The 144,179-nt window shown below is 44.3% G+C and overlaps 1 non-coding gene across 1 annotated transcript; it reads right to left on the bottom strand.

The window, feature by feature from the left end:
* Positions 1-10,102: 10,102 nt before the first annotated feature.
* On the bottom strand, positions 10,103-10,175 carry Trnaa-cgc (transfer RNA alanine (anticodon CGC)). Its single transcript has one exon. It is a non-coding gene; the product is annotated as a tRNA-Ala (tRNA).
* Positions 10,176-144,179: the final 134,004 nt, after the last annotated feature.

The following is a 144,179-nucleotide window of genomic DNA, read 5'->3' as shown; positions in this document are numbered from 1 at the left end:
CACTTTCGGCCCACAAAGCTGCGCTGGTGAACAACATGTTTGAAGCTGAGGGAATTGAACGAATGGAGCGGCCAGCTTGTTCACTGAACTTAAACCCGATTGAACATGTCTGGGATGCACTTGGCAGACGCATTGCAGCCAGATCAGCAACTTCCACAACGGTTGCAGGGCTGAAAACTGCACAGGTGGAAGAATGGTCAAATATCCCTTAAGAGCCGATTGATACTGTCCATGCGACGCAGGTGCACAACTGTACTGGCTGTCTGAGGTTATTACGCACCATATTAAAGGGCAACGAGAATGACTAGCCGGCCAGGGTGGCCGAGCGGTTCAGGCGCTACAGTCTGGAACCGCGCGACCGCTGTGGTCGCAGGTTCGAATCCTGCCTCGGGCATGGATGTGTGTGATGTACTTAGGTTAGTTACGTTTAAGTAGTTCTAAGTTCTAGGGGACTGATGACCTCAGATGTTAAGTCCCATAGTGCTCAGAGCCATTTGAGAATGACTATTTCACTATTATGGTAGCCCCATGGTGCCCCGCTCTACGTAAACGCCATGTAAACCTGAAGTAAAGAGTTGAGACTTAAAAATGTCGTACTGCATCACACACAAATTATATTTTGACTAAAGTTAAGTATTGATCACACCATTTATGTTTCAATGACATAGGTAACCGGTTTCGGTTATTTTTACATAACCATCATCAGACCCATGGCTCCCTTAGGATGGTAGGCGGAGCTCTCCTCAGCTGCTACGAAGTCAACTTCGTAGCAGCTGAGGAGAGCTCCGCCCACCATCCTAAGGGAGCCATGGGTCTGATGATGGTTATGTAAAAATAACCGAAACCGGTTACCTATGTCATTGAAACATAAATGGTGTGATCAAGACTGAACTTTAGTCAAAATATAATAATCTATTGATCATTGTATTCCAAAAATGTTTACCAAAATTGTACACACAAATTACAGTTGTAACCGATATCTGAATAAAATACGTTACCATATCTGTATTGTGTATGATATCTCACCTCATCCCCTAATTGTTTGGAGTAGTGTATTTCCCATCTGGTGGCACAAACAGCCTCTGTAACGCACTGCTGATATGGCAGAAGCAGCTATCCTATAGCTTGGTTAGAAGGCCACTATTCGCCATGCCTCTTCTCCCGATTTTTTATTCTAAAAAAATACCTATCCACTCTTCAAATGAACATAAAGTAAATTCCTTTCCTGACGCTTCGCCTTTTATTGCGACATACACTCCTGGAAATGGAAAAAAGAACACATTGACACCGGTGTGTCAGACCCACCATACTTGCTCCGGACACTGCGAGAGCAGCAACGATCACACGCACGGCACAGCGGACACACCAGGAACCGCGGTGTTGGCCGTCGAATGGCGCTAGCTGCGCAGCATTTGTGCACCGCCGCCGTCAGTGTCAGCCAGTTTGCCGTGGCATACGGAGCTCCATCGCAGTCTTTAACACTGGTAGCATGCCGCGACAGCGTGGACGTGAACCGTATGTGCAGTTGACGGACTTTGAGCGAGGGCGTATAGTGGGCATGCGGGAGGCCAGGTGGACGTACCGCCGAATTGCTCAACACGTGGGGCGTGAGGTCTCCACAGTACATCGATGTTGTCGCCAGTGGTCGGCGGAAGGTGCACGTGCCCGTCGACCTGGGACCGGACCGCAGCGACGCACGGATGCACGCCAAGACCGTAGGATCCTACGCAGTGCCGTAGGGGACCGCACCGCCACTTCCCAGAAAATTAGAGACACTGTTGCTCCTGGGGTATCGGCGAGGACCATTCGCAACTGTCTCCATGAAGCTGGGCTACGGTCCCGCACACCGTTAGGCCGTCTTCCGCTCACGCCCCAACATCGTGCAGCCCGCCTCCAGTGGTGTCGCGACAGGCGTGAATGGAGGGACGAATGGAGACGTGTCGTCTTCAGCGATGAGAGTCGCTTCTGCCTTGGTGCCAATGATGGTCGTATGCGTGTTTGGCGCCGTGCAGGTGAGCGCCACAATCAGGACTGCATACGACCGAGGCACACAGGGCCAACACCCGGCATCATGGTGTGGGGAGCGATCTCCTACACTGGCCGTACACCACTGGTGATCGTCGAGGGTACATCCAAACCGTCATCGAACCCATCGTTCTACCATTCCTAGACCGGCAAGGGAACTTGCTGTTGCAACATGACAATGCACGTCCGCATGTATCCCGTGCTACCCAACGTGCTCTAGAAGGTGTAAGTCAACTACCCTGGCCAGCAAGATCTCCGGATCTGTCCCCCATTGAGCATGTTTGGGACTGGATGAAGCGTCGTCTCACGCAGTCTGCACGTCCAGCACGAACGCTGGTCCAACTGAGGCGCCAGGTGGAAATGGCATGGCAAGCCGTTCCACAGGACTACATCCAGCATCTCTACGATCGTCTCCATGGGAGAATAGCAGCCTGCATTGCTGCGAAAGGTGGATATACACTGTACTAGTGCCGACATTGTGCATGCTCTGTTGCCTGTGTCTATGTGCCTGTGGTTCTGTCAGTGTGATCATGTGATGTATCTGACCCCAGGAATGTGTCAATAAAGTTTCCCCTTCCTGGGACAATGAATTCACGGTGTTCTTATTTCAATTTCCAGGAGTGTATTTACCTCCAACTCCTAGAATTCTACGGGCATGGAACGAAAACCAACCAGCATGAGAGACCATACTGCTGATGATATATTTATGTCTTATGTTTTTCTGTGATATTCAATAAACCAAACGGAAACGCTATAGAGATTTATACTGTTCTAATACGAATGAATTAAAACATACCATCATAGCTTTACTATGAAAGTCTTCTTTAATTAAACAAAATGTATCCGTAATCTGTACCTGCCCACAACTACACGAACTTTCGGCCTTGATTTGGTGTGCTTATACATGAAATCCTATGTAATGACAATGACAACTCATGAAGAGACGTGCAACGCATGCATCATCCGCATTGTGTACTGTACTGGTATAAGCAAAAAAGTAATAGTATAAGCAAAAAATTTAAGGTGCAGTGTCGCAGTTTCTTAAGTTTTTCACACTTGGATCTAGGTGTACTAAGTCAAAGTTGAGAGACGGGGAAGTTATGATCTTTCCGATTTTCGATCTGGAAGCTTGTGGCTTGGTAAGAGAACAAGTAAAAAGCTGATAAAGTGTCTAGATCTCTAGCGTGACTGGAACCAAGAGATGATGTATCTTCCGCTGCATAAAGTGGCCACATTATCACTTAGGTAGGGAGCCATTGCTGCCGCAGTACACTCTCATTGCCGTAGTAACTGGTAACAAAAATAAATCCCAACGTAAAACGTAAGATTAGTTGTAGAGTCTGTGTGGAACAAACTTCCTTGGATCAAATTACAAATCTGATAATCCACTGTTACACCTTAAGTGAGAACCGTTCATATTATTTCATCACAATGTTAAGAAAGTATCTATCAAATTTAGCAGGATAATATTGAAACACTTCAGGAAATAAGTCAACGGTCACATAGCTTCCAAACGTATTCCACAGTGTCACTAGTCCTCCACCAGCACCTCATGAAATGACTGCGACACTAATATTAGAGGAATTCTGGACAATAAGAAGGTTAACTAACTGTCTTTCTTCCCATGAACCATTTGTGACTGGAATAGGAAATCGAGGGGGCGGGAAGGGAGATATTATTGGTACACAACATACAACCCACCACTTACTGAATGGTGGCTTGTGAATGAGTTCTAGACGCAGAATGTTTTCCAAAGTAATGTGTGCAAGATTAGCTTACATAATTTGATTTCACAAGAAGCCAGAATCCGATACAATCTATTAAATATCAGAAGAATTCAATAGAAAGCACAATGTCTTGACGTGACTTTGCTACATCTTTAGACGGAATGGTTCGTTAGTTAGAATTCAACATTTCGATTTTGAATTATCCCTCTGCTGCAGCTTGTGGAATTTCGCGAACATTCAAACTGAATGAAGAATATTTGGACATTTCAGTTAAACTACGTCTGAAGACTTATTTCCTAAGGATCTATGCTCTGGGTTGGAGGGTGGATAGCGAGCGAGTTTGCGAAATGTTAATGACACTGACCATGCGTTTGAGAAGGGTATGGTTCAAAGACCCGAATGGGAATCTGTCTTCGGGGTTGCAAATTCTATAATGCTCCTACTTTTAAGATCTGGCCAGCTCCCTGCCCTGTCAAATCAATGTTTGTACTATATATACCACAATCTTGTCGTCGACCATACACTTTTTTCATCGAATTTAGATGGACATCAATGGTGCAATAGTCTCACGTAGATTTTCGTAGCTATTTCCAGCGAATGAACTTAGTCAAAAGATTATTATAACCATAACAATGCCGGCCGGTTTTTATCTACAGCATACAAAATATTGAGTACTACTGATAGATAGTACATGATATTATTTTAGCTCCTGGAATAAACAGTTCCTTCCTCAGAGAGGAGAGAGTCTGGGGCAGAGCAAGTCACTAAGACCCTACGATGAGAAGGTAATTGGTAAAGTCTTATGGGACCAAACTGCTCAGGTCATCGGTCCCTAAGCTTACCCACTACTTAGTCTAACTTAAAGTAACTTACACTAAAGACAACACACACACACATGCCCTAGGGAGGACTCGAACCTCCGACGGAGGCCAGCACGTTCTCCATATCTCTCACCAAGTGAAAACGTTTGGTCAATGCTGGCCGAGCATCTGGCTCGTCACAATACGCCAGTCACTACTCTTGATGAACTGTGGTATCGTGTTGAAGCTGCATTGGCAGCTGTGCCTGTACACGCCATCCAAGCTCTGCTTGACTCAATGCCCAGGCGTATCAAGGCCGTTATTAAGGCCTGAGGTGGTTGTTCTGGGTACTGATTTCTCAGGATCTATGCACCCAAATTGCGTGAAAATGTAATCACATGTCAGTTTTAGTATAATATATTTGTCCAATGAATACCCGTTTATCATCTGCATTTCTTGTTGGTGTAGCAATTTTAATGGCCAGTAGTGTATTAACAAAAACGAAATTGGATTCCAATAGCCTTTGATGAATATCTAAGTGTAAATCAGAAATGTCTCTCTTACGACGTTGTCTGTGATGGGTCTAGACGACGCACCCTAGTCGTGGTAGGCGGCGACTTGGACACCTGTGATATTATTGGCCGGTGCTACTGGTGTGTGACAGCTGACATGCGCCCGGTGAAGACCGTTATGAACTGGCCCGGTTGTGCTAGTAAGGTCTGGTACTGTAGACTTGTAGCACTGAGACTGAGATGCTGGTATTGCAAATTTGAGGCGTAGGGCGTAACTGATTTCACACGGTCCGGCGGTGGCCAAGTAGGCGGCAGTGGATGGATATCTGAGGGCACGTGACCTGGCATAGCAAACTACTGCCCTACCAACAGCGCTCTTTGATGTAACAGGCGTGCTGCCTATCGACGCGGTTACCGCCTCCGGATCCGACGTGTAACTCCGTGGTAAACAGCCCATGAAAGTCTTTTACCTAAGTCCTCTTGGACGGCGGACGACCGCAAGGCTTCCCTGGTGGAATCGACTTGCAGGCGGATTTAACAGGCAAGGATTAGTGGAATCCATCCATACTTCCTAAAGGGGACAACCACACTATTATGTGGGTGATCATATAATGTTTTAGGACACATTGTCCGTTCTGGTTGGTTTCGAGTGTGTACGCGCCAAGGAGCCGCAGAATTTAAGGCAGTTGGCTCTGGGTTGGCTTAATCATTTGTTTCAGAAGGATTTTGTATGACTATTTAATTCCGAAACTTGTTTAATCCAGCTATACGTGGTGTCTCGAATTTTCTGGTAACTTGTTAGAAGACTGGCAAATTTAGAGTATCGCTCCGTAAGAAATTGCAGTAACTATTGGGACCGTAATCAGGATTTATTACAATCTTGCCTGTGACATGAGCTTGCATTTGTTGAAATTTATTTGTGCTGCAGGGAGTTTTGTTAAGACCGCTTGTACTGTGGCGTCGGTCGGGCCCACATATTCCGGGCCCAATTGGCTTACACAGCCGCCTGTTTATGCGATTCTGTGCACAAGCCTTGAGCAGCGAAAGCTAGCGCTGTCTGTCTTCTGCTCTTTATTCCTTCCAAGCTAGAAGTTTAGCGCAGTTCTAACTCATTCTATTTGTAAATCAAAAGACGCTCTCCTTTTATAACCTTACTGTTCCTTTAAGTTTCTCAAATATTTTACTAGTGGTTGAGATCTCAACTATCATTCTTATTCAATGTAAATTTTAATTATTTGAATATTACTGTGGAGTACTATAAACCATGCTCTCCTTCTTTGTTCACTTTGTATTTTAGTATAAGATTTTGTTTTGGGAATGGCCTACCATGTCGTCGTTTCAGTCCTATTAAATTTTTTATTGGTATCTTCTGCTCATGAAGTTGTGATTTTCAAGGCTTTTTATATTTGGCTTGAACTTTGTATCATTAGTCTTTTATTTAGTGGTCTGGCAAACAGTGACTGCGTGCGAGCTGTAATTGATATTTCCTGCCCTAACTGATTATGGTTAAGCATTCAAATTAATTTTTGTTTAATTAAATTCAGTCTGTGCAAAATAAATGTTGTACCAGTGAATGAACTGTGACAAATCCCCATTGGCCTATCCCTTCCTCGCTTCCCTTCCTGGCCAAATTAAGCGGCCATATTTTTACATTTCAGGTAATCTTGGATCTTCAAGTTATTTCTCGTTGGGGACCCATTGCCACACGTTAAACGCAAAATAAGTTCTGTGACACTTCGGCAACGTGCTATAAAAGGCTGAACCAATAAGAGGCAAAAACACTCCCTGCGTCACAAGTAGAACTTGCGAGACCCCGTATTAATTTGCCGTTTTCAGTTAAAGCCCACGTATGATGATGATGTTTATTTTGTGGGGCGCTCAACTGCACGGTCATCAGCGCCCGTGCAAAGCTCAAATTTTTAGACAAAAATGGTTCAAATGGCTCTGAGCACTATGGGACTTAACTTCTGAGGTCATCAGTCCCCTAGAACTTAGAACTACTTAAACCTAACTAACCTAACGACATCACACACATCCATGCCCGAGGCAGGATTCGAACCTGCGACCGTAGCGGTCACGCGGTTCCAAATTGAAGCGCTTAGAACCGCACGGCCACAAATTTTTAGACATTACATTTGTTATTCATATTCCGTTCCAGTCATTGTCACAAATGATGATGAAATGATGAGGACAAAACAAACACACAGTGCCCGGGCAGAGGTAATCCCCAACTCGTCCGGGAATTGAACCCGGGACCCCGTGATCCAGAGGCAGCAACGCTAGCCAATAGACCACGAGCTGCAGACGGCCACGTATGATGTTGAAGTAGTTTCTACCACGTGATAGCACTGAACAGTTATTTAACAGGTTGGAGAAAATCAGTCTAATAATAAGTTCAGTGGAGGATACGGGACCTCGATTAGAGCTTTAAAGTTTCTGTTAAGGTAGCTGTTAGTTTGAAACTGTATTCTGAAAGCGATCCGATAACAGAGGTGGAACAATTGTCTCTGCAACTGGTTCTCTGCAATATGTTTCTTATACACGAAAAAGCAAAGGAAACTTATTTCCACTGATTTTGTGTGTCTACATTGCATTTCCGTTTCTCAGCGTTCTGTAGCAGTCAGCTGGTTGTCATCGATTACCATACACACAATTAATCTCCTTACAAAGTAATTTCATCAAATTTACTTGATCTGTATTAATCCGTTGAAAGTTAAATTCATGAATATGGCTTTCTAATTTGCTTTATATAATAATCCAGTAAACATTGCCCCATTTGAAACAAAACGAAACTTTGTGTGATACGGTTTTCTGGCGTTAGCAGCCATCATATCTAGTCCCAAGATTCTTTTCTCAGACCAATGGTGGTTACAGCATTATGCATATGCTTCATCATTGGTCGGAGGTACTAGAAACCGATGGTACCTTTCTCCTGGGAAAGACCGCCAGAATTGTAGACTGTCAATGTGACTGATACTTTGGGGGGGCTGCGCACAAAAATGCTAACCTTCTTTCATTAATATTTTAATAAAGTAGCATTAAACTTGGTTGACATTCTGAAATAGGTGACTCTAAACAGCAAGCTATCGCCTCCTTATTTCGAAAGTCAGAATTACATGCGAGACTAAAAACAAAAGCTAAATGAAAAGGCAGACGAAGATGGGGCTCCCAGACGAAATAGCGGTAGTGCCCAATCAGATTGGCAGGGACAGTCGTGGTTGCCGGACATGGACAGTTACATTTCAGTTTTATGCAAAATGAGTAAAGTGTTAATCAAATCTGAACGGGCAGTCATGGAACACAGACGTGTTGTCTGGTGCGGTCGGTGTTGACTCAGTTTTGCATAGAAATGTTAAATCTGGCTCAGTTTAAGAGTTGGTAAAGAGTAACCAGTTACTCATATTGAGAAAGGAAGCTTGATGTTGTGTGACTTGTTGAAAAGACAGTGAATAAGGTTTTTAACTTGTAGTTTCTCGTGTTCTGCTTAAATAAATTCGAGTGGCATCCCCAAATAGTGACCAAACCAGTCATTTACATAAAATCAGTTTCTCGCTAAAAGTTCATTAGGCCTACACCCTCAGGAGAACGAATCTACGACCTACGTGCTACTACCTGTGTAGGGGATATCTTCAGGTTTGTCAAAGTTAACAGGACTCTACGCCTCAGGGCTGTGAAAGCAAAGTGCCTTCCCAGAACAAGAGGGATTATTAAGACGCCATCCGTGGTAACACAGAGGAGGTTGATATGCTATTCATAATCATATTATTACGCCGCAGTATTCATAGTTAACAATAATATTTGACAATAACAAAGTTGCATTAAATAATGGCCAGTGATTATGCGACATATTTTAATTTGACAGTGTGCTTTTACAGTTGTACAATAATTTTCGTAACCGGTAATATCTTCTACGCTTCCATTTGTGTAACATCTCTGTACCTCTTACCTCTAACCTCCTTGACCATAATTTCTTTATTGTAATGTAAACACGTTATATGTTGTGAGTTCACGTTTAGTCCACAGTTTATAACATTTTAAGTAGAATTAGTGTGCGATTGTAAAAATATGTACGTACATTAGTAAATTCAGTGCTTTACTTCCGACTACTTAGTCATCATTACATAATTTGCCTTTTATGCTAAACTATGAACGCCGACAATGAATCTTGAATGTAATCACCTGAAGACGGCCATATGCCCGAGACTGTTCATCTATTAAAAAAGTCGACTTCCATTGTGAAAGATAACAGATATTCTTCAATACGAAATGATAATTAAATCAAGACCGTAAGCTGTCGAGAGTCGTTGATATACATCAACGGAGACAGTTGAAAATGTGTGCCCCGACCGGGACTCAAACCCGGGATCTCCTGATTACATGGCAGACTCTCTATCCATTTTTTAATTTTTTAAAAATATTTTTTAATCTCATTTTGTTCGGGTTCGTTCGTTGCATCTGCTCGTGGCGGACGTCGCAAGACACCCGTTTCAGTTCGTCGTTGATCCATTAACTCAGTTTTTTTTTTTATATTTATTACACGGGGCAGCTAACCCTCTGACCGAACACGCTGAGTTAACCGTGCCGGCATCTGAGCCACCGAGGGCATAGAGGACACTGTGACTGCAGGGATTTATCCCTTGCACGCTCCCCGTGAGACCCACATTCCCAGCTTACTGTCCACACACTACACTCGTAGTGTCCCTGCCCATTACACTCATTACTCGCGGCAAACAATCTTACGGAGTCCCGTTAGAGTTCGGGCAATGCGTGTGCATCCAGCACAGAAGAAGGTCAATGGCCGGTTAGACTTAACTGTATGAAGATGGTATCTGTTCTTTCGGACATGTCCGAAACAACACATAGTGGTGGTGGTGGTGGTTAGTGTTTAACGTCCCGTCGACAACGAGGTCATTAGAGACGGAGCGCAAGCTCGGGTTAGAGAAGGATTGGGAAGGAAATCGGCCGTGCCCTCTCAAAGGAACCATCCCGGCATGTGCCTGAAACGATTCAGGGAAATCACGGAAAACCTAAATCAGGATGGCCGGAGACGGGATTGAACCGTCGTCCTCCCGAATGCGAGTCCAGTGCGCTAACCACTGCGCCACCTCGCTCGGTGAAACAACACATACCATCTTCATATTTTTGAATATAGTCATTTAAAGGACAGTATCCATAATCGATAAAATCAGCTTATTTACTTTGTAGTTACGTTGATTTCATGTGGTTGTTATATTTACATTTGTTGTCTATTTGATGAAAGAGAAATACCGATGTCAGCTGCCCGATAGCATTTAAATAATTCAGTGATGAAGAGTGAAAGTTTGTGCCAGACAGGGACTTTAACCGAGATTTCCCACAGTATGTGAGCCGTCACCTTGACAGCTTCACCTATCCGTGGACGCTTCCCGTCCAACCTAATTTCTCAACTTTTTGCACATCAGTTACATAGCCTCCCCCCCCCCCCTTTCCCCGTCCACCGTTCACCAGCTTCATTGCTCGCAGCATTTACCATTATTCCTTAAAGAACAAACATAACAGATAAATACTGATATACTTTGAGGCCATTTCATGATATCTTCAGTGTGAATGCACTCATGTGGGAAGAATGCTAAATGATGTGTGCAACGAGAATGGAGGACAGGAGGGCGCTAGGGAAGCAGTTGTGACAGGTTGAGAATTATGCGTTGGAGAGGGCCCGGATAGTCCAATCAGTTAAGACGACCGCTCACATACAGCGAGAAATCCGGGTTCGAGTCCCGGTGTGGCACAAATTTTCACTTGTCGCCACCGAATTATTCCAGTGCCCTTTTGCAGCTGACGTCAGTATTTCTCTTTCATCACGTATACACACGGCCATCGAATCATGAATGTGTTACATCTATTCTTTCGGACATGTAGTCTGTTTCTTGTTTGAACTTAAGTTCACTCCAATAATTATCTTCATTTAATTTACGACACCGTCAACGCCGGTAGATACATGGGCCACTGCACGCAGTATGGCGTATTCAACGACACATCTGCCGCTGTATGGAGTTTCTTCTAACGGCGAGCACTCCCGCTCCAAGGGGACTTGCTGCCCCGGGTAAGAGCGAACCGTAGCTGCTCTGTAGAGCTGTGGCGCAAATCGCCCTACGGCCCTGGCCTGTACCAACGGAAGAGGAAAGAGAAAGTGGTATGACGCGGATAAATAAAAAAGCAAGGAAAAGATGAAGCGAAAACAACGCGCCAGAGGATATAGTATTATGTCACCACATTCCCCCGCGGCAAGTGAGACACAAGCTGTAGATTTCACGCACTGACACATCGCCACAGCGGAGAAAGTTAAGGCGGCATTGATCGCCGAAGTAAAAATGTGACTTGCGACCGTCCGAAGCGGTGAGCTCTCCCCCGCCAGTCCCGGGCTGATAAACGGTCAGCCGTAGGGGAGCCAGTCCGCGCCAGAGGCACTGGCTGCAATCGGATCTTGCTCTTCACGGCACGGTTTCTACACTACTGGCCATTAAAATTGCTACACCAAGAAGAAATGCAGATGATAAACGGGTATTCATTGGACAAATATATTATACTACAACTGACATGTGATTACATTTTCACGTAATTTGGGTGCATAGATGCTGAAAAATCAGTACCCATAAACACCACCTCTGGCCGCAATAACAGCGTTGCTACGTCTGGGCATTGAGTCACAGAGCTTGGATGGCGTGTACAGGTACAGCTGCCAATGCAGCTTCAATACGATACCACAGTTCATCAAAAGTAGTGACTGGCGTATTTTGACGAGCCAGTTGCTCGGCCACCATTGACCAGACGTTTTCAATTGGTGAGAGACCTGGAGAATGTGCTGGCCAGCGCAGCAGTCGTACATTTTCCGTGTCCAGAAAGGCCCGTACAGGACCTGCAACATGCGGTCGTGCATTCTCCTGCTGAAATGTAGGGTTTCGCAGGGATCGAATGAAGGGTAGAGCCACGGGTCGTAACAGATCTAAAATGTAACGTCCACTGTTCAAAATGCCGTCACTGCGAACAAGAGGTGACCGAGACGTGTAATCAATGGCACCCCATACCATCACGCCGGGTAATGCGCCAACATGGCGATGACGAATACACGCTTCCAATGTGCGTTCACCGTGATGTTGACAAACACGGATGCGACCATCACGATGCTGTAAACAGAACCTTGATTCATCCGGAAAAATGACGTTTCGCCATTCGCACACCCAGGTTCGTCGTTGCGTACACCATCGCAGGCGCTCCTGTCTGTGATGCAGCGTCAAGGGTAACCCCAGCCATGGTCTCCGAGCTGAAAGTCCATGTTGCTGCAAACGTCGTCGATCTATTCAATGGTTGTTGTCCCCATCTGTTGACTCAGAGATCGAGAGGTGGCTGCACGATCCTTTACAGCCATGCGGATAAGATGCCTGTCATCTCGACTGCTAGTGATACGAGGCCGTTGGGATCCAGCACGGCGTTCCGTATTACCCTCCTGAACCCACCAATTCCATTTTCTTCTAACAGTCATTGGATCTCGACCAACGCGAGCAGCAATGTCGCGATACGACAAACTGCAATCGCGATAGGCTGCAATCCGACCTCTATCAAAGTTGGAAACGCGTTTCTCCTCGTTGCACGAGGCATCACAACAACGTTTCACCTGGCAACACCGGTCAACTGCTGTTTGTGTATGAGAAATCGGTTGGAAACTTTCCTCCTGTCAGCACGTTGTAGGTGTCGCCACCGGCGCCAATCTTGTGTGAATGGTCTGAAAAGCTAATTATTTGCATATCATAGCATCGTCTTCCTGTCGGTTAAATTTCGCGTCTGTAGCACATCTTCGTGGTGTAGCATTTTTAATGGCCAGTAGTGTACAACTACGCAGCATTAGCGGCCGCAAACTACGTGTTCAGGAATAATGTGCTAAGGAGTAATTCGGACCTTCGTGACAAGTTAATACCTTTCGCCGACCCAGAATTGCCTTATAGTGTATATAAATAAAAATTAAATGCTGTTCATTGGTAAGCGCATCAGCCGAGAATGGCTGGACCAATTTGGTTAATTCTGTTTAGGAAACGTTCATAACATTCCGAATAACGTTTTTAGGGAAAAAATGGAAAATTTGCCCGTAAAATTGGATAATTCAAGAAAACATTGTTTTCTACGACATTTTAGTATAACTTCAAGACCATAGTTCACTATTCGAACGATTCGGTATGCGAAATTCTTTTTGTGACTGTGTGTGTGTGTGTGTGTGTGTGTGTGTGTGTTTTCGCTATGGTACTGGAAAAGTTTTCAGGAAAGCTAGAGACAATTACAAAGGAAAGTCGGAAAATTCACGAATCATAATTTTTGCATGCACGGTCGATCATAACCGATTACAGGAAAGACATATTTGGTCGATTCTTTTCTTGTTTTGTTCGTTATTTTCTCGGGATGGAAATATCTCAAATGAATGTTTCCAAACAAAAATAATGAAAGATATGGATTACAACCTAAATTAAAATAAAATTATATTTCTTTTTCGTTGCCTGTTTCCAGTCCTGTCCAGCAAATGTTGTTATTGTGTTTCTATTTCAATTACAATTTGTTTCGCTACTACGTGCGTAAATGTCGTCTGATATCTGATTGTCAAATTGGTGTAGCCACGATTCTGCTGGCAGGTGTTTTTCGCCAAACACCCCAGTGATTTCACGGCCAATACCAGCCGAAGAGCTTAATGCATGTTTGAAGTCGACCGTTTTGTGGAAGCACAAGACACTCAAATTAAATATGAACAGTTGTGTCGAGTTGCAGAACGACCAATCTGGAGAAGTATTTTCTAGGCAATTGCTGGACATCGGCAATGGCAAAATCCCCGTTAACATTTTGACTGGCTGCATTACATACCTCGTAGATTTTTGCAAGTTCATCAAATCAAAGACCGAGCTCATCCGAAAGGTATTCGCAAACATTGCTCAACATTACAAAAATAATGTTTGGTTGAGCCGTCATGATATCGTCAGCTATCCAACAGAACTTTTAAACTCGCTGGAAGTACAATGATTGCCGCTCACAATTTCCAGTTGAAAGCCATTTCGTTAATCATTATGTTGCGTAATATTAACAAATTAATTCTTTGTAATTACACGCGGCTTGCTGTGGAGAAACTGATAAGCAACATCGAACCAAAAGTTCAAAAAGAAAAGCACAAAGGAGAAAACGCTTTGATACCAATCATCCAAATGATACCAACCTATATGATATCTGACTTTAAAGGCAGTGCGGCTTGCATTCGCAATGACAATAAACAAATCACAAAGGCAATCATTGAGTGTTTGCGGCATTAACCTTCTTGCATGGTTAATTGTATGTCGCCTGTTACCGTGTCGGGAAACCATCATGTTTGATTATTTACGCTCCAGGCAACGAAACAAAATACGTTGTGTATCACAAAGCAAAGCAATGAACGAAATGATGTCACAGCATTTTTTTATTTTGATTGTTTACTTGAACGTCAGTCTCGAAATCGAAATGTAAATAAAACACATTGACATTCATTAAGCACATGGTTCCAAGCCGACCTCTTTCAGGCATATCGCACAATTCTAGCGTTGTAAGGACGATACAATTCATCTCGCATGTGAAATTTTGCATTGGCGTACTTCTAAATGTACGCGTCCTCAAATTGAATATCCATGGCTACAGTTATTAATAGCTACAGTTATCACTCAAAAATACGTTTTCCTTAGTTTCACTTTGTTCACACATTTCCAGTAGTTAACACAACGAATACAAACAAATTTATTGAAAGTTGGACGGGAAAATGTCTGTCGGGTCAATTAGTATCTATCTGCATCTAATACGTTGCACAGCCTATGGTCGACAAAATGGTGACAGTCTCCAGAAAATGCAGAGTGTAAATACTACTACACGGAAAAGTGCAGAGGTTGCTGGTTGATAAGGAACAACGAACATTCACGTCATGCTCTGCGATGTAACGATATGTCTGCAACATTATGGAAAGCTTTGCGAGTTTAAAGGCGCTACATGACCTGTATCAGTATTGTACACGGATCATAGCACGGAGTGTTAAAAAGAAAATTTACATCTCTTGCTTTCTCTTCGACCGCTATCATATATTCCGTGGCAATTATCAATACCAAACGGAATAAAAAAACTGGATAAAACATGGGCAAATAAAGGTTGAGCAAACAGGAGCGGGAAAGCTAAACATTTGTTCGAAAGGAACTACTTCAAAAGGACTAATACTCGTTTCGAAATTGCGAGTGGATGAGTGAAGTTAATAATCAATTCACATTAGGCCTCGGGCGACAGAAATTAACGAAGCAGGAAAGCAGAGACACCTTGCGAAGAGTTTTCGGTTACTGTGGGTAAATATCACTTGTTAATACTCAGAAGGTAGATATTAAATTTTCTTTTTATCCGCCACTGTCGTTTGTGGCGTACTCTACCGCACTGAGGTGACCAGAGTCATGGGATAGCGATATGCGGATACAGCGATAGCGGTAGTATTGCATACTCAGGGTATAAAAGGCAGTGCGTTGGCGGAGCTGTCATTAATACTCAAATGATTCATGTCATAGGGTTTCCGACGTGATTATGGCTGCACGATGGGAAATAACAAACTTTCATCGTGGTATGGTAGTTGGAGCTAGAGGCATGGGACATTCCATTTCGGAAATCGTTACCCAATTCAGTATTCAGAGATACACTGTATCAAGAGTGTCTCGACAGTACCAAATTTCAGGCATTACCTCTCACTATGGACAACGCTATTAACGACCGAGAGCAGCGGCGGCAGACAAGCAACACTGCGTGAAATAACCGCAGAAATCAATGTGTGATGCACGACTAACGCATCCTTACAGTGCGGCGACATGTGGGATTAATGGACCGTAGCAACAGACGACAGATGGAACTGCCTTCAGCGCATCTCCTGGACTCATAACCGTATCGGTGGTACTTTAGACGACTGGAAAACCGTGGTAACGTCGGATGAGTCATGCTTTCATTTGGTAAAAGCTAAAGGTAGGATTCGAGTGTGGCGCAGACCCCACGTAACTATGGATCCAAGCTGTCAACAAGGGGTGTGCAAGCTGGTAATGGCTCCATAATGGTGTCGACTCTGTTTACATTGAATGGACTCGGTTCTCCTGAAACAATCATTGACTAGAAATAGTTATGTTCAGCTATTTGGAGACAATTTGAAGCCATTCTTGGACTCCATGCTCCCAAACAACGATGTCATGTCACCAGGCCACAATTTTTTGTGATTGGTTTGTAGAACATTCTTGGCAAGTCAGGCGAGTCCAGGAGATGCGCTGAAGTCACTCAGGTAGCCCGACATGAATCCCATCGAACATTTATGGGATATAATTGAGAGGACAATTCGTGCACAACATACAGCACTGGCAACAAATTGGCAATTCTGGACGGCTACAGCGGCAGCATGGCTAAATACACTCCTGGAAATTGAAATAAGAACACCGTGAATTCATTGTCCCAGGAAGGGGAAACTTTATTGACACATTCCTGTGGTCAGATACATCACATGATCACACTGACAGAACCACAGGCACATAGACACAGGCAACAGAGCATGCACAATGTCGGCACTAGTACAGTGTATATCCACCTTTCGCAGCAATGCAGGCTGCTATTCTCCCAAGGAGACGATCGTAGAGATGCTGGATGTAGTCCTGTGGAACGGCTTGCCATGCCATTTCCACCTGGCGCCTCAGTTGGACCAGCGTTCGTGCTGGACGTGCAGACCGCGTGAGACGACGCTTCATCCAGTCCCAAACATGCTCAATGCGGGACAGATCCGGAGATCTTGCTGGCCAGGGTAGTTGACGTACACCTTCTAGAGCACGTTGGGTGGCACGGGATACATGCGGACGTGCATTGTCCTGTTGGAACAGCAAGTTCCCTTGCCGGTCTAGGAATGGTAGAACGATGGGTTCGATGACGGTTTGGATGTACCGTGCACTATTCAGTGTCCCCTCGACGATCACCAGTGGTGTACGGCCAGTGTAGGAGATCGCTCCCCAGACCATGATGCCGGGTGTTGGCCCTGTGTGCCTCGGTCGTATGCAGTCCTGATTGTGGCGCTCACCTGCACGGCGCCAAACACGCATACGACCATCATTGGCACCAAGGCAGAAGCGACTCTCATCGCTGAAGACGACACGTCTCCATTCGTCCCTCCATGCACGCCTGTCGCGACACCACTGGAGGCGGGCTGCACGATGTTGGGGCGTGAGCGGAAGACGGCCTAACGGTGTGCGGGACCGTAGCCCAGCTTCATGCAGACGGTTGCGAATGGTCCTCGCCGATACCCCAGGAGCAACAGTGTCCCTAATTTGCTGGGATGTGGCGGTGCGGTCCCCTACGGCACTGCGTAGGATCCTACGGTCTTGGCGTGCATCCGTGCGTCGCTGCGGTCCGGTCCCAGGTCGACGGGCACGTGCACCTTCCGCCGACCACTGGCGACAACATCGATGTACTGTGGAGACCTCACGCCCCACGTGTTGAGCAATTCGGCGGTACGTCCACCCGGCCTCCCGCATTCCCACTATACGCCCTCGCTCAAAGTCCGTCAACTGCACATACGGTTCACGTCCACGCTGTCGCGGCATGCTACCAGTGTTAAAGACTGCGATGGAGCTCCGTATGCCACGGCAAACTGGCTGACACTGACGGCGGCGGTGCACAAATGCTGCGCAGCTAGCGCCATTCGACGGCCAACACCGCGGTTCCTGGTGTGTCCGCTGTGCCGTGCGTGTGATCATTGCTTGTACAGCCCTCTCGCAGTGTCCGGAGCAAGTATGGTGGGTCTGACACACCGGTGTCAATGTGTTCTTTTTTCCATTTCCAGGAGTGTACTTCTGTAAGGGATTGTCAGCAACTTGTTGAGTCCATGCACACGTCGAGTTGCTGCTCTATACCAGGTAAAAGGAGGTCCTACTTGATTTTAGGGGGTATCCTACGACTTTGGCGACCTCATTGTAAACCAATACATGAATCGCTTAGTACTGACTCACATTTACTACTTCTGACGGCAAAAAACGGCGTCTGTTCATATTGTTAAATTAAACACTAGCATGGTCTTGTCAACAAATTGCAACAGTCTTCCTATTACCGACGTAGCGTGGAAGATGTGAAGCGCACAGCTGCAAACAGCATTCCCTTTTCTTTCCTCTTGAAAGCACACGTATGAGTGAAGGCTTCGGTTGCTGTAGGCAAGATACGTATATCATCGGATGTGCTTTCAAGCAGGTTTCGATTTCTTCCGGTAGTATTCGTTTGCCATCAAACGTGCTTTCATACGTGGATATACATTTGCCTAAAATTCTGTGTAACATTTAGCAGGAGGGTGAGGTATCCAATTTAAACACTGCACGACTCCGTGTCGTCGTATGTTGCACCAGAGGAACTTGTAAGTACGCATTAATAGCGATGAATATCAAACTCCAACTGGTAGGTTTGGTCCAGGGGTAGCGTCTTTGATTCATAAGCAAAACGTGTTTGGTCCCGGGTTCGATCCCCGCCACTGTCTAAATTTTGATAAATAATCAGCATTGGCGGCCGAAGACTTCCAGCATAAGAAGTCAGCCTCATTCTGCCAATGGCCTCGTCAAAGAGGGCGGAGGAGCTGATAGAGGTTCAGGGCACTCTCTTGTCCTAGGGGTGGGAAATTACCCCTAAAGGCGGAAGAATCAGCAATGATCAACGACATGAGGATGCAGAAGGCAATGGAAACAGCTGCATTGAAGACACGTAATGTGTATCCACAGGACATGTGGCCTGTAATTGAAGAAGTGTCATGATGATCTCTCCATTGGCAAAAGATTCCGGAATAGTCCAACATTCGGATCTCCGGGAGGGGACTGCCAAAGGGGAGGTTACCATGAGAAAAAGATTGAATAATCAACGAAAGGATAACGTTCTACGAGTCGGGGCGTGGAATGTCAGAAGCTTGAATGTGGTAGGGAAACTAGAAAATCAGAAAAGGGAAATGCAAAGGCTCAATCTAGATATAGTAGGAGTCAGTGAAGTGAAGTGGAAGGAAGACAAGGATTTCTGGTTAGATGAGTATCGGGTAATATCAACAGCAGCAGAAAATGGTATAACAGGTGTAGGATTCGTTATGAATAGGAAGGTAGGGCAGAGGGTGTGTTACTGTGAACAGTTCAGTGACCGGGTTGTTCTAATCAGAATCGACAGCAGACCAACACCGACAACAATTGTTCAGGTATACATGGCGACGTCGCAAGCTGAAGATGAACAGATAGAGAAAGTGTATGAGGATATTGAAAGGATAATGCAGTATGTGAAGGGGGACGAAAATCTGATAGTCATGGGCCACTGGAATGCAGTTGTAGGGGAAGGAGTAAAAGAAAAGGTTACAGGAGAATATGGGCTTGGGACTAGGAATGAGAGAGGAGAAAGACTAATTGAGTTCTGTAACAAGTTTCAGCTAGTAATAGCGAATACTCTGTTCAAGAATCACAAGAGGAGGAGGTATACTTGGAAAAGGCCGGAAGATACGGGAAGATTTCAATTAGATTACATCATGGTCAGACAGAGATTCCCAAATCAGATACTGGATTGTAAGGCGTACCCAGGAGCAGATATAGACTCAGATCACAATATAGTAGTGATGAAGAGTAGGCTGAAGTTCAAGACATTAGTCAGGAAGAATCAATACGCAAAGAAGTGGGATACGGAAGTACTAACGAATGACGAGATACGTTTGAAGTTCTCTAACGCTATAGATACAGCAATAAGGAATAGCGCAGTAGGCAGTAGAGTTGAAGAGGAATGGACATTTCTAAAAAGGGCCATCATAGAAGTTGGGAAGGAAAACATAGGTACAAAGAAGGTAGCTGCGAAGAAACCATGGGTAACAGAAGAAATACTTCAGTTGATTGATGAAAGGAGGAAGTACAAACATGTTCCGGGAAAATCAGGAATACAGAAATACAAGTCGCTGAGGAATGAAATAAATAGGAAGTGCAGGGAAGCTAAGACGAAATGGCTGCAGGAAATATGTGAAGACATCGAAAAAGATATGATTGTCGAAAGGACAGACTCAGCATACAAGAAAGTCAAAACAACCTTTGGTGACATTAAAAGCAACGGTGGTAACATTAAGAGTGCAACGGGAATTCCACTGTTAAATGCAGAGGAGAGAGCAGATAGGTGGAAAGAATATATTGAAAGCCTCTATGAAGGTGAAGATTTGTCTGATGTGATAGAAGAAGAAACAGGAGTCGACTTAGAAGAGATAGGGGATCCAGTATTAGAATCGGAATTTAAAAGAGCTTTGGAGGACTTACGGTCAAATAAGGCGGAAGGGATAGATAACATTCCATCAGAATTTCTAAAATCATTGGGGGAAGTGGCAACAAAACACGTTGGTGTGTAGAATATATGAGTCTGGCGATATACCATCTGACTTTCGGAAAAGCATCATCCACACAATTCCGAAGACAGCAAGAGTTGACAAGTGTGAGAATTATCGCACAATCAGCTTAACAGCTCATGTATCGAAGCTGCTTACAAGAATAATATACAGAAGAAAGGAAGAGAAAATTGAGAATGTGTTAGGTGACGATCAGTTTGGCTTTAGGAAAAGTAAAGGGACGAGAGAGGCAATTCTGACGTTACGGCTAATAATGGAAGCAAGGCTAAAGAAAAATCAAGACACTTTCATGGGATTTGTCGACCTGGAAAAAGCGTTCGACGATATAAAATGGTGCAAGCTGTTCGAGATTCTGAAAAAAGTAGGGGTAAGCTATAGGGAGAGACGGGTCATATACAATATGTACAACAACCAAGAGGGAATAAGAAGAGTGGACGATCAAGAACGAAGTGCTCGTATTAAGAAGGGTGTAAGACAAGGCTGTAGCCTTTCGCCCCTACTCTTCAATCTGTACATCGAGGAAGCAATGATGGAAATAAAAGAAAGGTTCAGGAGTGGAATTAAAATACAAGGTGAAAGGATATCAATGATACTATTCGCTGATGACATTGCTATCCTGAGTGAAAGTGAAGAAGAATTAAATGATCTGCTGAACGGAATGAACAGTCTAATGAGTACACAGTATGGTTTGAGAGTAAATCGGAGAAAGACGAAGGTAATGAGAAGTAGTAGAAATGGGAACAGTGAGAAACTTAACATCAGGATTGATGGTCACGAAGTCAATGAAGTTAAGGAATTCTGCTACCTAGGCAGTAAAATAACCAATGACGGACGGAGCAAGGAGGACATCAAAAGCAGACTCGCTATGGCAAAAAAGGCATTTCTGGCCAAGAGAAGTCTACTAATATCAAATACCGGCCTTAATTTGAGGAAGAAATTTCTGAGGATGCACGTCTGGAGTACAGCATTGTATGGTAGTGAAACATGGACTGTGGTAAAACCGGAACAGAAGAGAATCGAAGCATTTGAGATGTGGTGCTATAGACGAATGTTGAAAATTAGGTAGAGGGTAAGGAATGAGAAGATTCTACGCAGAATCGGAGAGGAATGGAATATGTGGAAAACACTGATAAGGAGAAGGGACAGGATGATAGGTCATCTGCTAAGACATGGTACTACAGGGAGCTGTAGAGGGCAAAAACTGTAGAGGAAGACAGAGATTGGAATACGTCAAGCAAATAATTGAGGACGTTGGTTGCAAGTGCTACTCTGAGATGAAGAGGTTAGCACAGGAAAGGAATTTGTGGCGGGCCGCATCAAACCATTCAGTAGACTGATGACCAAAAAAGAAAAAAATCAAACTCCAGTGGCAGACGCTACGAAACAGGCTGTGTAGTGCATCACTAGGGAGTATTTTATTACTAAGGATCAGGCAATACACTTACTTACATCACAATACTTCTCGCGTAATCACTATTACTGGAGAACAGAGAAAATTCTTGTTCTTTTAAAGGTTCACATACAGTTGTTCCTCCTGCGCAGCACGATTGGGACAAAGATCTGAAGAAAGTGACAAAGGTATAAAAAGTGTGCTCCCCGCACACGCTCGGTGCCCTTCCGGAGTATAAAAGTAGCTGCCAGACTTTTTAGGTGTACAACTTTGCTTTCGCTATTTTGCAGTAGAGATGGCAGCAGCGGAAAATGGTGCAGCAGATCATCTCATACAATAAGCTTAGACATTTGAAAACAAATGCTAGTTCATACCACTATTGCCGGCCGAAGTGGCCGTACGGTTAAAAGCGCTGCAGCCTGGAACCGCAAGACCGCTACGGTCGCAGGTTCGAATCCTGCCTCGGGCATGGATGTTTGTGATGTCCTTAGGTTAGTTAGGTTTAACTAGTTCTAAGTTCTAGGGGACTAATGACCTCAGCAGTTGAGTCCCATAGTGCTCAGAGCCATACCACTATTGACCTATGGTATTGAAACACGTACCCTCACAAAAAGAGAATCATCGAGGCTACAAGCATCAGAGATGAAATTTCTTAGATTCACCATCCAGAAGACCAAGATGGATAAGTTAAAGAATCAGGAGGTGAGGAAAGAATCCGGATTAAAGATATCCTTTTTAGATCCAACTGGCGCATCTAGACTTCGATGGCACGGGCATGTGATGAGGATGGAGACAACTAGAACAGCCAAAATAAATTTGGAAAGACAGGTGGATGGGAAAACACTTCAAGGAAGACCTCGAAACCGATGCACGGACTTGATCAAGTAAGGCTGATCTAGTGACCAGAGGATGGACAGTGGATGATGTTCTCCGTGAACAGGTGTAATTGGTCAGGACGAAGTACGAGGGAAACTGGAACTGTTAAATGATGATGATGATGATGATGATGATGATGATGATGATGATTTGTAAACAAAACGCTATGAAAATATTAGTCTGTATGTGGTTGCATCATGAAGTTATTCTCGATTGAATATGCCAGCTTACGAGCTCCGTTCTCGTTATTTGCGGTAACTTTCAATTTTCTGCTTTAACACGAAAAAATCTGGATGAGGCTCATAAAATGCTGGGTAAGACATGTAGTGAGGCAGCTATCAGTAAAAGAACGTACAAAGAATGGTTTTAGTGCGTCAAGAACGGTGAGTTTGACGTCAAAGACACTCATGGAATAGAAGAGAGAAGGTTTTCGAAGCTACTGAAACCGACGTAAACAATAACAGGAGAGCGTTGTCGGATACAATAGTTGAGTTTCAACCGGGTACTGAAAGACAGGTATGAAAAAGTGATTTTGCAATATGAACGCCTACTCGACCCCGCGTCTAATAATCCGTCAAAACATGCTGTTGAAGCGTTGAAATGGGAAGCTTTATGGCACCCACCCCATTCTCCAGACATTGCCCCCTTTGACTACAACCTTTTTCGATCAATGGTACACGGCCTGGCAGAGCAGCTCCTTCGGTCATAAGAACAAATGCAGAATTGAACACATTCATGGATCTCCTCAAAAGACGACCAATTCTTCCGCGGTGGGATTCTTATGATACCTGCAAGGTAGGAGAAAGAAGTAGTCAGCTATATCCAGTACTTTGAATCACAAATTTTTGTTCGTTTTTTCTCAATAAAGCCTCGAAATTCGAGAATAAACGTCACAAGCAAAGACGTAGGTATAATGATAATTTATGTGCGATGAATGATAGAACTACTGTCTCATTAGCGAACACCGACTATCCGTTGCTTGCTGGGATAGATAATATTTTACGTGAAAACTGTGGTGTCACCGTCAGACACCACACTTGCTAGGTGGTAGCCTTTAAATCGGCCGCGGTGCGTTAGTATACGTCGGACCCGCGTGTCGCCACTGTCAGTGATTGCAGACCGAGCGCCGCCACACGGCAGGTCTAGAGACACTTCCTAGCACTCGCCCGAGTTGTACAGCCGACTTTACCAGCGATGGTTCACTGACAAATTACGCTCTCATTTGCCGCGACGATAGTTAGCATAGCCTTCAGCTACGTCATTTGCTACGACCTAGCAAGGCGCCATTACCAGTTACTATTGATGCTGTAAAACATGTACCGTCAAGAGCGATGTTCACCAATTATGGATTAAAGTTAAGTATTCCAGAAGCTACGTACCTTTTTTGCTAGTCTCAATTCCTTGTCCTGTTCCAGACCTCACGCCAGCCTGCGTGAGCTTAAACGCGTGCCTTTCGGCTTCCTTATAGTGGGTTGGCTTATAAAATAAATAAAATAAAATAAAATAAAATATTAATTATTTTTATCTGTCTGATTGGCTCTCCTATGAGTCGTCAGGTTTTGATTATTCGGTATCAGACGCTTGACAATGGCTTTTTCGTAAAGGCAATGTTACTCGTAGTTGACCGTGAAATAAAACTGAAATAATCGGACTTCGTAATTAAATCGTTTCCAAAGACTGCTGCGGTAGGTGCGGACTCATAATCTAAATCTCAATATTACAATAATTTGCCAGCCATGCCAAAACGTCGTACAGAGGTGATTGTCTACTAAACAAAAAATTACACAGTTAGTTAAATCAGATACATTCAATGAATAAGCCTACAGTTCATAATCCTACTTACTTTTATAAATATAAATTCTTTACAGAATCGAGTGCCTAGTATGGTTGCAATTTTCTATATCATGAAATATGGCGGTGTGCCAGACAATAAACTAAAATACGTGCTTCTCGTACCACTTCAACGAGAGCTCTTCCTTTTTTTTTAATCTAACATACGACTAACGAAAATGTACTTTTGTTTTATCAGCGACACAGCGCTGCAGTTGTGTGCCATAGGCTTTATTTATTTGTCACTGATTATTTATTTAATTAATATCTCGCGTTTCCGAGGAAACTCACGCTCGGCATGCAAATGTGCCTTTATATTGCCCCCTGAATTGCGAGGCGAAAGGACACACCTGCAGGCGAGCAATTCACCTAAAGGCACAAGAAAATCTAAGTTATCTACAACTATTTACATGACTTACATTATACTGTATATTATACACAAAATTTGAATGACGCGCGTGCGCCGAAATAGTTCTTATGTTGGCAAAACAGAGTGCGCGCATGCGCAGAAGCGTCTGTGTAACTACGGCACTGCCGTTATTTCGTAAATTTAGATCACGCGGCACAGTATTGCAGTTCATATTGTTCGTGTGCGCGCGCATTTCTTAGTCGTTGCACAAAGAAAATATTCCACCAAGATTACATATGAAGACTACATTCTATGACAGGTAACTTAGTTTTAAAATTACAATATTTGTTATAATACAATACAACTTTAGATTGTTGAATGTTCTTAGTTACATAGCATTGCAATGAAATGCTTCAAAGAAAAATGTCCGTATTTTTCAGGTGCGTTGACCTATACACATGGTGTCGTTATCACAGTTCATATTCATCTGCTGCACAATAATTTTTTTTTTTTACAGGTTAGTATCGTCGTGGTAAAGTTTTTTTGATCACAGTAACATCGTTGTATAACAACGTGATTGATACATAAGCATGTCCATTTCCTATTTCCATTATAGTCGTTGTGATGCAGTTCGTTGTGACAAAAAGCATTGTTTATTACAGATCAGACGTGACCCGTCGAGTAATTAGTCCATATGCAGTTCGTTTTCGATATTCCGTGGAAGCTTGGTTGCAGAACCTCGGACGGCACATAGCTGGCGTCGATCCTTGGACAGTCCAGGTAAGCGTGTCCGTCACATTTCGAGAACATTTCATTCCCTGAAGTTCCAACCAAAATTCTTCCACCCGTCGTGTTGTTTTCTGGACAGGCACTATGTGTCCATTTAATCCAGTTAACATCTTGAAGTTGGGTACTGTAGTAATGTCACTAGACGATGCACGAATTATGCACTTCACATATTCAGTTTTTTTTTTTTTAAATATAGCTCACCTAAATGTTCGTGGTTACTCATCGAAGAAATCGTTCATCGCGTTAACAAAGGTACGATGCATCATGAATGTCATTAACAGTTTCTTTCACATAGGTTTCTGCGTAGTTGCAGACTTAGTAATGTACGTTAATGTCCGTGAATAGTGGTTCACTACGCAATTTTTTTTTTTTTTTTTTTTTAAAAAGTTTTTCACATTTTGGCACTCGTTATCGTTCAAATTTTCACACAGTAACAGTTACATTATACATCAGTTTAAAAAAAACATAAGTAATAATACATACACACGTCACATATTTTCTTAGCATAAACATAATACAGTTGCACATAAACATGTTTACATCATCATTACATAGCTATAGGTTATTACATTGTGTCATATTTGATTACATGAATTGCAGATATTTACATCCTCTTTAGCGGTTTTGCTGGGATATTATCGATGTTTTTTGTGATGTCATCTGAAATTAAGATAGGTTAGACACAACATTCATTACATCAGTAGGCAAGACCAGGCGTTTTCACTACTCAATAAATATTCAAAATAGTAAGAGAGAGAAAATGTTCGATTCCTCGCGTTTTGTGCGTGTGTGTAGTGTGTCTGTGTGGCCTTGACTACTGGTAGATGCTTTTCTTGCTGAGAGATGTGCGTCTAATCTATTTCTCGAAGTAAAAGATCGCTTCACAGATGACGTCTGTCGGTTCGTCAGGTGTCATAGCAAGTCAGTGGTACCTACAGTCACAAATGTTCCGTGAAAAATTTATATATCATTCACTGCTACGTAATCATAAATTTTACTTTAATATTCAGTCTTCTCGGTGGAACCGCGGCGTTGAAAGAAAAGTTCTTCTGTCTTCAACTGCGACTCTGGAACGCTGAAATGAAAATTTCTATACTACTTATAATCTATGTTGTAATTTGTTTTAGTTCTTGCCACACAGCAGGTCGTTGAGATAACGGTACGTTATATGTCTTGTGGTAGAAGATCTTGTGAGGCTTAACTTCAATCTTGTACACATACGTGTTGATAACACCTAATCGTTTGGTAAAAACTTGTAAATATTTGGATAACACTTCCTGTAGTTTTATACGTTCTTGTACACTGAGAGCTGTAGCTTCACTTATCTTATGATCAAGCAATGTTTTCAAGTCCATTAGCTCTGTGTCAGATGAGTGTGTTTGCATGTCTTGAATGTCTTTGTCAAGTACTAACTGAACCTTGTACCCTGTACAGTGTTTGTCATGCTTTAGAGTTCTCCTGTCCAAATCAATAATAATTACACTGCCTTTATCATTTAAAATACATTTACCTTTGGAGAAGTCTATAATGCAGTCCTTCTCGCTCATAATATCTATTCCTAATATGCAATTTGTCACAAGGTTTTGTACAACCAGGAATGGCCATTGTACGGTTCCATTACCTATTTTAACGTTTACAAAAACTTGCTTCGTAACCCTACATGACTTATTACCTAGTGCAGTAGTTATTTTACAGTTTTGGGCAGGAAACTCAGGCACAGGTTCCAATTCACACATCTTTTTATAGAAATTAAAAGACAAAACGCTCACAGCTGCACCTGTATCTAGGATAATAGTAGTTGGAATCCCACCTACTACACCAGTAGTAGATGCTAAAACAATTTCATTTGTGTTTAAACGACATTGTGTACTGTCTTGTAAAAGTTCATCTGATATATTGTCATTGTGGTTGTATCTTATAAATAAAACAGGTAGCTTTTGTTTAGAATTATTAGGCACATCAATATTTTGTTGTTCAATTGTGGTGTCAAATAACTGATTAACATTGAAGTCGCCCCCCAAGAATTCTTCAGCCACGACCTGGGGCAAAGTAGTGACTGTTTCTAGTTTGTTGGATTATCATTTGTACTAGGTACTGACACAGATTGAGGTTGTGCATCAGGTGTCATTTCTATTATATTCACATTCGGATATTGCCTATTATGATCTCCAAACTTTTGCGGTTGTTGTTGCTGTTGCGCATTATAACTTACCTGTCGGTCGTAAGGTATGCTCCAATTTTGACCTGGTGGCTGCTGTGGTAAAGCAGAGTTTGAATGAAAGTACTGATCGTTACGAGTCCAACCTTGATGCTGTCTTGGCTCGTAGTTATTATTATTTCTATTTCTGTTTGTGTTTTTGTTATTACCTTTGTATCCGTTGTTACCGTTGCAGTTATTACCGCGGTGCCCTTTGTATGGATTGCCGCATGAAATGTTATTACTGTTGTAACTATTGTTCGTATTGGAATACGCGTGTTGATTTTGATTTCCGTACTGAGACGGCATGTGAGTTTGCTGTTTTTGTTGTACCGCGTATCCAACTGTGGGCGCGCCAGAATTGTGTTGGCAAGCCTGCATGTTTTGCATACCACTAGTGTAAACATTGTGGCTGCTGTTTTGCCGCGCGAAGCGCTGATCTTCAAGTAACATGTCAACCGAATCTAAAGCTGTTAAAAAATAATCTGAATCGTCATCCGGGATATGTAGAAGTTTTTCCTTAATGTTGAAAGGCAATTTGGCCTTCAACGCTCGGAGTATATCACGCGTTGCGACTGGTTCGTCTAAAAAATGTCCCATGTTCAAGTATTTTTCAAAATATCTGCGTAAGTTACCATTTTTACTGTTAAAAGTTTCAGGTTCTAAAATTTGTCTCCTGAGTCGCTCCTGGACGGATTGCGACCAGAATTTGTTCAGAAAGGCACGCTCAAACTCACTGTACGTGGTACATACGTCAGCTTGACTGTATGCCCAGACAGCTGCATCGCCTTGGATGTAACCGACAATATATGAAATCTTTTTCCGGTCACTCCAAGTGCGTGGAAATGCGTTACTAAAAGATTTAAGAAAAATCACCGGATGAATGGTTCGTTTCTCTGGGATAAAAGCCTGAAATTGCCTGTGTTTTATTAAGCTTTCTTCTTCCTTCGCATTATGATATGGATTTGTTCCACTGTAATTACTGCAATGCTCAGCTGGCGAGTAATTACGATAATGTTGCTGTGGTTTACCATGATAATAGCTTGTGTTTGTGGTTGCACGTCGTGGTATGTGTTGTAGTCGTGGTGTGTTTTGTTCTTGTGTGTTTGTGGTGTGCGGTATGTGTGCGTCATACTCGAATGTATATTGGTTTTTGAACTGTACATTTTGACTGATATTTTCGTTACATTCAGACTGCGGTTGATCGGTGAATTGTCTCATGGGTGCAGTGACGGATTGTACTGCGTCACTAATCAGCTGTTTGTTATTAGTGATGTATTCCGCTACGGAGTCGTGCACAATTGTTGGTAAATTTTCACGTATGCATCTATCAAAATGTTTGTCTTTGTTCTCTACCCAATCATGAAATTCTTTATTAATATTTTGAAAATGAGCTGTGGCATCAGATTGTAAGATGTCAGTCAGGTGTTGTTCAACATCGTCAAATTTATTCTGCACGTCAGTAATTCGTTTTTCAAGGTTGTCGTGTACTGAAGGATATGGTTGAATTTGTTCAGTAAGAGCTTCACACGTGACATTAAGGTTTTTTAATTGTTTCTGTAAAAGTGCTACGTCATTTGTAGTCTTTTCTTGTCTCGTATTAAGCTTGGAAAATTTCGTACTGAGTTCAGTCATCTGTTCGGTCAGTGTGGCGTCTATAAGTTCCACACGTTTACACAAAGTGTCATTACATGCCTTGATTGCTATGAGATCAGATTTAATTTCGTCATTTTGTGTCTTTAACTGTTCATTTTGTGTCTTTAAGGTTGCCATGTTTTCCGCGTTCTGCATCCTTAAGGTTGCCATATTTTCTGCGTTTTGTTTCATTAGCATTTGTAACATGTTGGCAATGTTTACTGTTTGCAAGGTCTCTGCCCCCGCCGCGTCATTAGACGTGACGTCATGTATTAATATGGGCTCTGACTGAGACTTTGAAATTTTTGTGGTGGACGGCCTATTGTCAAAACTTCCGTTAACACTTGCGTCAATATTTGATGAATCGTCACTACCGGTTGCTCTCGTAAAGTCATTTTCTAACATTTGTCTCTCGTCCGAGTCGGATTGCGTCTGAATAGTACGTCTTTGCTGTTCCATTTTTGCGTATTGTTTTCTAGTTATTACCATGCCACACGTGCTATATATTTCAAGAAATTAATGTTTGACACTGGTTTTAAAATAAAATGCAGTTGAGCATGAATCGGTCGTAGCAACAATGGCTGTCTGTTAATTTAAAAATATAAACTGAATTTGAGATTATTGGTAATGGCTGCTGGCCATGTTACATGATATCGTACAGAAGTCGGCCATATTGTACACTCGTGTATTGGTATTGTTGCATACGTTATTGTTTAAGGAAAAATACTGAGAATGGAATTTATCACTGAAACTGTTATGCGGAAAAGAAACACTACAGAATTTTACTGAAAAGCTAATACACTGAATTATACGTCTGGTCAAGCCTGCTAATGCAAAGATGCTGCGTCTTACCTTATTTTGCTGGAAGCTTCTTTGCGTCTTCCCGCAAAATTTTATAATTGGCAAATATCTTCTGATTTTTTTTTTATTTCTCATATAGTCAAGTCCAGGACCAGAAGGTTGATTTTTCACATGAAACAAAGAGAACAATGTAACAAATGACAAACTGAACAACGTCCTGTCACGCGGCGCCACGTATAACACTGCAACAGCATATTTACGTAGCTTAGTCAACCAAATACCAAGTTTGGCTTAGCACGTACGATATCCCAACAGAACAAATCGGTCCTGTCACGGTCGCCAATATAAAATAAATAAAATAAAATAAAATAAAATATTAATTATTTTTATCTGTCTGATTGGCTCTCCTATGAGTCGTCAGGTTTTGATTATTCGGTATCAGACGCTTGACAATGGCTTTTTCGTAAAGGCAATGTTACTCGTAGTTGACCGTGAAATAAAACTGAAATAATCGGACTTCGTAATTAAATCGTTTCCAAAGACTGCTGCGGTAGGTGCGGACTCATAATCTAAATCTCAATATTACAATAATTTGCCAGCCATGCCAAAACGTCGTACAGAGGTGATTGTCTACTAAACAAAAAATTACACAGTTAGTTAAATCAGATATATTCAATGAATAAGCCTACAGTTCATAATCCTACTTACTTTTATAAATATAAATTCTTTACAGAATCGAGTGCCTAGTATGGTTGCAATTTTCTATATCATGAAATATGGCGGTGTGCCAGACAATAAACTAAAATACGTGCTTCTCGTACCACTTCAACGAGAGCTCTTCCTTTTTTTTTAATCTAACATACGACTAACGAAAATGTACTTTTGTTTTATCAGCGACACAGCGCTGCAGTTGTGTGCCATAGGCTTTATTTATTTGTCACTGATTATTTATTTAATTAATATCTCGCGTTTCCGAGGAAACTCACGCTCGGCATGCAAATGTGCCTTTATAGGCTGTCTTGCCAGTCCACAGCAGAAACCTTTTCACACGAATCACCTGAGCACAAATGAAAGCTCCGCCAATGCACTGTCTTTCATATCTTATGTACGCGATGCTACCGCCATCTGTATATGTGCATACCGCTATTCCATGACTTTTGGCGCATCACTGCAACAGAGTGAGGCACAAACGATAGTGGCGACAGTGGTGGATAAAAAAAAAATTTAAATTTACGTTCTGAGTACTGACAAGCGTTGCTAGAAATTATATTTACCCTCAGTAGCCGGAAGCTTTTCGTAAGGTGTCTCTGCTTTTCTGATTCGTTAATTTCTATTGCATGATTCCTAATATGAATTGGTTACTAACCTCACTATTTATGTGTATTATAAATCAAATCCCCTGTTCCGTTCCCCTGTCTGTACGTGAAGGCTAATCTGAGGGACTGCTGTAGCAATATTGATATGGTTTTCACTAATATACTGATTCACTGGCAACGTTTTGTGTGTCAAATTTATAATTACAGTACTCATTAGTGTGTTATACACATACACTATGTGATCAAAAGTATCTGGACACTTGGCTGAAAGTGACTTACAAGTTCGTGGCGCCCTCCATCGGTAATACTGGAATTCAGTATGGTGTTGGCCTACCCTTAGCCTTGATGACAGCTTCCACTCCCGGAGGCCTACTTTCAGTAAGTTGCTGGAAGGTTTCTTGGGCAATGGCAATCCATTCTTCACGGAGTGCTGGACTGAGGAGAGATATCGATGTCGGTAGGTGAGGCCTGGCACGAAGTCGGCCTTCCAAAACATCCCAAAGGTGTTTTGTAGGATTCAGGTCAGGACTCTGTGCAGGCCAGTCCACTACAGGGATGGTACAGGGTGTTTCAAAAATGACCGGTATATTTGAAACGGCAATAAAAACTAAACGAGCAGCGATAGAAATACACCGTTTGTTGCAATATGTTTGGGACAACAGTACATTTTCAGGCGGACAAACTTTCGAAATTACAGTAGTTACAATTTTCAACAACAGATGGCGCTGCAAGTGATGTGAAAGAAATAGAAGACAACGCAGTCTGTGGGTGCGCCATTCTGTTCGTCGTCTTTCTGCTGTAAGCGTGTGCTGTTCACAACGTGCAAGTGTGCTGTAGACAACATGGTTTATCCCTTAGAACAGAGGATTTTTCTGCTGTTGGAATTCCACCGCCTAGAACACAGTGTTGTTGCAACTAGACGAAGTTTTCAACGGAGGTTTAATGTAACCAAAGGACCGAAAAGCGATACAATAAAGGATCTGTTTGAAAAATTTCAACGGACTGGGAAACTGGGAACGTGACGGATGAACGTGCTGGAAAGGTAGGGCGACCGCGTACGGCAACCACAGAGGGCAACGTGCAGTTAGTGCAGCAGGTGATCCAACAGCGGCCTCGGGTTTCCGTTCGCCGTGTTGCAGCAGCGGTCCAAATGACGCCAACGTCCACGTATCGTCTCATGCGCCAGAGTTTACACCTCTATCCATACAAAATTCAAACGCGGCAACCCCTCAGCGCCGCTACCATTGCTGCACGAGAGACATTCGCTAACGATATAGTGCACAGGATTGATGACGGCGATATGCATGTGGGCAGCATTTGGTTTACTGACGAAGCTTATTTTTACCTGGACGGCTTCGTCAATAAACAGAACTGGCGCATATGGGGAACCGAAAAGCCCCATGTTGCAGTCCCATCGTCCCTGCATCCTCAAAAAGTACTGGTCTGTGCCGCCATTTCTTCCAAAGGAATCATTGGCCCATTTTTCAGATCCGAAACGATTACTGCATCACGCTATCTGGACATTCTTCGTGAATTTGTGGCGGTACAAACTGCCTTAGACGACACTGCGAACACCTCGTGGTTTATGCAAGATGGTGTCCGGCCACATAGCACGGCCGACGTCTTTAATTTCCTGAATGAATATTTCGATGATCGTGTGATTGCTTTGGGCTATCCGAAACATACAGGAGGCGGCGTGGATTGGCCTCCCTATTCGCCAGACATGAACCCCTGTGACTTCTTTCTGTGGGGACACTTGAAAGATCAGGTGTACCGCCGGAATCCAGAAACAATTGAACAGCTGAAGCAGTACATCTCATCTGCATGTGAAGCCATTCCGCCAGACACGTTGTCAAAGGTTTCGGGTAATTTCATTCAGAGACTACGCCATATTATTGCTACGCATGGTGGATATGTGGAAAATATCGTACTATAGAGTTTCCCAGACCGCAGCGCCATCTGTTGTTGAAAATTGTAACTACTGTAATTTCGAAAGTTTGTCTGCCTGAAAATGTACTGTTGTCCCAAGCATATTGCAACAAACGGTGTATTTCTATCGCTGCTCGTTTAGTTTTTATTGCCGTTTCAAATATACCGGTCATATTTGAAACACCCTGTATTATGTCCATGTTATTCTCGTGTAACCACTCCGCCACAGGCCGTGCATTATGAACAGGTGCTCGATCGTGTTGAAAGATGCAATCGCCATCCCCGAACAACAGTGCGAAGCATGAAGGTGCTTAAACCGTCAGTGTGGGCCTGTGCTGTGATAGCGCCTCTCAAAACAACAAGGCGTGCAAGCCCCCCTCCATGCAAAACACGACCACGCCATAACACCACCGCCTCCGTATTTTACTGTTGGCACTACACATCCTGGCAGATGACGTTCACCGGGCATTCGCCATACCCACACCCTGCCATCGGATCGGCACATTGTGTACCGTGATGCTTCATTTCATACAACTTTTTCGCACTGTTCAATGGTCCAATGTTTACGCTCCTTACACCAAGCGAGGCGTCGTTTGGCATTTACCGGCGTGATGTGTGGCTTATGAGCAGCCGTTCGACCAAGAAATTCAAGTTTTCTCACCTATCACTTAACTGTCATAGTACTTGCGGTGGATCCCGATGCAGTTTGGAATTCTTGTGTGACGGCCTGAATAGATGTCTGCCTATTACACATTACTACCCTCTTCATCTGTCGGCGGTCTCTGTCATTCAACAGACGAGGTCGACCTGTACTGTTTTGTGCTGTTCAAGTTTCCACTTTACTATCACATCGGAAACAGTGGATCTAGGAATGTTTAGGAGTGTGGAAATCTCGCGTACAGACGTATGACACAAGTGACACCCAATCACCTGACCACGTTCGAAGTCAGTGAGTTCGGCGGAGCGCCCCATTCTGCCCTCTCACGATGTCTAATGACTACTGATGATGCTGATATGGAGTACCTGGCAGTAGGTAGCAGCACATTGCACCTAATATGAAAAACGTATGTTTCTGGGGGTGTCCGGATACATTTGATCACATAGTGTATGTATTGATACCTCTTCCATACTTAAGTGGCGTTTGCAGTGCTACCTCATTATAATGATGGAATCGGAAGAGGTGATATCTGGTGGAGAAAGCAGTACGGCAGTCAGACGCCAGTCCAGAAAGCAGCGAAATTTGACCAGAATCTATAAGGTTCCACACATCTTCTATACATATAAATTTAAGTCTCTTGGTTCTTTATCCTGTCTGTATGTGAGGGTTAATGTGAAATAATACTGTAGGGATTTTAAGTTTGGTGTACACAGAATAATACGGAGACCAGTCGTCAGGCTGTATTTGGTGCTACTGGTGTGAAGCCGTGGCATATCGCTACCCGTTAGTACCTTTTAGACGAGCGTATGTCGTATATTCCCTAACATAGCCCCCTGTGTAAAGTAATAAATGTTGTTTTCTGACTTTAGGAATTGTAATTCTGACACCCTTCTAGCGGCTGTCAAAACCGTACATTGTCAGCTTCTTAAAGCAATAAATGCTTTTATGGACGAAGGTAATTCTGTTCAGGTACTCTGCTTACCACAGTCAAAGCGGTAATACTTCATAACTGTCGGTCGTACTCGACACAGACGATAAACAAAGACGTCAAGGCGCTTCATAAGAGCTATTTCAAATATGCAAAACACAAGTTTAACCGTCTAATTCATACCGTCTGCAGATCTCAGCAGTCTGGGGTGAATTTTACGATATATGCCTGGAGAGACGATTCAATAAGTACTTCAGGCAACTGCTTACGTCGACTGCCTAATAGTGAAGTCGTAAAGCAACTCCAGTCGACCAAAAGGGACGAAAACATCAAGTTTATAGCATCTTCGAGACATTCCTTGGAGTTTCTTTTCTTTTTAGAAACCTACGCTACGAATTCAGACTCCAAGAAAACATTATTCACATTGTTGCAGAATACTTGCAGAAAACATGTGGACGACGTTGCGTCAAGAAACTACTGTTTTCGTAAGAAAGAAAGATAGAATGGGAAACGAACGTCCCACATTTATTAAACCTCGCATTACCAAGCGGGGTATTCTGACTACCCCAGGTTGATTTTTTCCCCTATAATAATGTTATCTGAAGGACCACATGCCTGTTTCATGACTTTGTACTAAAATGATTGACATTGAATTCACACTCACGACTGTCTAATTTTTTTGGCTTTATCAGTGTTATTCCAGTCATTTATTGGTGGCACTGTGACACTACCCCGCTTGGTGTGAAACGTCTTATGTTCTTATCAGTAGAAGAAGAAGATTTTGGAAAATAAATCTCCCATTCATCTTCTTTATTGAGTTTTGCCACAATCCAATGTTTGTTGTTGTTGCTGGTTACTATTGTAGAGTTGAATTTGACGTCCACTGTTGAGCTGACATTACACGAGTCAGTATTTCATCTGCAGGTAAGGATGTCCAAAGGACTTTCTAGGGAAGAGATCATTTAAATTCTATACAATTCTGATGGCAGGACGATGAAAATGAATGGGACATTGATAATGAACTGAAAGAATATATGGAACCTCTTGACAAAGGCCATATCATAGCGTCAGATGAAGCTGATGATGAAATATCCGAAGACACTACACATTCATGTGAACAAGTAGAAGAAGAAGAAGAGGGTGATGAAGAAGACGAAGACACTGGAGATTTGTTTGTTTCTAGAAGTGGACTACAATTTTCTAGTGAACCACCAAAAGGTGGGCGGCGTCGACGTCGCAACATTTTGAACGTAACACCTGGCCCAGTGAATGATAAAAACAATAACAGAGTCATTTTCATTATTTATCTCACCGGAAATCATGAGCATCATTGTAGAAGAAACGAAAAGGGAAGCCAAACGAGTAATTTCTCTGTGGAATGCATCTCATTCTTAGAACAAAACGACATGGAGAGATATAAATGCAACTGAAGTGTACGCTGTATTAGCAATTCTAATAGGAGCTCATAGAACTCATGGACATCACACAAGTGCTTCCGATCTGTGGGGAGGTAAAGTTACCTTTCGGTAACCACTCTTTTGTGCTGCCATGTCGAGAAACCGATTTTTGTCTATACTGAAATTCTTGCGATTTGACAACACAGGCACAAGAACACAGAGAATTGAAGAAACCAAGGACAAGCTACAAGCCATCAGGGTAATGTTCGGCGAATTTCAACCTAACTTGTGCAAGAACTTCTGTCCTTATGAATACGTGACTGTTGATGAACGATTAGAAACGTACCGATGAAACTGCCCTTTAAGGGTTTATATGAAGAGCAATCCTGGCAAGTATGGCATTAAAATTTGGGTTTGAGCTGATGTGGAGACATTACGGATCCAAATTTACACAGGAATGGTGGCAATACTCGGGAAGTGAATCAAGGACAGAGAGTTGTTTTGGATCTGATGGAACCATTTATGAATAACGGACATGGTGTAACAACTGATAATTTTTTGACGAGTTCTCCATTGGCTGCTGAACTACTAAAACGAAACAAGACATTGGTTGGTACCTTGCGTTTCAATAAGAAAGAGATTCCAAAGGAATTGTTGCCAAATAGAAAGAGAGAAATTCACTCTTCAATGTTTGGTTTCACAAATGACTTGACCCTAGTTTCCTATGTTCCAAAGAAGGGAAAGGCAGTAATACTACTCTCTACTCAGCGTAATGAGAGACAAGTGAATGGTGAAGAAAGTGAACATAAACCCGAAATCATACTGCACTACAACAAAACCAAAGATTCTGTAGATAATGGGGACTAAATGACAAGAGAATACAGTTGTGTTAGAGGAACGAGGAGGTGGCCACTAGGAATCTTCATGGAAATGATAGATATTGCAGTGAATGCATATATTCTGTACACTCAAAGATTTCCGGAACGGCAGAAGAATAACCGAAGCCGACGTAAACTCTTCACGACTGAACTGGGATTTGAACTCAGCAAAGGCAACATGGAAGAAAGAGTCAAAATATCAACGGTCTTCATAAAGATGTACAAGATGCACTGAAAGCTTGTGGTATTGCAATTCCTACAGCAGTGATCCAGACCCAGTGTTCCAAGTTACCAACGCCACAACGATGTCAAGGTTGCAAGAGAAACGGAGATCGGAAAACAAGATTCTGTTGTGTAACGTGCAAGAAACCTGTTTGTAATGTACACGGAGAAGAAACTGTTACTGTGAAGTGCATGCAGTGCAAAAATGCACTTGACTGAAAAGTTGAAAAAAGTCTTGTGTTATTTTACTGCAGTGACTGTTGAGGTACATAGATTATTAATTTTCTGTTCGTTGAGTACTGAATTTGGTGAAAGATATAAAATTCTTTTTGTACTTTGTATCTGTGATCTGATTAAATACTACTAATAACCTGAAAAGCTGTTTTTCAATACTAAATAAACCCATTCAGTAGAAATAACGAAATCTGAGAAGGAAAATAAAAATAAAACACAAAACTCTTTTGGGATAGTCCAGATACCCCATTTGGTAGAATAGAGGTGTGAAAAAGCTTAGCCGGCCGCTAATGGCCGAGCAGTTCTAGGCGCTTCAGTCTGGAACCGCGCGACCAATACGGTCGCAGGTTCGAATCCTGCCTCGGGCATGGATGTGTGTGATGTCCTTAGGTTAGTTAGGTTTAAGTAGTTCTAAGTTCTAGGGGACTGATGACCTGAGATGTTAAGTCCCATAGTGCTCAGACCCATTTGAACCATTTTTTGAAAAAACTTGATAACGGGAGGGTTAAACAGCTCCTTCAACTCTACCAGATTTTTTATTCCTTACATTTTCTTGTAAATCTAAGTGCAAGTCGAGACCTCAGATGAAGTTCTGAGCTCTGGACTTTTTTACTGTTTGAAGAGTTCCCACTGCCGGGGCTGACATCGCAGAGTGAGAATCTTTTGTAGCATTGGAGAGGAAATTTGTGGGCACCTTGGACCAGAATTTCGAAATTATGCGTAGCAATGGGAGAAAAAAAAAAATCCTTTAATTTTGTTGAGTGGTATACACAGAGGTAGACAAAAAATGTGGAAAGACCAAAAACACAACACATTACCGTACCTAACGTGGTGTAAGTAACCATTTGACATTCAAAACAGTTTGCAGTCGCCTCGGAATGTATACATAAGCTTCTGTATATTTTTCAAGGGTATCTTATGCAGTACCATTCTTCATTGTGTCAAGTTCAGGTAGCGCAATGGATGTGGATGGCAATCGCACACACTTATCTCCAAAGCAGACCGGAAAAGAGAAACAATACTGAGAGCTGTTGACTGAGGTGTCCATGGGAGACACGACAGTTCAACCTCGAGCCCACAAAACCACATCTTTACGTTACGAGTTGTGTGAACACATGCCCTGTCGTTTTGGAACGCAGGATCATCCTTGAGGAACAGACATTGTACCGTGGGTTGGACCAGATCAGCCAAAATGCTCACATAATCCTTGGTAGCAATGCGAGTCACAAAGTAACCACGAGGTCCATGGAATAGCACGTTATAGCGCCCAGATTCGTGATAGTTACGATAATAGCCATTTCTTTGTGGTGACCGTTTCGGACCATCTCGTCCATTTTCAAAGCATAGCCTCAGATGTACATGAGAGTTACCATATTTTCGTTATTCGTCTCAAGGAATTATTATAGTCAGTACAAAAGTTGAACGTCATATGAGTATACAGCACAGTTTGCTGCGTTCGACTGGAAAGAAGTCGCCCAATATACTCATATCAAATGCCCATTTTGCATTCGTGTAATGATTGCTGTGACGAATAATGAACATTTGGTTACTCACATATACATTGTTGGACTGCTTATTACACTTACGTTGAAGGTCATGGTTTGAAAATGGATGTGATGGTCCGAAGCTAGTCACCACAAAGAAATGAATATTATCGCAACTGTGACGGATATTGGAAGAAAATAAAAATAAATGGTCCCATAGGCAATAAAATTCGTTTGTTATTTTTTTCTGTGATAATGGCTATGATTGTGAACTATGACTGTGTGGGATAATTATTTATTCGTAATTTCTGCTACCAGTCACTTTTTTCGTTTTTCTTTTATGTTTAATCTAACATAATACAACGCGTTTCGAACATGTTCTGTTCATCGTCAGGCGTTTATACGCACACAGAAATGTTACTTAAAAATAAATAATTATCTTAACCTAGAACTTATTTTCCATTGTTTGTTAATGTAATGGCTGGTGTGACTTTTGAGTGCGGTGACCGGGGAATGGGGGGGGGGGGGGGTGAGGAGGGGGCAGTGGATGGCCAGATATCGATATCAGTGATGTCTTCTGCTGGACAGCCTGTATAGGATGCAGATAATTTTGCATCAGTTGTGTGTTGCGAAACTAGCATGAAAGGCTTTTGTATGACAGTTGATCACTTTACGATTATTCATCGCGTTGTGGCTTCACTTGCATCACTGGTGTAATGACGGAGCTGTTGAGTAACATTACACTATTGCACATTGTATTTTGTCACTGATTCCCGACGTAATTCACTGCACAATTTGTTTCGACATACATGTGAACATTATGACGTAATATAAGATGGCGGTCTTGTAGCATGTAAGTCAGTATCGATTATCGAGATTTCTTATCGATATTATCGGTACAGATTATTTGTAGTCGTTTATTTACGAATCCGTCAGTACCAAGAATATCGATACAAAACTTCGATAATCGATACTGAATCACATGCTACAAGTCCGCCAACTTGTATTAAGTGCATCAAATTTACATGTATGTCGAAACAATTTGTTCAGTGAATTACGTCGGAAATCAGTGACAAAATACAATGTGCAATAGTGTAATGTTACTCAACAGCTTCGCCATTACACCAGTGCCACAAGGCGATGAAGTCGTGAGTGATCAATTGTCATATAAAAACCTTTCATGCTAGTTTCGAAATACACAACTGATGCAAAACTATATGCATCCTATACAGGCTGTGATATCATACATAATCAGCCAGAAGAAAAAAACAGCAGAAGACATCACTGAGATCGATTTCTGACCATCCTGCCCCCCTCCTCAACCCCCCCCCCCCACAAAAAAACGCCACACCAGCCACTACAGTAACAAACAATGGGCAAAAAGTTCTACGTTAAGACAATTATTTGTTTTTAAGTAACATTTCTCTGTATGTATATATGTATAAACGCCTGATGATGAACAGAACATGTTCGAAACGTGTTTTATTATGTTAGATTAAACATAAAACAAAAAATTAAAAAGTTACTGGTAGCAGAAGTTACAAATAAATAATTAAAAATTCTTCTGGGTTTGAGGCCGCATTGTTAAATATAAAATTCCGACGTTTCGGCGAACTACTGCAACAGTTGAAAATGCAGCCTCAAAGACAGAAGAATTTTATTGACTGTGACAATGGCCACAGAAGCCTAGGTTTACACAAACGGTGCCATGTTTCACGCTTGGGACGTAAACTCGGTCAAAAGTTGGAAACAGTCTGTCGACGAAATGACTTTCTTTCGCTGCTCCATAGTCCACGTCTTTCCTCTTACCGGCGTTTGCGTCACTTATAAGTGGTACTGCACCTCTCCCTGCATTTTCCTGCTTATGGGACTCCATTCATGTTGTGCTGGTGCTGACAGGGTTCGCGAGTGAGAAATTTAGTTCCTTAGTGACTTCTGCAGTCCTCGTCCTCTTATTTTACGTCACAAATTTGTTCAATCGCCGTCTTCCACGATCACTCAACACACACCTTCATCCGCTTTGCGACTTAGTGGGTGATTAAGTAACTCCGAATCGTGCACTCACAACTACACAGAACACTGTTCTGACCACGACTTGCAACGAATTGAGGGCGTTGCACAGCGCAACCTGCAGGTTTGGCTAACATCTGCATTTATGTTCAAACATGAATTTCTCGTGGTGTTTACATATTTTTCTCCAGTCCCTGTATTTTACAGCACACTAAATGGAGATGAATGAGTGGCCTCATTCTCGAGGGCTGTTACTGCAGATTGTTTTGAAACCGAGTCATATGTTTTCTCATAAATTTGGATATTACTATGCACCATTGGAAGGAAGTGTTTGGGTTTGTACGTTACAATATTACACGTATTTATTTATTTTTATGTTCTTCCAATATCCCTCACAGTTCTGATAATACTCATCTCTTTGTCGTGACTAGTTTCGGATCATCACACCCTTTTTCAAACCATGGACTTAAGCGTAAGTGTAATAATACAGTCCGTCAGTGTACTTGTGAGTAACTAAATATTCATTATTCGTCATAGCAATCACTACATGAATACAAAATGGCCCAACTGATGTGAGTATATTAGGCGATTTCTTTCCAGTCGAACGCAGCAAATTGTATTGTATACTCATATGAAGTTCAACATTTTGTACTGATGTAATGACTTCTTGTGATGAATAATGAAAATTTGGTTACTCACATATACGTCTGACACTATGCTTTGAAAATCGACGTAATGTTCCGAAACTTTCACTGCAAAGAAATGATTATTATCGCAACTGTCACGGATACTGGGAGAAAGGAAACAGGTACTAGCCAAGTTTCTTGTCCTATCCTCAATCTGTATGTTGGAATATCATAAATTTCTTTCTTTCTTTCTTCTTTAATAGTCTGACAAGTTTAGGGCTCTACGGCAGGATCACGAGCAACATTTAACAAAAAAATTACTAAAATTTTCAGTTTCTGTCCAATAACCAACGCTAATAATAACAGTGACTGTTAAAAATAATATAGTTAACAAAAATAACAATAATAATAATGTAGGTCGTTAAGAATAACAATAATATTGACTTTAGGACATTTAAATCCGTGTTTAGGGTCATCAGAAACGGAAGTGGTACTGAAGGAAGAGAAGACTGAAATCAGAGTGACAATAGTAGTTAAACATGAATAAACTTAGTAAATGACTCTGTAGTTTGTAGACAAAAGGGAGAGAAAAGTGGCGGGGGATGGGCAGTTGACAAGTGCGAGTTGCAGGCGATTATATGGAAGGACAGCTTGTCCGATTTTTGAAGAAATTTAATATCTCTACAATTTTGAGACAGCGTTTTTCTTTTCAGTACTAGAGATACCGGTAACTCTGTCAAATATTCGATGATTTCATAATATTGTGTGAAATGTAAGAGTATCTTCAGTCTGGAACCGCGCCACCGCCACGGTCGCAGGTTCGAATCCTGCCTCGGGCATGGATGTGTGTGATGTCCTTAGGTTAATTAGGTTTAAGCAGTTCTAAGTTCTAGGGGACTGATGACCTCAGATGTTAAGTCCCATAATGCTGAGAGCCATTTGATTTTTTGTAAGAGTAACGGTGTTGGAAATATCTGATAGTGTTGAGGAGAAAAGTAACTTTTCACCGCTAGTTTAATTATAATTAAAATGTATGCATTCTGGGAAAATGAAAGCAATATGGGTGCAAAGGAAGGATTGGAACGGACTTTGTTCAACAATGCATAGTCCAGTAGTGTCGAAACCTGGATAATATAATAATAATAATAATAATAATAATATGTCCATCGCCTGCCATCCCGGAAAAACTTTTAGTTCGCTGTTGGTGTCTTCGGGAAATGGAGTTCCGTTGATACTAGGCGATAACAATACAGGACATTTCATCTCAAATTAAAATGGCCACGAAAGCTTATATCTTTACGTGAGGCATTTTTTTTACCAATTGTCTTCGACTGTTCAGTTGTATGTAACGCCCGGCATATCGAGTAGATCAATGAATTTTTGCTCGCTTTATCACATCGGCCGCACTCGTGTAATTCATGTGTAAATGTGGCCAGTCCGTAGTCCCGATGGGGCCATCCCAGCCCCTCTCATTCCGCCTGGCGACTTTCCAAACGATCCGCTTTTCTCTCTGAATAAGTACCGCCAGATTGATTTCTCCAGGGGGGCGGATTAGAAGCCACGCAAGTGTCTGCCGTGATTTCAGAACCTTTATACTCGAATTGGACATCAGAAGAAATGTAACATACAGATCGCGAAGAGAATTTTGTACTTTGCAGTCCTGCTCTCACAATTTTAATTTTTACAGCATTACGTTAAGAGGACGACTCCTAAGCCTTTCAATAGCTGCAGTCTTCACTGAGTTGATGCGAAGATTCCTTAGTGCTCTGCTGCTCAGTGTTATAACTGGGCAATAGTTAACGCAACTACACGAGTGTCCAAAAGGACGAAAGTGATTTGATACCGCCGAGTCACATAGCACGATGAAACTTGGAACGTACAGAGAAACAACTGCTACAGTATAGTACGGAAGATAACAAATAAGTACCCAATGAGACGAACAGGAAAGACACATTCATTCAAGGACCATAATTACACTGCTGTCAAGGCGATTTATGATGGTGCTCGACACATTAGAAAGGGCGGGACATTGTTCGTAATAGGGTGTGTAATCACCACGAACAGTAGGGCACGCTCTGCAACATCCTACCGTTCTGGCCAAAAGGTTGGTAACAAGTTCTTGTGGTAAGGCGCTACACGATCCATTCCTTCACTAGCGCGGTTGACAAATGTTGGATGGTTGTTCATGCATATAGCAGTGCTGCAATGTACACTACTAGCCATTAAAATTGCTACACCACGAAGATGACGTGCTGCAGACGTGAAATTTAACCGACAGGAAGAAGATGCTGTGATATGCACATAATTATCTTTCCAGAGCATTCGCACAAGGTTGGCGCCGGTGGCGACACCTACAACGTGCTGACATGAGGAAAGTTTCCAACCGATTACTCATACACAAAAAGCAGTTGACCGGCGTTGCCTGGTGAAACGTTGTTGTGATGCCTCGTGTAAGGAATTGAAATGCGTAACATCACGTTCCCGACTTTGATAATGGTCGGATTGTAGCCTTTCGCGATTGCGGTTTATCGTAACGCGACATTGCTGCTCGCGTTGGTCGAGATCCAATGACTGTAAGCAAAATATGGAATCGGTGGGTTCAGAAGGGTAATACGGAACGCCGTGCTGGATGCCAACGGCCTCGTATCACTAGCAGTCGAGATGATAGGCATCTTATTCGCTTGGCTGTAACGGATCCTGGAGCCACGTCTCGATCCCTGAGTCAATAGATGGGGACGTTTGCAAGACAACTACCGTCTGCACGAACAGTTCAACGACGTTTGCAGCAGCACGGACTATCAGCTCGGAGACCATGGCTGCGGTTACCCTTGACGCTGCATCACAGACAGGAGTACTTGCGATGGTGTACTCAACGACGAACCCGGGTGCACGAATGGCAAAATTTCATTTTTGCGGATGAATCCAGGTTCTGTTTACAGTATCATGATGGTCGCATCCGTGTTAGGCGACATCGCGGTGAACGCACATTGGAAACGCGTATTCGTCATCGCCATACTGGCGTATCACCCGGCGTGATGGTATGGGGTGCCATTGGTTACACGTCTCGGTCATCTCTTGTTTGCAATGACGGCACTTTGAACAGTGGACGTTACATTTTAGATGTGTCACGACCCGTGGCTCTACCGTTCATTCGATCCCTGCGAAACCCTACATTTTAGCAGGATAATGCACGACCGCATGTTGCAGGTCCTGTACGGGCCTTTCTGGATACAGAAAATGTTGGAGTGCTGCCCTGGCCAGCACATTCTCCAGATCTCTCACCAACTGAAAACTTCTGGTCAATGGTGGCCGAGCAACTGGCTCATGACAATACGCCAGTCACTACTCTTGATGAAATGTGGTATCGTGTTGAAGCTGCATGGGCAGCTGTACCTGTACACGCCATCCAAGCTCTGTTTGACTCAATGCCCAGGCGTATCAAGGCCGTTATTACGGCCAGAGGTGGTTGTTCTGGGTACTGATTTCTCAGGATCTATGCACCCAAATTGAGTGAAAATGTAATCACATGTCAGTTCTAGTATAATATATTTGTCCAATGAATACTCGTTTATCGTCTGCATTTCTACTTGGTGTAGCAATTTTAATGGCCAATGGTGTATCTACCCAACGCATCCCACACTTACTCGAAGGATTCAAATAGGGGGAACGGGCAGGCCGGCCCATTCGCCGAACATCCTGTTGTTCCAAGAGCTGCTCCACCTGCGCCTTTCGATGCGGTCGCGCATTGCCATTAAAAAACAAAAAAAAAGTACAAATAACATAGTCGCCTCTGAGAAGACGCACATGGGCAATGAGTATATTGTCACAATGATGTCGACCATGTGGTATCGACAGCTACGATGCCACAAGTAGGTGCGCTCTCGAAGGTTGGCACTACGAGGGCGAATTATCAACGCCGACCACAGCGCCTTCTAGCTCTACGAGCGCCGCTCCAGATTCAGCCTATTTGATTCCAAGCAGACGACCAACCAACATTGTTTGATTTTCATAGTGGGTGAGCCACTACACATTTTGCTTGTGTAACCTTTGTGAGCTTTGATACATCCGGCTTCGCACCTACGTGCTCCTCAGTGCAAAGTTAGGTAATCACGTTATTATGTATTCACGTAATTATTGTGTTGAGATACAGTAACATCACTTTTACTTTAATTGCAGTACCGGGAATCTTACCTCACCTGCTCCTACTCGCTTCCTACATTCGGCATACCCTTCAGTTTTCAAGGAGCAGACCCACGCTCCGCCTTCCAGGCGGGATACAAAAGACCGGACAGTGTATTTTGTCCAAATATTTCGAGACCTGTAATCCCATGCAACATTATGCCTCCCCACACCATAATACGTGGACCACCAAAACGGTCACGTTCGACACAGTTCCTGGGTGCATTACGTGTTGCCACCTACCGCCTTATGGGCGCACATCTGGAATCACTGCTCAGACTGAATGTGCTATCTGACAAGGGAACCTCCCCATCGCACCCCCCTCAGATTTAGTTGTAAGTTGGCACAGTGGATAAGACTTGAAAAACTGAACACAGAACCCTCAAGAAAACAGGAAGAATTTGTGTGGAACTATGAAAAAATAATAAACTGAGTAGTCCATGCGCAAGATAGGCAACATCAAGGACACTATGAGTTCGCGAGCGTCGTGGTCCCGTGGTTAGCGTGAGTAGCTGCGGAACGAGAAGTCCTTGGTTCAAGTCTTCCCTCGAGTGAAAAGTTTAATTTTTTATTTTCAGACAATTAATATCTTTCCGTCCGTCCGATGCGAGGTAACTGCGCCGTAGTATGAGGACGCTACACCTAAACAAACATCGAAACACACGACGTCAGTCGACTACAGCGCACGGAAGAGAGAGTATTCCTGCTAACGAGGCTCCCTGGCTGGCAGTTGACTTTTCGCTGCTTTGGACGAGAGTGCATTAAATACGTGAGATGTGTTCCTTTAGTCTACTAATCGCACAGTTTTTCGGTGCGGTCGCAAAACACTGACACTAAACTTATTACAGTGAACAGAGACGTCAATGAACGAACGGGCAGATCATAACTTTGCGAAAATAAAGAAACAAAGAAAGTAAACGTTTCACTCGAGGGAAGAGCTGAACCAGGGACCTCTCGTTCCGCAGTTGCTCAGGCTAACCACAGGACCACGGCACTCCTGAACTCACACTATCCTTAATTTTGCCTATCTTGCGCATGGACTACACAGTTTGTATATTTTGCTTACTTTTTTTTTTAGTCCCACACAACTTCTTCCCGTTTTCTCGATTGATCTGTGTTCAGTGTTTCAAGGCCTATCCACTGTGCCAAATTATAACTAAATCTGAGGGGGGTGCGATGGGGAGGTTCCCTTGTGAAAAGCCGGCCGCGGTGGCCGAGCGGTTCTAGGCGCTTCAGTCCAGAACCACGCGACTGCTACGGTCGCAGGTTCGAATCCTGCCTCGGGCATGGATGTGTGTGATGTCCTTAGGTTAGTTAGGTTTAAGTAGTTCTGAGTTCTAGGGGACTGATGACCTCAGATGTTAAGTCCCATAGTGCTGAGAGCCATTTGAACCATTTGAACCTTGTGAAAAGAGCACGCTATACCACTCTCGTAAGCGTAGTCCCTATTTGCATTATCGCAAACGGTGCTCCCGATGCGCGGGTATCAGCGGAACGCAACGCATTAGACGTCGTGCAAACATACCATCCCCGAGCAGACGCCGTGCCGTTGTGGAGTGTGAGATTGCACGCCTTGCTGTCTTCGTAAATGTTGTTGCAATTGCACCCGCTGTTTAACGTGATTCCCTATGCCTGTTGTTCAAAGTAGCCATCATCTGCTGCTGTACGAGAACGTGCTGAAAATAATATCTCTGAATTTTTTATGCGGAAACTCTTAAAGCTTTTTAAATAAAAGAAAATTTATTAAGATTCTATATCTTCATTCATGTCTACTTACATATTTCTCAACGTAGTCACCTGGACGATGAACACATTATGCCAAACGAACACCAATGTGTTTATACCGACACTGTAGAATGTTTGACTTTGTTGACGGAGCCGCAACCTCACCTCTGCTTGCAGCTTCTCACCACTATCAAAACGAAATCCTCTATGGTGCTCTGTAAGTTTTGGAAACCGATGAAAATAGGGTGGGGTCAATTCGAGACTCTATGGAGAATGATCGAGGACAGTGAACGTAAGGTGTCGAATTGTTGGAGATGTCGAAGCGCTCGCGTGGAGTCTGACACTTGTCATGCTGAAAGAGAGGACGAACTCTTCGAATTAGTGCTTTCAGTTTTCTGTGGGTCTCGCAGTATCTTGCGGAGTTTATGGTGGGGCCTTTAGGCATGAATTTCAAATACACCTTCAACTTCCCAGCCCACTGTGAGCTTGATTTTGCCTACTGATGGGATCCTCTTGAACTTTCTTTGGTGTTGGTGATCCTTTGGGGCGAAACTCCATTGATATTATCTTGTTTTAGAGATCAAAACAGTGAACTCAGCTTTCTTCACGTGTCACAGTATTGTTAAGGAGCCCGTTACCTTCACGCCTGAAACGTAAAAGAAATTGACGATGTCCAGTGTCCTGTGTTTCATGTCAGCAGTGAGCATTCCAGGCTGTTTCTGACGCACCGGCATAGTTACGGTTCCACACTGTCGTGTTACACGCTCCAATTCGGAGCCTTATTCTGACAGAGGGTCGCAGCTTGCGTCAGCAAAGGGCGATAAGTCGACCGAGTACTTGGTTCGACAAGCAATACCTCAGTCGATATTAAGAACAGAATAAAACTTTTCAGCACGCCCCTCCCCCTCTCCCCCTCCCGCCCCTCTCCTGCCCCTCCCCCCCCCCCCAAAAAAAAAGAAATTGTCTCCCGTCCAAGTAGCAGTGACAAACACCACTACAGTGCACCATATTGCGTGCTGATTACACCGTCTCTTCCCGCTCTTTCAACTGTCTTGTGTTACGGAGCAAGTCCCAATTTGACGCTCTAGTCACACTGACCACGCCATTTGATGTCTAGCTTTCTGTACACGGCTGGGAAACCTCTGGCAACACGTCGCGACACTTTCGTTCATTTTCCCCGTGTAGTTAATCCGTTACTTTATCTGTATCGTCCTTAAATTTTGCAGAGTAATGTATTACAAAAACACTTTAATGAGTAGTGGGGAAAGCGTCACACGCTATGTTAGATCTCATTTTCTTTTGTGAGTTTGCACCAAGATACCATACTATTGCTTCCAACCTCAGACAGATAACGTCAGATTTCACATGAAAACTCGACGTTTTCAGCTTTTTCTGCCGTACTCGGTCGTACACAGGAACAAATGTTCGTGATCGCTCACACTGACTGTGGGCTGAAGCACGGTGTAAAGAACAGGCACTTTTCGTGCGGTTGATAATAAATTTGTGTAATCAAAATTGAGAAATGTAAACAGGCAAGGCGGAGTTCACAAAAATCGTATGCCTCCTAGACAGAGCTTTTGTATTGTGTAAACTGAAGGAGAATGGTGGAGAAAGGGAAAAAACTATTGGTTACAACTGTAAGGGGACTTTATTCAGAATCAGCGATGACGAATGAAAATATGTGCCGGACTGGGATTCGAACACAGGATCTCCCAGTTACTAGGCACTTGAGTTAACCACTGCACCATTCTGGTACAGTGTTTACCGCACTTACGCGGACTACCTCGGCACTCAGCCGGACCACATTCCCACCTAGCGCCATGTATCTGCAGTCCATGTCCATATCCTCCGGGCTCGCTGCTTTGAAATCCCCACAGGAGATCGAACGTAACTGTATATCCACACTAAAGTGGTGGATTCATTGCCCATCGGGGCGAATCAGTTATATGACATGTCCAAAAGAATAAGAACCACACATTCATATAGCCGACTCACCTCGATAGGCAATGAATGCATCAATGGCGATGCACAATTACGTTCGACCTCCTGTGCGCATCTCGCAGTAGCAAACATGGCGACGTGGTCAGGGGATGCGAATAGGTGGCTTTAGGAGGGAACATGAGTCTGCCAGGGTGCATGCTGATATAATCCACGCATTTTCGATAAACACTGTGGCCGGTGACGCAGTTGTTAACACAGTCCAATGAGCAGGAGATCCTGGATTTGAATCATGGTCCTAAGGAACAGATACCATGCATTCATGTGAAAAGTCTTTATAAATTAAATGAGGTATTCCATGATAAGTGGCCGGCAGCAATACGTTGTCCTTGTATCATCCATAGGACCATTAAGGAAAATGAAAATATGTTCAATAACCAAAAAGGACAATAACAGGAAGGACAATATTCTCCCTAATTCACAGATTATTATAAACAAAACTTTTAAAAAACACAAAAAGTAAAACAGGAACTAACAGGTAATTCAGAAGATACTCAAAATTATGTTTGAGAATAAAAAAGCAAATCATTACATATTATAAAAGTTCATGTATGTATGTATGTATGTATGTATTTATGTATGTATGTTTCACATCTCCTCCTAAACAAGTGGATCGATTTCAGCAATCTTCCTATACATGTCAATCACTCTTTGGAAAGAACTACTACGGGATGAGACCTCCTAACACTCAAAGGAGTGGGGAAGGGGGTGAAAAAGGTGAGTGGCTCACGACACGAAAATAGCCAAATGATATTCATCTAATATCTGAGAATGAAAACACATAGTGACTTTCTGCCACATTTACACTAATTTCAAGCCTTACGTGACTCTTTCTCCCTAAAATACCCCACAAAATGATGAAACCAAAATAACTAAAGCTTACTACATTTTCTCTGTTCAGGTAGTAGACCCTAAAACTGTCGTATCAGACATGACCCTTCAATTTAATAATTCTTTACTACTAACTCTATTTGCAACGCATTTTGCAGACAGCATTCACATATAACACTGAATGCACCTGCACAAATTTATCATTTGCAAGACACATATTTCAGGACATATGAGGTCATAAACATTGAGTACATGAAAAACTACCACATTATGCATGACGTTTTACACCGAAGCGCCAAAGAAACTGGTATAGACATGCGGATTCAAATACAGAGATATGTACATAGGCAGAATACGGCTCTACGGTCGCCAACGTGGAACCGCGCCACCGCGACGGTCGCAGGATCGAATCCTGCCTTGGGCATGGGTGTGTGTGATGTCTTTAGGTTCGTTAGGTTTAAGTAGCTCTAAGTTCTGGGGGACTGATGACCTCAGAAGTTAAGTCCCATAATGCTCAGAGCCATTTTAGCCGGTAGGCAACGCTTATATAAGACAACAAATGTCTGGTAGATCAGTTACTGCTGCTACATTGGCAGGTTAGCGAGATTTAAGTGAGTTTGAACGTGAAGTTATTTATAGTCCGCGCACTAACGATGGGACACAGCATCTCCGACGTAGCGGTGAAGTGCGGATTTTCCCGTACAACCATTTCACGAGTGTACCGTCAATATCAGGAATCCTGTAAAACACCAAATATCGAACATCGCTGCGGACGGAAAAAGATCCTGTAAGAACGGGAACAACGACGACTGAAGAGAATAGTTCAACGTGACAGAAGTGCAACCCTTCCGCAAATTTCTGCAAATTTCAATGCTGGATCATCAACAAGTGTCAGCGTGCGAACCATTCAACGAAACATCATCGATAGGGACTTTCGGAGCCGAAGGCCTACCCGTGTACCCCTCATGACTGCACGACACAAAGCTTTACGCCTCCCCTGGGCCTGTCAACACCGATATAGGACTGTTGATGACTGGAAACACGTTGCCTGATCGGACGAGTCTCGTTTCAAATTGTATCGAGCGAATTGACGTGCACAGGTATGGAGACAACCTCACGAATCCATGGAGCCTGCATATCGGGAGTGTCCAAGCTGGTGTAGGCTCTGTAATGGTGTGGGGTGTGTGCAGTTGGAGTGATATGGAACCCGTGATACGTGTAGATCGACTCTGAGAGGTGACACGTACGTAAGCATTCTGTCTGATCAAAATTCGCAATTGTAATTGTCGCAAATGGAAGTTACGGTTAAAGAGTGAGTGTTGGAATTTGCTTGTCACTGGACATGTTAATGGATTTCAAATTCATGAATAACAAAGTTGCTTCCAAACGGTCCCAAAAATACTAAAGGTATTACATCAAGATATCGGATACATGTGCACCCCTCGAGTGAGTGAGTGGGGCCGGCCGGAATGGCCGAGCGGTTCTAGGCGCTACAGTCTGGAATCGTGCGACCGCTACGGTCGCAGGTTCGTATCCTGCCTCGGGCGTGGATGTGTGTGATGTCCTTAGGTTGGTTAGATTTAAGTCGTTCTAAGTTCTAGGGGACTGATGGCCTCAGAAGTTAAATCCCATACTGCTCAGAGACATTTTTTTGAGTGAGTGGGCAGTTGTATAATTATTATCGAAATACGAGTACATCTTGTGGAAATTGACAGTCACGCGAGTTGAGTTGGTTTATGAGGACGTGAGCACGTGCAGACTCGATGCTATATGAAATATCATGTAAGTGAAAGTATACGAAAACTGATAATATCTCACGAGTGGCTGAACGTTCGCTTCGTTAGCGTATCGTGTAGACTGCATTCATTCTTGTCGCGACTGCTGCGCGCCACCACTTAAAATGAAATAAGTGGTACGCAGCCACTGTGAACTTGTGCCTATCATCACGAAAAGTAAGCATATTTTGAAAAACTGTATCTGTCAGGTGAGACGATTAGTAAGTAATAGTTTTCTTTAGAATCTGCAACAATTACATTTAACTTACCAATTAACAGTCTAGCCCGCATTTACGTATTTTTTTCTAATCTTAAATAGACGAACGGCTTGTAAGTAGGCTGTTTAGGTTTTCTCATTGATAACGCCACGTAGCGCTCTGTATGAAAATCACTGGCTGTGCTGTGTGCAGTCTGTGGCTAGTTTGCATTGTTGTCTGCCATTGTAGTGTTGGGCAGCGGCAGCTGGATGTGAACAGCGCGTAGCGTTGGGCAGTTGGAGGTGAGCCGCCAGCAGTGGTGGATGTGGGGAGAGAGATGGCGGAGTTTGGAAATTTCTAAGACTGGATGTCATGATCTGTTATGTATATTATGATTTTTCAACAATATTACGGTAAATACATTGTTTGTTCTCTGTCAAAATCTTTCATTTCCTAACTATGCCTATCAGTAGTTAGTGCCTTCCGTAGTTTGAATCTTTTATTTAGCTGGCAGTAGTGGCGCTCGATGTTTTGCAGTAGTTCGAGTAACGAAGATTTTTGGTGAGGTAAGTGATTTGTGAAAGGTATAGGTTAACGTTAGTCAGGGCCATTCTTTTGTAGGGATTTTTTAAAGTCAGATTGCGTTGCGCTAAAAACATTGTGTGTCAGTATAAGCACAGTCATTTGTAATTTTTCTAAGGGGACGTTTCGTTGAAAGGGGACGTTTCAGGCTTTATCACAGATTCGTGTGATTGATCCACTCTCCTGTAGACTTTAGATAATTACAGGAGTGCATGCTGTTTGTGTGAGAGAAACACGTGGCTGAGCGCATCGTGTCAGAATATGTGTGTGGACATTACACGTTGCGCTCAAAAGCGTTCATTACGTCGTGTGTGCGCGCGAATGACCACGTACTCGGCATTGCTGGGACGCTTATAACTTCCCGTTGAAAGTGTGAAAGCAAATCCGTAGAGCTAAGACACATCTGAAAACGATGTAATTAGTTGCTGGGTAGATTATTACGAAGAATGCCATAACCAGAATCTCTTTTCGGTCTGTCATGATTAGATATCGCTAGTATTTGCTGTATACACTGATGAACCGCAACATTCTGGCCTGTGTCCACCACGAGATTTATTGCAGCCTCGTGACTATTCCGGCACGAGGCAAAGTAAGAGTAGGAAGGTAATAGCGACTTTTGACTGTGGAAGGAGAGCAATGTACTCTTGGGATCACAATTTGACCTAGAACTCCCCGCCTCCCTCAGCCCACACTCCATCCCACCCCCTAATCTCACTCCCCACCCCCAATCACCACTCGCCATTCCCCACTCCCCCCTCCACTGCCCTTCAGTCCATCCCACTTCTCGCCTCCTTCCTAGACCACACCCCTTTTCTTCCCCATTTCTTAAAACCCACCCATTTTTCTGAAATAGCTCAGCCAGAGAGCTTCTAAGTCAATTGCATTACTCATATTTATCTCTCCAAGCCATAGCCAGTATTTTACTGCCATGTCATTTTCAGAGTGGGACTCGTTATTAAGCTTGTCAGATTGAGGTAGTTAAGTGACGGAATTGTTCTCATCAGATTCGACAGCAACCAATGCCGACAACAGCTCAAATATACATGTCAACGTCGCAAGCAAAAGATGAATAGATAGTGAAAGTGATGTATCTGCTGTAGATGGTCAAGAAAAGAAGGCCCGAGCACACAATGAATCTCAAGTTTATTGAGACACAAATGGTTCAAATGGCTCTAAGCACTATGGGACATAACATCTGAGGTCATCAGTCCCCTAGACTTAGAACTACTTAAAACCTAACTAACCTAACGACATCACACACATCCATCCCCGAGGCAGGATTCAGAACTGCGACCGTAGCAGCAGCGTGGTTCTGGACTGAAGCGACTAGAACCGCTCTGCCACAGCGGCCGGCTATTGAGACACAATTAATACAATAATCTCCAGTTGTGGTCAGTTCGTAACCTGTAATCACACAAAACAAAATCTTCTGAAATTAACACAAATTGGTCACTGCGGTGTCAAAGTAACTGAACGACGTTCTCAGGTGGGGTTCTTACACCCAAGGTCCAGAAGGGAGTAGCAAAGTCTCAGTCCAAAACTAAGTTTGACACAACAACTAACCAGAGAAAATTAACATGAATTTATTCCGTATGTAGATGGTCCAAAGACCAGGACTTTCTGATTGGTAAGTACACAAAGCACTACGCTAGAAGAAATTGAAGTCTCGACAGCACTGAACCAAATTTAAATATTGAGAACTCTGACACATTTCAAGTTAAAGTCCCCTAAGGACAGTCCAATATTTAAGTTCCAGTATGAGAAAAACATAATCAAGTCAGGCGTACTCCTAGCGAAAATAAATTTCAGAATTGTTACAAATCCACTCACAGAAGCTCTAACAGGAAACTCAGCTTCGTCTTTAAGGCGACTCCAAATAGAGTTCCTGACTGGTGGAATGAGACTGCTTTGGCACCTGACCCATAAAATCAACTTAGAGTGAACTGTTGTTCAGGACCTGTGCTGGCCTAAATACAGCCAGGATCCAACCAGTCCTCTTTCTGTCGTATGTCTCATGTAAGGGAAAGGTCCATGGGGCCAGTGACCTCTGGCACTGCTTTAGTTGCCGTCTTGTATATGTGTACAGGAAACCAGCTTGTGTGTGTCATCTGCTAGGATGCCGGATGCCTCCATAATACTACTGTCATGTGGGTTGTTGGTAGAGTAGGCACAAGCCCCCGATTCAGGTAAAAGTATATGACATTAAACGGCTAACTCAGTATGCAAAGGGAGATGAAAATCTAATAGTCAGAGGGAATACGAAAGGGAGTTTAAGCATGGGGCGGAGGAATTAAAATTTTGGGATTTGACACGACTCTTAATCGTGTCACAGACGGCAATAGGTTTGGACTAACAGGTGAACGGAATGGATATAGTCTTGATAAAGAAGTTATAAGCTGAGTTTGAACAAAAGTAACACAAGAACAAAGAATGTATTCGAATTGAATGAAGCGAAGCAGAGGGAACGAGGTTAATAAATTAGGAACTAACAGTAAATGAGGAAAATAACAGATGAAGGCCAAAGTAGAGTGAACAGAAAATGCATACTGACAATAACATGTTTTTGAGGAAAGAAAATTACTTTAATATCAAACTTAAATTTAAATGTTAGGAAGTCTTTTCTAAAGATATTAGCCTGGAGTTCAGGCTTGTGGGGAAGAGAAGCTTGAGTGACGGGTAGATCGAGTAACTAATGAGAAGGCACTGAATGGAATTGGAGGGTGAAGAAATTTATGGTACAGCTTGATTAAGAAAACGGATTGGTTGACAGGACACATCCTGAGGCATGAAGCAATTATTAACTGCGAAATGCGGAGAAGGTAAAAATTGTAGAGAGAGACCGAAGCTTGAATACAGCAAACACCTTGGAGAAGTTAAGAAGAGATGAAGAGGCCTGCACGGAACTAGCGTGGAGAGCTACATCATACCATTCTACGAACAGATCACAACACAAACGATTTTTAAATCACCAATAGAAGATTAACATTTTCACAATATAAAAGTGATCGTGAAGTATACTCTTCTACGGCCGTATGCCTAATCTGTGTGAACTAATTACGCGCTTTCGGTGGGAGCACAACATCGATACGTTCAGTAGGCAGCGATGTGACTATCCTCCTACAAGGTCTCGTCCATGGCTGAAGAAAAACGAACCGTCTATTAAGCGGCGAGTGAAGGAGCACACACTGCATTACTGCGCTATCCGTCAGTATCTCTCACAGGCAATATACTACCGAGAGAATCCTGCACCAATGGGAAATGGCCGGAATAGCAAACAGGTCGCGAGTTAATGCGGCACGGGCGTCTGTGTCAATACTGTGACGGCTGCGAAACTAATGCATATTCGGTCACCGCGGTAGTTTGCATGTAGATTAATTGCCAACAGCGAGTGGTAACTGCCGAGTAACATACGGCCCGCCATCGGGCGAGGGGTACACAGGTTTCTACCAGCGATATCTGCTGACAGTTACGGCGGTCTACTTAAGCAGCCGCTCCACTCCAGACCGCCGCCAAGAAAGTAAAAGGAACAAAAAACGTCTTTCGTCCGCTATCAAGCTATCTAGAGCACAAAATCGGAAAGAACGCATTAAAGATAAGATTTGGTTACTACATCTTCATTTATATCATGTGAGATAATTTCCAGTCCCGATTATGCTTCGGCTTACGAGGTTTTATTGCTTTTACTGAACTGAGAGGATGTGTTTCCTTTCTCTGTATCATCTAGAAGAGTAATTGCCACTTCAGATGCTGTTCCCTGTCACGTGACCTCCAAATCCATAAAATCAAAACATTTACTACTATTTGTAGCCAATTTTTGATTTTTTTTATCACACCCAGTCCCACTTCATATTTAAACAAAAAGTACAATTTATTTGCTTGCTCATGTCACGTAACTTTTCCCATCACGAAAACAGATCACATTCTTTGTTAGTATTGCAGATAGCATAACGGCGATCTACAAGTTTTCGCAAAAAGCTGCTCTAGCGTATATGCAACGTAGCGGGAATTCAATGTGTGTATACAAGATGTCTCTCCTAAGATTCGTCAGGCGTTGCACTGAGTAGCTGCAATCAGGCACACAAATAGTAAAATTAGAAGGAAGGTTAGCATTGGCCGTAATTTTGATGGTTTATGGAAAGCAAAATCGATTTGCGATCACATAATGATCATCTTCGGTGCTTTAGCGTACAAATCAAAACCCGTAGGCACTGGTGTCTAGTTATTAGCAGTAACTCTATGGAGTCCCCAATCTCACAAATAGTGCTCATCATGTCGTTTATGTGAAACGCATTGTCGACGGAAAGCGTCGATTCGCTCCCCGTTACAAACAAAAATGATTTTCAAAGCCGAATTTTACCTGTCCAATCGATAGACCAGTCCCAGATTCGTCTATTGCAATCCACAATGAAAGTTTCACTCTGCAGCTGAGTAGGCGCTGATATGAAACTTCCTGGAGGGTTAAAACTGTGTGCCGAACCGGGGCTCGAATGTGGAACCTCTGCCCTTCGCGGGCAAGTGCTCTACCGACTGAGCTACCCAACGATCACTCACAACGCCTTCTCACAGGTTTACTTCCGCCAGTACCTCGTCTCCTACCTTCCAAATTTCACAGAATCTCTCGTGTCCCGAGTTCGAATCTCGATCTGTCACACAGTTTTAATCTGAATGAAACTTGTCTAGCTTGAAGGGGGAGACCAGATGGCGCTATGGTTGGCCCGCTAGATGGAGCTGCCATACGTCAAATGGATATCAACTGCGTTTTTTAAAATAGGAACCCCCCATTTTTTATTACATATTCGTGTAGTACGTAAAGAAATATGAATGTTTTAGTTGGACCACTTTTTCCGCTTTGTGATAGACGGAGCTGTAATAATCACCAACATATAGTTCACAACTTTAGAGGAACAGTTGGCAATAGGTAGGTTCCTTAAATTAAAATACAGAACGTAGGTACGTTTGAACATTTTATTTCGGTTGTTCCAATGTGATACATGTACCTTCGTGAACCTATCATTTCTCTTACAGCGTGATTACATGTAAATACCACATTAATGCAATAAATGCTCAAAATGATGTCCGTCAACCGCAATGCATTTGGCAATACGTGTAACCACATTCCTCTCAACAGCGAGTAGTTCGCCTTCCGTAATGTTCGCACATGCATTGACAATGCGCTGACGCATGTTGTCAGGCGTTGTCGGTGGATCACGATACCAAATATCCTTCAACTTTCCCCACAGAAAGAAATCCGGGGACGTCAGATCCAGTGAACGTGCGGGCCGTGGTATGGTGCTTCGACGACGAATCCACCTGTCTTGAAATATGCTTTTCAGTACCGCTTCGACCGCACGCTAGCTATGTGCCGGACATCCATCATGTCGGAATTACATCGCCATTCTGTCATGCAGTGAAACATCTTGTAGTAACATCGATAGAACATTACGTAGGAAATCAGCATACATTGCACTATTTAGATTGCCATCGATAAAATGGGGGCCAATTATCCTTCCTCCCATAATGCCGCACCATACATTAACCCGCCAAAGTCGCTGATGTTCCACTTGTCGCAGCCATCGTGGATTTTCCGTTGTCCAATAGTGCATATTATGGCGGTTTACGTTACCGCTGTTGGTGAATGACGCTTCGTCGCTAAATAGAACGCGTGCAAAAAATCTGTCATCGTCCAGTGGCAGAATTGTACACGACGTTTAAAGTCGTCGCAATGCAATTCCTGATGCGTAGAAACATTGTACGGGTGCAGTCGATGCTGATGTAGCATTCTCAACACCGACGTTTTTGAGATTCCCGATTCTCGCGCAATTTGTCTGCTACTGATTATCGGATTAGCCGCGACTGCAGCTAAAACACCTACTTGTGCATCATCATTTGTTGCTGGTCGTGGTTGACATTTCACACGTGGCTGAACACTTCCTGTTTCCTTAAATATCGTAACTATCCGGCGAACGGTCCGGACACTTGGATGATTTCGTCCAGGATACCGAGCAGCATACATAGCATATAGGCATTTTGATCACAATAGCCATACATGAACACGATATCGACCTTTTCCGCAATTGGTAAACGGTCCATTTTAACACGGGTAGTGTATCACGAAGCAAATACCGTCCACGCTGGCGGAATGTTGCGTGATACCACGTACTTATACGTTTGCGACTATTACAGCGCCATCTACGCCATCTGTCACAAGGCGAAAAAAGTGGTCGAACTAAAACATTCGTATTTCTTTACGTACTACACGAATATGTAATAAAAAATGGGGTTTCCTATTTTAAAAAACGCAGTTGATATCCGTCTGACATACGGCACCGCCACCTAGCGGGCCAATCATAGCGCCATCTGGTTTCCCCCTTTAAGCTATACGAGTTTCGTTCTTTGTAGTTTTTTCGTTTGACGCTTATTTCGTGAGATATTTGGCCCGGTCATTATCAGTGTACCATTCTGTATACAAGTCATATTACCGAGCGAGGCAGCGCAGTGGTTATCATACTAGATGCGCATTCGGGCGCTGAAACCCGCGTCTGGCCATCGATTATATGTTTTCCGTGGTTTCCCTAAACCGCTTGAGGCAAATGCCGGGGTAATTCCTTGAAAGGGCACGGCCGACTTCCTTCCCCATCTTTACCTAATGCCTCGCTGTTTGGTTCCTTCCCCTAAATCAGCCAACCAACGAACCAAACTATATTAAAAACTTTTGTCAATCTTTCTGACATTCGCATCTGCTTTAAATTGGTAATAAAAATAAATTCGAGTTGCTTATACGGTTTCCTTTATTAGTCTACGAGAAATACAGCAGGAAGAGCTAAAACTGATGACCCGTTTCAATCACAGCTGCGAAATAATAGGAGTGCCTATGACCGTTTTAATCCATTAAAGGCCATCACAAAAAAATTAAGAACATACGGAGAAGTACAAGGTATCTTACTTTATGACTCGGCCTATTATCCAGAAGATTTTATCTTTAGTATCCTACTTTATGATTAGGTATGTTCAGTTGTTTAATGTATATATATATATGAACTGTGTGGTTCCCATCAATGCATATAACTCATCATAAAGATTTAAGTACTGATCCAGGAAGTAACTACGTGGTTTTCAATTGGGCAGTACGTTGCTGTCGTGCTCTTCAGTCTGAAGACTGGTTTCATTTGGGACCCCGCACTAGCCTATCCTCCGGAAGCCGCCTCCTTCTGCATAACGACTGATTAGTATAGTCAAGTCTTGGTCTTACTGTACAGTTTTAGCCGGCCGCTGTGGCCGAGCGGTTCTAGGCTCTTCATGCGTCGGGTATGGATGTGTATGATGTCCTTAGGTTAGTTAGGTTTTGGTAGTTCTAAATCTAGGGGACTCAGACGTTAAGTCCCATAGTGCTTAGAGCCATTTGAACCATTTTTTGTGTAGTTTTACACCCCATACATCCTATCGTTGGCAAACAGATGATTCCTTATGCATTCTTCACAATCTACGGCTGGGGGACGATCTGCAATGTGTGATAACTGAAGAAAAGTTTAAGTCAAGATCGCTGAAAAAGCGTTTTAATGGATGTCCGATTTGCCAAAGCCATGCAGTCATCATCTGACCTTATGCTCTAAAATTTTTAGAACATATTGTCCATCGGTATTGCAAGTCGCTTGACACTGCGTACACAATTCCAGTGGCATGAAGATCACTACAAATCGGCATGTCGAATATAAAAGTATTATGCACAAACATAACTGCATCGCACCGATTAGTGGTGCTGATGTTCACTATCAGCAACTGTACCTATATAGTGCTGAAATACAAGTTTCCGAAACTACTGACAGTCTGACTTACGGAAAAAACTGAAAAGTATTGAAATACCATATAACATTAAGGCGTAGTAAACATAAAATCATGAAAAATACTTTTTGTTGAAATGAAGAATCAAGGGAAGCATTAACGTGTCACTCGCGACGAAGACTCGCTATCAACTGACCGGCACCACTGTAAAGCGAGTAATTGGAGAACAACAGCCGTGATTTCGGAGTGTAGATGCTCGAAGGCAAATCAAACGTTTCTGTATAAAACTTTTCCTATTTATCACGACAGTGGAAAACTTACAATAACATCCTTTTTCAATAGAACAACCTTGCTTTCCAGCACATTTGGTCGAACGTTGTACAACCTCACAAAAAAGTCCTTCGGTTGAACAGCGTGGCACGCATGCGCCGTTTACTCCACCTCTTAACTAGAGGTGAATCGACGGCGTCGTATACCATCTGTAACTGGGTCAAAGAAGTGGAAATCTGAAGGAGCCAAAGCAGTCTCGTACTAGCGACCAGCCCCGGCTTCGCACTTTTCCAGCGTAGCGGTAATAGATTATACTCACAAACCTTCCTCGTCAATCAGTCTATGTATTAGTGAAAACAATATCAAAATCGATATAGCAGTTCGAGCGGTTAACCACCACACAGAGACAGAAACAAAAAGGCCTGGTACTTTATCTTGTAATATGTACAGATGCACCAACATCTCAAAAAGTGTATCTGAACAGTTCGAACGATGTTGGCATCGTTGTGTCGACTCGCATTGTCGTGATTATATATATACATATAAACGCCGTTCGACAAGAGACCTGGGTGTTTGCTGTCCATTCCATGCTCTGGAGTATACTCCCTGGTTTAAAGTAAGGAACGCCTTACTCATCTCCAGTGATGATTTGTTTCAAAAAAATTTCACCTTCTTTAGCATAACAGTTCAGTAGCTGCTGACAGATTCTGACACGGTTATACTTGTGTTCATCAGTGAGTTGCTTTGCACGAACTTTACGAAGGGTAAGCCTACTACGAAGGATGTCACGTGCAGAAGCGTGATTAATGTGCATTTCCACTTCAACAGTCAGTTGTTGGTTGTTCAGAATAAGAGTTGGCATCCGTAGTGGGTGCTACTGGATACGCTGCTCTTTCGTCTTCACGCTTGTTCAGCCGTTTATGAAGTATTCTATCCACTGGTTAAATACTTCACCGTGTTAAAAACACGGCCGCCGTGTTGTGCGTACGGTCTTCTACGTATTTCATTGCACAGTACACCTTCAGATCTCTAAATATGGATCTGTTCTTCACCGTTGCAAACTGAGAGTGGTGAAGCCATGTTTAATTCGCAAGATGACAGGGTTAACTGAAATTTCCCACAAGCAAAGACAACGGTACCATCTAGTGGCTGGCGGGCATCCTTATCCGAACACCAGCCTAAAAAGATTAGAAAGTATTAATCATCGTAATGTAAGCGCAGAATCAGTGTTAAGATGCAGAGAGATTTGTATCGTGTCGTGACATGCAAGGATGTGAATCATATTCACACCAAAATGCGCTACTTTTTGAAGAGCCTCTGCTTTCTTTATCCGTCCCAGCATGGGCGCTCGCGGACTAGAAGCTGTGGCCAGTGAGTCGCCGTTTTCCTGAGGAGCGGTGTTTAATTCTGCTGATGGCCTGCCAAGCGTCGGACAGCGCGGGCGACTTCAAAAGCGCCGGGGAATTAGGCCGTAGGCGCCGCACTGCGCCAGCTCGTCCAGCCGGGGTATCAAATACGCGGGGCTCGGGCAGGCGCCGTCTCCACGTCCGGAGAGGTAATTATTCCCAGAGCGGGGCCCTGCGCGCAGTGGACTCGTCCGCTGTGACATTTCCAGATTAAAAGGCTCGCCGGCATCGACCAACCACCCGTAGCGCACACGACGTCGTCTGCGCCTCATACGGACCACGCACTACACACGATGAGAACGCTCCCGAAAGGCGGATATGCTTTCTCGCTACTCCTAAGCTTTTTGCAGTCAACCACGGTGGCACTGCTATTCTTAAAAGTAACGATCTTCTCGAAGATTAGGCTGCACCATATGCCTCTTGAAGGTCCCCTTGAAACTCACGGCTTCGACCCTCTGCTCGGATTTCTCCGAGGAATCTTGTGGCGTCTTCCGATGCTTGAGCGTTGTCGAAAACCAGTGTCGCGGTGTTTCCGTAAGACCGTGCAAAAATTTAACAGGACATAGAGGATGCTGGATTGAACAATCTGAGGCGTCGAACCTGGGGTCGGAGAAGCTAGCTTAAGGAGATAATAGAAATAAAATCACATTACTGTGTAATTTTTTTACTTACAATAGTTACAGTTAAGTGGAAAGACCATCATTGACACAATGAACGTACCATCAGTACTGTATCTTACAAAATGTGCTCAAACTGACGGCCATGAACCTCAATGCAAACATGACATCGGCGGACAAGATTCTGACGCACCCTGACGAATATTCCTGGTGCCTTTCGAATCACATCAGAGCAGCTGCAATTCTGGCATCTAATTCCATCTCCGTATCCACTGGAGTCTCATACACAAGTGACTTTAGATATCCCCACAGAAAATAATCAAGGGGATTCAGGTCAGGTGACCTCGCAGGCCATGGAATAGGACCTCCTCTTCCAACGCAGCGACCAGGAAATACAGTATGAAGTTGATTGCGGACATCCACATTGCAGTGAGGCGGTGCACCGTTATGTTGTATGCACATCCTCTCACGACGTTCGGCAATGGAAATACGATACAACAGAGCCACCTTATGGACAACTAAACAAAACCTGCGTCATGACTTACTAGTAATCAGGCTCGTCGTCCTTTTTTCCTTGTAGGAACTAAAAAATGTACATGTAAATAAACAGCACAGTACGTGTAAATTCGGGCGCATGTTGGTTGTAAATAAGCTGGAAAACAAAAAAAGGTTCAAATGGCTCTGAGCACTATGCGACTTAACATCTGAGGTCATCAGTCCCCTAGAACTTAGAACTACTTAAACCTAACTAACCTAAGGACATCACACACATCCATGCCCGAGGCAGGATTCGAACCTGCGACCGTAGCGGTCGCGCGGTTCCAAACTGAAGCGCCTAGAACCTCTCGGCCACACCAGCCGGCGCTGGAAAACAGAAATGACAGACAAAGTGGTAGACATGTTTACTTCCATGTCTCCTTAAGCTGGCTTGTACGACCCCAGGTTCCCTACCTCAAATTGTTCAGTGGAGCATTCTCTACGTCGTGTTACAGTTTTGCACGGTCCAGTGGAAGCACCCTGTATAAAAGGATGTCTTCCTGTTCTTTTCAGACGGAATTAGTGGGTAAAATTCTTCAGTCTGTCACTGGATGGCCGTCGTCATTGGATGGGAACGATAGCAGTCGGTGAAAGAGAGGAGAAATGTTATTAAAAACATCCTCATCTTGTAGCCAAGTAGTTAGTCAAGGGACGTCACCTGCAACACTGCGTGTTCCGCTTATTTGTTAAATGAACGGACGAATGATCCGTGGAGTGGGGCTATTCGATTGTGGCGGCGATCAGAGATACTTGCTATCATCGCTACACCCACGTTTTCGCCAGTCGGCGAGAGAGGACTTTGGGCGTGGCGTTAAGTGACTGTTTAGCTCCGAGAGACCTTGGCGTTTAGGGCTGTAGGGCTGTTGTTAGTACATCAACACAGGACTGGACGGAAGTTGATGGCTCTAAGCCTCACTCCTCCATGTGAGCTATTGGCTGTGGGACTGGATGAAATTTTCCGGCACAAGTTGTTCTTGAGTGTGGTTTATGCTACGCTATTGTTCATGCAAAGCCACTGCGAAGATAGGGGTTTGAAATATTATACTTGGGACTTGTGGTATCGTTAATTGAATCTAGTGATCATCTGTTCCAGAGAAAAGCTCGTAACTGTGTTCAGACCAGAGTGTTCTGGTAAAAGCCCTTGGCCGTGCTCTAATTATTCGTTTTATGATACAAGTCTTCTAGCCCAGTGAAGTATTGTATATACTTGAGGCCTAATTAAGCAACTCATTGTCCAATCTAATTTGAGTGTTATGTGGCAGACGTGTGACTAGGGCCTCCCGTCGGGTAGACCATTCGCTGGCTGCAAGTCTTTCGATTTGACGCCACTTCGATGACTTGCGTGTCAAAGGTGATAGAATGATGACAATTAGGACAACACAACACCCAGTCCCTGAGCAGAGAAAATCTCCGACGCAGCCGGGAATCGAGCCGGGCCCTTAGGATTGACATTCCGTCACGCTGACCGGGGGGGGGGGGGGGGAAGGGGGGCGACAATGTGGCAGTATTCCGAGCAGTCTGTTTCTGGACTTGTGTTTTGCTTCAGATAATCCTGGTAAGATTATAATTGTTTGTTGTGCTCCCTCAATCGTGCAGCATCTGTAGTGAGCTGTGATTGACATTTTTGTAACTTCGGTTTCTGTATGTTCTAGTAAGCGAACTGTCTGCGTGTACTAAACTGGGTCCCATCAACCGTTGGACGAGCGTTTAGGATACAATCAGCGGTAGACCGTAGACCGTTCCAGTCACTCGTACGGAAGCCATTTCATTCACCACCTTGGTCGATGTATTCTTTATTGCCAAATTTTCACTACGTGTAAGACATGTATTGTCTTTTAAATGTATCAGAAGTTTGTTGTGTGAATTTCCTTAACATTCAACTGAAAGAAATTTTTTGAAAATGTATTTAAGTTTTATATGGTCAGTTAAGTTTTATGTAAGATTAAATTTTGATTGTTTGAAGTTCAGTAGAGTCCGTTCCCGTTAAAGACGCTAGATTTTTCCTAATTCAGTCACAAGATGTTTTGGTAGCCTTAACTGGATCTTTTGATTTGAAATATGCGATAAGTGGATTCATATATGGAATCAGTACACTTGTTTAGTAATATAATGAAAATCTAACATTGTGCCATATTTTCTTTGTAAAAGAAAAAAATGTTATGTGAAGTAAGTGATTGATCTGGGTGCCACCCCTTGGCACTTCCAGGCCCATGCCTTTGCTTTCCCTTGCCCCTCCCCCAAATCAGAGTATCTAAGAAACATAAGAAACATAACCACCATTTTCAGGAGAGGTGAGGGAGGGTTTACTCTTCCGACTCGTTGCATGCGGCTCGACGCGACTTCCTCTGCAATGACAACCAAATACACCCAATGTCTAAAATTATTTTTCGATTTCCCAATACGTGCTGTGATGTTAATGGGAGCCTATGCATAGGACCGTAATATTCTAGTCTGATTTCTGGTTGCTGCTAGTCTCCGACCAATGACGCTGGATGACACAAAATGTGCAGGTAGTCCATTACTTGTTCCTGGATGGCAGGCACACAAGTGACAGGCTTACGATATGCTTGGTGCACAATTTGGCGATCCTTCCTTCTGGTGTTCAGAAGTAGTGTACTGGCACCTTGACGACGCCTATGCCTGCCATCACATACCCCTGCAGTTCAGCACGGGGCGACTGTCACATCCAAACGCCCCAAAAATCTGGGTGTTGCACGATTCGACCAGCCCGCCAAATGGAAACCCACAATGAGGCCCCTTTCAAAGTCTGTGATTTGCTGGTAACGCTGTCTCACAGCACACAGCAGTACGCAGCATCTCTGTGTCCTTCATACTGATCTCTCACCATCTGATCGTTTTGACGCCCCTTAAGTACTTCAACAACAACAAACACGAACAATACTAATGCACTCTGGTGGGTGTTCCATCAGTCACAGAGAATTGCAACTCTAATCATTTACATACTCTTGCCGATCGTGTTTACTTGTACGAGAGTTGGATCTTAAACAGTGGCAACTATTTATTCACAACCGATACAAAAGAGTTACATGTTTGCACCTGGTACTGTCCTTCAAAGTAGTCACCAGCGTTGTGTAGAACCCGTTGCCAGCGATGTGGAAGGGGTAGTATACCGTTAGCAGAGCCTGTTCTGTTGATGGTGCGGATGGAGCGGTCTACTGGCTGTCAAATCTCTAGAATAGTTCTGACGCGAATGCCACGAAGCCAAAACTGAAACGCCAGTCCGACGAATGACGTCATTATGGGTCGCCGCGAAAGTCGAAAGTGCCTCAGAGCCCAAGTATGGTGTTTCTCGTGTACGACTGTGATGGTGTTATCCTAACGCATTACGTTCCTCCACGGCAGACGGTCAATACACAGTATTACTGTTTGTTTTTGGAGCATCACCTGCGACCAACTTTGCGGAAGAGGAGGAGGAGGAGGAGGAGGAGGAGATTAGCTTTTAACGCCGCGTCGACGACGAGGTCATTAGAGACGGAGCACAAGCTCAGATTATGGAAGGATAGGGAAGGAAGTTGGCCGTGCCCTTTCAGAGGAACCATCCCGGCATTTACCTGAAGCGATTTAGGGAAATCACGGAAAACCTAAATCTGGGTGGCCGGGCACGGGTTTGAGCCGTCGTCCTTCCGAATGCGAGTCCAGTGTGCTAAGCTTTGCGAAAGAAACGGCGACTCTTTCTGCTAAACCCATCCATCATTTTGCACGACAATACGTGGGCGCTTACAGCGCAAGCTGTGGCTGCTCTGGGACTGGGAAGTACTGTACCATCCACCATGCTCCCCGGACTTAAGTCCTTGTGACTTTGGTTTGATTCCGAAGATGAAGGAACCACTTCGTGGCATTTGCTTCAGAACTGTTTCAGAGATTCGACAGGCAGTAGACCGCTCCATTCCCTTGAGACTGATATTGGCGTAGAGAGATTACGCCATGGGTTGAAGCTGTTGCGATGGATCTAGGGAAGTTTGGGTGGAGGAGAAAGAAGAGGCGGTGACGGCGGCACACTGCAACATATGGATGGATGCAACAGATTGGGGCATTACAGCGGTATAGAAACACAGGCATAACCGATCCTTAGGGTCATTTCTGGGGATGCATGGAATATATTAGGTTGGCAGCCATGCGGATAAAGTCATACAATAAAATAATAACTTAGAAACGCAAGTAAAATAGAAAGTATGTGCGTGTGACAAATTGTTCATTAATTCAGCCATAGTGGAGGCGCGGTCTTGAGTTTGGAAATGGGATACCGGGCTGTCGCGTGCAGAATATTATGTCCGGCGCGTTCGGGTGAGGCAGAAGCTCATTATGCGCCTGGTACAATGGCGCTCGGCGAGGCCGCCTCATTACTTATTCAGAGACAATTTCACAGGCCGGCGATCTGCTTTGCTCACGGCCACAAGGGGCAGCCGCAAGAAAAGGAGGCGAATGAGGGAAACGCGCCGCGGCTAACAATGCTGTCGTACCACAGGCACGTGGCTAAAGTGGTGCACCCAAGACGGGGCGCAACATTTCTGGTCTACTAGTGACGTAACGTGCTCCATTGCCGTATCAGAGACCCTTCAGTGTCTAATTTAATGCCGAAGGTAACCTTACCAGGACTGAAATGGCCGTTTACTAACCGGAAATTTACTCACCGATTATTCCTTTCCACGCTACTCGACATGGGCTGGCAGTTTCTTGGCTGTTGCTCTTTAGTCATTGGCTAAAATAATTTAGACACACAGATAAATGTTTAGGAGGAAACTGCTATGGCAGAACGCATTTGTATGGGCTACGGGGATGATCGTGATGTGGTTTCTTGGTGACGGTATGCAGACTTTTCTAAAAAAGAGCAATCTGTCAACATAGAATATCAATTTCAACGACAGGAAGCCTTTTATGAAGGCATATCTCTGTAGTCTTACACAGGTGTGCAACATAGGTGATAAACAGTTCTGTCAAGAAGAGAGTAGAAGCTTTTGAAATATGGTGCTACAGAAGAATGCCGAAGCTTGGAGGAATAGATCAGGTAATGAATGAGGGATTGAGGAGAAAAGGTAGTTATGGCACAACGTCATCAAAAGAAGGGATTCGTTGATTGGAAGTATCCTGAAGTATCAAGGAAAATTTATATCCTAAGGAAGGGAGGTGTGTCTGTCAGTGTGGGTGATATCCGAATTCTGTGCTCATGGACGACATCTGTTCCTCGTCCTGTATCCACTAAGAACCACACAGCGTGCAAAGAAAGAAATAACAAGAAACATACTAATTTATTTCTGGAATAGCGTCGTTCGGTGAGAGCACTACCCCAAGCAAAAGTTTAAACAATTCTGTCAGGAACGGAATAGAAGCTTCTGAAATACGGTGCTACAGAAGAATACTGAAGATTGGAGGGGTAGAGGTGGTGGTGGTGGTGGTGGTGGTGATGGTGGTTAGTGTTTAACGTCCCGTCGACAACGAGGTCATTAGAGACGGAGCGCAAGCTCGGGTTAGGGAAGGATTGGGAAGGAAATCGGCCGTGCCCTTTCAAAGGAACCATCTCGGCATTTGCCTGAAACGATTTGGGGAAATCACGGAAAACCTAAATCAGGATGGCTGGAGACGGGATTGAACCGTCGTCCTCCCGAATGCGAGTCCAGTGTGCTAACCACTGCGCCACCTCACTCGGTTGGAGGGGTAGATTCAGATAACTAATCAAGAGGTATCGGGGAGAAAAGATACTTATGCCACAACGAAGTCAAAAGAAGGGATCTGTTAGTTGGAAGTTGTGATATACCTGGCTGTCGCCGCCAGTATTTTATCTTGCTAGAAGCTTGCCTTGCTGCAGCTTGATACACGTGAAGTAGCATATGGTACAAAAATGGAGTGAGGTACAAGCAGCAGATGGTATAGCATGTACTATTCCCGTGGGAGAGTCCGCCAATTGTACTGAACTTGCTTCTGATTGGTTGGCCCATTCGGGTGTTAGGCACCGAAACACCTAAGTTCTCTTATTAATTATTTATATACTTCTCATTCTATTTAACCCAGTTTTCAAAAAAATGGTTCAAATGGCTCTGAGCACTATGGGACTTAACATCTGTGGTCATCAGTCCCCTAGAACTTAGAACTACTTAAACCTAACTAACCTAAGGACATCACACACATCCATGCCCGAGGCAGGATTCGAACCTGCGACCGTAGCTAGACCCAGTTTTCAGTATGACAATCTCTCTTGGTTACCCTACAAGTGTACCTGTGTTGTTTGTTAAATTTCACTAGTTTTGAAAAAATGATATTATAACCGAAGTGCTTCGGACACCTTCGGGTCGCTTTGGCGCGCCTGGGAGACGAAGTACTTCGGCTGCGCTAGTCACTATGTTTCGGGTGTTCTTCAGAGCCGGATGTGTATCTCTGTTTCGGACGGACATGTCGTATTCTATATTGAAAGTTGTCAAAAAAGTTACCGTACTATTAAGAAGGCTATGTCGAATGTTGTAGAAGACAGTGTAAAAAGTGATATTTTAAAACATAAACAAACAGGTTACATTAATGAGAGGTGTCACCTACCATCATTGTCAGCACTACAGATCTTGCCCTCTACAGATACAGAGACTAACCTGGGCAAGTGGCATCTCATAAAAAAGAAATAAGAAACACGAACACCGGTTCAAGTTCGAGACGATAGCATAGCAGCCTCTTCCGAAGAAGATCTCACGACCGACGAGCTGCCTTCTGCGCTGGGGACAAAACTTTAGAAGACTACAGGTTGGTGGAAAGAACAGTTACGGGCTCTTGTTCAATCTCTACAGATCTCTCCAGCTTCCAGATCTGAATTCCAACATGGCAACGTATAAATTTATACAAAGTATCCTGAAATATCAAGGGAATTTTTTCGACCATAAGGGGGATCGGGGTACTGTTCATGTCAGTGTGGATGAATGTGGAGGCGGAGGGTAAGAATTCTAGAGATACTGATACAGTAAAATGGAAATGCCGTGTGGCTAGGGCCATCCGTCGGGTAGACCGTTCGCCTGGTGCAAGTCTTTCGAGTTGACGCCACTTCGGTGCCGTGCGTGTGGATGGGGATGAAATGACAATGAGAAGGACAACACAACACCCAGTCCCTGAGCGGAGAAAAATCTCCGACCCAGCCGGAAATCTAACTGGGGCCATTAGGTATGACATTCCGTCGCGCTGACCACTCAGCTACCAGGGACGGACACTGATACAGTAAACAGGTTCAGCAGGATGTAGAACGCATGAGTTATGCAGAGATGAAGAGGCTTGCAAAGGATAGACTAGCATGGAGAGATGCATCGAACCAGTCTTCTAATTGAAGATCAGAACAGAACAACTAATGCGTTTGTAATCAAGTAATAAATTGTATTTATATGTTTCATAATGGCATGGAGACGTGCCTGAGTTGGTAAATGAGAGACACATACAGAGGTATGGAATTCGATCCCCAGTGCTCCTTGTTTATTCGTTTACTGACAGTTTCTGAGCAGTGCGAGAGCCTTAAGGATACCTGCCGATCTAGCGTTACATCTTTGGCCCGTTGCCTAGTAACAGGGCTCCCAGCTAGGTGGCAGCGATGTAGTGGTTCCCAAGGATAAATCCTCGCGCATTATCTACGGCAGAGTGCCCGTTGCAGTTTTGTGACTTAGGGGCGACGTTTTGTTGACAGCTCCGCGTCGCGACTGAGAGAGTGGCTTCGGCAGTTGGGTCCGCTTGCAGTATCGAAACGGTCGTGTTGACAGTTACCGGTGCGGCCATGCTGTTGGAAGTGCTCTTTGCTTCCTGCTTGGGCAGCGGCGAGCCGCGGGTTGCAGTGAAGCCCCTACCACGCCGTAGCGGAGAAGCGAGGCAACTGTCCCCCAATTGAAGCAGCTGATGGCCGCCATTTGCAGGGATTAATCCTAGTACTGGGATTGTGATTTGACGTATATGAGAAGCAACAAAAGCAAATTGAAGCACAAATTAAACGCATGTTCGTTTAAAAAAGTACTGAGTATTCGAGTCTATTTAAAAAGTATACTTAAATGAATGAAGTTTCCAAATTTCCGAAATACGTCTGCATAGAGACGCAAAATTTAAGAATGTAAGGCTCTTTCCTGACAAGGTGGAGCGAGTTTACATAGAGTTATTTGCATTAGGTAATTACACGCAACTTTTAAAGTAGCAGACAGTACGATTATTATTTAATTCACGTAATTTTCCTGTCAGGTCCTGTTTGCCTTTTGCCGACTACTGTGTACATTTTGCACGCTTACTTTTGTTTAGCACAGTATTGTCTACACCCGAATTTTGGTATGATTAATTGTAATAACCCATACCACTTTAAATACGGTAGGAATTTCATTCGCACATTAGTTCTTAACACTGATAGCAGCCGGCTGCTGTGGCCGAGCGGTTCTAGGCACTTCAGTCCGGAACCGCGCTGCTGCTGCTACGGTCACAGGTTCGAATCCTGCCTAGGGCATGGATGCGTGTGATGTCCTTAGGTTAGTTAGGTTTAAGTAGTTCTAAGTTCTAGGGGCCTGATGACCTCAGAAGTTAAGTCCCATAGTGCTCAGAGCCAGAGCCACTGATAGCACCTCTAAAAGTGGTTGAGTTTGCAACATTTGATCAAATATTTGACCATTTAGGGATTATAATCACCACTTGACAACACATGTTAAGTATCTAAACGCAATTGTTCGACCTACCTCTGATTCATACTTAATATGTACTTGGTTGCCTTGGTAACCTGGAGAAAGAACGTTCAAAATTATACACACTGACAGTATTTCCACACTATTTAACCTAGGTCTATACTGCACGATTTCCAGGATTCTGTACCTTTTTCAAATGAGTTGGAAATCCATATACTGTCGGTATAGCATCGTCCTTCAGTTGACGTCTGTTTACATAATTTTCTATGTAACAATTCTCTTCGAAATGAAGGGAGCACAGCAAACGATTTGCTGTCGATTGGAAGTTCTCTCTCCGAGTAGCAACTATCCATTTCCGATTTAGAAAATCGTTTGTAAGGGGAAACCTAAACAAAAACAAACGCTCATGATGTATTATTTCTCCATGAGAATACTATATACAAGTAATAGAAAGTAACAAACAACCAGAAATGACTGGCCTGTGAAATGTAGCATTGTTTCCGTCTTCGTCTTTGCTTCTATTATGCTGTTACAATTAAAAGCAGCACACGAACGAACCCTGTTTACGCACTGTTTCCCTGCAAATGGCGGCTTCTGTCACGTTCAATGTGGGGACGCGACACTAGCGCCAATGCGCGGTCTAGTTTTTATTTAGTAAGTCTATGGTTGCAGTCCGGGTCCCTGAATACGCTGCTTTGCCTGGTGGACAGGGGGCTCATGGCGGTTTCAGTTTCATCCAGGAACAACGTGGAATCTGCAGTGAGCATCTGCTTTACCGCCATCAGGTGCCGTGGAGGGGAATTTTTGTTCTGCCCTAAGGTTTCGCCATCCTGGTTATCGAGGCACACTGCGTTGTAATAGAGTGTGATCCCAAACCGTCTGGGCGTATCGGTTATGTTCTGCGCTTGTAATAAGCAAATGTGTTACTTCTTGTTAAATTTTTATAAAGTTCTGTCTCACAGTTGTCGGAGGGTTGCGTTGTGAGTATAGATGCATTCGTCTGGCGAACGGACGTTGTCTGTATATAATCTATTTTATTTGTGTTAACATTACATATGAAACTACGTGAATCCAAAGGCTCTGACAGAAGTACTGCGCCCTTTTATGATAACGTACTTGACATTTAAATTGTTGTGCTTTAGCTGATAATTATATTTTAATTCTTGTGGCTTCTCGCATAGGTGGCCGTCTGGTGATTGCTCTTTAATGTATTTCTTTTTTTTTCTTTTGCTTGAACACCAAACATTTGATCTGCTTTCTGTATTTTAAATTTAGGTTTAATTCTGTGTGCATGTCGAAGTATTATTTAAAACCTTAAAGACTTCTGATGTGTTTCGGGCAACCTCTTTCTGTATATTGGCTTTGAAATTGGAAGAAATTGAAAATGGTAAAGGGTAGCCCAATGGGGAACAATTCAAGAGCTGTTCTCTAAGTTTTGGTAACTCGTCTGAAACGTAATTGGCAACCTGAGGCGGACAGTTAAATTCTGATGATCTTTGTTTTGGTAATTTAATGTGACTGCTGTCACTGCTAGTTGTTAGATGTTATTTTTTTAGTTTCGCTTGACTTGGTTGTAGTCTAAGGCGAACTATTAATTGTATCTGTTTTAGAATCATAACGTCCTGGTCGCCGTGAAGACGCTTAGTTAATAATTAAGTTTCTTTATTCAACTGCCTTTTAAGATGGCCATCTTCAATTGTATTTTATATTTTATTGCTTGCTCCCTAATTATTATGAGAGTTTATCTCACTGAAAAAGTTAATAGGGTGTGAGCTGCTTTTCTGAAATCTCCGCAAGGAGAACTCAGAGAGCTACGTTCGTTTCCTTGCCGATTTTGCAGAGAATCTCTTCATTTGTTATTTTATCAGTCCACCTGATTTTCCATATCATTCTGTAGCACCGCATTTCGGATGGTTTTATTCTCTCCTTCTCCAGTTTTCCTACCCTCCGTCATTCACTTCCACACTATGCTGTGTTCGAAACGTACATTCTCAGAAATTTCTTCCTCAAACTATGACCTATCTTTGAGGGAAGTAGACTTCTTTGCCTGTGCTAGTCTGCTTCTTCCTTGATTAGTTCATCATGCATTTTGTTTCAAATGTAGCAGAATTTCTTCACCTCGTCTACTTGGTGGTCCTCAGTTTTGGTATTAAGTTTATTGCTAATCTCGTATCTGCTATTCTTCATTACCATCGTCTTTCCTCGGCTTACTAATTGAAACTGTATGGGTTATCTGATGCAGCACAATACAACTCACCAAGCTAGATACCAGTCGTTTCAATTTTTCTTACAGGATTTTATCAGAATTACGACCGCCGGGTAGAACCATACCGTATGCTCATTCTACTGTTCATTCCATTCAATGCTCCCTGTCATGGTTAGGTAGTTTCACTGATGATAACAATGTTATCAGCGAATCTTATTGATATCCTTTCACCCTGAATTATGATTCCACTCTTGAACCTTTGTTTCATTTTCGTCATTGCTTCTTCGATGTACAGATTGAAGAGTAGGGGCAAAAGACGGCATGTATCTGAGCGCCTTGTTCCTGCTCTCCCATTCTTACATCCTACTAAAAAGAAAAGAAGTGTTCTACATAATCATTACGAATTTAGGCGTTTTATTCCCATGAACTGAAAAGACAGATCTTCTTCTGCGTATTTCTAATGCATCTTCACGTACAAACGCGACAATTATTGTATCCAAATGTATAAAACACTTCTGATGGACATGGAAGGAACGTCAGCTCGATGCACTTACTTCATCAAAATTAGTAAAATACTGTCTCGATCGCACAATTGTTTATTAAAAATGTGGCCGGTTTCGGTCTCTAGTTGTAAGCCATCTTCAGATAATGCACTGTAAAGATAAAGATTAGAAGTGCTGATTTATATGGGGAAGTCAGAAAACATTAAAAAGAATATACGTAATCGTTACCCATCTAGCTGTCAAAAATTACTCTTAACAGCTGTGTTACCGAAGTCGCAAAATTGCTGCTGATGGCTCAGCAGCCACGTGTTAAATAGAATGAAAGAGGGCGCGCATGAGCCGCATGACTTCAATGCCAAGCAATGGGAAGCGATTTATATGTCGTATGTTAATATTTGAACGTCCATTTTAAAAAATATATACATAAAATTAACTGCAAATAGCCTAAAAACAGGAGTTTCATTACCATACGGGTACCGTGTTCGTTAAAACCAGTTTCATAAACCATAAATTTTAAGCCAACGTGGTAGGTTAAACTGTAAACGCCGTCTACAGGCAATAAATAGAATTACAAAGACGCAGCTGTTATTAAGTCATGAATTTTTTATTCGTAATTGAGTAGGACATAAAAGTACCTATGTACCACCATCGTCAGCCGGATGGGTAACGATACATCATTTTAACAAGTATTCTTTTTAATGTTTTCTGACTTTCCTACGTAAATCAGCACTTTTAATTTTTATCTTTACAATGCGTTACCTGAAGCTGGCGTTCCACCTGATCGGTGTAGACTGTTTTGAGTTGCGGCTAGATGGAACGTGGAGACGCTGCATCGGTTCGCGGCGCATGCAGCAGAAAGCGGCGGCGCCGGCCGGCGACAACACGCCGGGGGCCCCGGCTATCTCTTTAAGCGCTTCAGCCTTTTAAAGCGAGTGACGCTTCGGTGTCGCCGATAGCTGCTCCGAGCCATACCTTCTTTTGTTCTTTCTGGACCACCGCTAGCGATCGCTCCGTCATTAAGAGGCCATTATTTCGGCACAAGTGGCTTAAAAGGATTTCAATCTGAATTACGACCGGCGGGCAGATATATAGGGCGGAGGCGCGCGGGCTGTACCCGCTGGGTCTACACGTGCCGGAAGAAGTCTTTTTCCAGGCATTGCGACAACACGCAACAATGCCTCTCATCATATAAACATGGTCTAACCAAGCGACGGTTTGTTTGCAACTTCTTCTTCTCGGGAGAGTACATCTGTCAGTTTTATTAGAGTGTGAACATAGCTGCTTTGACCCACTCTTTCTTCTTAAGACTCAAGAGAAATCACTGTTTACCACAAGGTTCAATCTCGGATCCAACATTGTATATAATGCTCCATTTAATACAGAAAATATAAAATTTATTTTGTTGGTGAGATGAATATTGTAATGAATGCTAACAGATATGTCGTGACTTGTGTACATGAACCTAGTTTATGCCACATATTTCTTTCCTTGCCAATTTTGCGAATTTTCTTTTCATTTCTTACCACTCCATGCAATCCTCAGAATAAGATACGTCAAAAGCTTTCTCTTCTTTCCTGTTTTTTCCACACTGCGTGGTTCTCTTATGCAGGTCATAGCTTCAGCGGTGCCTCAAGAAGGTGTTTTGGGACCTTTTCTGTTCATGTAATGACCTGGTAGACATCATCGAGAGTAACCTCAAACGTTTTGCAGGTGATGCAGTTATTTCTCAGGAAACACTATTTGGGAAAAGGTTAAGCAACACTCGTCATAAGAGAGTTAAAGTATTACTTTTTCGAAACCCCGTAATTCCCAACTATTTGGTCGCTTAAGTTTGAAATTTGGCTCAGAGGGTGCCTACAGCCTTCCTCAGTAATGGCGCAAAAGCGTGGCGCCCTGCAACGTAACACTCGGACTCGATGCCGCTTCAAGCAGCAAGGTAATGACACATGCGAAAAGTTGACCGTAGTGATGTGTAAGCTCGGTTAATGACGACACATTGGCACCGAATATAAATAACCTCAGCTCAACACAAAGCCACTAAGGAAGTAGGTTACAGTACACTTGTTCGCCCACTGCTTCAATATTGTTCACCAGTGTCCGCCCCCGGTAGCTGAGTAGCCGGCACGGTAGCTCAGCGTGTTCGGTCAGAAGGCTGCGTGCTCTCTGTAATAAAAAAAACTGAGTCAAGGAATCAACGATCAACTTGAACGGATGTCTTGTGACGTCCGCAACGACCAGACACAACGATCAACAACGAACAAAATGAAAAAAAAAGAGTGGTCGGCGTGACAGACCGTCAGTCCTAATGGCCCGGGTTCGATTCCCGGCTGGGTCGGAGATTTTCCTCCGCTCAGGGATTGGGTGTTGTGTTGTCCTAATCATCATCATTTCATCCCCATCGACGCGCAAGTCGCCGAAGTGGCGTCAAATCGAAATACTTGCGCTAGGCGAGCGGTCTACCCGACGGGAGGCCCTCGTCACACGACATTTTTTTTTTACTGCTCACCAGTGTGGAATCCGTACCAGATAGGGTTGATAGAAGAGATAGAGAAGATCCAACGGAGAGCAGCGCGCTTCGTTACAGGATCATTTAGTAATCGCGAAAGCGTTACGGAGATGATAAACTCCAGTGGAAGACTTTGCAGGAGAGACGCTCAGTAGCTCGGTACGGGCTTTTGTTGAAGTTTCGAGAACACACCTTCACCGAGGAGTCAGGCAGTACATTGCTTCCTTCTACGTGTATCTCGCGAAGAGACCATGAGGAGAAAATCAAAGAGATTAGAGCCCACACAGAGGCATACCGACAATCTTTCTTTCCATGAGCAACACGAGACTGGAATAGAAGGGAGAACCGATAGAGGTACTCAAGGTACCCTCCGCCACACACCGTCAGGTGGCTTGAGGAGTATCCATGTAGATGTAGATGTAGACGTGTCACACGATTGGAAGTCACACGATCACTGTCACTCAATATCTTATCACACCTCGACTAACGAGAAAAACCATTCGACTTTAATTCCACAGAAAACCACCTAGACGTTGTACTGGCAACACATCGAGCACATGTGGAAATGTATTCATAAAAGAAAGTGAGTTAAGCTACCATTTGTAAGAAACCCTATGACTGTGTCTAGTATATTTCCTCAGAAATGAATATTTGTATTCACGGAAAAACTTTATGTTTGCCCAGTATTTCCTATCAGTATCCAAGGACAAACGCAAGTGTTGTCGTCCTTATGATCTTATTTATCGTGTAGGTGCCAGTTTCGGCACTTCAATGCGCCGTCTTCCGGCAGCTGATAGTTTGAGTGCTGACACCAAAGTTGAAAAAAAAAATGTGCGTGAAATCTTATGAGACTTAACTGCTAAGGTCATCAGTCCCTAAGCTTACACACTACTTAACCTAAATTATCCTAAGGACAAATACACACACTCATGCGCGAGGGAGGACTCGAAGCTCCGCCGGGACCAGCCGCACAGTCCGTGACCCAAAGTTTACAGACAGTATTCGTTGGACACAAATGCGGTGTATACAGGGTTTTAGAAAAAGGTACGGCCAAACTTTCAGGATATATTCCTCACACACAAATAAAGAAAAGATGTTATGTGGGCATGTGTCCGGAAACGCTTAATTTCCATGTTAGAGCTCATTTTAGTTTCGTCAGTACGTACTGTACTTCCTCGATTCACCGCCAGTTGGCCCAATTGAAGGAAGGTAATGTTGAATTCGGTGCTTGTGTTGACATGCGACTCATTGCTCTACAGTACTAGCATCAAGCACATCAGTACGTAGCATCAACAGGTTAGTGTTCATCACGAACGTGGTTTTGCAGTCAGTGCAATGTTTACAAATGCGGAGTTGGCAGATGCCCATTTGATGTATGGATTAGCACGGGGCAATAGCCGTGGCGCGGTACGCTTGTATCGAGACAAATTTCCAGAACGAAGGTGTGCCGACAGGAAGACATTCGAAGCAATTGATCGGCGTCTTAGGGAGCACGGAACATTCCAGCCTATGACTCGCGACTGGGGAAGACCTAGAACGACGAGGATACCTGCAATGGACGAGGCAATTCTTCGTGCAGTTGACGATAACCCTAATGTCAGCGTCAGAGAAGTTGCTGCTGTACGAGGTAACGTTGACACGTCACTGTATGGAGAGTGCTACGGGAGAACCAGTTGTTTCCGTACCATGTACAGCCTGTGCAGGCACTATCAGCAGCTGATTGGCCTCCACGGGAACACTTCTGCGAATAGTTCATCCAACAATGTGTCAATCCTCATTTCAGTGCAAATGTTCTGTTTACGGATGAGGCTTTATTCCAACGTGATCAAATTGTAAATTTTCACAATCAACATGTGTGAGCTGACGAGAATCCGCACGAAATTGTGCAATCACGTCATCAACACAGATTTTCTGTGAACGTTTGGGCAGTCATTGTTGGTGATGTCTCGATCGGGCCCCATGTTCTTCCACCTACGCTCAATGGAGCACGTTATCATCATTTCATACGGGATACTCTACCTGTGCTGCTAGAACATGTGCCTTTACAAGTACGACACAACATGTGGTTCATGTACGATGGAGCTCCTGCACATTTCAGTCGAACTGTTCGTACGCTTCTCAACAACAGATTCTGTGACCGGTGGATTGGTAGAGGCGGACCAATTCCATGGTCTCCACGCTCTCCTGACCTCAACCCTCTTGACTTTCATTTATGGGGTCATTTGAAAGCTCTTGTCTACGCAACCCCGTTACCAAATGTAGAGACTCTTCGTGCTCGTATTGTGGACGGCTGTGATACAATACGCCATTCTCCAGGACTGCATCAGTGCATCAGGGATTCCACGCGATGGAGGGTGGATGCATGTATCCTCGCTAACGGAGGACATTTTGAACATTACCAAAGTGTTTGAAGTCACGCTGGTACGTTCTGTTGCTGTGCGTTTCCATTCCATGATTAATGTGATTTGAAGAGACACATGTGCACATAACACATTTTCTTTCTTTGTGTGTGAGGAATGTTTCCTGAAAGTTTGGCCGTACCTTTTTGTAAAACCCTGTATATGGATCGTGTTAGCCCCAGCAGCATCAACTACGGCTTGAGGATGGCAGCTTAAACGTAAATATGGTGACGAGCCGGCAATCCCTGTTCAAAGATGTCCAGCAGTGACGGCGGCCGCACTGTGGAATTCTTAATGACGAGTTGCCCGCGCGCCGCGTTGTTTTCTGCGTGCGGTGTCCCGCGCACTCCTTCGGAACCGGCAGCGCGGCCCTCGCATTCAATTTGGGGGCGGCCGGTGCGCAGATTTTATTGCCAGTTTTACGGTGCGCGAAGGGCCGGCCGTATTCCCTGGAGAGCGGTCCGGGCCCGGGCTGCCGAAACAGCGAATAACAATCAGCGCGCAGCCAATTACCGGAGGCACACGTGCGGCGGCGGTCCTGCGCTGCGCAAAGCGGCATCGATCCCACCGACTTCGCTTCCTTACCGCTGCGCCGGAACGCAAAAGGGACGTGTCTACTACTTTCACATCTAGCGAGAGCTTGTGTAAGGGGCAATCAAATGAAAACCGAATACCCGCCGCCACAGACACCATCGAACTGTTCCACACAAAAAGTAATCAACAAAGCGTTAAGACATTTATCCCATTGCGAGACGAGACGATAAATTCCTGTTTCGTACATCTACATTTATACTCCGCAAGCCACCCAACGGTGTGTGGCGGAGGGCACTTTACGTGTCGCTGTCATTACCTCCCTTTCCGGTTCCAGTCGCGTATGGTTCGCGGGAAGAACGACTGCCGGAAAGCCCCCGTGCGCGCTCGAATCTCTCTAATTTTACATTCGTGATCTCCTCGGGAGGTATAAGTAGGGGGAAGCAATATATTCGATACCTCATCCAGAAACGCACCCTCTCGAAACCTGGACAGCAAGCTACACCGCGATGCAGAGCGCCTGTCGTGCAGAGTCTGCCACTTGAGTTTGCTAAACATCTCCGTAACGCTATCACGCTTACCAAATAACCCTGTGACGAATCGCGCCGCTCTTCTTTGGATCTTCTCTATCTCCTCCGTCAACCCGATCTGGTACGGATCCCACACTGATGAGCAATACTCAAGTATAGTTCGAACGAGTGTTTTGTAAGCCACCTCCTTTGTTCAAAAATGGTTCAAATGGCTCTGAGCACTATGGGACTTAACAGCTGTTGTCGTCAGTCCCCTAGAACTACTTAAACCTAACTAACCTAAGGACATCACACACATCCATGCCCGAGGCAGGATTCGAACCTTCGACCGTAGCAGTCCCGCGGTTCCAGACTGCGCTCCTAGCACCGCGAGACCACCGCGGCCGGCACCTCCTTTGTTGATGGACTACATTTTCTAAGGGCTCTACCAATGAATCTCAACCTGGTACCCGCCTTACCAACAATTAGTTTTATATGATCATTCCACTTCAAATCGTTCCGTACGCATACTCCCAGATATTTTACAGAAGTAACTGCTACCAGTGTTTGTTCCGCTATCATATAATCATACAATAAAGGATCCTTCTTTCTATGTATTCGCAATACATTACATTCGTCTATGTAAGGGTCAGTTGCCTCTCCCTGCACCAAGTGCCTATCCGCTGCAGATCTTCCTGCATTTCGCTGCAATTTTCTAAACGTAGAACGCGGTCGGCCGCTGACGGATCCATCGCTGCACATATTCTTGTACATCCTCGTCTGCGTGTAACTGACGTCCAAGCACGTCTTTCTTCAGGTCGCCAAAGATGTGGAAATCATGCAGTGTAGGATCCGGGTTGTACGGAAGATGTTACAATGTTTCCCAAACACATCGCCGAAGCGTAGTCTTCGTCCGATTGGTAGTGTGGTGACGGGCGCTATCGTGCACAGGGGAGGATCCAGGGGGGGGGGGGGGGGGGGGAGGGGGTAATGAGGGCAATTGCCCGCCCCCCTCCCTTGGTGCGTGTCCGATCTTTTTTTTTCCGACTGCTTTAGGGGCTGATTACGTCGGTCTATCTAGTATGTTTTACTTGAAGTCGAAGATGTAAACAATGGCACGCAGTTTGATGTAACAATTCAAAAAGAGACCTTGAAGCCTCTTCCATTTAGCGAATAAACTACAGAAGAAACAACTATACTTACGAATAAAATGATAATATTCGCTGAGGCATGAGCGATCTGTGTCCCTTTTTTAGCACTTTCCCTGCAGTGCGTATGTAAGATTTTGTTTCTAGTGGCAATTTGCAAAGAGATGGTGTTGATAATTAAGCGATGAACACCGAAGGAATACTTGAAAATATTCTCATTATTTGCAAATAGTGAGAACCTTACGACAGTCCCTTTTATTCTGCAATTGCATGTTGTCGATCTGCATGAACGCTTCTCCCCCATTTCGGCTTTGTTCCCACGTTTGATGCGGAATGTGAACAAACATTAATTAGCCAAATGTAATAATGTACACGAAAATAACGTCTGTGGATTCATTCACAATCCATTCTCTCATATAGTAGGAATATAAATGTTACGGTCAGCAGATTCAAACAGATACTGACGTAATTAACAATATAAGACGATTTCCTGAACACAGTCAAATACCCCATTATAACTTTTTGCAGTCGTATCGTCATTGCGCGAATTCGATGGCAATTGGTGAACTAATTTCGAAGATTTAAGAATGGAAACGAACATTAGCAATTTTATAGGTTATTTTACATTAGCAGACAAACACGGAGTTTTTCAAGTGCACGTGTCGTATTTGAAGAATATTTTTTAGGTAATGCAGTAAGTTATTTCATTAAACACACTTAACACATAGCGATACACAAACTAAAAGCAGAAATTATATATATATATATATATATATATATATATATATTGTATTGTGTGTGTGTGTGTGTGTGTGTGTGTGTGTGTGTGTGTGTGCGCGCGTATATAGAGTATTAATGCTTTTATTTGGAATTAATTTTTTGGAAGGCAGGTACCAAAAAATTTGCTCACCCCTGACCGAGATCCTGGATCCGCCCCTGATCGTGCAACTGTATGAATCCGTCTGCCAGCATTCCTAGGCGTTTTGACCTACGGCGCCGGGTCCAACCGAATCCGCCTGATGGATTAACGGCAAGTTCCGAAGAGCCGGCTAGTCCATCTGGTTTTTGGGCAGTGTTTCCTGTCCGATCACGTGAATACTGGGCTGGCATCCACATCGCGCCTCGGTGACAGGATTCTCACACATTCGCATGGACAACACTATACGCAGACAGACGGAGTGCACAATTTCCATTCGGGAGGGTAGGGAATCGGAGAGGTGTAGCTATAGCAATTGCATCCGGCAACACTCTGCCACTAAAATTGCCAAATCCAGATTAACTTGCCGATCCTGTGAAAATACGGGATAAGAGCAGAATTAAGGGAAAAAAGAAGACCGTTTAACCAACATTTAGTATAATTTTTAACACTCGTGTAGAGGAACTGAAAGTGAGCCGTGGCGGCTCGGGTTTGATCTATCGAACGTACCGCGTATAGTATTATCGCTGTATCGCGGAGGAAAGAGAGAATTGGCGCCCCCTCGTGGGGGAAGTCGGCGAGGCACCTGTGACACGCGAGTAGTTGGATTTTGGAGGGCGAGCAGAAACAGTGAGATAGGCAGTAGTGCGCGGAGCGTGAAGCCGTGTCTGCCGACGCCGTGTATGGTGGCAAGAGGAAAGTTTGCCACGTTACCTGATTGTATTTGGGCGTTTGCGGCGGACTTGGTGGGTAGAGGCGCCGATGCTGTCGGGAACATGCTGCTTCCTTGTTTCTGATGGATTTACCGCGTGCTTCTAGTGACTACATTCTCGTCTCTATGGCTCTGTGACTGATGTGATGCCATTGCGAGCACAGTTGGTTTGGATATAAGCAGCATTTTGTTCTCAGTGTCCATCAAATGGTTCAAATGGCTCTGAGCACTATGGGACTCAACTGCTGAGGCCATTAGTCCCCTAGAACTTAGAACTAGTTAAACCTAACTAACCTAGGGACATCACAAACAACCATGCCCGAGGCAGGATTCGAACCTGCGACCGTAGCGGTCTTGCGGTTCCAGACTGCAGCGCCTTTAACCGCACGGCCACTTCGGCCGGCTCAGTGTCCATCGTTCTGACGATTACTGAGTGTGCTTGCCGTTGTGGTGTATTTATTGAGCAGTGTGCTTTGGACGCTTGATCTTACAATTAGGAGTCCATTGCGTAAGGCCGCGTTTATCCTGTGAAGACTTGTGTTCTGCATTGAAAAACTTAGTTGTTGTCAGTCACTGAATTGCTCAAATGCATTCATACTTCTCTGCTTAAGTGTTATTGTTTTACGCCCCTCTGAATGGGAAAATGATAAAGGGCCTTACTATTACTGACCTTCTTGTGTACCACTGACTTGGTTGTGTTTCTCAGCCACGTAATTTGTGCGTGTATTGTAACGAACCGATGTCTGTTTCTGATTAATGTTTCCCCGTGACACTGAGTGTTAATCTTGTAACGAACACTGTTTTAGATATTTTAATCAGTGTGTTGCAGGACATATCCTATTTGTACCTCGCAAGTGGAGAGCGGAGGCGGTTTATTGGCCATGATGATGTGTTGGTAGATCCATTTCACGAGTCCAGGCCAGTCACCCGGAGATTTAGAAGTTTTATGTTGTGTTAATACTCCTTATTTTAAGCGTAGTGCGCTCATGCAGGAAGTTTATGTAGTTTTGCGCAGATTGCGCCGTATGTTTAGATGACTCTGAATTCACTGTGTTAAGTGGTGTCCTCTGAGGTACTGGAAGTAGTGGATAGACAGCTGTTTTGGACACGCTGTATATACAAATAATTTATGTCCTTATTACGTTGGTGAGTTTCTTGCCCTTTGTGTCACAGGTGGTGCTAATTTCATTAATTTCGCCACCGGTCTTCGCAGAGGCTGCGGGAGGAACAGACCCACTGTGCAAGCAGTTACGTAGTCGCGCTCGCCCACCGTAGCGGGCGTTGTTTACTAGCCCGACGCCTTCCTGTACTTGGTGGCGGGAGCGTGTTGACTGGTTTCTTACGGCTTGCAGTCTGGGAAACGGTGCCTTTGGTGTACACGTGGAAGACATGCTTTCCTTCCATTACCTCGGAGTGGCTTTATGTGGGTAATGAGAACGACATATGTTGTTGGTGGCTCAGGCCGAAAGTGGTTCATTTGCTAAACAGAAGGTGTATATGCATTCTTTTCCCATAACTCTGTAAACATGTTTAGATGGTTGTGTTTTTTTTTTTTTTGTCAATTGAATTGTTGTTCAGAGATTACTATGTATGGCCATTAACTTATGCAGACATTTAATAGCAAGGAAGTGTATTGGATGCTGGTTTCAAGTTGTGTTGATTATGTGGGGAAATTGCCTTGAACAGACATTTAATTAATTAGTAAACAAGTGAATGCTATTTGTAAGTTGAAGTTTACTGTGTTCCTAAACATCTTAACGATTGTTTTTAGTAGTTCACTTACGGAGTTAGGCGATTTACAAGGCCTGTTGTGTTGTTTCCTTTTAAAAGTATTATCAATGTTATTAATAAAGAAGTGTGTTGTAAAAAAAATAAACAGTGAATGAAGTGCCTCAAATCCCTTTGGTCCACACCTTCTGTCATTCACCCTTGGGTGGTGTTAACAAACCGTGAAATCCCATTTCAGAAAGGTCTTACTGTTCACGGTCGATTGCTACTTTTCGCACCGTTCAGAGACATTGTCTAAATCATTTTGTAATACCTTCTGGCCTTCTAATCAATTTTTCCAGACGGTAAAAGACAGCATCATCTGCAAACAATCCAAGAGATCTGCTCAGATTGTCTCCTAAATCGTTAATACACTCCTGGAAATGGAAAAAAGAACACATTGACACCGGTGTGTCAGACCCACCATACTTGCTCCGGACACTGTGAGAGGGCTGTACAAGCAATGATCACACGCACGGCACAGCGGACACACCAGGAACCGCGGTGTTGGCCGTCGAATGGCGCTAGCTGCACAGCATTTGTGCACCGCCGCCGTCAGTGTCAGCCAGTTTGCCGTGGCATACGGAACTCCATCGCAGTCTTTAACACTGGTAGCATGCCGCGACAGCGTGGACGTGAGCCGTATGTGCAGTTGACGGACTTTGAGCGAGGGCGTATAGTGGGCATGCGGGAGGCCGGGTGGACGTACCGCCGAATTGCTCAACACGTGGGGCGTGAGGTCTCCACAGTACATCGATGTTGTCGCCAGTGGTCGGCGGAAGGTGCACGTGCCCGTCGACCTGGGACCGGACCGCAGCGACGCACGGATGCACGCCAAGACCGTAGGATCCTACGCAGTGCCGTAGGGGACCGCACCGCCACTTCCCAGCAAATTAGGGACACTGTTGCTCCTGGGGTATCGGCGAGGACCATTCGCAACCGTCTCCATGAAGCTGGGCTACGGTCCCGCACACCGTTAGGCCGTCTTCCGCTCACGTCCCAACATCGTGCAGCCTGCCTCCAGTGGTGTCGCGACAGGCGTGAATGGAGGGACGAATGGAGACGTGTCGTCTTCAGCGATGAGAGTCGCTTCTGCCTTGGTGCCAATGATGGTCGTATGCGTCTTTGGCGGCGTGCGGGTGAGCGCCACAATTAGGACTGCATACGACCGAGGCACACAGGGCCAACACCCGGCATCATGGTGTGGGGAGCGATCTCCTACACTGGCCGTACACCACTGGTGATCGTCGAGGGGACACTGAATAGTGCACGGTACATCCAAACCGTCATCGAACCCATCGTTCTACCATTCCTAGACCGGCAAGGGAACTTGCTGTTCCAACAGGACAATGCACGTCCGCATGTATCCCGTGCCACCCAACGTGCTCTAGAAGGTGTAAGTCAACTACCCTGGCCAGCAAGATTTCCGGATCTGTCCCCCATTGAGCATGTTTGGGACTGGATGAAGCGTCGTCTCACGCGGTCTGCACGTCCAGCACGAACGCTGGTCCAACTGAGGCGCCAGGTGGAAATGGCATGGCAAGCCGTTCCACAGGACTACATCCAGCATCTCTACGATCGTCTCCATGGGAGAATAGCAGCCTGCATTGCTGCGAAAGGTGGATATACACTGTACTAGTGCCGACATTGTGCATGCTCTGTTGCCTGTGTCTATGTGCCTGTGGTTCTGTCAGTGTGATCATGTGATGTATCTGACCCCAGGAATGTGTCAATAAAGTTTCCCCGTCCTGGGACAATGAATTCACGGTGTTCTTATTTCAATTTCCAGGAGTGTATATATACGTAGGGTGAATCAACTAAAACTTGCACTACAGCTATTGCAACAATGGAAAGTGCTGTTGATGTGTGATTTTTCACAAAATGGATTGGTAGTCACAGGCTCGTATTGTTAGCTAAGCAACAGATTGTAATAACAGAGTTGTACATGGTAGCAGCCAGTCAAGGAATATTTTAGGGAATTGATTTAAAAAATTTATTTCAAAGGCCCAGTCAAATCCTTACAAGTTTACTCCTAAAGCAACTCACACTGTGCCTACGTGACACAAGTTGCCTGTCTTGCAAAACCGAGGCAGTTCTGTCCACTTGAAGCTGCTGACAAGAGACGCCCTGAGATCTCTGCTGAAACTGCTAGCGAAGTCACGCCATTGATTTTAGCCAATAGCGTGCGTGGGATACAGGTCACGTGTGTGGACGCTGGTGAGTTCTGCGGTGCGGAACACAGTTGCCTCTCTCTCTCGTAATCCAGACCTCGAGCAGAACGATGTCTTTTCGGAAGGCGGAGGCTCTGGCTCTGCTTTTCGCGACCGGCCACCAATTTAAGTTAACATGAACCGCTTCCATTTCCGTTGCCCATTTCAATTAATTCTTCGACCTACTAGATGGCCTAAACCTGGTAACTTCCGACCCTAGGCGCGCCCTTTGTATGCCATTCACTGAAACATATTGTCTTTACTGTACCTAATTTCCTGTTCTGTCATTTAACGGCAGCCCTGGGTACCTACTCTTAAGTCCTGACCGTTCGACCTCCTACATACTGCAGTCACGAGGCATATGTAACAACCTTCTCCCCCTTCCCTGACCATATACAGTACAGAGTATTTTGTACAGACAGACACTTTTTTAAATGGAACAATGCCTGTTGGCATTAACTACACTACTGGCCATTAAAATTGCTACACCAAGAAGAAATGTAGATGATAAACGGCTATTCATTGGACAAATATATTATACTATAACTGACATGTGATTACATTTTCACGCAATTTGGGTTCATAGATCCTGAGAAATCAGTACCCAGAACAACCACCTCTGGCCGTAATAACGGCCTTGATACGCCTGGGCATTCAGTCAAACAGAGCTTGGATGGCGTGTCCATCTGTTGACTCAGGGATCGAGACGTGGCTGCACGATCCGTTACAGCCATGCGGATGCCTGTCATCTCGACTGCTAGTGATCCAGCACGGCGTTCCGTATTACCCTCCTGAACCCACCGATTCCATATTCTGCTAACAGTCATTGGATCTCGACCAACGCGAGCAGCAATGTCGCGATACGATAAACCGCAATCGCGATAGGCTACAATCCGACCTTTATCAAAGTCGGAAACGTGATGGTACGCATTTCTCCTCCTTACACGAGGCATCACAACAACGTTTCACCACGCAACGCCGGTTAACTGTTGTTTGTGTAGGAGAAATCGGTTGGAAACGTTCCTCATGTCAGCACGTTGTAGATGTCGCCACCGACGCCAACCTTGTGTGAATGCTCTGAAAAGTTAACCAGTTGCATATCACAGCATATTCTTCCTGTCAGTTAAATTTCGCGTAGCACGTCGTCTTCGTGGTGTAGCAACTTTAATGGCCAGTAGTGTAACTAAAATTAGGGTAAATTAGAATGCCAGTGTTAGTTGTTGCTGGATTCTAGTGCGAGTCGTTCACGAGATACCTTATTTTGAATAACTTCCACATATAAGCTTGTTAATGCCATTCCACCTGCTTAGTTGTCAGGTACGATGTTGTTACGTTTGCTTACATTGTGCTCGTGTGTTCCTTAAGTGCAATGCGACTTGCTAGTCAGTGTGAAACAGTCCAAGCAATAGCTCGTGATTGGACGATGGGATTTACCAATACAGAAAAAGCCGACATGCTCATGGTGTATGGAGAATGTAGGAAGACTGCAGTTCGTTCTTGTATGGTTATGCGGCAAAGTATCTCAATATATGTCAACAGTCTCACAATTACTTGTCAACCTTTTCAACTAGTTACGTGAAAGTGGTAGTGCAACACCTAGACAACGTAACAGAAGGAAACAAATAACGACAGAAGAGGCGAAGCTTAATATTCTAGCTGCTGTTGCAGTCGATCCGCACGTTAGATCCCGCACATCCGCACGAGGAAGTGGCATGTGTCAGGCAAGTGTCCTACACAGTCTCCACGGCATAGGTTCCATTCCTATCACACCTCTCTCCATCAAGAAATGCATGGAAACAAGTACGAAAATCGTATTAACTTCTGTACATGGGCATCAAGACAGAATATCCCAGATGTATCACATACCTCGCTTATTAATGAAGTCATATTTACCAGTCATGACCAGGTAAGTCGCTGAAACACACGCTATTGTCTGTTGGCGATGGCCGTTGGCTTCATCAGGTGGAACGTGTGGTGTGAGTTAGTGAACCATCAGGTCTTGGGTTCGTTTTCAACAGACGGAACGCTGGACGCACGGTAGTATTGCAGCCTCCTAACAGACCATCTTCCACGGATGCTAGAAGGCGGTCCTCTGCGACTAGGAGGCACCTGTGGTATCAACATTACGGCTGTCCAGCCCACAGTGCACGAAGTACTACAACATGTCTTCACGAATTGTTTCCAAATCGTCGGATTGTACGCGGAAGTCGGCCTGTTCCCCTGATATAACACCAGTAGTCCCCGGCCCCGGTATCTGAGTGGTCAGCGTGACAGACTGTCAATCCTAAGGTCCCGGGTTCGATTCCCGGCTGGGTCGGAGATTTTCTCCGCTCAGGGACTGGGTGTTGTGTTGTCCTGATCATCATCATTTCATCCCCATCGACACGCAGGTCGCCGAAGTGGCATCAACTCTGAAGACCTGCACCAGGCGAACGGTCTACCCCACGGGAGGCCCTAGCCACACGACATTTCATTTCAACACCAGTAGACTTTTTTCTGTACGGAAATCTGAAAGGTGTTGTCTACAGAGACATACCAACTACACCTGATGGTATTCCACGACGTACTGTTGCAGCCTGCTCGGACATCTCCGCCCAAATGCTTACCAGACTGGAAGCGAGTGCTGCTGCCGGTGGTCATTTTGAACACAACTTCTGATAATCGATATTCTCGTTATGTCAGAATCCACATAGCCAGTTCATGTACTTTTGTTGTTCTTTAGTGTGCTACCACAGGTATTGTACAAAAGTCGACGTGGGAACTTTTCAAAATACGATATCTCGTAAACGATTCGCACTAGAATCGTGAAACAAGCGCCACCGACATTCTAATGTACCCTACTTTCGGTTTGTTAATGTCAATAGGCACTGTTCACTGCTCCATTAAAAAAAAAATTGTGTTTGCGCAAGAAATACACTTTGTAAGTATTATTACAATTTGTTGGTTGGCTAACAAAAAAAGTTCAAATGGCTCTGAGCACTATGGGACTTAACTTCTGAGGTCATCAGTTCCCTAGAACTTAGAAATACTTAAACCTAACTAACCTGAGGACATCACACACACATCTGTGCCCGAGGCAGGATTCGAACCTGCGACCGTAGCGGTCACGCGGTTCCAGACTGTAGCGGATTGGCTAACAATATGAGCCCCAGTTTACAAACCCCTTCAAACCCATTTAGGGCCTGTAAGTGATACTCGGGGAACTCTGCACATCTCTTCGCTTTCAGTGGATGACTGTAACGGGACCTCCTCTAGCATCACTTTTCCTCAACAGTAGTTGTCGATACCAGTATTATTTTTCGAATTTTGGACAGGTCAGTATTACCTCAGTTGCTTTTCTGGAAACTCTCGTACAATTTTATAGACATTACGTTATATTTCAAGTAAAAATTTATGAAAAGTAGTTACTTTATAAAATATTTTAGTTCCAATGTTATAATCAACGAGTACTAGTTTTGAATGAGCAGTTAATTTTTTTTTTTAGAAACATTTGAAATTACGAATTATTTCAACACTTAAAATATCTATTATTAATTGAGCAATCCTGTACTGGTTATGATGTTCATTTCTGGATTCACTTATGAAATAATAATCGAAATTAATAATGCAACGAAAACTAGTAGGAATTCATTTGTAAAGAAAGATTGTAAACCCTTTGAAATATTGTTATTTCCGCTGAGTGTGAGAGTCGTAAGCTTTCCTCTGCTGTGATCGGATGTGTTTTTGTATAGTAGGTGCGAGCAATGTAATTTCGGCTTTGTTAATGTGAAAATTCAAAATACTGTATGATATACTAATATTTGAGAAAATCAGTGGAAAATATATATGCGCAAAAAATTCTGTAACAACGATCTTGCCGGCCGCTGTGGCCGAGCAGTTCTAGGCGCTTCAGTCCGGAACCGCGCTGCTTCTACGGTCGCAGGTTCGAATCCTGCCTCGGGCATGGGTGTGTGTCCCATAGTGCTCAGAGCCATTTGAACAACGATCTTCCAATTTATTTAGTTCAAACCAACTGTGAGGACCTGATGTTAGTTTTTCAGCTTCAGGAATGAGACCCTTACACAAGAAGAACTGGAGCCATCTGAGCATGACAAGGTAAGTACACTTGAAAGTTTATTGTAATCTTAGCTTCGTCTGAAATCTCCATAAAAGACTTTGTTTATTAATTACTTGACTGGGCATTGTTTGATTTGTATAATTGACGGAAGAAGGACGGAGGGGGGAGATTACATGACTAACAATCAGTTATCGTGCACCTCCGTAGCGCAGAGGTAGCGTTACCGCCTACCACGCAAGGGGGTCCGGGTTCGATTCCCGGCAGGGGACTGGGTGTTTGTCCTTCATGACCATTTCATCATTATTGACACGCAAGTCTCCGAAGTGGCGTCAGCTAAAAAGACTTGCATTAAGGCGGCCGAACCCCGAAAGGGGATATTCCGGCCAATGAATGCCATACGATCATTTCATTTCAATCAGTTATCACAAACTGTGATCTTTCTGAGAGGCAATGCAGTCGCAAAACTGTGACAATACTCCAAAGAGACACAGTTTCACTGATCATTTGCACCTGCGACCAATTCTACTGTAAAGAGGCAGGTGTACCAACGCGGTTTGCTGGGCGACTTTGGTGCCTCGGACACAAGCCAGCCCACCACAAGAGAGGCTGCTGCTTCCTGTGCTGCCGAGTCGTCGTGTCTGGCTACAATTAAGACACAGTCCTTTGCGGGTCTCCTCCCCTGCCAGCCGATTTATCGTCCATAAAAATCCGATTCGTTAATTGGCGCGGCGGCAGCGCGGCGTCGAACCCGCGCCCGCGATAAACTTGTCAGCTCGGCGGCGACGGTGGCGTGCGGCCCGCTGTAACGAGGTGTCGCCTAATTGCCGGGCCGTAATGAGCGGCCGAGCCCGCTCGTAATTTCGCCCCCCCCCCCCACCCCCCACCCTGCCCACTGCCTATCTCTCTCGCGTGCCATCCTGTTGTTGGTCGCGCTCGCCATGCCGGCTTCCTCTTCTTGGACTGCTGGCGTGGCCTCTGGGGAGTGCCTTTCCCTGCCGAACATTTGTCGTCCCGGACGATTTACAAACTCGCCGACAAGTGCCTCATTAATTGGCCCTGCCCCTGCCGGTATCCGTGTATTCTGTTAATTCCCCACTGTCCACACGGTCTTCCAGTTCGTTAACACTTAATGTCAACAGTTAAAATGGAAAGCCAACCGCTTAAAAGCTTTCCCTCCGTCACGTTACACGAGACGCTCTTTGTAGATCTCTTCAGATACAAAATGGTCGCGCGTCTTATACTGCGAAGGTGTGTGAGAAGTCGGGCCGTGCTCTGCTTGTACCTGTCAATTCAGCGAGTTGCGGAAATCAAGGGACCGTGATCTGTTAGGTACAGCTCAAGGTAACTGATTACCACCTACAACCTTATCAGTGCCCTGCCAAACGACGAACGCACCCACCACATGGAATACACTACTGGCCATTAAAATTGCTACACCACGAAGATGACGTGCTACAGACGTGAAATTTAACCGACAGGAAGAAGATGCTGTGATATGCAAATGATTAGCTTTTCAGAGCATTCACGCAAGGTTGGCGCCGGTGGCGACACCTACAACGTGCTGACATGAGGAAAGTTACCAACCCATTTCTCATACACAAACAGCTGTTGACCGGCGTTGCCTGGTGAAACGTTGTTGTGATGCCTCGTGTGAGGAGGAGAAATGCGTACCATTACGTTTCCGACTTTGATAAAGGTCGGATTGTAGCCTATCGCGATTGCGGTTTATCGTATCGCGACATTGCTGCTCGCGTTGGTCGAGATCCAATTACTGTTAGCAGAATATGGAATCGATGGGTTCACGAGGGCAATACGGAACTCCGTGCTGGATCCCAACGCCCTCGTATCACTATCAGTCGAGATGACAGGTATCTTATCCGCATGGCTGTAACGGATCGTGCAGCCACGTCTCGATCCCTTAGTCAACAGATGGGGACGTTAGCAAGACAACAACCATCTGCACGAACAGTTCGACGACGTTTGCAGCAGGACGGACTATCAGCTCGGAGACAATGGCTGTGGTTCCCCTTGACGCTGCATCACAGACAGGAGCGCCTGTCATGGTGAACTCAACTACGAACCTGGGTGCATAAATGGCGAAAGTCATTTTTTTCGGATGAATTCAGGTTCTGTTTACAGCATCATGATGGTCGCATCCGTGTTTGGCGATATCGCGGTAGACGCACACTGGAAGCGTGTATTCCTCATCGCTATACTGGCTTATCACCCGGCGTGATGGTATGGGGTGCCATTGGTTACACATCTCTGTCACATCTTGTTCGCATTGACGGCACTTTGAACAGTGGACGTTACATTACAGATGTGTTACGACCTGTGGCTCTACCCTTCATTCGATCCCTGCGAAACAATACATTTCAGCACGATAATGTACGACCGCATGTTACAGGTCCTGTACGGGCCTTTCTGGATACAGGAAATGTTCGACTGCTGCCCTGGCCAGCACATTCTCCAGATCTCTCACCAACTGAAAACGTCTGGTCAATGGTGGCCGAGCAACTGGCTCGTCACAATACGCCAGTTACTACTCTTGATGAACTGTGGTATCGTGATGAAGCTGCATGGGCAGCTGTACCTGTACACGTCATCCAAGCTCTGACTCAATGCCCAGGCGTATCAAGGCCGTTATTACGGCTAGAGGTGGTTGTTCTGGGTCCTGAGAGAGATGGGGCCCCTCCACGCCCGCACCAACGTGGTGACCAAACCAAAAGTTCTACTGTCACCTCCGTAAACATGTTAGTTATCTAGTAAGTGGATCACAGGAGGCTGGGCTGTGAGGTTGTCCGTGCGTCTGGGTAAGACTACGCATTAACACGGTCCATCAGGTGATACTGGACGAAACGCGAGTGAGGGTAACGATTTGAAGAGCAGAGGGAAAAAAGTGCCATGGCTCGTGCCGTGGGAAAAAAACCTCTGCGACAGTGGGATGGGTAGTAAGAGCAGTACTGGCTTACTAGCTGCGATAGCTCATGCAAGGTTGGATTTGTTAGTATAGGTATCATGCATCATTAACGTGACACGCGATGGCGATGTGTCCCAGTTGCTGCAGCTGCTACATTCCTGGAACAATCAAGATCGTTATACAGTAGTGGGAGATCGGCCATAGATCATCTCACTGTGTGGGGGATGTGTGGAGCTGGTTTGCATGCAGTGTACAGTACGGCTTCCCTGTGTGGTGCCAGTTATTCGGCAGTGTATTTCAGCTGGATATCCAGTAATGGCGTCTGATTAACAGGGGCTCGCCTGTGCCGTTATGTTTGCGTATGCTTGGCCATAGATGTTATGTCCTTACAAGTATGTCTTTTGGTCTTTTATGTTTCCATCTATGGTTGTGGTCGTAGGTCCCCAGATTCAGAATAAACGGGTTCTGCAAATGTCTGGAGTTTCTGTATAGTCTTGTGGTGAGTTTGTGAATTACCTCTGTAAGAGTCTCAAGTCGGTATTCCCGGTGAAGGTCCCCGATGCGTGTGTATCGTGGAGCATTGCTTATGATTTTGAGTTCTTTGTTTTGTATGAGCTGGAGACGGCGCAGGCGTGTAGGCGCAGCGTATCCCCAAACAGGAGCTGCGTACGTCATCAGAGGTCGGATAAGTGTCATGTACATGGACCTCGACACCCTTCTGTTCAGTGTGCTACGCCTGTTGAGCATAGGATAGAGCTGTTTGAGCCTCGCGCTAGCTCGGTTGGTCATGTGTTGTATGTGGTCCCCCCAGAGTAGTTTCCGGTCCAGCCAGACACCGAGGTATTTGACTTTCTCGCGGAAACGTATTGGGCGTGCATGTAGAGTTATTGGTCTGCAGTAGCGCTGTTTGCGCAGTTGCTTCGGTCTTCTAGTGAGCAGAACGGCTTCGCACTTGTCGACGTTTACTCTAACACGCCATTTCTCCAACCAAGGCTCGGCCACTGTGAGTGCAGTCTGTAGGCGTGACGTAATGTTTGATGGTTTCCAATCTTGCGCAAGGATGGCTGTGTCATCCGCGTAGATTGCCATCATTGTGTTGTGTGTGGTTGGGAGGTCGTTTATGTAGAGGTTAAACAGTAGTGGCCCTAGAATGCTTCCCTGGGGTACTCCCGCGTGTATACCGTGTCGTGTTGATTATTTTCCCTGCTCGTCAGTGTTGAAACTCCTGTCTGTGAGGTATGAGTGTACTAGACACAGCAGCCCGTCGGGGAATCCCGCGTCGCTGAGTTTGCGGATGAGGCCGTTGTGCCATAGGCGGTCGAAAGCCTTTTCGATGTCCAGGAACACTGCCCCTGTAGCTTTGTTTATGTTGAAGCCATGTGTTATATGTTCAACGACCCGTAGGAGTTGTGTTGTAGAGTGGTGATTCCTGACGCCGAATTGCTCCGGTCTCAGGATGTCATTTGTTATGCAGTGCCTAGTGATGCGTTTGAGGATCACCTTCTCAACAATCTTACTGAGCGAGCTCAGAAGGCTGATGGGTCGGTAATTTTGTGGGAGGCTGTGGTCTTTCCCCGGCTTCCTGAACATCAGGACCTTGGCCGTCTTCCAAAAGGCGGGGAAGTGTTGGTGTTTTAGTATGGCATTCGTTATGTGTGTTAGGTACTCAGTTGCTTTATCCGTGAACTCCTGGAGGACACGGTTTTGAATGCCATCATGACAAGGGGCTTTCCTAGCAGCGGAATGCATTATAGCCCAGGAGACTTCGGCTGTGCTAGCATGTCGAATGTCGTCGCGCGATGGTTGGGCTAGAATGCGTGTAACCTCTTGGTCAGTAGCAAGTGTGAACACTGGATCTGATGGTACCAGGTTCGGTGTGAATGACGCTGCGAGTGTTCGGGCCATTAGTTCCGCTTTCTCTTCCGCTGAGTATGCAGGTCCGTCAGGCCCTTGAAGCGTTGGGGTGTATATTTTCTCCCTGGTGAAGTGTCGGGCTAGCTGCCACACGCCAGGTCGTGCGGTGTCCAGCCCTTCGAGTTTTTGGTTCCACTGTTGTGTTCTATGTGTTTGTATTTTATCGTGTATGATGCCCTGTAGTCTGTTAATGTGCCGTTTGAAGTGCGGACGCCTGGTGCGCTGCCATTGTCTCCTGAAGCGATTCCTCATTGAGATTAGGCCCAGGATTTCCTGGGGCAGGGCCGCACTGTGTTGTTGTGAGGTGCGATCAGGTATGGTGCCTGCCAATGCGTCCTGGATGGCGTTAGTGAGGGTTTCTACTGCCTCGTCAATTTGTGCTGTTTCATTAATTTCGTGTATAGGTGGGATGTGGCTATCGAGCGTTTGCTTGAACAATGTCCAATTCGCACGCCCGTAGTCCAACATCTTGCGTTGTTCCGTGTGCTGCAGTGTTTCCTCAATGTATAGTATTACAGGTTGGTGGTTTGAGGGCAGATCGTTTTCAACGGCAACGTTGAGTATCGCTGTAATGCCCTTGATGAGGGCCATGTCTATCACGTCTGGCCTGTGTCCCCTCTGATAGGGAATGTGCGTCGGTTCAGTCGGCGCTAGTATAATGTAGTTTCTGCCTAGTGAATGTTCGTACAGTTTTTTGCCGTTGGGATTTCGTATGCGTGAATTCCATTCTGGGTGTTTTGCGTTCAGATCTCCAGCGACTATTACTCGCGGTGAAATGTTGAGTAATGTGCTGATATCGCGTGTTGAGATGCCTACAGGGCTGTTGTATACCGATATCAGTGTGGTGTAGGCTCCGTTGAACTTGACTCTGACGGCCGTAGCCTCGATTTTTTCCAGTTCAGGGAGCTCTATGTTTGTGTGCTCAATGTGTTTGTGTATGACGATTGCAGTTCCACCTGCCACGGCGTCGCCCGGTCGGTCGGTACGATAGACACAGTAGCCAGGAAAGTTCAATTGTTTGTGCGGTTTAAGCTTAGTCTCGCTCAGTAGCGCGACAAGGATTCCCTTGCGGTCCATGAACGCGTCAAATTCTGCCCTTTTGTTGTGGATCGGGTCTGCATTCCAGAACAGGATCTGTGATAGTGTGTGCGGGTCTGCGTTATGGGCCGGGTGTGGCATATTATTCATGTAAAAGTGTGAAAGAGTGTTGTGATGGCAGTGTGTATGACAGCCCAGGATTGCCCGGGTTCGGCGCTCATGAGCTGGGTGATGAGTGTAGTGACGGCCGTCAGCCCCTTGGTAATGATTTGAACGGTCGTGTGTCGAGGGAATAGTGTTTCCAGTATTCCCCCAGGTGGTGTGTTGGTGTTGGGTGTGGCAGCCTGAGGTGCTGTTGTGGAGTTAGCGGCCGCTTGTGCGGGTATTGGTGTGTTCAATTTCTCAGGATCTATGCACACAAATTGCGTGAAAATGTAATCACATGTCAGTTATAGTATAATATATTTGTCCAATGAATACCCGTTTATCATCTGCATTTCCACTTGGTGTAGCAATTTTAATGGCCAGTAGCGTAACATCACTGGGGACTAATACGAGGAGCATTCAGGAAATAATGCAACACTTCTTTTTGTCAGCCATTTTCAGTCGAAAAAGTGCGCAATATATTGTGGAGCATCAAGGAATATTCCCGATTCAGCTCCTATAGTTTCGTGAATTTCAGATAGGTAGCGGCACTATCTGTGGTCTTCAAAGTGGCGGCTGTATCTAAGATATATATTCCAAGTAGAGAGTTGAAGCAGAAAGCTGTAACTGAGTTTCATTTGGCAGAAAAGCAGAGCACCGCAGATATTAGTAGATCCTTACAGAATGTCTACAGAGACGTGCAAGTGAACAAAAGCACGGCGAGTCACCGGCGAGGTGCCTGTCATCATCGCGACAAGTGGCGCAAACCTGTCCAATCTACCGCATGCAGACCGGCAGCACACAGCTGTGACTTCTGCGATGCTGGAACGTGTGGACACTCTCATTCGAGGTGATCGATGGATCACAATCAAACACCTCACTGCTCAACTCGACGTTTCTCTTGGTAGTGCTGACACACTAGTCCACCAGTTGGGGTACTCAAAGGTGTTTTACCGCTGGGTTCCTTGCCACCTAACAGAAGATCATAAACAGCAACGAATGACCATCTGTGCATAACTGCTTGTGCATTACAAGGCTGACAGTCAAGGTGATGCAGCGTGGCAGTTGATTCAGCAAGACGTTAACTCCGACGTCATATAGTCACACAGGCTTTCCCAGTAAGGTGGCATATGGCCGTAGCATTGAAGAGAGATTATGTTGAAAAATAAGGTTTTAGTAGCCAGAGGAGTGGGGGAGTAATATGGTACATTGGAATCCTGAATAAAACCAACCTGCTTTCAGAAAAAAATGTGCTACGTTACTTATTAAACGCCCTCATAAAACTCCAAGACGCCACTCGGTTCCCATCCAGGAACATACAAGCTTTTGGTTTAAGTGAGTTGACCTCTGACGTCTAATGGAAAAAAATGCGAAATTGACGCAACATGTATTGTTCTCAGACATACTCCGCCCTCCGCAGTGATAGAAGATCACTTTAAAATCTCTCTCTTTTTCTCTCTTACAAAATTCACGTATAAAATACGAAATTTACGTATGTATAGATATCTGTAGTGTTTGAAAGCGTGTGAAAAACAGTTATTAACTTTAATAGGACCAGAGAAGACAGCATATAACTTATCGCTCTGTCTCTGAAACATACTGAACTCAGTGTAATACATATTTCATCGATATTGCCAAATTACTTCATCAGCAACAGATATTTTGAAAGCTGCTTACCGCACTGTGTTTGACGCATGTAAGTTCTGGAAGAAGAGATTATTTTGTAATTTTGTCAATATTTAAGTTGTAACATGTGTGAACTTTCAAGTCTCTAGCTCCTATAAATGTATGTAAAAATTATAAAACTCACTTATGGCAAAGATCTCCACAGCATCTCTCCTCCTCACCTATTTCGGCTGCTTCCATATAAAATCATAAGGTACGCGAAACTAAACACCACACGAATTTCCACGGAAGCTCACTGACAACTGGGAGATACAGTTCTCCGCGCAGCGGAAGTTTCAATACAATGGCAACCGACAGCGTCAGGCTCTCATTACAGTACTGATGGTGGGAACACTCTAGCCATAATGGTCCAGTAATCCTTTGGCAGTAATGCGACCTTGCAGAGTAACCGTGAGACCCATGGAATACTACGATATGGCTGTCCAAATCATCATCTAAATCCCACCATGTTTCACTCTTGAGGCGTAAACTCGACCAGAACTTATAAACGGTGTGAAACAAGACTCAAATGACTTTCTTAGACTGCTACATTGTCCGCCCCCGATAGCGCGACAGAATATCAATCCTAAGGGCCCGGGTTCGATTCCCGGCTGGGTCGGAGATTTTCTCCGCTCAGGAACTGGGTGTTGTGTTGTCCCAATCATAATCATTTCATCCCCATCGACGCGCAAGTCGCCAAGTGGCGTCAAATCGAAAGACTCGCACTCGGCGAACGGTCTACCCGACGGGAGACTCTAGTCACACGACATTTACTGCTGCATTGCGCAGGTTTTACGGCTTCGGCACCATATTTTCCTGTTACGGGAATTTACATCATTGATGAGTCGTTTTGGAATCCCTGCTCGACGCGGAAAGTGCCTGGGTATGGAGCTCCCTTCGTTTGTTTTGGTGTTGACAGGGTTCGCGAGTGCGACGTTCAGTTCTACAGTGACGTTTGCAGCTGTCGTTCTCTTGTTGTTCGTCATAATCCTCTTCAATGACCGTCCGTCACAAACACTCAACACAACCTTTCGTCCACGTTGTGACTTACGGGAAGATGTTCTTCCGCTCTCCCTGTACGCGGTGTAAATCATCGATATTTGTATATATGAAGATGGTATCTGGGCAACGGCCTTGCCGCAGCGGATACACTGGTTCCTGTACGATCACCGAAGTTAAGCGCTGTCGGGCATGGTCGGCACTTGAATGGGTGACCATCCAGCCGCCATGCGCTGTTGCCAATTTTCTGGGTGCACTCAGCCTCGTGATGCCAGTTGAGGAGCTACTCGACCGATTAATAGCGGATTCGGTCTAGAATGCCATCATAACGACCGAGAGAGCGGTGTTCTGACGCCACGCCCCTCGTATCCGCATCCTTATCTGAGGATGACACGGCGGTCGGATGGTCCCGGTAGGCCACTCGTGGCTTGAAGACGGAGTGCAATATATATATGGTTAAGGCTCACCGGCCATTTGACCATCTTTTTCCGTGCGGATGCATAAACAGCGCCCGAACTCATGGGAATCGGCAAAAAGCCGCGTGTAACGAGTGTAATGGGCAGGGGCACTATGAATATAGTGCGGGACAATAAGCTGGGAATGTGGGTCTCACGGGAGGCGTGCCAGAGATAAGTCCCTGCAGTCGCACTATCCTCTGTGTCCTCGGTGGCTCAGATGGGTAGAGCGTCTGCCGTGTAAGCAGGAGATCCCGGGTTCGAGTCCCAGTAGGGGCACACATTTTCATCTGTCCCCGTTGACATATCAACGCCTGTATGCAGCTAGGGGTATTCATTTCATTGTAATCATCGATATGGTGCCTCTTGAAAAACGAAACACTACGGCCGTCTTGGATATGGAAGTGCCCTCCATTCGCTCGCGTTCGAATTTACTTAGTTCGCACAAAATTCCGTCACAAGTACACAGAACACTGTTCTGAACAGGACTGAAACTTGCTACGCAGTGAGGATATTGTATACGCGCAATTCATGGTCAAATACACCACTCTTGGAAAAAGTGAAACACGAATACCGGGATATCCGATCATAATGAAATTTATTGCACTGATTAAGAATCTGGCAGACCGGTACATGCACTGTGACTGTGGAAGTTCAGTATCGAGTAGCGCTCCCACGTGCTGCAGTCAGAGCCGCTAGAGCGTCTGGATGTGCAGCTGGGAATACTCTGCAACATGCTTTGTAGACGTCCACAAAGCATCAACTGCGGGTGCAGGAGAACCTGAACGAGCAAGCTGCCGACTGATCGTATTCCAGACATGTTTGATGGGTGACATGCAGACGAACAGACAGGCTAGGGTATCAGTGGTATTCGTTGTACTTCGAAGAAGACTTATCATTCCTCGCCACAAGTGGCCGGGCATTGTCCTACTGAAATACGGCATGTGGAATGTCCTGCAGGAGGGGCAGTGACTCACGATGTAAAAACTCCGTAACATAGCGGTAGCTGTTGAAATTGCTTTCAAGATGCAAGAGGTGGCACGCAATGGCGCGCCAAACCATCACACTTGTCATTCGTCTGCTATGCCACTCAACAATACAGACTGCCCGATTGCGTTCACCAGGACGGCGTCAAACGCTTTGCGGCCATCACTGTAGAACAAGTTGAAGTGCGACTCATCTGATAACACTACTTTTGCCACTCTGCATGGCAGTGTCGACGTTTATATGCCCACTGCAGTTCACTGTGTTGGTGGATTCTGGTCAGTGGAAACCGACGCAAATTCCACGTGTGTCATTAGTCCATCCTGCAGAAAACGACGTCGAACGATCGACGCAGCCATGTCCACACCCGTTGCTGTGCTCCCAAGTCGCGCCAACGCGTGGGCGCAGCTGTTCAAAAAAGGTTCAAAAAATGTTCAAATCTTATCGGACTTACCCTAAGATCATCAGTCCCTAAGCTTACACACTACTTAACCTAAATTATCCTAAGGACAACACACACATCCATGCCCGATGGAGGACTCGAACCTTCACCGGGACCAGCCGCACCGTCCCTGACTTCAGCGCCCTAGACCGCTCGGCTAATCCCAAAAATGGTTCAAATAGCTCTGAGCACTGGGACTTGACATCTGAGATCATCAGTCCACTAGACTTAGATCTACTTAAACCTAATTAAGGACATCACACACATCCATGCCCGAGGCGCGATTCGAACCTGCGACCGTAGCAGCAGCGCGGTTCTGGACTGAAGTGCCTACAACGGCCGGTGCGCAGCTGTTCTGTCCGTTACAGCCAAGTGGACGAGATGGCTGCCATCTCGCATTTTGGTCACACTGCGTCGTTCAAACCCGCGTCCGGCCATCCTGATTTAGGTTTTCCGTGGTTTCCCTAAATCGATTTAGGCAAATTCCGGGATGATTCCTTTGACAGGGCACAGCCGACTTCCTTCCCCATCATTCCGTAATGTTATGGGACCGATGAGCTCGCTGTCTGGTCCCTTCCACCAAATCAACTAACCAACATTGTGTCGTACAGTGCGATGTCGGAGCTATGTACGACTCACTTCTCTCTACTGGTTTTACACATGCCTCACTCTTAAAGCAGTCTTGCCCTGGAAGATCCGCCTCCCGGAGGCCAATCGTTCTGCCACGTCGAACGCACTCACATGCCAGTATTCACCGAGTCACGTTGATGAGGCACATTGGCACTTGGTTACAGGTTTCCACTTCGTAGGACGGCTCCGCTCTGACTGAGCATCGCTTAACACTGACCTCTTTGGTCACACCAAAGACCGCGCTGTTGGGCCTATGTGCACACCAGCTCTCTGCCATTTAAATCACTTATTATAGTTCTGCTGTTCCACACGTCCTCTTATCGTGGCGTTTTGCAGGCCATTGCTTCTGAGTATTTTACTTTTTACAAACAATGGTGTACAAGAGCGCAACTTGGCTTGGCTAGCATCTTCATTTATACTGATCAGCCAGAACGTTACGACCATCGACCTACTATCCATACAATCCCATCGAGACGATAGCAGCTGTCACCTGGCGAGGAATGACTGTTAGTCAGATACACGCACAGTACATGTAGCAGCAGTGAGTATGCTGTCCGTGTGTGGAACGGGGAAGGCGCCCGATCTATCTGAGTTGGACCGAGGGCTCATTATAATGGTCCGGAGGCTCGCCACGAGCATTTCGGAAATAGAATGACTCGTCTGGTGTTCGGGGGATGCTGTGGAGTGTTTGTTCAACACGTGGCGAAATCAAGATGAAACCACGTCCAGACGTAGTAGGGTTGGGCGGCCACAACTCATTACGGTTGTCGGACGTCGCAGGCTGGGCAGATTGATAAAACAGGATCGGCGGCGAACTGTTGCGGAACTAACATCAAACTTGCCCGTCCGGTTGGCCGTGCAGTCTAACGCACGGCTTTCCGGGCGGGAAGGAGCGCCTGGTCCCCGGCACGAATCCGCCCGGCGGATTTGTGTCGAGGTCCAGTGAACCGGCCAGTCTGTGGGTGGTTTTTAGGCGGTTTTCCATCTGCCTCGGCGAATGCGGGCTGGTTCCCCTTATTCCGCCTCAGTTACACTATGTCGGCGATTGCTGCGCAAACAAGTTCTCCACACGTACGCGTACACCACCATTACTCTACCACGCAAACATAGGCGTTACACTTGTGTGGTGTGAGACGTTCCCTGAGGGGTGGGGGGGGGGGGGGGTCCACCGGGGGCGAACCGCACAATAACCCTGGGTTCGGTGTGGGGCGGCGGATGGGTGAAGTGGACTGCGGTAGTCGTCGTGGGGTTGTGGACCACTGCGGCTGCGGCGGGGACGGAGCCTCTCCGTCGTTTCTAGGTTCTCGGTTAACATACAATACAATATCAAACTTTAATACCGGACAGAGTAGACGCACAGTGCAGGTAACACTCCTAACGACGGGCCTCCGCAGCCGACGAGCCATGAAAGTGCCAGTGTTTACACCACAACATCGGCAACGACGACCGAAATGAGCACTTGACCATCGGCACTGCACATTGGCGCAGTGGAAGAGCGTTGCATGGCCTAAAGAATTCCGATACCTTCTTCATCATGCCGGCGGGAGAGCGCGAATTCTTCGTTGTCCAGGGAACAGCTCCTTGACACATGTACTGCGGAGCAGAGACAAGCTGCGGCGGAAACATTCACGTGGGCATTCATGGGTCGACTGGAGCTCGTGCAAGACACCATGTCGGTCAACACTGGTTGCAGACCACGTACATCCTTTAATGACGGCCGGTCGGTGTGGCCGAGAGGTTCTAGGCGCTACAGTCTGGAACCGCGCGACCGCTACGGTCGCAGGTTCGAATCCTGCCTCGGCCACAGTTGTGTGTGGTGTCCTTAGGTTAGTTAGGTTTAAGTAGTTCTAAGTTCTAGGGGACTGATCACCTCAGCAGTTAAGTCCCATAGTGCTCAGAGCCATTTGAACCTTAATGAGGATCATGTTTCGCGACGGGAATGGCATTTTTCAGCAAAATATTGCGCCATCACTGGGCCAGAAGTGTGATAGAGTGGTTCGAGGAGCACAGTGGCGAATTCTAATTGATGTTCTGGGCCGCCAAGTCGCCAGATCAGAACCGACCGAATACATGTGGGATGTGATTGAACGTCGCGTCAGAGCTCATCGCCCTCTCCCGGGCTCTACGGTTATTGAAACGTACTTTTTGGACAATTATAAATGGCTGTGCTGGTAAACCTCCTACGTTATTTGATTTTCAAACAGCTGAGTAAAACTGAACGTACTCAGACATTACTCTCTTTACTTACTCTGATCAACACTAAATTGACAAACAATTTTTTTTAGCCCAACGCAACCTGACTTTCAATGATCCCTACAAAAGAATGGCCCTACTAACAATAACCTATACCTTTCATGAATCACTTACCTCACAAAAATCTTCGTCACTCAAACTACTGCAATACAGCGAGCACCGATACTGCCAACTGCCAGCTAAATAAAAGATTCTAACTACTTAAGGCACTAACTACTGTTAGGTGTTGTTAGCAAATGAAAGATTTTGATGAAGAACAAAGAATGTATTTACCTTAATAGTGTTCAAAAGTCATTATATAAATATGACATCTAGTTTTACAAGTTTCCTTTTTCTGACGTACACACGTCCAGATGGTCCGCTCTCAAAATTCTCCCGCCTCTCTCCCCACATCCACCACCGCTGGCTGCTCACCTCCAACTGCCCAACGCTACGCGCTGTTCACACCCAGCTGTCCAACACTACAATAGCGAATATTCCAACAATGCCAACCAGCCACAGATTCCACACAGTGCAGTCAGTGATTTTCATACAGAGCGCTACGTGGCGTCACCAACAGAAAAACCTAAGTAGCCTACTTACAGTAGTATTAGGTGACCTGCGTGTGCAGATGTGATTGAAACTCCCTCCAGCGACCGCGTCGCCGCTATTATCCCTGCCAAAAGTGGACATACGGGCTATTAGGTAGGTGGTCATACTGTTCTGGCTGGTCACTGTATCTTCAAGCATGCATTTCTCGCTGCTTTTCCACACTTTTGAGAACCTCTTTATAATGTATGCGACCTGAGTCAAATGACCGTAACGGAGTGAGATGTAAGCAGCTGAAGAGGGCTGTCTTCTTTGACAGCCACACCTGTACGGCACCATTCACTTTATTGCATTGCCGCCCTGCCGCATCCGCAGCGGCCATCACCTTTCGTTGCGGCTTTGCGGAAGATTGGAACTTGAGGCGCGAATATGTGGTCGCTCGCTTTTGTAGCAACATTCCAGGTATTCCGCGACTCGCTGGAGAGGCAATCCATTCGCCGGGGCGTTATGCTTTAGCGGGGCCGCGTTTTATGCGGGCATATTGCGGCCAAGTGGCTGTCCCGGGGCAGCGGCGACCGTCCGCGTCGTAACTCTACGCCCTTTATTCGGCGCCACTGGCCCTCTGGCCCTTCCAGCCTAATGTATAATTTACCTCGCGACGCACTTTTCCCCGGCCGCCGCCGATGCGACAAGCAGTGTTTACTGGCGGCGATACGGCCGCCCTTAACTTAACTCCCGCCGACCCGAGGTCGAATGCTGACGCCGCTGCACGGGGAGGCGGTTTGACGGTGCGCCGCCACTCGCCGCAGGTCCAAACAACCTACACTGAGATACCGAGCTGTATATACACGTAAGTCATCCTCTATCGCCAACGTCCCGCCGTTTGCACTGGCTTAGAAAAAGGACGACAATGTTGTGAAAGAGTCCGCCACCAGCTCGTCATTTCTACGCCCGTATTCTACAAGCCACCTTAGGGTCCGGTTCCTATGACGCATCTGGCGGCTGTGGTCATCACAGTGCGACTGACATACGTGGCAGACGCATCACCGAAGTGGCTGTGACCTGCAGCTGGTAGCAGCAGTACATGAGGCAAATGGGTTTTCCCATTTCTTTCCTGTAAAAAATATCGTATGTAATGAATCAAAGCTGGAATAACTCACGGAGTTAGTTATTCGGTAGGAGTTCTCCTTTCTCTTTAAAATAATTGAAAAACTGTTCTTTTCAGGCTGGAGCATACAGTACATTCAGTACATAATACAGGGTGTTCCAAAATGAATAGCGGGTGATCAAGAAGTCAGTATAATTTTGAAAACTTAATAAACCACGCAATAATGTAGATAGAGAGGTAAAAATTGACACACATGCTTGGAATGACATGGGGTTTTATTAGAACCAAAAAATAACACCCCATTTTGCTAGACGCCTGAAAGATCTCTCGCGCGCATCGTTTGGTGAAGATCGTGTGCTCAGCCGCCACTTTCGTCATGCTTGGCCTACCAGGTCCCCAGACCTCAGTCGGCGCGATTATTTGGGGTTACCTGAAGTCGCAAGTGTATCGTGATCGACCGACATTTCTAGGGATTCTGAAAGACAACATCCGACGCCAATGCCTCACCGTAACTCCGGACATGCTTTACAGTGCTGTTCACAACATTATTCCTCGACTACAGCTACTGTTGAGGAATGATGGTGGACATATTGAGCATTTCCTGTGAAGAACATCATCTTTGCTTTGTCTTACTTTGTTATGCTAATTATTGTTATTCTGATCAGATGAAGCGCCATCTGTCGGGTATTTATTGAACGTTTTTTTCGGTTCTAATAAAACCTCATGTCATTCCAAGCATGTGTGTCAATTTGTACCCCTCTATCTACATTATTCCGTGATTTATTCAGTTTTCAAATTCATATTGACTTTTTGATCACCCGGTATATGGGTTTCAAGGCTTTGTAGCATTTATTACAATTATAAATAACACATCAAATGAAAGAGCAACTATATCAGTTTTTCTTAAAAGGGTTCAATACGAGCACCATCGTCACTCATCGAGTGGATAGGCGAAGTTTTTCCAAACCCTGATCACTATCTCTACAGTAATTGTTGCAACACTGCTGTTTCTGATGTCTGATAGATCACCTGGTAGCGGTGACACATACACATCATCCTTTATGAACCACCAAACGTAAAATTCGCATAGGGTCAGATCGTGTGTGAACATGAAGAGCATATAAAACTACCCCTATCATCCAGCGTCTTGAGGCCAATCCAGCGGTCGGGCAGTACGTCGTTTAACCAGTCGCGTGCTGAGTTTCGCCAATGAGATGGCGCACCATTTTGCTGCTGAGAAACACCAATTACAGTTGCTCCACCGGAAAAGGCGAAAGGAGTCTCGTCGCGACCGTACCATCTCGTGGGGATTTGCTTACCTCCAGATACGTTACATGTGTTCACATTTCCATTTAGGTGAAACGTCGATTAACCACTGAAGACGACACGATCCAGAAAATCTTCGTCTCATGCAGCAAAATTACGTTTGCGAAGCTGGCACGCAAACCGTATATGTAGGCTTTAGAGCTTGCAATAACTGCGAACGACAAGGACGAGCTGATTTCTTGGGACTACGCTTGATAGACTCTCACTCATTCAAGACGTTTTTCACTCATTCTTCGTCGTTAAATACTCTTCCCTTTGCGCACGGGTGCATAAACAAATCTGCTTAAGTTGCTATGCTTTCATTTGATGTTATAACTAAAACATCAAATGAAAGATGAACGTAATAAACTCTACAAAGCCTTAAAACCCGTATATTTATTTTGAAACACCCTGTACTTCTCGTTCAATTCAGAAGAACCCAACTGCCACACAAAGTTAAAATTTTTGTATCAAAAGTTTCACCTCACGGCTCGGGGGTCCAGTGGCTATTTTTTCGAAACTGGTGAGAGTCATTGTGCTACTTGTATACTTAGTACGCTAACGCATAAAATTTCAAGGCTTGAAGATAAAACGTGGTCACGGACTACTTTACGTCTGAATCACTTCCGGTGACACGTTGCTGTGTACAAAACGTAGACGACACAAAGAAATTAATTCTAAGGCTCGAATGGAAGCAATATCTCTGTACAATATGGAGGAAATAAGAGTTAAGTATTTCATCTGAGGGTGCTGGCGCCGAGCACTCTATCTGCTGGTGCCATATGTTAGTAGCGCTCCCAGGTCGGTTTTAGCCGAATATATCCGGCTTTTTATGGTCGTGTTCGGCCAATTTTATGTAAGAAACGATCAAAAAATTTCCGTTCGAATGCCACACTAGCCCCTTTCCTACATGTTGCTGCTTACATACCCTCTCCAGTGTCGCGCAGACTTATATACAGGGTGGTCCATTGATAGTCACCGGGCCAAATATCTCACGAAATAAGAATCAAACGAAAATACTACAACGGATATCAACTGCGTTTTTTAAATAGGAACCCCCATTGTTTTATTACATATTCGTGTAGTACGTAAAGAAATATGAATGTTTTAGTTGGACCACTTTTTTCGCTTTGTGATAGATGGCACTGTAATAGTCACAAACATATAAGTACGTGGTATCACGTAACATTCCGCCAGTGCGGACGGTATTTGCTTCGTGATACATTACCCGTGTTAAAATGGACCGTTTACCAATTGCGGAAAAGGTCGATATCGTGTTGATGTATGGCTATTGTGATCAAAATGCCCACCGGGCGTGTGCTATGTATGCTGCTCGGTATCCTGGACGACATCATCCAAGTGTCCAGACCGTTCGCCGGATAGTTACGTTATTTAAGGGAACAGGAAGTGTTCAACCACATGTGAAGCGTCAACCACGACCTGCAACAAATGATGATGCCCAAGTAGGTGTTTTAGCTGCTGTCGCGTCTAATCCGCACATCAGTAGCAGACAAATTGCGCGAGAATCGGGAATCTCAAAAACGTCGGTGTCGAGAATGCTACATCAACTTCAACTGCACCCGTACCATATTTCTATGCACCAGGAATTGCATGGCGACGACTTTGAACATGGTGTACAGTTTTGCCACTGGGCACAAGTAAATTACGGGACGATGACAGATTTTTTGCACGCGTTCTATTTAGCGACGTAGCGTCATTCACCAACAGCGGTAACGTAAACCGGCACAATATGCACTATTGGGCAACGTAAAATCCACGACGGCTACGACAAGTGGAACATCGGCGACCTTGGTGGGTTAATATATAGTGCGGCATTATGGGAGGAAGGATAATTGGCCCCCATTTTATCGATGGCAATCAACTGGTGCAATGTATGCTGATTTACTACGTAATGTTCTACCGATGTTACTACAAGATGTTTCACTGCATGACAGAATGGCGATGTACTTCCAACATTATGGATGTCCGGCACATAGCTCGCGTGCGGTTGAAGCGGTATTGAATGGCATATTTCATGGCAGGTGGATTGGTCGTCGAAGCACCATACCATGGCCCACACGTTCACCGGATTAGACGTCCCTGGATTTCTTTCTGTGGGGAAAGTTGAAGGATATTTGCTATCGTGATCCACGGACAACGCCTGACAACATGCGTCAGCGCATTGTTAATGCATGTGCGAACATTACGGAAGCCGAACTACTCGCTGTTAAGAGGAATGTCATTGCACTTATTGCCAAATGCATTGAGGTTGACGGACATCATTTTGAGCATTTATTGCATTAATGTGGCATTTACAGGTCATCACGCTGTAACAGCATGCGTTCTGATAAATGATAAGTTCACGAAGGTATATGTATCACATTGGGACAACCGAAATAAAATGTTCAAACGTACCTACGTTCTGTATTTTAATTTAAAAAACCTACCTGTTACCAACTATTCGCCTAAAATTGTGAGCCATGTTTGTGACTATTACAGCGCCATCTATGACAAATCGAAAAAAGTGGTCCAACTAAAACATTCATATTTCTTTACGTACTACACGAATATGTAATAAAAAAGGTGGGTTCCTATTTTAAAAAAACGCAGTTGATATCCGTTTGACGTATGGCAGCGCCATCTAGCGGGCCAACCATAGCGCCATCTGGTTTCCCCCTTCAAGCTAGACAAGTTTCGTCCTTCGTAGTTTTTTTTTAGTTTTTTCGTTTGACGCTTATTTCGTTGGCCCAGTCACGATCAATGGACCACCCTGTATACGCTGCAGCAACGCCCGCAAACGGGAACTTCCGATCGTCTCTTATACTTGTTCGAACTGCCCGGCTTTTGTTAGGCTTTTTAGCGATTAAGTTTAGAAAGGTCAACCTAGGCTTAGCTAACGACGCAAGCACGAGGATCAGATGCAAGGAGGAATAAGGAGATGTTCCAAAGACGAATAAGTATACAAAACAATGCTATTCTTATGTCTGTGTGCTATGTCTTTCTTTGAGATCTAAGGAGAGTTGACTTTCATTACATAAAATGAAACTTTGTCCAAGTCTTCATGCAATTCGTTACGGTCATCCAACGACAATACTTCCCTATACGCAACAGTCGTTGGCGTACAGTTTTATAGTGCTGCTGATCGTCTTTGATAAATCGCTTATGTATACTGAAAACATTAAAAGGTGATATTATGCTTCCTTGCGTTACACCTATAGTTACTTTCTTGTCCAATTTAACGTCCTAAGTTGATTAGTCAAGCATGCCTATAGCGAATTGAGAAGATACTCCGGATGATCATATCTTGGTTAGTATTCGACAGTATGGAACACTGTCTAACACCATTCGAAAAGTAGAGGGACAGCATCTTCCTATTCACTACCAAAATATTGTTCGAGAAATGTCGTGTACGAATAAAGAAAGTTATCCTTCGCACGAGTGCTTTTCCTGAATCGTATTAATTCTTTGAGAGAGCTTGTTTTCCTGGAAGAAAATTCATTATGTTTCCGCTCAGAATATCTTTTAGGACATTTCAATAGATTGATCTCAGCGATATTGATCTGTAATTGTGTGCATCTTATATCTAACCCTTTTTGTAAACAGGGGTGACTTGCGGACTTCTCCAGTAAACAGTATGGAATCGTTGGTTGGTAGTCACCGAGGGAGCATTTGAAAGACTCAGTGTGTTCAGAACCTATCACGAATTTTGAAATTATTTACCACTGCGTTCAAGGAGGATTTCAGCAGACACAGCGGCACCTGGATTGTGGGAACGTGTATGCCACACCATGAGGCGACGTTTAAAACCTTGTGTTAGAGCTAACGGTACATATGTAGAGCATTTCAAAAGCTAAAATACCTTTGCAACCAAAAAGAAAAGATGTCCTTAGAACCTAGACGGGAATTTGGAAATAAAAAGATGAGAACAAAGCAAACATGCAAGAACAAAAATGTGTGTGTAACTAAGAATATATAAATATTTACCATACGTATATATGAACTTTTTTGCTTCTTTTTAAGTCTTCTGTCTAGTCCCCAGATGTTTCCCTTATATTAGTTAGCATCCTCTGTGTATGAATATACGTTTAACGTATAAATTTTCGCTATGTCAAAAGCAAAGAAAGTGTTTAAAGTGTTTCATACATGATAAACACATTTATTGAAAAATATTTGTGTGTAAACGACAGTGACAAATCACCCATAAAACGTACAGAAGCAATAAAAGTTTCGTGTTTCAGACATAACAACTTCTCTAAAATGTCGGTCACGCGTTTTGACTGATCGAAAATCCGACGTTACAAAAATATCGTTATTTTACCTGCAACGTATCATCAGAATCGACATCGGACTATTTATGTAAAAGTTGGTATATCGTTACATAATTTTGTCTCTTCTAGTCTGAACAAAAATCGATTTATACTTGTAGTGGATTTGTGGTAGTTAATAATGGTGTTACTCAAATTTTTTGTTTCTACTTCGCTAAGAGCAGTTAGAAAGTACAGCGGATCTCTAGAGGCAGCGTACAGCTGAGGTAGGCTTGTTAGAGTATCCCAGAACAGCCATTAGAAGTAAAGATTTCACGAAGTCTGGAGCGCCCGCCGATGCATGTTGCAGAACCTGTGGTTTGCGCAGCCGCACGGCCGATCATTGGCGGTCGGTGCGGATGACATGAGCGCATATTGGACGCAGCCACTGACCGCAGGGTCCGGCCGTTGCACACCCGACCGCAAGCCTCCGACCTGGAGGGTAGTATCTGAAGCAGAGGGCCGCGTGCCGCGGGATACTACGGCTCTGCGCGAACGTTATAGTAGTGTCAAACTTACACCTGGTCAGTAACTTGCTGTGTGGGCTCAATGAGAAAAAAAGTTATCACATAGAAGAAGAGGAGGAATGAAAGAGGGGTTTGGTTTCTTTCAGTGATCATAAATTACAGTTATAATTCTGTCAGAGACAGCAAAGGACTTGGAAGAGCAGTTGAACGGAATGAACAGTGTCTTGAAAGGAGGATATAAGATGAACATCAACAAAAGCAAAACGAGGATAATGGAATGTAGTCGAATTAAGTCGGGTGATGTTGGGGGTATTAGAGTAGGAAATGAGACACTTAAAGTAGTAAAGGAGTTTTGCTATTTGGGGAGCAAAATAACTGATGATGGTCGAAGTAGAGAGGATATAAAATGTAGACTGGCAATGGCAAGGAAAGCGTTTCTGAAGAAGAGAAATTTGTTAACATCGAGTATAGATTTAAGTGTCAGGAAGTCGTTTCTGAAAGTATTTGTATGGAGTGTAGCCATGTATGGAAGTGAAACATGGACGATAAATAGTTTTGACCAGAAGAGAATAGAAGCTTTCGAAATGTGGTACTACAGAAGAATGGTGAAGACTAGATGGGTAGATCACATAACTAATGAGGAGGTAATGAATAGAATTGGGGAGAAGAGAAGTTTATGGCACAACTTGACTAGAAGAAGGGATCGGTTGGTAGGACATGTTCTGAGACATCAAGGGATCACCAATTTCGTACTGGAGGGCACCATGGAGGGTAAAAAATGGTTCAAATGGCTCTGAGCACTATGCGACTCAACTGCTGAGGTCATCAGTCGCCTAGAACTTAGAACTAATTAAACCTAACTAACCTAAGGACAGCACACAACACCCAGCCATTACGAGGCAGAGAAAATCCCTGACCCCGCCGGGAATCGAACCCGGGAACCCGGGCGTGGGAAGCGAGAACGCTACCGCACGACCACGAGATGCGGGCGGAGGGTAAAAATCGTAGAGGGAGACCAAGAGATGAATACACTAAACAGATACAGAAGGATGTAGGTTGCAGTAGGTAGTGGGAGATGAAGAAGCTTGCACAAGATAGAGTAGCATGGAGAGGTGCATCAAACCAGTCTCAGGACTGAAGACCACAACAACAACAAATTACAGTCTCCTGTCAGTAGAATATTGCACAACCTTGTGTTCAAATGTGTGTGAATTCCTAAGGGACAAAACTGCTGAGGTTATCGGCCCCTAGACTTACACAATACTTGAACTAACTTATGCTAAGAACAACACACACTCCCATGCCCGAGGAAGGACTCTTACCTCCGGCGGCAGGGGCCGCTCAATCCGTGACATGGCGCCTCAAACCGCACCCTTGTGGTTCAAATGGCTCTGAGCACTATGGGACTTAACACCTGAGGTCATTAGTCCCCTAGAACTTAGAACTATTTAAACCTAACTAACCTAAGGACATCCCACACATCCACGCCCGAGGCAGGATTCGAACCTGCGACCGTAACAGTCGCGCGGTACCAGACTGAAGCGCCCAGAACCTCTCGTCCACAGCGGCTGGCGCACTCTTGTCTGGATGCATCTGTTAGAAGGGAAGTGGACGTTTAGAGAAGGTAAACCTTCCCTAGTGTATGAATGCCATGAGCAAAATGATGAGTGTAAGTTTATCACAAATAAAAATAATCATTTAGTGGATGTGTACAGTAGCAGAGTTTTAACGAATCGTCCAGCAATGGTACCAGGCATCAGCATGAATGTGATTGTCGTCAGTTGTTTAGTGTTATACAGCAGTGCTGGTATAGTTGATAGCACTGCAGCTATGGTTGAACCAGTGAAGTTCTACGATCGTCTTAGAGTGGAACGGAGAAACCCCAGTTATAACTATGTGTTCACAGGCAAAGGAAAGAACGAGTCACTTATCAGCAAGGGTAAATCGCTAAAATATGGACGAAACAGGAACGGCAAAGATTACTAGTTCTTGAAGGGTTACAAAGTATGTAAATTCAAGGGGATCACTGCTGTCTGCTGCAGCGGGACATTACGTCGGATCAGCAGCGACGAGCAAAAATGGGCACCGGACCGGGATTCGAACCCAGGATCTCCTCCTTACTAGGCAGGTGCATTTACCACTGCGCCATCCGGGACACAGCGTCATCGCAACTGCACGAACTATCTCGGCGCGTCTGAAGGCCGATCCACACTAGCACCGAGCGCCGCCTGTCCGCAGTCCCTGCCTATTTACTCTCTACTCGCTACACTGAGATTCCCACAGGACGTCGGACATAATTTGTGCATCTGCACTGAAGAAGGTGGATCCACTGCCCAGCTATTTGTATCAACTATATGAATGTGTAGTGTCTGTTCTTTCACAGATGTTCGAAAAACGCACACCAAGCATTCATGTAAGGGATAGGAAGTGCTCGATGAGAAAGGAATAACGATATTCATACAACTTCTTACTGAAAACGCCAAGATTAAGCACTATGTTTGTGGTGAAGAACTGTATGATATGAGACCTGAGTCTCTCCCGGCGTATACAACGTTCCGATAAATTGCGGGAATGCAGCCGTGTGATGTGGACGAAAGCCAATATTTCGACAAGATGGTTGGTTGGCTCTGAGCATTATGGGACGTAACATCTATCATCTATGGTCATCAGTCCCCTAGAACTTAGAACTACTTAAACCTAACTAACCTAAGGACAGCACACAACACCCAGCCATCACGAGGCAGAGAAAATCCCTGACCCCGCCGGGAATCGAACGCGGGAACCCGGGCGTGGGAAGCGAGAACGCTACCGCACGACCACGAGATGCGGGCTTTCGACAAGAGCACGCCCTGAAATTTTCAACGCAAAACTGCAGCAAGTAGACCCTGTGCAATGCAATTTAAAACCCCGGTTTTCAGAGAAAAAGATAACACACATACTGTAACACTAGTGCCATGAACAAACCAAAGACGATCGAAGTCAGAAGTTACCGATAGTGAAATTAATAACCAACGGGTGATGTAGCATGAACTCTGTCCCTCTGTTTTTTGACAAGGGACAAAGCAGGATTTCATGCAGATCTCAAACAAAAAAAACCATCTATATTTATAAGGTTACTTGCATCTAAATTTATAAGGTTACTTGCTAACTGTATGATATTCTGCATGATGCTCACGTAACAACTGTCCATGGTGGACGCGACCGAATGATAAAATGCTTAAAGTGAAAGTACCACAATATAACATACAGAGAAGTCCAGATTTATCTTATGTGAGCCTTGTGTACAAAAACAAAAAAGTCAGAAGAAAGGAAAAGCAGTGAAGCCCATGATATTCAATGAGTTAAATTACATGGACGACGAATATCTGAGACAAGAATACAAGCTTTTGAAATGTGCTACTACGGAAAAATACTGACGATTACAAACGTAAATCTAATAACTAGTTAGGCGATACTGAACCAGATTTGTAAAAAAGACATCTAGCAACTCACCCACACGAGTTACAGCACAAAAAATTTATGGCACAACCTGACTAAAAATAGGACACAACATAGGGCATACCCTGAGGCGTGTGTATAGCGGGGACTGTTGTTGGAGGCAGGGGGGCGTAACAGTTGTATAAATAGACTAAGCTTCGATTGTAGTTCAAATGGTTCAAATGGCTCTGAGCACTATGGGACTCAGCATCTGAGGTCATCAGTCCCCTAGAACTTAGAACTACTTAAACCTAACTAACCCAAGGACATCACACACATCCATGCCCGAGACAGGATTCTAACCTGCGACCGTAGCGGTCGCGCGGTACCAGACTGAAGCGCCTAGAACCGCTCGGCCACACTGGCCGGCGATTGTAGCAAGTGGTTTCAAATGAGTGTAGGTTGCATTAGTTATGCAGAGAGGAAGAGAAATGCACAGAACAAATCAGCATATAGAGTCGCATCAAACCAGTCTTGGGATTAAAGACCACAACAACAACAGCAGCAGCAACGGTTTCTCTAAGCACATCAAAAACAACGAGGACGTACTGAAAAGTAATGTCTCCGATTTCTTTTACGTGAAAACTCGTAAGTATTTTTAAATAAAATAGACGTTATTAACATTCTACATCTTTATTCTTCAGTCTTAATATTTATTTCTCTACACAGTCACCCTGGCGACGAACACATTTCTCCCAACGACAATACAGTTTGTTGATACCGTCGCTTTAGAATGTTTGACTTCTCTGTTGGACCCACAACTTAACCGCTGCTTGCTTTATTACTATCAAAGAAAAGTCCTCTAAGGTTTCGGAAGCACATGAAAATCGGATGGGGCCCAGTGAGGACTGTATGGAAGATCGTCTGTGACAGTGAAACTAAGTCATCGGATTGTTGCAGAGGATGCAGCGTTCCAGCATGATCTGCCGTCATCATGCTGAAGGAGATGATGCTGTGTGGACGAACTCTTCGAATTCGAAACTCGATTACAACACGCTGTTTCTCACTCACCGGCATAGTTTTCAGTAGTGTATATACAGTATACGAGTATATTACACACACTCTCTCTCTCACCTTGATTTTCTTGTGCCTTACAATAATCATTTTTCGTGATTCTATCGTGTTCATGGATTAGTGGTTCACATGGTTCAAATGGCTCTGAGCACTATGGGACTTAACTGCTGAGGTCATCAGTCCCCTAGAACTTAGAACTACTTAAACCTAACTAACCTAAGGACATCACACACATCCATGCCCGAGGCAGGATTCAAAACCTGCGACCGTAGCGGTCGCGCGGCTCCAGACTGTAGCGCCTAGAGCCGCTCGGCCACTCCGGCCGGCTATGGATTAGTGATTTCCGGTCCAATGACCTGAAAATGTTTAAGCACACTTTGACACAAAGGGAAGCACGCAGCTTGACATGCATATCTGTGAAAAGGGATCTGCCAGAAAGGGCTAAATAGTCGATGAAAATCCATTGGTAAAATCACCACCATGCGGCGGCGACGATTACCTCCCTTTTTCTTCTCCAGCCTCTTCCAAAGATGCTATTTCCGCTACCAACCTAACGCAGGTAGAGTTCTCACAAGTAGCGCAAACTTCTTTGCCTACTTGACCACTACGAGAGTTGGCTATTCTGTACAACTTGAAACGTCCCATTACAAAAATTATAAATGACTGTGCTTAAACTGACACATAATATTTTTAGCGCAACGCAATCTGACTTTCAATGATCCCTACAAAAGAATGGCCCTGACTAACAATAACCTATACCTTTCATGAATCACTTACCTCACAAAAATCTTTGTTACTCAAACTACTGCAATACAGCGTGCGCCAATACTGCCAGCTGAATAAAAGATTCTAACTACTGATAGGCATAGTTAGCAAATGAAAGATTTTGATAAAGAACAAACAATGTATTTATCTTAATAGTATTAAAAAAATCGTATATATATATATATATATATATATATATATATATATATATATATATATATATCAGTTCATGATATCCAGTATTACAAATTTACTCTTTCTGGAGCAAACACGTCCAGATCGTCCGCTCTTGAAATTCTGCCATCTCTCTCCCCACACACGCCCGGGATCCCGGGTTCGATTCCCGGCGGGGTCAGGGATTTTCTCTGCCTCGTGATGGCTGGGTGTTGTGTGATGCTCTTAAGTTTGTTAGGTTTAAGTAGTTCTAAGTTCTAGGGGACTGATGACCATAGATGTTAAGTCCCATAGTGCTCAGAGCCATTTGAACCATTTTTTTCTCTCCCCACATCCACCACTGCTGGCAGCTCACCACCAACTGCGCAACGCTACGCGCTGTTAACAGCCAACTGCCCAACACTACAATAGAACATTCCAACAATGTAAACCAGCCACAGACTGCACACAGCACAGTCAGTGATTTTCATATAGAGCGCTACGTGGCGTTACCAACATAAAAACCTAAACAGCCTATTTACAAACTGCTGCTGAATCTGTACGACCATCGCAGACTTTCTGCAGCAGACTACGCCACCGTTTAGCAACGTGACACACAACCACATTCATTCAATCACACCACTATGAGAGTTACGAAAAAAGAGAAACAAGGAAAAGAAAGAGAAATGCTATTGAAAGTGGGCTACTGGACTAATGAAAGGTGGCTGCAGGCCCCTTTCAAGGTTTGTTACCTCCCACCTGCCATTACTTCCTGTTAACAGTTTATCATAAGCATAGACAAGAAGCGAGAGACCAACGTTAATTATGCCTGCAAGTGTCCGAGCAAGCCTTAGCCTCCGACATGGTCAAGCAGTTTCGGAAGTGGTAACTCCGAATCCAATCAGATCCCCGAAGTTAAGCGGTGTTGGCTGGGCTAGCACTTGGATGGGTGACCATCCGGTCTACCGAGCGCTGTTGGCAGGTGGTGTGCACTCAGCCCTTGTGAGCCAAAATGAGGAGATACTTGATTGAAAAGTAACGGCTCCGGCCTCGTAAACTGACAAAACGGCCGATGAAGCGATGTGGTGACCACATGCCCCTCCATATCTGCATCCAGTGACGCGTGTGGGCTGAGGATGACACGGCGGCCGGTCGGTACAGTTGGACCTTCGTGGCCTATTCGGGCGGAGTTTAGTTTTTATGGTCAACGCAGGAAGGTGCGAGGCAAGTGCCCAATTTAGGAAGTCAGGGCAACACTGAGTGGAGGCCTCTTAATAGATGATCATGTACGGAGGAAGATCGTAGTTCATTATTTATCTTTAGAAGATGTAAGTCGTGTTCCAGCGACGACAAAGAAGTATTATTCAAGAAAGTTTCTCTGTAGCAACGCCAAAGTACAGCCACACTCGCAGGGTTTGAAGGGTAGGGGGTAAGACGCGACACCGTTAGATGTGTCTGCCGCTTTTTTCCTCAGTAAGGTCGACGGTGACGCTTTCAGCGGTGGACCGCACAGAACGTATTCCTGAGCGCGGTCTCCAATTAGGGGTTCCCCTCCCTATCCCTTCCCCCTCGCTATTCCCCCTCCCCCCTTCCCCCTGCCGCCCTCATCTCCCCAGCCGGCAGCTGGCGCTAATTGGCCGGCGCAGACCTTGCTGATTGTCGGCCGCTCTGTTTGCCTTGGACCACCGCTGTGTGCTCTATCCCGTTTGTTCGCGAAATATCGGCGCTCCGCGCGGAGACCGCCAAGTAGTTCCATCGCATCTCCTGAGCCGCGCAGGCAGCTTGCTAGAAATACTGCCGCCGTGATGGCGACATTCGAGGAAGAATGGCTGCAGAGTATCACAGTGCAAGTTGTTGCTGCAAATTGCGAGAAGCTGCGAAACGTCGTGTCAGCCACAGTTTTGCTTTCTTCTTCCATTTCCAAACAATTTGCCATTAACTGTGTTCTGGCTGTCTACATTTGCTGTTAAGTCACTGAGAAGAATGCACACCACAGGATTGCAGCAACGAGTCGAGTGTGCATTGTCACGTGATATAGAGCAGAAAACTACGCGTCATTGTGGAAACATACTGCTGCGAGTTGTGCTTCATGGAATATGGAATAACCGTTAGCGTCATTGGATGCCAGTTCCAAATCGATCGCCAGCATTTATGTTTTATTTCGTATTCGTCATTTCTAGAAAATTCTCGAAGTGTCATTTGTTTGTAATGCTTGCATTTTATGAAATAGTAGATGGATGTATAAATAGTAGCCACCACCACCCAGGGGGCAGTTCTGTTCGGTCTGTAATACACGTGCTTTCAGTATTAAGTGATGTACTTCGTTAACGAACATTTCTTCAGATCTGCACTTTGAAACGTCCCATTAGAAAAATGACTGTGCTGATAAACCTCTTACGTTATTTGATTTTCAAACAGCTGAGGAGAACTGAACGTACTCAGACATTTCGCTCTTTACCTATTCTGATCAACACTAAACTGACACACAATATTTTTAGCGCAACGCAATCTGACTTTCAATAATACCTACAAAAGAATGGCCCCGACTAACAATAACCTATACCTTTCATGAATCACTTACAGAAATATTCGTTACTCGAACTACTGCAATATAGTGAGCGCCAATACTGCAAGCTAAATAAAAGATTCCAACTACTGAAGGCAATAACTACTGATAGGCATGGTTAGCAAATGAAAGATTTTGATACAGTACAAACAATGTATTTACCTTAATAGTGTTCTGAAGTCATAATATATATATCAGTTCATGACATCCAGTCTTACAAATTTACTCTCTCTGATGGACACACATCCAGGTCATCCCCTCTCAAAACTCCGCCATCTCTCTCCCCACATCCACCACTGCTGGCGGCTCACCTCCAACTGCGCAATGCTACGCGCTGTTCACATCCAGCTGCCCAACACTACAATAGCGACTACTCCAACAATGCCAACCAGCCACAGACTGCACACAGCACAACCAATGATTTTCATACATAGCGCTACGTGGCGTTACCAATATAAAAACCTAAATAGCCTCCTTGCAACTTGCATGTGGTTAGAACGTGCTAATTACGCCACTATTGTAACTTTTCAGCGTACTGAAACTTGCAGAATAATATCGGTCAGCGGAATAAAACAGGTTGCAGTCACGGTAATGTGACTACAGCTTATATTCGACATCAGCGTACAATAACCACTCACATACGTCACGTGGCAGCACGAGGAGTGTAGGGTTCAAATGGCTCTGAGCTTTATGGGACTTAACATCTATGGTCATCAGTCCCCTAGAACATAGAGCTAATTAAACCTAACTAACCTAAGGACAGCACACAACACCCAGCCATCACGAGGCAGAGAAAATCCCTGACCCCGCCGGGAATCGAACCCGGGAACCCGGGCGTGGGAAGCGAGAACGCTGCCGCACGACCACGAGATGCGGGCGAGTGTAGGGAATATAAAGTCTGTCGAAGTGCGGAAATGGGGCGATTTATTTGACGTCCAAAAGAGTATGATCACTGGCTTTCGGGTCAAGGTTGGAGGCATTTCCGCAAGGGTTAAATTTGTAATCTGCTCGCGGGCCGCCGCAGTTAAAGTATACAGTGCAGGGCAAAATGACGCTATCCAAAACTGGCGCAGAGGCAAATGTGGTGTACTACGGCCATAGCCGATGGGAACGACGGCTGCAGAGATATTTTCGGGCAAATAGACAGCTGTCGTAAAACGTCGTAAGTGAAGATTCAATGTTCATGACGCGCTAATGAATACAATTATCTGAATATGGAGTGAACATTAAACGAATGCCCTCTCAAAAACGCGTGTTTTGAGGCAGAATTTGTTGGCATGGCGTGACGGGAAATAGGTGCCATTCATATCGGTGCGTTGCCGCACACATGAACATTAAGGTAACGGACGCTATATAGTTTTTGTTTTCATGCGCTAGGAGCTCTGCTGTCGCGTCGCGTAACGCGGCGGCCCGCTAGGTTAAGTATGTGAATTAGACCCACGGGTCATCAAAAGTATCCATACTTACTCTTGTGTAAGGTCGTGTGCATGCGCGCTTTTCTGTGCACGTAAATCTCATTTAGTGAACCTAAACGTGTGTGCGGTCATTACAGGGAACACTTCGTCATTTACTCTTGAAGATGTTTGCAGTAGCCGGACGCTGGTGGCCGAGCGGTTCTGGCGCAACAGTCTGGAACCGCGCGACCGCTACGGTCGCAGGTTCGAATCCTGCCTCGGGCATGGATGTGTGTGTTGTCCTTAGGTTAGTTAGGTTTCAGTAGTTCTAAGTTCTAGGGGACTTATGACCTCAGCAGTTGAGTCCCATAGTGCTCAGAGCCATTTGAACCATTTTGTTTGCAGTTGTTGGGCTCAGCTGTTGAAATCAGGAGAACTGTTTCTCTCCAGTCGCGTTTTACGCACGGAGAGGATTTTAGTCAGTCCAAGGCGGCGAAAAAAATCGGAGCGACGACCCCATTTTCTGGTAGTAAAGCTAAAAGCAAAGACAAAGTCTGTGGCAGAAGCCCATGACCGGCTATTAGCATGAGTACCGTTGAAGTACAGTTTTTCTTCGTTGCGCACTATAAGAGGAAGGGTGACAGCCATATAGTCCTGGCAGCCTTTTACCCCCGGAGAAGATACCTGGTACTCATTTGATAAGGGTCCGGCCGGACTTAAAACCGTCCTGAAGGTACTGGAACGAGGAAGCATTCCTGCCCCTATTTGGAATCGACCCAGAATCTAGTGCTCTAGCCATTAGACAACCACCATGATCTTTATCTACTACTAGCAAGGGAAATTTTTTTAAAAAGTAAACGGTTCGATAACGCTAGACAATGTGATCAACGATAAGTTAGTGAAACCCATCGAAAGCTTGAAATATGTTGATCTGTACGGAACCATCTACAATGGAACGACCACATCAGTCTAGTAGTGGAGAACGCAGATGCTGTAGTGTCTAGGAATCCAGCATTCTCGGTTCGCTGGACAAACAATCAAACAAGTCGTATTAATGAGTTGACAATTACAAAGATGTGTCGCAAGCAAAAGGCGACATATGAAATAATCAGTCTTCTTCAGTATAGACAATCCCAAGACTGTGCTACATAGATAGTACAAGCGAAGTGATCCAGTGTTGATGCTGCTAGGCAAGTCGCTAATCTTGAAGCTGCCATTGAATTGAGCCGTCACGAGTCAGTCACTCGCGGCGCTTACAGTATGCCCTCTTCACGTTGGAGCCGCTGCTGTCGCGTTATCCTCGGAGGTCCGCTCAGCGTGCGATTGGCTGGTCTCTCTTCACAGCCGTCTCCTCTCTTTCGTTCCAGACTGGCGTGTTGGCGCTTGACTTTACGGCGTAACATATGCTATTGGAAGAATTCTGAGGAAGTGTAATTTAAGCACAAAAGAGATCGCTTACAAACCAATTGTTCAACTAATTCCTGAGTACTGAGGCAGAATGGGCCCTTTCTTTAGTAGGGTAAGGACATCACAAAAATAGTCAACCACATACTGTGCGAGACGTTTCAAAGAAGACTGAACATTACGTGATGCCTTACAAACTTCCCGACCCCTGAGTGGAAACGAGTCAAGAAACGTATACTTCTAAAAGTGTAAATTTAGCTTACTGACAACGACGCCTAATGCGGATAAACTGTCGCGCTTATGATCATAACTTCTAGGCTTTCACGGCCGGCGTCTACATTAATTACAACTTGCAAGCTAAGAGGCCGTGGTCGAAAAGTAGAAATTCTTCCTCTTAACGTTTCGTTGCCAACTGCGGGCAACACTTTCCGAGGTGAGCCAACGACTGGCAGTTTGGACGAGGAAGACCCCGTTTATACAGGGTGTTACAAAACGGTACGGCCAAACTTTCAGGAAACATTCCTCACACACAAATAAAGAAAAGATGTTATGTGGACATGTGTCCGGAAACGCTTAATATCCATGTTAGAGCTCATTTTAGTTTCGTCAGTATGTACTGTGCTTCCCCGATTCACCGCCAGTTGGAACAATTGACGAGAATCCGCACGCAATTGTGCAATCACGTCATCAACACAGATTTTCTCTGAACGTTTGGGCAGGCATTGTTGGTGATGTCTTGATTGGGCCCCATGTTCTTCCACCTACGCTCAATGGAGCACGTTATCATCATTTCATACGGGATACTCTACCTGTGCTGCTAGAACATGTGCCTTTACAAGTACGACACAACATGTGGTTCATGCACGATGGAGCTCCTGCACATTTCAGTCGAAGTGTTCGTACGCTTCTCAACAATAGGTTCGGTGTCCGATGGATTGGTAGAGGCGGACCAATTCCATGGCTTCCACGCTCTCCTGACCTCAACCCTCTTGACTTTCATTTATGGGCGCATTTTAAAGCTCTTGTCTACGCAACCCCGGTACCAAATGTAGAGACTCTTCGTGCTCGTATTGTGGACGGCTGTGATACAATACGCCATTCTCCAGGGCTGCATCAGCGCATCAGGGATTCAATGCGACGGAGGGTGGATGCATGTATCCTCGCTAACGGAGAACATTTTGAACATTTCCTGTAACAAAGTGTTTGAAGTCACGCTGGTACGTTCTGTTGCTGTGTGTTTCCATTCCATGATTAATGTGATTTGAAGAGAAGTAATAAAATGAGCTATAACATGGAAAGCAAGCGTTTTCGGACACATGTCCACATAACATATTTTCTTTCTTTGTGTGTGAGGAATGTTTCCTGAAAGTTTGGCCGTACCTTTTTGTAACACCCTGTATAGAGCGCATGGAGGGCGCACCATTGGTCATGTGCTGTTGACAGTGAAACAGACTCTCACTAACGTCTTTACTTTCGATCAAAAGTAATCGAGTGTCACGTCGTTGGTACAAAGTCGACCGGCATGTGTTATCCAGCTTTAAGCCTTCCTCTTCTCTGTGTAGTTGTGGGAAGATGTGTTATTTCTCGCCAAACCGACCACAAAAGGAACTGTCGTATGGGGCACGCCGACAAATCGGCTGTAGCGATACATGTTTTTGAAGATACTGATCATGAAATAAAATTCAGTGAAACAAGCGTGCCAACTAAGACATCGCATTATTATGCACAGAGAAGCCACAGAGATTTATAAACATAATAATAATTTTAACAGAAAAGAAGGTTTAAAGGTCGATAAGATATGACGGTCGATTTTGGACCAACGATGTGACTATCGATTACTTTTGGCTCTCCCAGTAGCCAGTCGTTGGTTCACCTCTGAAGACGTTAAACGCAGTAGGCAATGTTAGGAGGAAGAATTTCTACTGTTCGACCACGGCCTCATATACCGGAAGTTTTAATTAATGTAGCACTTATGGGTAGGGAGGCCCCTATTTTACTGGTATGGGTACTCTCAGTATAACCTAGCGTTCCATGTTACGGAGCTGTGGATATCAAAAATCGTATGGAATTTTGTGTTGGTACGTCCCTACATGTGGAAGGATACCGACAGTCACGCCTCCTGCGTACCGACCGTGAATGGAATAGAAAAAAGGAGATGAGACTGCTAGACTAAGTAACCTCAAACACACGCCTTACTGTGGATTGTGACGGACAAATATGTGAAGGGCTTCAAAAACTAAGTCACACATTATTATGGGAGGAGAACTAACGTTCATTGAACGCTGCACTACACTTTAAAGCGACTCAAGATACATCACACTGTTTACCAAAATAGTCACTAAGTTTCCCGAGATAGTAATAGGTGCGTTCTACCAGTCGTTCAATTCTCGATAGTAAAAGTCCATCCTTGGTCACGGAGCCATTCGAGAACCGCTGCCTGAACTGCTTCATCACTGGAAAAATCTCTTTCCCCACAGACGTTCTTTCTGTTTGGCGAAAATATGGAAACCACCCGATGCAAGGTCTGGACTGTACAGCGGACCCTTTCAAGGCTTCCTTTCTAAATGTAGAACCAAAGCTTGTGTTTTGTGCGCCGTGGGGTTGTTGCATTGTCGTGCAAGAAAAGAATGCCGTTGTTTAATTTTACAAGCCTCTTCTTCACGGCGTTGCGTAGCGATGTCAGTGTCGCTCTGCACAAATTAGGACTGCTGATATTTAAAAAATGTCGGTAATTCGATATATCAATACCTAGGAAAAGCCATCGATGTATCGATACATAGCGGAAAAAATATCGACGTACCGACATAAGAAAACATCGGGTAAACATTGTAAATATAATGTACATAAACAAGCTAGCAGCCTGCTTCATTCCATTGGAAAAAGAATTGAAAGGAAACGATGTACGTTCACGCCTCGCAATAACCACTTTGCTAACACTGGTAACTGCATGTAAGTGGCACAATAAAAGATTCCCGATGGGTCCGTCGTTCGAGTTCGTCACATATTGAATTTGTCTGGAACACTTCAAGTCGACTTCCCTGTCTTTTTTTCAATTTTGCAAACGCCAGCGACATAGCAGTCGCAGTGTCAGAATTGCGGGGTGAAGTTAAACATTGCTGTTTCTGTTGGTAGCGTCAAGAGCCAATTACGTAAGCATTTCGCTTTACACGTCACCTCCGATGGCAGAGACCAATATCGTTAGTTGTTTGGTGTGCTGTTTCTTCACATCGGAAATCATGTTACGCTACTCATCCGCCCGCCCCCCTCCCCTACTCCACCCCGTCCCCAGTGCAGTCGGGCTGCCTTTCTGTGCCATCAGTGCTTGCTTCACACAGTAAAGAGGAAGACTGGACGTGATGAAAGCTCAGAAACCAATAACATCATTCACGCAGTGAAAATGAAATTAAGTTATACTACAATTTTAAATATTTAAAGAATACTGCGAAAAAAATACAGTATAAAACAAACTTCCTGGCAGGTTAAAACTGTGTACCGGATCGAGACTCGAACTCGCGACCTTTGCCTTTCGCGGGCAAGTGCTCTACCACCTGAGGTAGCCAAGCACGACTTGCGACCCGTCCTCACAGCTTCAATTCTGCCAGTACCTCGCCTCCTACCTTCCAAACTCCACAAGTATGCAAAAGAGCTTCTGCGAAGTTTGGAAGATAGGAGACTAGTTACTGGTGGATTTAAAGCTGTGAGGATGGGGCGTGAGTCGTGCTTGGCTACCTCAGTTGGTAGAGCACTTGCCCGTGAAAGGCAAAGGTCCGGAGTTCGAGTCTCGGTCCGGCACACAGTTTTAATCCGCCAAGAAGTTTCATATCAGCGCACAGTCCGCTGCAGAGTGAAAATCTCATTCTGGAAAACATTCCCAGACTGTAGCTAAGCCATGTCTTCGCAATATCCTTTCTTTCAGGAGTGCTAGTCCTGCAAGGTTCGCAGGAGAGCTTCTGTAAAGTTTGGAAGGTAGGAGACGAGGTACTGGCAGAATTGAAGCTGTAAGGGCGGGTCGTAAGTCGTGCTTGGGTAGCTCAGATGGTAGAGCAGTTGCCCGCCAAAAGCAAAGGTCCTGAGTTCGAGTCTCGATCCGGCCCACAGTTTTAATCTGCCAGGAAGTTTCATATCAGTGCACACTCCGCTGCAGAGTGAAAATCTCATTCTGGAAGAATATAAAACAAAAATATCGGCTTTCAATGGTAGAGTTTCGATGTCGATAGACCAATATATCGGATAAAGAAATATCACCGATGTATCTCGATACATTTTGTAAAAAATATCGATGTGTCGATATTTTATCGGGAGCTCTAGTACAAATCAGCATTACTGGTTTCACAAGCTGCGACATGGTCGCGAACTGAAGAGTAACCCGAATATAAAATACATTTTCTTTACTATACATCTGTGGTCACAAATATTTTGTCGTCAGACTACCAGTTTTTGTCTATAATGACCATCTTCGGATCTGTTTTTGACGGTGTTGGCGCAGATTTTGTGTTCACCATTTGACGATGCCCCTATGGCTCCAGTATATTAGTACATGTTTTTATAAAACGGACTTGAAGATGTTCATTATAGACGGAAACCGGTAGGCTAACGACAAAAAATTTGTAACCGTAGACGTATAGTAAAGGAAATTTATTCAGCATTACTAGATGTACCCTTTGCCATAAACTCTCTGTGTACATCTCCTTCACGGTCGAATAAACGGTGGCTGCGGTCTTCCCTGCTCATGATGTAACTCTGCATTACATCCGTGGAAGCGAGAAGCTGCATCTCCTTCCCACAAACACTTTTCGTTGGAGGCGTGAAAAAGTGGGCTTATGTCTCATTGACCGTATTGGTGCGACTTAGAAAATCACTGTCTTCCACGAAATAATTCTCAAGGAGGTCCAGAGACGTCATAAATTTTGCAGCTTTGTGTGAAGGTGAGAGTGATCGCGGAACCCAGCGTGAGCACAATTCCCAATATAGCAGGCGATGTCGGAAGATGGAACGAGTACTGCTGACATCCGCATCTTCCGAGCAATGAGCTGAGGTGTTTCCATTTCTGTGGCTCTCTTGGAAACACCTCAGCTCATCACAACGAGACGACCACGCCATAAGAACAAAATGGCTCTGAGCACTATGGGACTCAACTTCTCAGGTCATTAGTCCCCTAGAACTTAGAACTAGTTAAACCTAATTAACCTAAGGACATCACACACATCCATGCCCGAGGCAGGATTCGAGCCTGCGACCGTAGCGGTCTCGCGGTTCCAGACTGCAGCGCCTAGAACCGCACGGCCACTTCGGCCGGCTTAGAACAAAGTGAGTGACTGTTTCAAAACATTTTCATGCAAACATCAGTCCAGTTTGCAAAGTGACATCGCCTTTTACTAGGTTTTCTCTTCTTCCACAGTACAACCACAGTATTTATGAAAAGACTGTTTAACATCTGTATGATCTTATTGTGAAATTGTTTTTGTAATGCCGTACAGCCTGATGATGAGGTATTCCCTCGAAACATGTCACACAATAAATAAATAATACATTAGTTAACACATTTTGTGACTCGTAGCGGTAGTTAGAAACCTTTAAATAGTAGGTAGTTGAAGAGAGAAGAGTAATGGCGTTAGTGAGACTGCTAATCATTTCTGTTGAAGGTGTTTTAAAGTGAGCGTAGACTGACGGAGCTCAAAGGAAAACGTTTAAAATGAACTGCTGCAGAGCTTGTACACATGATGTTGTACACTTAAACAAAAATGAATATTTCAGTTGGAGAGGCTATTACAGTGTTATCGAAAGAATAAGGAATACAAGTAGGGCACAGTAAGTCTAATTCCGTGTAATTCATAACCAATAAAGGGTGGCCCATTTTGTTCCAATAAAATATGATTACGTTACCTACTGAAGTGAAACAAGAGACTGTATGGATTTAATATGTAGGCCGACTGAATATCTTATCGTAAACTGTAGTAACCTGAAACTGCCATCACTGATTTACCAACCATCAGCAATTTTAATGGTGAATTTGGTAGCACTGGAAGTGTAGAGTTGCTGTAATCGATACAGCGGTGTAGAACTAGAGACAACTGGACAAATCGCAGTAACCCTCGAGACCCAAACGCATTATCAGGTAGGAGAAGCTTTGTTTTGCATATCTTGGCTCTCCAAAAATATTGACAACAGAGAGAGGCGAACAGAATAAACTGTCACGTTTCCAGTTAGTTAGTTGGTATGTTACGTTTTCCATTGATCAACAGCACGGAAAAACTGTTATGATGTGGAACGTGTCAAATGCACAAGAAATGTGCACAGGAAACAAGGTTTTTTTTTTTACATTATGGTGTTCTACCCAAATATTTCTATTATCTATCCCATTCCCTTAAATGGCACAAAATGCATACATTATATCTCCAGATTTATTACTCACATTCAAGAATTCATCTATGGTATAGAAGGAGTTGTCAAGGAGGTATGATTTCAATTTGTTTTTGAAACTATTACTGCTGTCAGACATTTTATTTCATCTGGTAATTTATCAAAAAGTGTTATAGCAGCATATTTTCCCCTTTCTGTGCCAAAGATAGGATAAGTAAAGAATAGTGTAGGTCTTTCTTTTTTCAGGTATTGTAATCATAAATGTTGCTGTTGATTTTAAACTGGTCCTTGTTGGTTGGTTGGTTTGTGGGTTTAAGTGACCAGACAGCAACGGTCATCGGTCCCTAAACTGGTCCTTGTTATTGAGAAAAAATTTAATTACTTTACTGAGTAAATATACTGTGAAGCAGTTGTAAGAATTCCTAACCTTTGAAACAAATGCCTACAAGATGTGTGACTATGAACCACACACATTATTCTCTTTCTTTTGAGCGGTGAATACCTTTTGCCTAAGTGTTGAGTTGAAGATGAAATGGGAGATATGATACTGCGTGAAGAGTTCGACAGAGCACTGAAAGACCTGAGTCGAAACAAGGCCCCGGGAGTAGACAACATTCCATTAGAACTACTGATAGCCTTGGGAGAGCCAGTCCTGACAAAACTCTACCATGTGGTGAGCAAGATGTATGAGACAAGCGAAATACCCTCAGACTTCAAGAAGAATATAATAATCCCAATCCCAAAGAAAGCAGGTGTTGACAGATGTGAAAATTACCGAACTATCAGTTTAATAAGACACGGCTGCAAAATGATAACGCGAATTCTTTACAGACGAATCGAAAAACTAGTAGAATCCGACCTTGGGGAAGATCAGTTGGGATTCCGTAGAAATATTGGAACACGTGAGGCAATACTGAGCCTACGGCTTATCTTAGAAGCTAGATTAAGGAAAGGCAAACCTACGTTTCTAGCATTTGTAGACTTAGAGAAAGCTTTTGACAATGTTTACTGGAATACTCTCTTTCAAATTCTGAAGGTGGCAGGGGTAAAATATAGGGAGCGAAAGGCTATTTACAATTTGTATAGAAACCAAATGGCAGTTATAAGACTTGTGGGGCATGAAAGGGAAGCAGTGGTTGGGAAGGGAGTGAGACAGGGTTGTAGCCTCTCCCCGATGTTATTCAATCTGTATATTGAGCAAGCAGTGAAGGAAACAAAAGAAAAATTCGGAGTACGTATTAAAATCCATGGAGAAGAAATAAAAACTTTGAGGTTCGCCGATGACATTGTAATTCTGTCAGAGACAGCAAAGGACTTGGAAGGGCAGCTGAACGGAATGGTCAGTATCTTGAAAGGAGGATATAAGACGAACACCAACAAAAGCAAAATGAGGATTATGGAATGTAGTCGAATTAAGTCGGGTGATGCTGAGGGAATTAGATTAGGAAGTTAGACACCATAAGTAGTAGATGGGTTTTGCTGTTTGGGGAGCAAAATAACTGATGATGGCCGAAGTAGAGAGGATATAAAATGTAGACTGGCAATGACAAGGAAAGCGTTTCTGAAGAAGAGAAATTTGTTAACATCGAGTATTGATTTAAGTGTCAGGAAGTCGTTTCTGAAAACATTTCTATGGAGTGTAGCCATATAAGGAAGTGAAACATGGACGATAAGTAGTTTGTACAAGAAGAGAATAGAAGCTTTCGAAATGTGGTGCTATAGAAGAATGCTGTAGATGGGTAGATCACATAACTAATGAGGAAGTGTTGAATAGGATTGGGGAGAAGAGAAGTTTGTGGCACAACTTGACTAGAAGAAGGGATCGGTTGGTAGGACATGTTCCGAGGCATCAAGGGATCACCAATTTAGTATTGGAGGGCAGCGTGGAGGGTAAAAATCGTAGAGGGAGACCAAGAGATGAATACACCAAGCAGATTCAGAAGGATGTAGGTTGCAGTAGGTACTGGGAGATGAAGAAGCTTGCACAGGGTAGAGTAGCATGGAGAGCTGCATCAGACCAGTCTGAGGACTGAAGACCACAACAACAACAACAACAACAATTGTTGAGTTGCCCCAGAATAATATTCCGTATGACATCAGAGTTTGGAAGTATGCAAAGTATGTTAGCTTACTAATTTCTATATCCTCAAAATTGGCAATTATTCTGATTGCAAAAGTTGCAGAACCTAGTCGCTTTAGGAGATCCAAAATATTAATTTGCCAATTAAGATTCTCATCTATATGTACACCCAAAAACTTAGTATGGTCTACCCTGGCTACTGACTTCTTTTGATGTGTTATGTTTATTGAAGGAATTATACTTTTTGCAGCAGAAAATTGGATGTACTGTGTTTTTTCAAAGTTCAGAGCAAGCCCATTCGCAGAAAACCAATTAATAATTTTTCCAAAGACCTTATTTGTATCATTTTCTATCGGACTTTCTTTTACTGGATTAATGATTATGCTTGTATCATCAGCAAAACAGTGTCAGTTCAGCATCTTGTTTCACATAAGAAGGGAGGTCATTCACGTATATCAAGAACAGGAGGGAGCCATGATCGAACCTTGTGAAACACCTAACGTAATTTCACCCCAGTTAGATGAAGTGGCAAACTCCTTTGAATCACTTGAAGCATATAAAGAGACTTTTTGCTTCGTGTTTATAGATATAACTTAAACCACTCATATACTGTTCCATTTCTACCATAGAATTGTAATTTCTCTAACATAATAATTTCTCCATTCAGAGTATGAGAAGCATTTATATTTCAAACCACCATACAGGCTACAAACTTTATCTGCTGAAACAATCTACTTGTTTAGAAACATTGTCACAGGCAAAATCACAGTAGCGTTTACATTTACTGGGATGTTCTACAGAATGAGTGTGTGAAGTTAAAACTAGGTTGCCTTTGAACAAAGTACAAAGTTATTTGACTTCATGAGTGGTTGTAAGACAACGAAAAAATTTTACCGGAAGTGTATTCGCAGTTACGAACATGAACTATTCTCGGCGGTATAGAATTTTGGCAGTGAACATGTGTGTCCGATATGTAATCAAATGCGGATCTCCCGCTACACTCGAGCAGTCGCCTTGACCACTTCGACTATCCATGCACGAATCATCGCCAGACTCAAACTTCCATACGTCGTCGTCCTTGTGTCACAGCCCGCACTCGTATGATATGTATATTCCGTCCAGAAAGGACATGTGTATTGAGTCGAGGGCCCCTTACTTACTCGAGTGATCGCCTTAACGTCTTCGGCCATCTGTGCACAAATCACGGACAGACCGAACATCCGCAAGTCGCCACCTGTGTATCACAACTAGCAATCGTACATTACGTGTATTCCAGCCCAGTAAGGACAACTGTATTGAGAGTTGAGGGCCTCGTATTGGTAAACAAATACGTAACAGCAGTGCCTGTGTTATTAAGAAGGACGATGCATGCCCGATGGAAAATTGCGTCGTACTGCTTAATAACAAAGGCGTATGTGAAAATTACCAAACTATCAGTTCATTAGTTCACGGCTGTAAAATACTAACGCGAATTCTTAACAGACGAAAGGAAAAACTGGTAGAAGCCGACCTTGGAGAAAATCAGTTTAGATTCTGGAGAAATGTTGCAACACGTGAGGCAATACTGACCCTACGACTTATCTTAGAAGATAGATTAAGGAAAGAAACATACGTTTATAGCATTTGTAGACTTAGAGAAAGCTTTTGACAATGTTGACTGGAATATTGTCTTTCAAATTCTGAAGGTGGCAGGGGTAAAGTACAGGGAGAGAAAGGCTATTTACAATTTGTACAGAAATTAGATGGCGGTTATAAGAGTCAAGTGGATGAAAGGGAAGCGGTGGTTGGGAAGGGAGTGAGACAGCCTCGTAGCCTATCCCCGATGTTATTCAATCTGTGTGTTGAGCAAGCAGTAAAGGAAACAAAAGAAAAATTCGGAGTACGTATTAAAATCCATGGAGAAGAAATAAAAACTTTGAGGTTGGCCGATGACATTGTAATTCTGTCAGAGACAGCAAAGGACTTGGAAGGGCAGCTGAACGGAATGGTCAGTATCTTGAAAGGAGGATATAAGACGAACACCAAAAATCCATGGAGAAGAAATAAAAACTTTGAGAATCGCCGATGACATTGTAATTCTGTCAGAGACAGCAAAGGAGTTGGAAGGGCAGCTGAACGGAATGGTCAGTATCTTGAAAGGAGGATATAAGACGAACACCAACAAAAGCAAAATGAGGATTATGGAATGTAGTCGAATTAAGTCATGTGATGCTGAGGGAATTAGATTAGGAAGTGAGACACCATAAGTAGTAGATGGGTTTTGCTGTTAGGGGAGCAAAATAACTGATGATGGCCGAAGTAGAGAGGATATAAAATGTAGACTGGCAATGGCAAGGAAAGCGTTCCTGAAGAAGAGAAATTTGTTAACATCGAGTATTGATTTATGTGTCAGGAAGTCGTTTCTGAAAGCATTTCTATGGAGTGTAGCCATGTAAGTGAAACATGGACGATAAATAGTTTGGACAAGAAGAGAATAGAAGCTTTCGAAATGTGGTGCTATAGAAGAACGCTGTAGATGGGTAGATCACATAACTAATGAGGAGGTATTGAATATAATTGGGGAGAAGAGAAATTTGTGGCACAACTTGACTAGAAGGAGGAATCGGTAGGTCGGACATGTTCTGAGGCATCAAGGGATCACCAATTTAGTACTGGAGGGCAGCGTGGAGGGTAAAAATCGTCGAGGGAGATCGATAAATAAATACACTAAGCAGATTCAGAAGGATGTAGGTTACAGTAGGTACTGGGAGATGAAGAGGCTTGCATTGGATAGAGTAGCATGGAGAGCTGCATCAAACCACTCTCTGGACTGAAGACTACAAGAACAACAACATGTCCAAAGGGAAACTGTGTCGTACTTCTTAATAACACAGGCACTGCTGTTTCGAATTGACTAAATTTCAGTTACTAGTAACCGACTCATTGCAATATTGAATATTTGCTGGTGGAAAATAGCTCCTTTTACTTACGTCTTATGTACGTCAAAGTTATGTATTTGGATGCATTTTGTACGTGTCGTTAATTCCTTTTTGCCGTCGAATTAAAGATTAGTGCCGTGAGAACAACGATGAAGAAGAAGAGAAGTGCAGTTACAACCACTCGTCCCCACGCCTGTCCTCGAAGCGCAGCTACTCTGCAAGTGACAACAAGTAGACAGCTTTGCAGTGGTGTCGCGAGCGATTAACCATAAATCCGCATGGCCGGGAGGCGCTTGCAGACAGCCGGCGACTCGCTGCGCGGCGCAGCCCCGATGGAAGAGTGCCAGCCAGCCACAGACGCCGGCGCTTCTGCCCCCACTGCGGGGGTGGAGCGGCAGAAAAAAGAAAAAGGCACATGCCGGCGCGTAGGCGGGGGCGGGGGCGGGGGTGGCATCCCATAAAAGAGAGGGACCGGCCGGCGCTGGCACGTTTCCCGGGGCTTAACAACACAGCAGCGGGCGCTGAGTCATCGCCTCGGCGTACGGCGCTAGTGGAACTTCTAGTAAGAAGGCGACCGAGAAGTCACCCGCGTGGCTTCAACTACGAACAGAACAAGGACAGCAGGGTGGGATACGTTTGGACTGCTGGTCGCAGTCTCATTGATATCTCCACCTGTGGGGAAACCATTAATTACTGGAGTACTGCAAGGTTCAATGTTAGGTCCAATACTACGAGAGATGGTCTTAAAGGTTTAATTATCATCTCGAAAAAAATAAAGTTACGTTATTACTTCCTGTTTGCTTGTGGAGCGAAAAAATAAAAGTATGGTGGCGATCACCTCCATTTATCAGTCATTTTGTTTTGGGCTATCTAGCTATGTGCACCAAAGAAGACGAAGTAAATATTCCTGAATTCCAATCAAGAACAACTGCCAAGATGAGAAACATAGAAGTGGATATCCACGGTGTAACAAAGCAGCTTAAATCACTTAATAAGGCAAGGCCTCCGGTCCAGATTGGATACCAGTCAGGTTCCTCTCAGAGTACGCTGATAAAATAGCTCCATATTTAGCAATTATATACAACCAAACGCTCACAGAAAGACACGTACCTAAAGACTGGAAAATACGACATGTTCTGAGGCATCAAGCGATCACCAATTTAGTATTGGAGGGCAGCGTGGAGGGTAAAAATCGTAGAGGGAGACCAAGAGATGAGTACGCTAAGCAGATTCAGAAGGATGTAGGTTGCAGTAGGTACTGGGAGATGAAGAAACTTGCACAGGATAGAGCAGCATCGAGAGCTGCATCAAACCAGTCTCAGGACTGAAGACCACAACAACAACATCACTAACGTCGATTTGCAGTAGGGTTTTAGAACATATACTGTATTCGAACGTTATGAAGCACATCGAAGAAAACGCCGGCCGAAGTGGCCGTGCAGTTCTAGGCGCTGCAGTCTGGAACCGCGAGACCGCTACCGTCGCAGGTTCGAATCCTGCCTCGGGCATGGATATGTGTGATCTCCTTAGGTTAGTTAGGTTTAACTAGTTCTAAGTTCTAGTGGACTAATGACCTCAGAAGTTGAGACCCATAGTGCTCAGAGCCATTTGAACGTCGAAGAAAACGATTTATTGACATATAGTCAGCACGGATTCAGAAAATATCGTTCATGTGAAACACAACTAGCTCTTTATACTCATGAAGTAATAAGTGCTATCGACAGGGGATGTCAAATTGATTCTATGTTTTTAGATTTCCAGGAGGCTTTCGACACCGTTCCTCACAAGTGCCTTCTAATCAAACTGCGTGCCTACAGAGTATCGCCTCAGTTGCGCGACTGGATTCGTGATTTCCTGTCAGACGTAGTAATAGACGGAAAGTGATCGAGTAGAGCAGAAGTAATATCCGGCGTTCCCCGAGGAAGTGATATAGGCTCTCTATTGTTCCTGATCTATATTAACGACATAGGCGACAATCTGAGTAGCCGTCTTAGATTGTTTGCAGATGATGCTGTCATTTACGGTCTTGTAAAGTCATCAGATGATCAAAACGACTTGCAAAATGATTTAGATAAGATACCTGTATGGTGCGAAAAGTGGCAATTGACCCTGAATCAAGAAAAGTTTGAAGTTATTCACATGAGTACCAATAGGAATCAGCTAAGTTTCGATTACGCGATAAGTCACAGAAATCTGAGGGCTGTAAATTCAACTAAATACTGAGGGATTACAATTACAAATAAACTAAATTGGGACGATCACATAGATAATATTGTGGATAGAGAAAACCAAAGACTGCGGTTCATTGGCAGAACACTTAGAAGGTGCAACAGGTCTACCAAAGAGAGTGCTTACACTACGCTTGTCCGCCCTATTCTGGAGTACTGCTTTGCTGTGCGAGATCCGTATCAGGTGGGACTGACGGATGACATCGAAAAAGTACAAAGAAGGGCAGCTCGTTTTGTATTATCGCGAAATAGGGGAGATAGTGTGACAGACATGATACGTGAATTGGAGTGGCAATCATTAAAACAAAGGCGTTTTTCGTTGTGACGGAATCTTCTCATGAATTTTCAATCACCAGTTTTCTCCTCCGATTGCGAAAACATTCTGTTGGCACCCTCCTACATAGGGAGGAATGATCATCATGACAAAATAAGAGAAATCAGGGTTCGCACGGAAAAAATTTAAGTGTTCGTTTTTCCCACGTGCCGTTCGAGAGTGGAACGGTAGAGAGGCAGCATGAAGATGGTTCATTGAACCCTCTGCCAGGCACTTTATTGTGAATAGCAGAGTAATCACGTACATGTAGATGTATCGCGGGGATTTTAACGTGTACCAAGACTGCAGACCTTTGGAGGGTCATTCATTAAGAGTGATAAGTAGATTTTGAAAAAATAAAATAAAATAAACCACTCAACATAAACTGTGCTTTATTTTTAAGCTTAGACATTGCAGCGATATTCTGAACAAAATATCGTTCAAATGTCCAACACGGCTTTGAGCACACTGACGCACACGATGCGTCCAATTGTTAACCACTTTGTCCAGCATTAGTGACTTACCCTCTTGAGTCAGCACAAACTTTGTATGGGAATAGACCGAAATCTTTTCACAAGATTCACCAAGTTGATGTCTCAGATGTCCGCAACTGTTGAGATCGTCTTGAAACTGACACATTCGGCTCTACCTCAATGTTGGTCGCTACTGCTGCGATACTAACCTCGCTTCGCGCCTCACATTGGTGGCTTCTGCTCGTGCAGAATGAAATTCCATCCAAACTTGGCCACACAAAGAAATATATCAGACGCTGAAAATCACAATTTTAAAAAGTACCACTCTTAATAAAGGTCCTATACTTGAAAACAAACAACCAGTGAACTTCGCAGTTACTTTTTTTTCTTTCGAAATGTTAATTAAAATTCGAGACTTCTCGTCGTATTTCTCTGACACTAAACGGTCACGTTATTGTGAACTTACTTGACGTACACACAGCAGTTGTACGTCATGGGACGTTCTAACGTTACAATTTACTCCAATCATTTTTCTGTGTGGTAGTGTACCTAACAGAAAATAGATACCACTTCCGAAGTAAACTGAATAGTGGTGGGGAGCAGATATGACATTCTTCCAAAATGACAGCTCTTTCAACTTACTGACGTTCATATATTAGTTAATAAAAAACTGTTAGTCCAGATCAGTAAAAAGTGAATAGTAGTTCAAAAAATTCACTAAAAATGTTTACAAAAATGAATAATGTATTAAGATAATCGTCAGACCATACGGACTACCCATAGGGTGTAACATAATTAACTGTGAAAACTGACAGTAGGCTACTAGCAGCAAAAACTTTTTGGTATACATTCAACTGAGCCGTCTGTGATATAACTGCGAAAATTTGAATATGAGTCACCACTGACTTCATTGTGAAATATTGCTCCATTCAGTACAAATGTATTTGAAATATAAACATTTCGATTAAGTTACCGCCTAGTTGAGCTCAAATCAGACGTAAAATCATATGTTGTTCATAGTCCTCACATCAGCAGCATTTCTCATTGAGAAGATTAGTGCTTAACGACCCGTCAAAAGTGAGGTCGATAGAGGTGGAGCCCAAACTCAGATTACGTAAGGATGGGGGAAGGAAACTGGCCGTGCCCTTCTCATCGCAGAATTTGCCTGGAGCGAGTTACTTTTTCGGAAAACCTAAACCTGGATGGCCGAATGGGGATTGTGCTCCTGAATGCAAGTCTAGTGTGCTAAGACTGCTCCACCTCGGTCGGTGTTCCTCAATGAATGTGTGCTTAGGGGCGCTAAGTCATCCTCTCCATTGTCACACAAGTTAATCTGATGGGCGAGGGTACCTCCGTTTCTGGCGGCTGGGTCTTCAAGAATTGTTTGAGAACGTTCTATTTGCAGAACTGTGGGAAATGTTATGGGCACCCTACATCCTGCTTCTGGTGTAAGACGACATCTGTCATGGCCGTATGGTCCAAGGTAGGTCGACAGGGTCTGTACCTTAGTTTCCTAGATCACCTGATTATTTAAATTATCGTGTTTTATCTGTCTGGGGTCACTTCAAAAGTGAAGTGAACAGTGCTCCCGTTGATAAAGATCAAGAACCAGAGCAGCGTAGTGTGCAGTCTTGTCAAACTTTACAAGAAGATTCAAGAGTATTTAAATCAATTCGTAACTCACTGCAGAGACAAGTGCTGCATCCTGGAACCAATAATCCAATAACAGTACGAGGGTGCCTACCTGACGGCTGTCCATGAGGAATAAATATTTGATGTTAAATGTTTTGTGCAATTGCTGACTGAATTTAAAAATTTAATATGCTGTCTTAATAAACTCACTAAGAGGTAAAATCTTATGTTCAAAGTCTTAACACAATAAGACAGGTGTTATGCTTAGAAAGACTCAGCTTTTCTTGAGCCAACATAACAACGGCGCCCAAATACTCGACTCTTATTTATCCAATATTTGAGTATGAGAGCACTTAGCGACTTCCAACAAACTTAAGACATAATTTCAATGCCTGAAGAAACTTTTTGTCTCTGATATTTCCCATTACATGATGAAAAGAAGAAGTTTATTCCCATACTACATTTTCGCTGTTCGTGCACTAAAACGTGAGGGTCGCACACGACGTTTTAATTTATTACTTATTTACTACTAACTCTATTCACAACACAATTAGTAAACAGTATCTAAATATATCACTGAATGAAAAATTCTATCATTCTACGACACATAGTTCAACAGATATGACGCCATAAACAATGAGATACTTGAGAACCTTTCTTTTGCTGAAGATGGAGCGCAAATTACTCAGACTATATTCATCTAGTGGTTTACAGTGAATTCACTTAGTGATTTCATCTACATGTGTATGGATACTCTGAAAATCATACTTAAGTGCCTGGCAGAGGGTTCATCGAACTATCTTCACAATAATCACCGTTATACCAATCTCTAACAGCTATATCTTTCCTTGTGGGCTCTGATTTCCCGTATTGTATTACTATAATCATTTCTCCCTGTGTAGGTCGGCGTCAACAAAATATTTTCGCATTCGGAGGAGAAAGTTGGTTAATTAAATTTAGTGAGAAGATTCCGCTGCAACGAGAAACGCCTTTGTTTTAATTACGTCTACCCCAAATCCTGTATCATCTCAGTGACACGCTCTCCCTTACTCCTATATAATACGAAACGTGTTGCTCTTTATTGATATTTTTCGATGTACTCTGTTCATCGTGTCTGATAAGGATCCCCCAGTGCAAAGTAGAACTTCAAAAGAGGACGGACGAGTGTAGTGTAGGCAGTCTCTTTACTAGATATGCTACATCTTCGAAGTGTTCTGCCAATAGAATGCAGTCTTTGCTTCGCCTTCCCCACAATATTTTCTGTGTGTTCTTTCCAATTTAAGTTGTCCATTCCTACGTATTTCGTTGATTTTACTACCATTAGATTTGACTGATTTACCGTGCAACCGAAGTTTAACGGATTCCTTTTAGAACTCATGTGGATGACCTCACACTTTTCATTATTTGGTGTCAATTGTCAATTTTCGCACCATATAGATATCTTCATTAAATCGTTTTGCAATTTGTATTGATGATCTGATGACTTTACTAGACGATAAACGACAGCATTATCTGCAAACAACGTAAGACAGCTTCTCAGATTATCTCCTAAATCGATTTTATAGGCAAGAACAGCAGAGGGCCTATGAGACTACCCTGTGGAACACCAGAAATCACTTCTGTTTTACTCCTTGAGGGGGTTTCTGTCAATTGTTGAAACTGAAGAATGGTGTCATTGAGCGCATGTATGCTTCCACAAAAATGCTCCGCACCTTGTAAGGTGCCTCTTACGTGACGAAGACATTTTTACCAGTTTTAATAAATTATTGTCTCTTATTGATGTATTCACGATAGTTAGGAAGTGCTGTAGTCCGTAGCCGGCCATGACTTGGAGAGCATTTCCCACGCTGGCTGGCTAGGTGACGAAGCGACCATATGTCGCGCGTAGTGGGGTGGGGCTCGGCGCTGGACCGTAGCAACAAGCATCGGCCTGGGAAATATACATGACGGGAAGTACCGCCATCTTGGCGCCAAAGTCACCGATTTTTTAAAAATTTATATTTAATAATTAAAGTCATTTATGACAACATGAATACTAGGAGGAGCCTCTGGATGTTTAAAGCTATTTATCATAATTTTGCCTCGTTACAATTCACACCCGTTCAATAACAAATGCATATCTTAGTAAGTACGAACTTGATCGGAAATCCACGAACTGTGACGAAACCAGTAAGAGATACGGACTGCGCGCCGAAGTCGGCAGTCGCCGTTAAGTCTTGTTCGATGGTGGCCATGCTCTCGGTTACGAGTAGTTTGTGACATGAGTGTTTCATTATTGATCTAAGAGGAATAAAAGTGAGATTACGGCCTTCTGAATGTTAATTTCGAGTAAATAGATACCCCAAAGTTGACCGACAGCAATTTCAGATAATTAGCTTCCACCGAAAGAGACATCCAATGCGCCAATGAAGAATCTGCACGGGACGACATTTACGAGAGCTGCACAGTGCACAGGTAGCAGGAAATCCGACAACACGACCCACCAAGGCGGATCAAGGAAGGTCCGACTTACACTCACAAATTCCGGGTGGAAATGCTGACCAGTTATACTGTACGTCACATATACCACCCTTTACGGACTCGCGGCTAAGCTGAGTAATAACAGTATCAGTTTAGAAGCGAGGGGATCTTGCAACCTACAGTTAAGTACCTGACAATTGTGCAGATGTGTTTAGTGGTTCAAGGTGACCATTGACTAAAACAGTGAAACAAGCATACGTCTTGTATTTTTGGGAGTAGAGTTGGAGACCAAGATAAATTGTGGGTTCAGCACGTGTGTTGCACCTCGTTTCGTCTACAGTAAATACTTGGATCCATGGTAAAAACGTCTCCATGAAGTTTGGTGTGCTTGGTGTTTGGCGTGAACTCACGAATCATGCATCGGATTGCTGTTTTTGTATGGTACCTCCCTTGAGGAAATTATTCAGTACCAAGAGGAAGAGGAATACCCAGTAACTTGATGTCCCATCAGTAATTCGCCCCGTGTCTCATGGCGAAGGATTGCCAGCCCCTGGTCCCCCACGTGTACCACCATTAAGCTGTGATAGCGATGATGAACGGTGATTGCGACACATACAACCAGTGGCATTCATCCTACATTCTCGCCAACATTATCATCTGGAGAACCTCACAGAGTCAGAAGGTTTGAACTCAGTGACCTGATTAGGGATTTAGATCTTTCAAAGCGTAAAACCGAACTCATTGCCTCACGTCTGCCGCGGAGGAACCTCTTTGCTGACAACGTGCGTGTGTCTCTGTTTCTGGCGCGTCAGAAAGAAACTGGGTGTCATTTCAAGATTGAAGGCGACATCACATTGTGCAGTGACATTGACAGTGTTGCAAGACCTGTACTCTACACATATACCAGACGAATGGAGACTTTTTGCAGGTGGCTCAAAAATAAACCTGAAGGCATTAGTGTTAGACAGTGGTAATGAGAGGTCGTACATCCTCGTTACCTCCGCCATGCTGAAATCCGTTTTAAACTGTGTCAGTAACAATAAGCGTTAATGGCTGTTGTGTAGAGATTTCAATGTCATTGCGATCCTTTTGGATGTGCAAGGTGATCACACTAAGTGCGAGTATTGCTGTTAACTTTGTGAATAGGACAATCGCGCAAGAGGAAAACACTACAGGCAGAAGGAATGGCCTCCGCGAACAGCTCCGGGCTTGAGCCAAAAAATATTGTCCAGGAACCTCTGGTATTTCCGAACAAAATTATTCTCCAACCATTGCACATTCTGTTGGGACTCTTGACACCATTTGTTAAGGCTGTGCATAGGAATGAAGCAGTATTTCAGTATTTTTATAAGAAGTCTTCACAACTCAGCACAGAGAAGATAAAAACGGGGACATTTACTGTTCCACAGATACCACAGTTGTTGGGGAGGGGGGGGGGGGGAGGCGGCGGCACAAATTTTGAGTCAGTTCCAACCAGTCATCAGCTGCATCCGTGGTACTGTTTTCGTAACGTGATAACATCGTTCTTGGGGAACAGGAGAGGCGAAAATTACAGGGATGATATGGACGAATATATTCATGCTTACGTCATTTGCTGCAACAGTGTTACCAGAGAACTGTCGTGTATTTAGTGATGAACACGGTGAGTAGTTCAACCAGGAATTTCTGTGATAGAACAGTGGTACACAGGGCAATGGGGTACTGCTATACAAGCCAATGTCTGTTAGATGCTACAGGGAGATGCGCCAGACACATCCAC

The sequence above is a fragment of the Schistocerca serialis genome, chromosome 6 (genome assembly GCF_023864345.2).
Source record: "Schistocerca serialis cubense isolate TAMUIC-IGC-003099 chromosome 6, iqSchSeri2.2, whole genome shotgun sequence".
Lineage (NCBI taxonomy): Eukaryota > Metazoa > Arthropoda > Insecta > Orthoptera > Acrididae > Schistocerca > Schistocerca serialis.
Note: the sequence above shows the minus strand (reverse complement) of the source record. Positions and strands in the feature narration are given on the sequence as shown.